Source organism: Tasmannia lanceolata, unplaced genomic scaffold, assembly GCF_043159265.1.
Source record: "Tasmannia lanceolata isolate RefF3 unplaced genomic scaffold, GAP_Taslan_0.1 ptg000002l, whole genome shotgun sequence".
NCBI classification, from domain to species: Eukaryota; Viridiplantae; Streptophyta; class Magnoliopsida; order Canellales; family Winteraceae; genus Tasmannia; species Tasmannia lanceolata.
This window is the reverse complement of record NW_027518679.1, coordinates 37301735-37445913: the sequence shown is the minus strand read 5'-3', so window position 1 is coordinate 37445913 and position 144179 is coordinate 37301735. Positions and strand designations below refer to the sequence as shown.

The 144179-nt window shown below is 38.7% G+C and overlaps 5 protein-coding genes across 8 annotated transcripts; 3 read left to right on the top strand and 2 right to left on the bottom strand.

The window, feature by feature from the left end:
• Positions 1-11877: 11877 nt before the first annotated feature.
• Positions 11878-31552, top strand: LOC143871638 (alpha-soluble NSF attachment protein 2-like). The gene is made up of 9 exons (XM_077376685.1): positions 11878-12197; positions 20934-20983; positions 21067-21139; positions 24314-24393; positions 24667-24818; positions 26264-26423; positions 26516-26563; positions 26765-26845; positions 31198-31552. Exons 1-9 carry the CDS (start codon positions 12053-12055, stop codon positions 31276-31278), a joined length of 870 nt encoding a protein of 289 aa, XP_077232800.1. The 5' UTR covers positions 11878-12052; the 3' UTR covers positions 31279-31552.
• Positions 31553-34921: 3369 nt separating this feature from the next.
• LOC143884472 (uncharacterized) lies at positions 34922-53060 on the bottom strand. The gene is made up of 4 exons (XM_077388073.1): positions 52478-53060; positions 44780-45094; positions 44652-44694; positions 34922-35321 (listed from the first exon to the last, which is right to left on the bottom strand). Exons 2-4 carry the CDS (start codon positions 45065-45067, stop codon positions 35197-35199), a joined length of 456 nt encoding a protein of 151 aa, XP_077244188.1. The 5' UTR covers positions 45068-45094; positions 52478-53060; the 3' UTR covers positions 34922-35196.
• Positions 53061-63409: 10349 nt separating this feature from the next.
• Positions 63410-87222, top strand: NAP7 (non-intrinsic ABC protein 7). Of its 3 annotated transcripts, none has more exons than XR_013246375.1 (8): positions 63410-63768; positions 64497-64547; positions 66956-67177; positions 77207-77329; positions 80044-80220; positions 81046-81143; positions 86698-86761; positions 86857-87222. XR_013246375.1 is itself a non-coding variant. In XM_077376683.1 (8 exons), the coding sequence occupies exons 1-6, from the start codon at positions 63436-63438 to the stop codon at positions 81130-81132; spliced, it is 993 nt and encodes a 330-aa protein (XP_077232798.1). In that variant the 5' UTR covers positions 63410-63435; the 3' UTR covers positions 81133-81143; positions 86748-86761; positions 86857-87222. The 3 variants fall into 3 exon arrangements, 2 of the variants coding, with proteins under 2 accessions (XP_077232798.1, XP_077232799.1); XM_077376683.1 differs by having other exon boundaries at positions 86748-86761; XM_077376684.1 differs by lacking the exon at positions 86698-86761.
• A 1981-nt stretch (positions 87223-89203) lies between these two features.
• LOC143871581 (ZIP metal ion transporter family) lies at positions 89204-99653 on the bottom strand. 2 transcript variants are annotated; one of them, XM_077376682.1, is made up of 7 exons: positions 99504-99644; positions 99289-99373; positions 97299-97986; positions 92916-93200; positions 91467-91595; positions 91177-91274; positions 89204-90358 (listed from the first exon to the last, which is right to left on the bottom strand). In XM_077376682.1, exons 3-7 carry the CDS (start codon positions 97764-97766, stop codon positions 89545-89547), a joined length of 1794 nt encoding a protein of 597 aa, XP_077232797.1. In that variant the 5' UTR covers positions 97767-97986; positions 99289-99373; positions 99504-99644; the 3' UTR covers positions 89204-89544. The 2 variants fall into 2 exon arrangements, with proteins under 2 accessions (XP_077232797.1, XP_077232796.1); XM_077376681.1 differs by lacking the exon at positions 99289-99373 and having other exon boundaries at positions 99504-99653.
• Positions 99654-113654: 14001 nt separating this feature from the next.
• On the top strand, positions 113655-140963 carry COP1 (Transducin/WD40 repeat-like superfamily protein). Its single transcript, XM_077376680.1, has 13 exons — positions 113655-114070; positions 116037-116114; positions 122090-122245; positions 122738-123097; positions 124655-124812; positions 124956-125021; positions 128772-128850; positions 129392-129547; positions 129899-129997; positions 137620-137724; positions 137911-138090; positions 140113-140223; positions 140588-140963. The coding sequence occupies exons 1-13, from the start codon at positions 113744-113746 to the stop codon at positions 140750-140752; spliced, it is 2040 nt and encodes a 679-aa protein (XP_077232795.1). The 5' UTR covers positions 113655-113743; the 3' UTR covers positions 140753-140963.
• The last annotated feature ends 3216 nt before the right edge of the window (positions 140964-144179 follow it).

The window sequence follows — 144179 nt, the reverse complement described above, 5'->3', positions numbered from 1 at the left end:
CTCCATTGAAACCCTCTCCACTTCCACCCCATTCTCTACCATTTCCCAAAACTCATTTTTTTTTAAAAAAAAACCCAAACTCTCCACACCACCATCATCTCGGCACCGGCAACCCCCCATCACCACCTCCCTTCTTCTACCTCCGACCATCCACCGGCCGAAATCCGGCAGCACCATTTCTGCCATTCCCACCGTTACCCCCACCACCACTAATTTCTCAACCACCATCCAAACCCTCACCCTCTTCCACAGCCACCGTACCCCAAAACCCATTTTCAAAAAACCATTTTACTCCGACCACCATCTCCTCATCCGAACCCCATCTCCCCCACCACAACCTCTGCAAATCCGACCATCTTCATCTTCTTCCCACCATTTTTTTCTTCAAACCCATATCAACCACTGCCGGAGTTCCACCTTCGTTCCCCATTTCCACCACCTCCACTCCCACCATCTCCGACCATCTCAGCCATTTCCTTTGCCCAAACCCATTTCGTTTTTTTCGTCTTCTTTCTTTCTCTCTTCTTCTTCTCATAACCACCGCCTCCATCACCCAACCACCATGACCCATTACCATCATCTCCTCTGTCCATCCCCAACCGCATCAAACCCATTTGAGTATTCTCCCATGTTTTTTTTGTTTTCAACCGTCCCCAAACCCTCTCATCACCTCCGACCACCTCTATTTCTGCTCAGAAAATCTGAACCCCCTTACCCATAAAACATTAACTCCTGTAACCCATTTTCGTAACTCCGGCCCAATACATTGCTCCGGTGGAATTGTTTTTCCCCCTCTCTGGTCAGATCCGCGGATTCCACCAATATCATTTCGATCTCCGGTCTTTATTCCACCCGATCCGGAGATTTTTTGCATAGATTTGTCGGATCCCAGTTGAAATTTTCCCCTCTCCAGCCGGATCTGCAAATTTTCCCATCCTTTATGGTTCAGCAGCAAAGCTCCGGTAAGCATTTGGTAATCGCAAATATAGGTAATATTCCTAATCCTCTTCTGTATTGGTTAGATGTGTGGGGGTCCTTGCCTTTCTTCTTATAGAATAAATGTTTAGTTCGTGAGTTTGTTTTCAGCTTGATTTCTTGATCTTAATTTTGAGTTCAATTTAATTTTAAATTGATTGGGAAGTGGTCTGTGTACACGAAATGGTGCAGATCAAATAGTCTCTTTACCTTATGTTATGAGTATAAGGGTATGAATTATCTGATCATCCTGCTTGATCCCTGATGGCTTTGTTCTTAAATGGAATATATATCTCTCAATTCATGCTTCATCTTCAAAATAGTGTATCCAATTTTTTGTATGACTGAGCTGATCTAAGTTAGGTTCAGATCCTCTTAGTTGTTTCCCCCCATAGGAGACAGGCTTTGTCTCGTTGGCCTTGCTTATCCTCCCGTTTAGGAGGCATGCCTTCTCTCATCAATAATCCTCTTTAGAGTCAGCCATAGAGAGTTTAGGAGTCTGTCCTACCATCCTAGGGTTTAGGAGTCTGTCCTACCCTTGTAGAGTTTAGGATTCTGTCCTATCCCTTCATAAAGTTTAGGATTCCGTCCTTCCATCTTTCAAAGTCAGTCTTCAGCATAGGAGTCAGTCCTTCAGTCTTTCAGGAGTCTGTCCTATCATCATAGGGGTTAGGATTATGTCCATCCTCTCATCAAGTCATGTGATTCTTATCCGCTCTTGCAAGGTATAGGATGCTGTCCAACCCTTGCAGAGTCATGATTCTGTCAAATTCCCCCGCAAAGCATAGGATGCTGTCCAACCTTTGCGGGACATCAGGAGTCTATCCTACCCTTATGATGATAGGATTTTGTCCTCTTGTGTCAAAAATTCAAAAACACTTCAACAACATTTAAAAAACCAAAAAATCTCAAAAATCAAGAGTCATTAGGAGAGTAGTTAGGAAATTCTTGTCCGAACTACGGATGGCTTGATCCCTAGCTGAGGGGAACGTAGGCAGCTCAGGCGTGCTGCTGGCATCCTGAGTCCAGTCACCCTTTTTTCATCACCATTTTTACACCATTTTTACATCACATTTTTTTCATCACCATTTTACAAATATATTTCTCACCTTTTCGTCCGAACTACGTTGGCTTGATCCCTCTCCGCAAGGTACGTAGGTAGCTTGGGTCCACCAAAGTTCAGTCAAACCTTTTTAATAAATATTATCAAACATTTCAAAACAAAAGCAAAAATGGGCAAGGATGGTGATTGACATGTCACTCGGAGCCTTCTTTTCATTTCATTTCCGATTTTGATCGTGGTTTGCCAGTTTTATCGGTTTTCCGACGTTTTATCGGGTTTTGGGACGGGCGACAACGTAGCGTGGCCCCTTCACGGGGATTGTCCTCGCTGAGCCCAACGATAGGCTATGACGATCGCAAGACTTGTCCGATCTTTAGCGGATCAGGATCACTGAGCTCAATTCCCTTAGAATCGCTCCCTGAGTCTATCGTATCTCCCATTTTCTTTTTCCTGGCATTTTGGGTTTGCGCATACAGTCTATTTTCTGATTCCTTTCTTCCCTCGCATCTTTTAGTTTATCGTGTGTTTGTCTTTGGTTCCTTGTGTGTTTACTTTCAGCTTGCTTATTCCTTGTGCGTTTAGTTTCACATGCTTAGCTGTAGATATTTACTGCTTTTCTGCTTATCATATCTGCTATTACTTGCTTAGCTGTAGCTGTGCATGCGGATGTTATTGCTTTCCTAGATGTGATGGGTTAGGAGTAGATGCGGTGAGTCAGGATTTGGGTGTTTATTTTCTTTTGCCCATCCCCGGGTCATGCATGCTTAGATAGACGTTTCTTCGGGGGTGCTCGTTCCCATTTCACATGATTTTAGCCCAAAACTCTTCAAAATTAATTAAAAATTGCATAAGAGACCAGGTGCTTGCACTTGGGCAAATTGGGGGCGCTTAACACCTTCCCCATTCGTCATCAGGCACGGACTTTTGCATCTCTGGTTATCCGTTGCAACAGAGTATTTCATGGGATCTAGGGCCTACTTCCTTGGATGACGACTCTTATTTGTTATAGGTACATCTTGGTTTCGAGCTAGTCCTTGAATCGAGAGGTATCTCATTTATATCGCCACGCATGCTGTGAGTGGCACCATTTCGAGAGTTCCTTGGTAGAGCTCTCCTTCACATTGTGGAGATCTTAGAGGATCGGCGTGGGATCTTGTGTCCCGCGCCCAGCCGTCCTCGGGATCGGGGTCCACAATAAGGTAGTGCTTTAGTAAATATGTGGCAACGTTCTCTCTGCCTTTGTTTGACCCCTTCACCTGAAATTCATTTTTCTCGGCTGGACAAATGTTTTTCAATTCTGCCCATACGAAAAAAATACTAGAATTTCACCCAATATTACTTACACAGTTACATGTAAACCCCCTTAAAGGTTTGAATTTGTATGAGGTAGCCCCCTCTTTGAAACACAAGCAATGGTAATGAAGACCTCATACACCCCTCCAAACCCCATTCCCATATCCAAACACTGGGATTTGAATTGGTGTTAGATCGAAAATCCGAAAGTTTGTTTCGGACTTCCGAATGAAGTCCAGTGGAATGGCCATTCTACAGGTCTTCATTCGGAAGTCCGAAACTGTGTTCGGACTTCCGAAAAACCTTTCGGACTTTCGAATGAAGTCCAGTGGAATGGCAATTCTACTAGACTGCATTCGGAAGTCCGAACAAAGTTTTGGACTTCCGAATGAAATCCAGTGGAATCGCAATTCTACTGGAATTCATTCGGAAGTCCGAAAGGTTTTCTCGGAATTCCGTGTCGGAAGTCCGACACTTGGTTCGGAATTCCGATTGAAATCCAGTGGAATCGCAATTCTACTGGACTTCCTTCGGAAGTCCGAACGGTATCTCGGAATTCCGATTCGGAAGTCCGAACCAAGTGTCGGACTTCCGAATGAAATCCAGTGGAATCGCAATTCTACTGGAATTCATTCGGAAGTCCGAAAGGTTTTGGCGGAATTCCGTGTCGGAAGTCCAACACTTGGTTCGGACTTCCGATTGAAATCCAGTGGAATCGCAATTCTACTGGACTTCCTTCGGAAGTCCGAACGGTTTCTCGGAATTACGATTCGGAAGTCCGAACCAAGTGTCGGACTTCCGAATGCAATCCAGTGGAATCGCAATTCTACTGGAATTCATTCGGAAGTCCGACGCTGGGTTCGGACTTCCGAGTAGGCCTACGTACACATTGTTGGTCCACAGATGGAAGGGTTACGATGATTCGATGGACTTGATTTTTTGGGCACACCCTATATATGTGATGGCCCATCAAATGAACGCTTTGGATGATCCAAACAATGTGGGCCGACTGAATTTTCGGTACTGTTTGGAACCAATGATATTTCCAACACCAATGATACATTAATGATCACTTTTACAACAGCCACAATCAGCTGTACAACCAATTTAATACTATAAGTCTATAATAACGTTTAATTTATACAAATTCTGTGTGAGTAAATATCATGTGCAGTATGAAATGTCCCAAAATCAATGCCACTTTGTACAAAAAAACCAACAACTCCATCCCTAACCAAAGAAAGGAGGTGCGGAGGACACACCAGACCTACAAGAGAAACTTGCAACAATCAATAAAATGATGGGTTTGATAAAGAAATCATATCGAGTGAGTAATAATGGAACATACCTATTTTCTGTAGGTGCGGATGGACCGATGGGCGTCATATTTAACTGACGATTTACAAGGGGGGGATTTTTGCACGTTCTTTTGTTGTGTCCAGGTTCCCCACATGATTTGCAGTTGTGATGTTGTCCAAATTGCAGCCCTCTTTCCATTCGTACTTTTTTGGGTCGTCCAGGCTGTCTTCTTACTCGTGGTGGCAACACTACTTCTAAAACATGGGATGGCTCCGGCCATTGTGTTCGATCTAAAGTAGGGTGAATCACCTCCTCATATGTAGTCCGATAAGTTAAAGCCAAAAACCAATCCTGGCAGTACCTATATTTGTCCAGCTTGTTTACTCTCATGGCTACTATGGCATGCTCACACAGCAATCCCATCATTTGGAAAAGACCACACGTACACGTTCTCTTCTCTAAGTCCACACGATCCATATTAGTTGATGATATCACTTCATATTCATTCCAACTACACGGCCGGGGTGTAAACTTACTGCCATACAGACATGATCTGTCTAACCATTTTTCTGCATTATGGGTCAAATGCGTTTTCCATTCAAAAGCAGTCTTGCGGCGAAGGTGGAAGTAGTCTTGTACTTTCCATCTAGTGTGATCGACTAGAGCCGCGATCGGTAACTCCCGTGCGCCCTTTAATACGTTGTTGAAGGACTCCGCGGTATTAGTTGTCAACATATTCCACCTAGACCCTTTAAAGTATACATTAGCCCAGTTTTCTTTAGGAATCTCAGATATCCATTTCTCTGCTTTTGTGTTCTTTGCTTTAATACATTTCATCGTCTCCTTATAGTCTCTCTCCCTTAAAGCATATGCGGCTCTCGAAAATAGTTTGCAAAGTATTTGACTCTTAAAGGTCTTCAGGAAATTGGCATTGAGGTGATGAATACAGTAGCTATGGTATGATCCCGGCAATGCTTCGTCTATAGCTCTAGGCAAACCCTTCATCCGATCAGAGGAAATAGTGAATTCGTTGTTGTTTTTTTCTGCTGGTATCACCCTCTTGCGGAGTAAATGAAGAAACCATAGCCAGCTCTCATACATCTCATTTTCAACCACTGCATATGCTAACGGAAATAATCCACCGTCACCATCTACTGCAGTCGCAGCCAATAAAATTCCTTTATACTTGCCTCGCAAATGTGTCCCATCAATTAGTATCAGTGGTCTAATTGTTCGACTGAAGGCGCGTATGCTAGGGCCGAATGACCAAAATAAACGACAAAATGTATTATCTCCACCCGTCCATAGCTCCCAACTTCGATATACACACATAATGGTGCCAGGATTGCATATCTCCATCTCTTCAGCATATGCAGGAAGGATGCGGTAAGACGCCTCAGAATTTCCACACATTATTTCGTGTATAATGACCTTCGCATTGAAAGCCTTCGCATAGTTTATGGTTATACCCCACTTATCATTTATGTATGCTCTTATCAAAGTAGGCCTCACGTCTCCTGGGCGGGGAAATAACCCAAGGCAAGTGTCTGCTGCCCAAGCTGTTGTGACAAGGAGATGGTCATTACCCCTCAAAGTACGTGAGCATGTATGCTCTGGCACAAACCTTTTTACCATAACATGACCCAAATAATTTCTCCCACTGATTCTGAAGGGGCAACTTTTATCCTTGCATCTAACAGCATACTTTGTAGGCTTTGAATCTACTGGGACGAATACAAACTTCCGTTCAATTGAGTACTCTTTGACTTTCTTCTTAAATACTTTCAAATTCGAAAATATTCCCCCCACCTTGATCTCCTCAAGTCCTATACGTCCCTCATTTAATTCATCTACAACCATCTCATCTACTTCCAACGGCTCCCTTGTATACGTATTACAGAACGGGTCGCCCACAACGTTCTGTAGACCAACGAGGGGGCGTACACCTTCGCACTCATCTTCCTTACCAAAGTCACATTCGCGCTCAATGTCCTCAACAAAGTCATCATCACCAAATGAATCATCACCATTTATACTGTTACCATCCTCGCATTCAATGCCATCACTAACATGCCTATCACTATGGAAATCCCTGCTGAACTCTGCATTGTGCCTGCACAGTAGGGACTACGTTAGAATGAATATTGTATGAGACAAACATAGAATTGGCCAAGTAAATGTAATTAGTAATTAGAAGATTACATTGCTGTGCTCATATGTTGAGTTGTATTTTCCTCTGTCTCATTAAAAATAAGGTCCTCATAGTCTTAGTTCAAGTCCACTGAATATCTTTTCGGATTCCGAGCAATATTGGTATCTTTTCGGATTCTGCCCAATATTGGTATGTTCTTCGGACCAGCAACGTCATTTTGATTAGGTGTTGCTGAGGCTGCACGGATGGAATTATTTATGGGGTTCAATGGCGGTTCAAGAGGACGACAAGAAGGTTCACAAATATTTTCATATAAAATAGGATCTTCATAATGTTGATTTATATCCCTCATATTCCTGACCAATGACAAATTTCACATGACCTAATAGTGTAATCGAATGAGAGTTCAAAGAATGAAAATTTCCACCTGAGTGAATATTTTACCTCCGGATGGGGATCGGTGCAGAACTAATTCCTGCTACTTTGTACTCTTTGGTTATGTACAAGCTCATACAATTGAAGATGCTATTCTCAAAAAGCATCATCACCATAGCTAGGTCATCATCATTTTGAATGTCGTACAACAAGATTTGATATGGATCCACGACATATCGACATTTTATAGATTGTGAGATACCGGTTGCTGTGGTCCATATTTTTTGGTGAACTAGAGACTCAAATTCTGAAAATTTTATATGCCGATTCAATATTAAAGACATCTTCGTCCCGCCAATATACTGAAATGATACTTCATCCTTGAAGTACCCATCCACGTGTAAGATAAAAGAAGCCCTTCTTTCCACTATTTTCGAAAACCCTATTAGGATAAGAACCATTATTAAACCTTCATAAAATTTCAATACAAACTATGAACAACCATTTACAATGATACAACCACTTTAGAATGTTAGAACCACAATTAGAACAATAAGTTAGACTATTGGAACCACATTTTATACCCCGGAACCACTAGGGAAACACATTTTATACCTCAGAACCACTAGGGAACCACATTTTATACCCCGCAACCACTCCGGAACCACATTTTATACCTCGGAACCACTAGGGAACCACATTTTCTACCCCGGAACCACTAGGGAACCACATTTCATACACCGGAACCACTAGGGAACCACATTTTATACCCTGCAACCACTACGGAACCACATTTTATACCTCGGAACCACTAGGGAACCACATTTTCTACCCCGGAACCACTAGGGAACCACATTTATTACCCCGGGACCACTCGGGAACCACATTTCATACCCCGGAACCACTAGGGAACCACATTTTCTACCCCACAACCACTACGGAACCACATTTTATACATCGGAACCATTATGGAACCACATTTTCTACCCCGGAACCACTAGGGAACCACATATTTTACCCCGGGACCACTCGTGAACCACATTTTATACCCCGGAACCACTAGGGAAACACATTTTATATCTCGGAACCACTAGGGAACCACATTTCATACCCCGCAACCACTCCGGAACCACCAGGGAACCACATTTCATACCCGGAACCACTAGGGAATCACATTTTATACCCCGCAACCACTACGGAACCACATTTTATACCTCTGAACCACTAGGGAACCACATTTTCTACCCCGGAACCACTAGGGAACCACATTTTTTACCCCGGGACCACTCGGGAACCACATTTTATACCCCAGAACCACTAGGGAACCACATCTTATACCCTATAACGACTTCCGAGCCATATTTTATACCCCGGAACCACTAAGAAAACACATTTTATACCCCGCAACCACTCTGGAACCACATTTATAACTAGGAACCACTAGGGAACCACATTTTCTACCCCGGAACCACTAGGGAACCACATTTCATACCCCGGAACCACTAGGGAACCGCATTTTATACCCCGCAACCACTACGGAACCACTAGGGAACCACATTTTTTACCCCATGACCACTCGGGAACCACAATTTATACCCCGGAACCACTAGGGAAACACATTTTATACCTCCGAACCACTAGGAAACCATATTTTCTACCCTGTAACCACTACGGAACCACATTTTATACACCGGAACCACTAGGGAACCACATCTTATACCCCGGAACCACTTGAAAACCACATTTTATACGCCGGAACCACTAGGGAACAACATTTCATACCTCAGAACCACTAGGGAGCCATATTTTATACCCCTGAACCACTACGGAACCACATTTTATACCCGGGAACCACTACGGAACCGCATTTTATAACCCACAACCACTACGGAACCACATTTTATACCTCGTAACCACTAGGGAAACACATTTTATACCTCGGAACCACTACGAAACCATATTTTCTACCCTGAAACCACTAGGGAACTACATTTTTTACCCCGGGACCACTCGGGAACCACATTTTATACCCTTGAACCACTAGGAAAACACATTTTATACCCCGCAACCACTAGGGAACCATATTTTCTACCCTGGCACCACTAGGGAACCACATTTTTACCCCAGGACCACTCGAGAACCACATTTTATACCCCGGAACCACTAGGAAAACACATTTTATACCCCGCAACCATTCCGGAACCATATTTTATAACTAGGAACCATTAGGGAACCACATTTTATAGTCCGAAACCACTAGGAAACCACATATTTTACGCCATGACCACTCGGGAACCACATTTTATACCCCGGAACCACTAGGAAAACACATTTTATACCACGCAACCACTCCGGAACCACATTTTATACTTAGGAACCACTAGGGAACCACATTTTCTACCCCGGAACCACTAGGGAACCACATTTCATACCTCGGAACCACTAGGGAACCGCATTTTATACCCCGCAACCACTACGGAACCACATTTTATACCTCAGAACCACTAGAGAAACACATTTTCTACCCCGGAACCACTGGGGAACCACATGTTTTACCCCGTGACCACTCGGGAACCACATTTTATACCCCGGAACCACTAGGGAACCATATTTTCTACCCTGAAACCACTAGGAACCACATTTTATACACCGGAACCACTAGGGAACCACATCTTATACCCCGGAACGACTTGAAAACCACATTTTATACGCCGGAACCACTAGGGAATAACATTTCATACCCCAGAACCACTAGGGGGCCATATTTTATACCCCTGAACCACTACGGAACCACATTTTATACCCGAGAACCACTACGGAACCACATTTTATACCCCACAACCACTACAAAACCACATTTTATACCTCGTAACCACTAGGGAAACACATTTTATACCTCGGAACCACTAGGGAACCATATTTTCTACCCTGGAACCACTACGGAACCATATTTTATACACCGGAACCACTAGGGAACCACATCTTATACCCCGGAAACCACTTGAAAACCACATTTCATACGCTGGAACCACTAGGGCACCACATTTCATACCCCGGAACCACTAGGGAACCATATTTTATACCCCTGAACCACTACGGAACCACATTTTATACATCGGAACCACTAGGGAACCACATTTTATACCCCGGAACCACTAGGAAACAACATTTTCTACGCCAAAACTACTTGGGAACCACATTTTATACGCCGGACCCACTAGGGAACCACATTTCATACCCTAGAACCACTGGGGAACCACATTTTATACCCCTGAACCTAGTACAGAACAACATTTTATACTCCGGAACCACTTGGGAACCACATTTTATACGCCGGAACCAATAGGGAACCACATTTCATACCCCGGAACCACTAGAAAACCATATTTTATACCCCTGAACCACTACGGAACCACATTTTATACCTCAGAACCACTAGGGAACCACATTTTATACCCCGGAACCACTAGGGAACCACATTTTATACCCTGCAACTACTACGGAACCACATTTTATACCTCGTAACCACTAGGGAACCACATTTAATACCCCGGAACCACTAGGGAACCACATTTTATACTCCGCAACCATTAGGGAACCGCATTTTATACCTCGTAACCACTAGGGAACCACATTTTATACCCTGGGACCACTAGGGAACCACATTTTCAACCCTGGAACCACTTGGGAACTACATTTCATACGCCGGAACCACTAGGGAACCACATTTCATACCCCAAAACCACTAGGGAACCACATTTTATACCCTTGAACCTAGTACGGAACCAAATTTTATACCTCGGAACCACTGGGGAACCACATTTTATACGCCGGAACCAGTACGGAGCAACATTTTCTACCCCGCAACCAGTACGAACCAAATTGGGTAGAAACAAGTAATGGTCATTTTCCAACAGAGAAAATTGTGGTTCTAACTTTTTTTTAAAACCTAAGAAAACAATTATACAACCAACATAGAACAACTTGGGTAATTTTTCTGTTTTTTTAACACAAAACAATGAAAACAATGAAAACCTTCATAAAATATTAAAACCCAATAGAACTGAAAACCTTCATAAAATGTTAAAACCCAACAAAATATGAAAACCTTTATAAACTGTTAAACCCTATTCAAGTAGAGGAGCATGGACCTACTTGGAGCTATGTTTATCACTGAAGTTCAAATTTGTCACAAGTAATGGTGCTTTTTTTTTAACAAAATACAATGGGATTGGAGCTTCCAAAGGATAGCAATGGCTGCACTGGGTGTTTTTCACGTTGGATGGTGAGGAAGAAGAAAGAAAAACGTGAACATAGGGATTAGAGCATAAAAAATGGTGGGAAAATGAAAGTGGGGGTATATTTGTCCTAAAACTCATACTCTCTCACCTGACAGCCTTTTTTTTACAAAATTTAAATATCTACCTTTTATTCACAATTTAGCATAAACTTTGCATTTTTTTAATCATTTTCCCTATATATTATAAATATATAATATATATTTATATGGTAGTTCCAATATCAGTAAACCTTCCAAAAAGCTCAAAAGCAAATTAAAAAAATAAAAGACAAGTTGAGTTAGTGAAATTATCAAAAAATGGCAGTGCCAATATCAACGACATTTTTTTTAAGTTGGATGAACTTTATACGTGTCATATTCGTAGAGCGTTATCGAACCTTAAAGAGACCTTTTTCTTAACCGAGTCTCCATTTCTTCTTTTTCTCTCTCTCTCTCTCAAAAATCGCACGCACATTCGTCGAACCTTTCCCCTTTATTCCGTTCTTCCATCACTCTCTCTCTCTCTCTATCTAAAACTCATCATTTTTTTATATTTTGTCTTCAATTGCATATCATCAAATACAAGAACCCAGAAGGAGGGTGAAAGGGAGAAAAAATGGGGGATTATATGGCAAAAGGAGAAGAGCTCGAGAAGAAGGCCGAGAAAAAGCTAAGCGGCTGGGGTTTATTCGGATCCAAATACGAAGATTCCGCTGATTTATTCGACAAAGCTGCCAATTCCTACAAACTCGCTAAATCCTGTAATCTCTCTCTCTCTCTCTCTCTCTCTCTCTCTCTCTCTCCCAAAATTTTCTTTCTTACATACAGCTTTTTGATCGATCTAATCTGTTCTAGGGTTAGAGCTAGGGTTCTACGCATCTGAGTTCGATTTGATTCAGTCCAATCAAATTCACAATACGATTAAAACAGCAGAAATGGAATACAATACATGACATCCGGCTTCCTTTGCATTTTATTTTACTTTTTTTCGTCAAATCTAGGTTTCTAGGGTTACGGTCTGCCAAATTCATTGTCATTAATTATACATACATCCTTTTGTTCGATCTAATCTGTTCTAGGGTTAGATCCAGGGTTTTACACATCTGAGTTCAATTTGATTCAGTCCAATCAAGTACCAATACGAGTAAAAGAGGATAAAAAGAATAAAATACATGCCGTGCTGCTTCAATTGCATTTTATTTTACTTTTTTCTTAGGTATATTTCTGCTGGACTTTGTTTTTTGTTTTAATTTTTTAGGATTGAAATTTGTTGAGAGGTTTAGAGTAGGTATGTTTACTATCTTTTGGTCAAATTTCGGTTTCTAGGGTTAGGGTCTTTCCTCGTGTGTGTGTGTGTGTGTGTGTGTGTGTCCCGTGGTTTGATTCCATTTAAGGGCGGCCCAATGCATGAGGCTCCCGCCATTGCGGGGTCTGGGGACGGCTAGATGTATGTAGCATTACCCCTGATTTGCAGAGAGGCTGTTTCGTGACTCGGACCCGTGACCACCATGTCACAATGGAGCAACCTTACGTCTGTGTTCAATTCCATTTAAATGGAAGAAAAAATGTTTTTGTTCTTTGATTGAGCATTTGCTTATTCTTGTTTGTTCAGATTTGGTTTTGGAATTAATTGCTTCTGGAATCATATTGGATTCTTCATCGTATCCGATATCTTTGAAAGAAATGAGTCGAATATATGGATTGCAATATCATTCCAAAAACAAAAAATTATGGCTTGCAATATTTATTTTTTTCAGTCAGATTCTGTATTGCTATTTTCAATTTCTATGCATGGTTTTAAATTTCGACCAAAATCCGAAATTTCAGATTTCGGTGGAGACCGACACCGAAATCACACTTACCCGAAATGGTATTTTATTTCGTTGGAATTTCGGTCGGAATTCGGTCGAAATTTCACCCAAAAAACCTCTTTTTTATTTTTTTATTTTAATATTCTACCGAAATTACCGAAATTTTATATCAAATAAAATACTGTTTTTCTTGTTTCACCGGATTTAGGCCGAAATTTTGAAATTTCGTTTTTGGTGGGGTCCGAAACCGGTATCAAAACCGAAATTTAAAACCTTGTTTCTATGTCATCTTATGAGTCCTTGGAGGACTTTGTAAGGCTACGTATGTGTTTGGCTTCCAATAACATATATTCCCCTGTATATTTTATACAGACACATTGGCTATTTGGATGTTCTAACTTCTAACATATATTCCCATATGTTGCATGCTACTTTTTGTTATTTACTGTGCTATGTAGGTTATTTGGTCGGCCTAACATATATTCCCAATACATCCAGTACAATATGATGGCACCTTGCTCCTGTTATACACATGGGGCTTAGCTCCAACAGTTTTTTTTTGGAATGATAACAGAGTTTCATTAACAATAGCAAAAGAAAGACCGAGGTGGTTGGTACAAAGGTTGAAGCAAACACAATAGACAAAGTATACAAAAGATGGGGACAAGATAAAATCAAGGAATCAGGGAGGGAGATGGTCGAACAACTCCAAGCACTCCTTGACTACGCCCGCCCTAGCTAGACGGTCGGCCACTCCATTGGCAGACCTTTTGATATTCTAGAAGGAAATCGATGATCCTCCTACAAGGTTTTGGATGAAAAACTGAGCGAATCTCCATGGGTGAGTGTGAGAACAACTAAGCCACCGGATGACGTTGAGGGAATCCCCCTCCACTACCACCCTGTCCGAAGATCTTTTATCTATCTAGAAGCTTTATCCCCTGGAGAACTGCACGCACCTTCGCCTCATTTGCGTCTGTGACCCCTAAGGGGGCTGCAAAGGCCCAAATCACTGTCCCTGAGTGATCTCTCAGCACACCCTCAATACCTGCCGGCCTAGGATTTCCCATACTAGATCCGTCGAAGTTGAGCTTCAAAAGGCCTTGGGCGGGAGGCCCCCATTCCCGCACTATCTTAGGATGTTGCCGAGCGCTGAAGCAAATCTCCTTCCATCCGTACCACAAACGAAGGCAGTGACAAAGGTAAAACTAGAAAGAATTTTCACCCAAGAAAGTGAGAGCAATAATCTTGAGGTAGAGGAAGGACAGAGACTTTGAAACTCCTTTAAACACTCTAGCATTTCTCTCTTTCCATAGCACCCAAATGGTTTCTAGAAGAGACACATTCTGGAGAATCTTCCTTTTTTTCCCATGGAACCGAAGCCCAGCCATCCAATAGATTAGGTAGATTTGAGCGGAAAACCTAAGACATCCCAAACCTACTTAGAATTTGGCTCCACACCGATTTGGCAAACTTGCAATTAATAAATATGTAATCAACTGATCCCCCCACCTCTATACAAAGGGCACAATGATTGACTATAAGCATCTCTCGCTTACGAAGGAAATCGACCATCTGAATCTGGCCAAGAAGAGCAGCCCATCTAGAAGCACATACACATACTCTTGGTGGCGCTTGGATCGACCAAAATCTTGCTACTCTAGAAGACGCAGGGTAAGATACAAGGTGGTGATAGAGGCTTAGCTCCAATAGGTGCTACCTACAAATGCTAGCTCCGGACTGAAACCTTGAACATGGTCAGCTGATTTATTCATAAACGATTCTGGCGTAAAGTATAAACTGCAACAGTGATTTGAAAATGAAATTACTGTAAATGCATTCACATAAAACATATAGAAAGAGCAAGCAAATTATAAGATTGCGGGTATCAACAAAAATTTACAATCTTCACTAGATCATATACTATGATTTGTGGACACGGACACGGGTGTCGTGTGTTGACACGGACACAGGGTGTCGGACACGGCAATTCCCTAAAATCTAGAAACTTGAACACGGCTGGAAACAAGAATACGAGTTGTATATGCAATGAAAATCAGAGGATCTATATAACTTTCATTGCCTACAAGGAATATATTTCGGCTATTGATATTGTTACTACCATGTTTTAATAAATGCACAAACTCAGCTTGTCTTTTCCTTTTTAATTTAGATTTTGAGAGCTTTTTGGGAGCTGTAATAATCTTTTGACAGCTGCTTTAATAAATGTACAAACTCAGCTTCTCTGTTCCTTTTTAATTAGATTTTGAGAGCTTTTTGGGAACTGTAATAATCTTTTGACAGCTGCTTTAATAAGTGCACAAACTCAGCTTGTCTTTTCTTTTTTAATTAGATTTTGAGAGCTTTTTGGGAGTGTAATAACCTCTTGGCAGCTGTTTAAATTATAAATGCAAACTGAGTTTGTGCAATTATCAAAACATGGTAGTGCCAACATCAGTACCCTATATTTCTGTCTAAAATACTGTTTGTAGTAGAAAAAATAGAAATATATAAAAAAAGCAAGAAGAAACAATTAGAATTGGTTGTAGTTACTTGTTTATCATGTATATTGTTTCTTTGTGTGTAGTGTACTAACATGTATTTTTCTTTGTGTGTACTCATATGTATTCAAGTGCAGAGACATGACTAGTGCAGATGACTTTTTGACTGTATTCAACAGCAGAGATAAGACTGGTGCAGTTGACGTTGACATATATTCATTTAAAAAACACTGAAACAGACTGCAACTTGATTCATATATCATCCTCTGAAAACAAGAACTTTTTGAATCTATCAATTTTGGAGGTAGTGTTCTTTATGAGCTTGTAAATAGAATTGCATTCCTTAAATCATGGTAAAACAGAGTAACAGACTACTCTTATAGTAAGATTATCTGATAGGGACCATCCATGATACAAGAAAAGAAAGACAAGTGGTTTCTGGACAATTCAATGTCAAGTGAGGTTTGGTTAAACTATCCATACTAACTGTTTTCCTCTCTTGGGTTGGTCGCAGGCTTGGGTTTAGTTCTGTATTTTTCATAAAAGTTTAGTGTAGTTTTAGGAAGAGTCAAGTTGGTAGTTTTAGGAAGATTCAAGTCTGGGACTTGTTTTTCTTTTTTTTTGACAGAAATTAATTTTAGCTAGTTTCCTAATTGGGTTGGGCTAGCTTTACCGCTTTAGTAAGCTAAGGCACTTAGATAGTTTCTTTCATCAATTGCTTTATTAGATTCCTAATTAGGACTTTAAGTTGGCAACTCAAGATTTGTGGAGATTATTTCTAATTTGGGAGAGGATTCCTACACAAATCAAGAGGAGGAGCCTCTAAGAGTCTTGAGTCTATATAATGCAAGGCCTATTCTCATCAAAATTATACTTTGATGAATAAACTAAAGAACTTAGTTTGCAGCCAAATGCTCTTTCGATGGATGGGGGATTCTCCCTTTTTTATGATTGTGTGGGAGGCCTTGCTCCAATCTAGGTGTGAGACCTACCTAAATTCCTAATCCTTTCGTATTTACTTTTCTTTTGGGGATTCATTTATTTTCATTCTTGCATGGGACGGGACACATCAGGTCGTTTTGCTAGTTGTATATTTTTCAGAGAAAAAAAAACTGAGCAATAGCAATATTATTTATTCTCATAATGATTCTGACTATACTCTGTTCATATGTAAACAAATTATATTTCACTAGTGATTTAAACCAACGAGCCAAGATCAACCACTACTGACCACATCATCCCAACTAGCCAAGATCAACCACTAAAGACGACATCATCCTAGAGAGCATCGATGTCATGCCATAGTGGATAGTAGAGGATATTGTTTGTCTCAACAAGGATGTGTTTTGCTGGCTATTTATCAAACAACAAATTGCTACTACGATTGTACTAGAGGAAGAGGGAGATTACATGAAAATTGATGATTAGGCTTGAGAGGGTGTGGGAGTTGTTCCAGCTGGTGGAGATGATGATGATGATGAAGAAGAAGAAGAAGATTGTTACAAGATGTGACTCATTATTTGTGTTTGTTAAATGTTGATGGCTTATGAGTTGAAAGTTAGCCGGGTAGATCCTTTCACCTTCTTCATGTAAATTTTCTAAAGGATTCATTAGCCGATCCCAACTAGTTTGGGACAAAGGCTTAGTTGAGTTGTTTATGAGTTGAAAGTTGACCTGAGAAGTAAAAATATTTAAGACTAAAACTTATGTGTTGTATAGCTATATTTTCTCATCTATGTTTGGTTTCATGATCTGTGATATTCCATGTTACATGGATTCTTCAAGATTGGTGAAAAATCCGTGTAGGATTCCATTACTTCAGGATTCTCTATGACACTTCTAGATCTCTTTTATCTGCTTTTCTGCATGCCACTACCACAACTTTACAATTACCTCATGTTTGGAGTTTTACCCATCCTACTAGTAAGTTTCGTAATTGGAAATAAAATATCATATCTGCTTCTGATAATTTTTTTAAATATATTTCTTGTTATAACCATATTATTATGTAAGAAACAAAATTTGAAAATTGATTAAAATATTTTGGCGAATCCACGATTCATTCTTTTTTGAGGTTTGCCGAATCCAACACTCGATACTCTTGTCGGATTTTGACACTCGTATCGTATCTGTACTATGCAACATAGGTGATATTAATTAGGTTCATCAAGAGCCAATTTGATGCTATTTGCATTTTGTTAGATGCTTTAAGTAGTGAAATGGGTGGTTATTTGTTGCCTTTGGTTGTATTGTTCTAATTAGTTCTCTAAACAGTTTCCCTGTGTGTGTGTGTGTGTGTGTTTTAAATTTTATCACTTCTTTCTTAAACATACATGGTAGCATGCCGAAACGTCCAATCCAGGATAAAGACATAATGACCTATGGAACTAAGTTGACAACTACGTTGCTCGCTGATAATGACAAATCATCATCATATGGACTTTCTCCTTTGATCTTCGAGTGGGATTTTAATGCCTGCATATCCCAAAAAAGATCCTACACAATCTTGTAGATTTATCTTTTGATTCTGTCAGCTATGCGGCTATGCCTATAGCAATGAAGCTGTCAAAGACTAGCCTCTTCCAAGAGGTGACCAGCAAGTGGTCTCTTGGAACTTTTCGTTGTTCCTTGATTGCACACTTCTACTGACAGTATGTCGTTTTGATTCGTTGTTCTTTGATTGGAGGAGAAGATCCTTTAAGCCATCAGACGGAACCTGATGAGGATTCATTCCATAGTTGTCCCTCCTTGCTTAATGCAACAAAATTTCAACATAAAAAATACATTTAAATTGTAGCAACAAATATACATCAATATATTTTTTTAATTTCTAACAAAATAGAATGCAATCTTTTTCTTACCAGTTAAAAAATTGATTAAACATCTACAACAATATTAATTGGCAAAAAGATGCTATTCCAATTTCTAGAATTTGAACTTGTACATGGTCCTAAATTTTGTTACGGCGTGAATGTTGTTATTTACGTAGAACTTGGAGAACATGGTGGTGATGGTAGCTCTCCCTTTTTGTCAACTCATATTTCTATTTTTCAGCTGGCATTGGCGATCTTTATGGACATTGATGATCGCTTTCTTTATTCGTATTCCGATCCAATTGGTTACATTGATTCATCAGAATCAGAGGTTCGTGATCCTCTCCACGAGTTGCGCATCTTCACAAGCCAGATGGGAGAAAGATTGGAAGTGGAAGGAGATTCTTTGGCTTAAGGAGAAGGTGTAGGGCCTTGGAGACTCACGACGTTTATTGATGAGATCCACGAGATGCTCAGGGGGCACAAGATTCCCTTCTCTCATTGTCAAACAACCAATTACTCCAAAAGCTTAAGCCGTTGGAGAAGGCGTTATTTAAACTTTTTATACTTTAACACTCCCCCTCACATCTGGCCCCTCTTTTTTAGGGTTGGCCTACACGTGGCACATGCGGCCTTTCTTCTGGGTTGGCCATTACATGTGGATTTTAACAAGGAGGTTTGAACTCGTGACCTTTTGCTATGATACCATGACAGCCAACCAGTTACTCTAAAAGCTTAACCTGTTGGAGAAGGCGTTATTTAATCTTTTTATACTTTACCATTAAAAAAAGCTTTTTATACTTAAACACTCATATTCCAAGGAGCGCTAACTATCTTGCAGATAGATTAGCGAAATCAGGAGTGTAGAGAGATCAAATATTTTTGGGCAGCTTTTTCCCATTGACGTGCAAGTGTAACTTTGTTCTTCTTAATAAAATTGTTGTCCTTGATGAAAAAAAAGTCAACTCAATTTTTCTATTTGCAGTTATACCTTTTTGTTTGGTTGGGTTCTTCAATTAGGTTTTTATTCTTGGTTCTATTGGACTTTGTTTTCTATTCAGGTTAATGTATCTTATCATTTCCATGTTGGTTGGCATCTCTTATTTTCACCGATGTGGAATATAAATAGTAAATGTGTTGAAATGATCAGCTTTAGAACTTCAGACCAACGCTACCTGGTTCGCATGGTTCTTGTTCAAATTTGTGGTTCACACTTCGCCCCTTTCGATGAACCTGGTGTGCTAGGGTTCACTTCATTTTGCTACTTTGTTTCACTAATTAGTGAGGCTCCAAGCTCCAAGCTCCAAGTTGTAAGCTTTTTGCTTGCTTATTCAATGGTTAGGACGATATTTGTGTGATCAGATTATTGGCAATTTGGCAGAGTCCATAATTTTTTTGACAAAACTTTATGCAAATCTGTGTTCGAAATGCGTATAATATATGGTTATTTTTGTTATTGGGCTTGTTTTTTTTTCCTTTTTATTATCGATTTTACTGTTTGGTTTGGTTCTGCCACTTGATCTTTCTTCCTTTGTCCTGCTGCACACGCCGCCTCTCTCTCTCTCTCTCTCATGAAAACTCATTGCCACGGTGGCTTTTGTCAGTAAATCTATGCCGTTGCCCCGGTATATTACCAAAATGGCTGTTAATTACCATCTCTTCACAGCATAATCATGGCGCTGTCAATGTCCACCGTCTTCTCTTTCTATCTCTCTATGCGTTTTTTGGTTGCTGCACAACCTTATTACCCCTGTCCGTTACTAAAATGGCTCCTAATTACCATATCTTCAGAGCATGATTGGGGCGCTATCAATCTCCACGGTCCACTGTCTTCTCTATCTATCTCTCAATGCGTTTTTTGGTTGCTGCACAAAACCCTATTTGTTGTGGGGACATGTCAACTCTCTCTATGATAAAGGATATGATCCCATCCAATTGTTGCTCTCTTTGCTTGCTTTGATGATCCTATTTGTAGTCAATCTGATCACACTTTCTTCTGGTTTGTAGTTTGGCTTTGCTCCTTTTTTTCTTCTGGATTATCAAAAACTGATTTGTGGTGGACCCATTTGCAATTTGCTGTGGTGGCCAGCGATTTAGGCAACCTAGCTTCAAAGTAATGGCAAGGATACCTTTTCATGATACAAGGTTTACTTTTTCCTCTATTCAGTAGGAACTTGTACGATACGATAATTTGTTCATGATAAATGAGGCAGAAGTGCTAGTTTCTGTTATTTAGCTAATGACCTGAACTCTTCAAAGCCCACTTAGTTTAAATAAATCATTAGATTATTTACTCTTTTAGAAGTTAGTAACCCGTATTACTAGCTCATATTTGTTAGCTTACTAAACCATCCAGTGTATTGGTGTTTCAGGGGATAAAGCTGGAGAAGTATATATCAAACTGGCTAACTGTCACTTGAAGGTCTACACCTTGCTTGTTTTGTAGTTCAGCAAGTTGATTGATTGTTTTTTGGACCTTTATAATTACTTATTTGCCATTTACAGTTAGAAAGCAAGCATGAAGCTGCCTCGGCCTATGTGGATGCAGCAAACTGCTACAAGAAAACCTCCGCAAAAGGTTCTGGCCTACAATCTGTTTTTCCTCACTATGTCCTTTAAATAGCACCATTTAAAAAAAAAATCTTTAAATGACCATTCTAATTGGTTTCTTCAACATTGTTCGGCTTGTCCTCATTGACATGTGAATATTCTCTATATGCTTATTATGTGGTACACGAGGATGGTCCATTCTTACCAGGATACATACTTATCATGCACAACCTATTATTAGAAGGTTTTACACATTCAAAAATCATGATTTCCCTTTAACACTTTTCAGACTTTAATCTCGCTTTTGATTCCTCTGTGCATAGCAAAGATTCTACTTCCGATTTGCGGCATTGAATACTAGTGTAAATCCATCTAGGAGTCTTAATTTGAATTTGAAAGATTTATTTCATTAGTCTTTTACTTCACTTTATGAAGTTCCTCTCATTGGAATGGAGTTGGTGAGTTATGTGTTTTATTGGTTATCTTTAGCAGTTGTATTATTGAAGGCACTGAACACCATCACTCAAAAAAATGGCTCTGCACATTTTTTCTTCTTCTTTTTGAATAGCTTTTGCTGGAGTTCCTCAAAAAAAAAAAACTGCTGCTGGATATTAATTAATCACAAATTCAATGTTCTTGGATACAGTGGCTGCTTCATGCAATTAAGAGAACATTTTTTAATGATCACCATTTCCGTTAACAAAAATGGTCATTCGACATCATGAGCCTACTGCCCCATGTATGGTGATTGGGTTCATAAATCTTGTTGGATACACTAGTCCAGCCCTTTGTCATTTGTCCCATTGTCGTTAGATGATCTGAGTCTCTTGATCAAGGGTGATTAAAAGGCTTCCATTTAACTTTTTCCAAAAGCATTGATTGTTTGCAAGCCTCAATCCTGTAGTTTGACATCCGCGTTTAGCATGGGACCTGGACCAATTGGGTCTCCTAATGATTATTCAAATCAATAGTCTTAACCACCAAACATGTGTTCCACATGTACGATGATCCACTTCAGCACAACTATCCCCGTTTCTGCCAGAGGGTCAACTGGCTCCTATGTATGATATTTTCATAACGAGTTCTTTTCTGGTTTTGTTGGACTTCTATTGAGAAGGTATGTGGGGATTGCTTCTGCCCATAACATTTTTGGAGCCCCTTTTCCTTGTATAGTTTTTCCCACTTCAATGATGCCCCTATTCTTGTCTTGTGCTACACCATTTTGTTGAGGACTGGTGCATCATGATTCACAACTGTTCTTGTTTTTTTTTTTTTTTTTTTTTGAAAATTTCACAACTGTTCTTGTTAATCAAGCAATATCATCTTGCTAGTCAATTTTTGCAATAAATAATCACAAAAATGTTAAAAAAAAAACAAAAAACATAATTACATATCCCAAAACAAATTGAAATGCAACAATTTGATTAGATGTAATCCACGTCGTGTTGGGATTAGAGGAGTGATTAGAGACGAGGTTGATTCGATCATCAACGTGTTCACTGGACTGCTGTTAAAAAAACATTCACTGGACCTATCAGTGATGCTGATCCCATTGAGGCTGATGCTTGGGCTCTTTTGGAAGGGCCTCAGATTTCTTTGGATTACCCAAGTAGAAACTTAGGTGGTAGAAGATTAAGCAAATGCCATTGCCTCGGCTTCCAACAGGTGTCCTAGTCCTTGTAGACTAACCAACTAACCTTAGACTTGGGCTAACTATTTCATTATCTCATATTTGAGGAGTGCAAATGGTATCCGGGATGATAAATACATTCATATATCGTACATCATGCATGCATATTTTGCTCAATAAGCAGGCACACATGCTCAAGAGAATAAGAATATGAAATAATGAGTCAATAATGATTTTTTTAATAAAAATGCATGATACCAAAACCCCAAGGTGAGCAAAAGGAACTATACAAGAGCATATAATCTCTGGTGATTGAAAGAATCGAAGGGAAGCTAACTACATAGAAAAGGCAGTATATGTATCTTGGAGGGAGTATCACCATGGTTTTAAATTTCGGCCGAAACGTTTCGTTTCGGCCTAAATATTTCGGTTTCGGCAGAAAACGAAACGAAATGCACATAGTTTCGGAAAAGTACAAAATTTTGGCTGAAACGTTTCTATGAAGTGCAAAATTTCAACCGAAATTTCGGAAATCTCAGAAATTTCAGTGAAACGTTTCGGAAATTTCGGTGAAATTTTTACAAGATTTCGTACCGAAACCAAAACGCTTCGGTTTCGCTGATGACCGAAACCGAAACCGAGATTTAAAACCTTGAGTATCACTGGCAAATATGCCCGTTTACTTTATGTCCTTTTTTTACAAAATATGGAAGTGCACATATCGCCTCCCTAAAAAAGAGCGGCCCAGTGCACAAGGCTCCCTCCATTGCGGGGTCTGGAGAGGGGCTAGATGTACGCAGCCTTACCCCTGCTTTGCAAAGAGTCTGTTTCCGTGACTCGAACTTGTGACCACCAAGTCACAATGGAGCAACCTTACCATTGCGCCAAGGTTCGCCCTCTAGATATCGGCTACACACACACACACACACGTAAAAAAAACCGTACGATGCATGGGCCGACAAAGAACTGTACGGACCACATCATAGGTTGATCCAAACCGTCCATGTGATGGAACACAACATCAATAGGTTGCGCCCGTAAAATCATTTCCATAGGCTGATCCTAGCCCTCCAATCTATAGAGGTTTCCATAATTAAAAAAGCATAAAGGGAGGGGGGTAGGAATGAAATTATGTGGCTTTAATGGGTGCCTTTGTTAAAAAGCATAAAGGAGGGGGTAGGATTGAAAATATGTGGGTTGAATGGGTGCCTTTGTTAAAAAAAATAAAAAAAAGTGATGTGTAATTCTCATAGAATTTTGGGAGAAATTCAAATAATTCTCTCCTTTTCTCTTCAGCTACACACAGAGAGAGAGAGAGAGAGAGAGAGAGAGAGGTGTTAAATTTTCTTTGTGAAGCTTTTAAGCTTTCTTCATTGATCTAGATTGATAAAATTTATTCTCTCTCTCTCTCTCTCTCTCTCTCTCTCTCTCTCTCTCTCTAGCACTATTATTGAAGGTCAATTGTTTGGTTTGTGAATTTTATTTAATCTTTAAGCTCTACTTTATGTGGATTCCGGGTAGGCATGCTTTCTTCCTGGTGTTGACATTGGATGCTCTACATGTGCTTTGCAGAAGCCATATCTTGCTTCAATACCGCAGTGAATCTTTTCATGGATATTGGGCGGCTAAACATGGCTGCTAGATACTGCAAGGTAAAGTTGATTTTCTTCTTCAATTCTTATTGTTACCTGCAATTCTTTTGAGTTTGTGTGTTCTTCTGGAATTCGTATTGTTTCCTTGCACTATTCTTTACCCGTATTCTGATTTTATGCTTACTTTTTTAAACCTATAGTGATAAATTTTCATTTCTGACTGGTTTTTATTTATGCTAAATCCAACAGTGCAAATTTGCTTATCATTCTCAATAGGGAAATTGGCCAAGGTTTTAAATAGGCTAACTTTGTATCCTGCATCTTTACGTGCAGGAAATTGGTGAGTTATATGAGGCTGACCAGGACTTTGAAAAGGCTATGGATTTCTTTGAAAGATCTGCCGATCTTTTCCAAAGCGAGGAAGTGACAACTTCTGCCAACCAATGCAAGCAGAAAGTTGCACAATTTGCTGCGCAACTAGAACAGTAAGACACTATTTTCTAATAGCGTACACAACAAGTGTTGAGTTGTTCTTTATCGTGATAATCTGAAACTTGTCTCCTAGATTGATGTGGGGGAGTTATCTCTAAAGTAATAGTAAAACCAACTGTTGCATTACCTACTGATTTTCGATTCTCTGAAAAATTCAGAGCAGTAAATAATATTTCTCCCTGTTGTTGATAAAAAAAATCAGCATAAATAAATTAAGGACAAATCTTTTAAGGCGCACCTCGTTTAGGTTAATGAAAATGATCAGGTATAGCATGGACCCAAAATTCAATCTCAGCATCCCAGGTGGCTCAAGCATAGGAAATCCTGGTCCGGGAGGCAACGGAGGTGTTCTTAGAGACCAAGTATAGGAAATACCAGGTGGCTCAAGTATAGGAAATCCTGGTCCGGGAGGCATCGGAGTTGTTCTTAGAGACCAAAGGGGGGAAGTAATTTTGGCTTTCTCAGGGCCAATAGGAACAGTAGATGCTAGTGAATCTGATGTTAGAGCCATCCATCAAGGTATCCTATGCTTGGACAAGGAGTGTCTTGATCAGGTGATCATAGAAGGAGACTCTCTCAATACAATCAAGTGGCTTAGAGGTTCTTCGGTTCCTTTGTGGAGGTTTGCTCAGTTTTTTGATGAGATCCTGGATAGTATTGAGGGTTCCTATATCACCTTCAATCATGCAAGGAGATCGGCTAATAGTTTGGCAGATCATTTGGCAAGGGAAGGAGTAGATACGCAATCCTTGGCGTGGTTTGGTTTTTTGCCACCTTGACTTGGTTCTCTCGTTGTATTTTTCTTTTCCTTTGTTTATCTTTCCGGTTCCCTGTATTTTCCGAGTTGACACCCGTTCTCTTTTTTAATAAAGTTTCTTGCTACCGTTCAAAAAAAAAAAAAGCATGGACCTACTGCGAAGTGTAGGATGATGTGGTCCATGAATATTACTGTGAAACTACCAATTACTCCAAAAGCTTAAGCTGTTGGAGCAGGCGTTATTTAATCTTTTATACTAACAATAACAATTACAATCACGGACAGTTCAAAGTTACAGGTTGGTTGTGGAATAAACTTGATCCTGGACATGCACAGACGAGTTCCCTTGGAAAACCAGGGGTTAAATATGGCTGAGATATTTATGGCTTCAGATCCAGATGCTAGTTTATATTATTTTTTAATTAGACAAGCTGGAGTATCGTGTCATTTCTTCCCTTTTACTTTCAGTAACTTGAGTATGGAACATTACCAGTTATGAATTTTGGATATTTTGTTTAGAGTTGGAAAGGATATTGATTTGGTGCAAGAGTATTGATGTGGAAAAGTGAATATTATGATTTTCTTTTCAGATACCATATTTTGTTTAGAGTTGGAAAGAATATTTTGATTTAGTGTAAGAATATTAATATAGAAAAGTGAATATTATGATTTTCTTTTCAGATACCCGAAGGCAGTTGAGATTTTTGAATCAATAGCACGCCAATCTATGAACAATAATCTTTTGAAGTATAGTGTTAAAGGGATTCTTCTCAATGCTGGCCTTTGCCAACTTTGTAGAGGCGATATTGTTGCAATAACCAACTCATTGGAGCAATATCAGGTCTAATTTCAGCTCTAGTTCAACAATATTGAAGCTTTGTTTTCTGAGTAGGGGAAATCATTATTAAAATTATGTTGCAATCACTTTTGCAGGAACTGGATCCAACCTTTTCAGGCACGCGTGAATACAAGTTCTTAGCTGTAAGTAATGGTTTTGAAGCCTTTGGATATGAGCTTTTTTTTCTATATTATATAGAGAGGGATCATTTTGTACATGCTTGGTGTGGAAGTTATATTGTTGACAGCACAACATAATCTGCTTATAATTTGTTACGTCAGTATTGTTTAGTTTATAAAAATTAAAGGTATAGGCTAAATCTGGAGATATTGTTCATATGGCAGGATTTAGCGTCTTCAAGTGATGAGGAAGACGTTGGAAGATTTACTGATGTGATCAAAGAATTTGATAGCATGACCCGGCTGGTATGTTTTCTTCATGCTCAAAACATCTGATGAAATTTCAGTTTTATGGAAATTCTCTCCAAGTGCTGGGAAATGAAAGTTAGTTTCTAATATGTGGTATTAAAAATCATGTAAATCATGAATCTAGCTTCAAATCGGTACCGATGGCCACCAGTCTGATTCATTTAGACATATTGCTGGCTCTAGTTTTTTTTCCAATTTTTTTAATGGGCTATTGCTGGCTCTAGTTGCTCAACTCAACTAAGCCTTTGTCCCAAACTAGTTGGGGTCGGCTAATGAACCCTTAAGAAATTTTTCATGAAGAAGGTGAAAGATTTAACCCGGCCCAAATTGACTAAGTCTAATCCTGACACTAGTTGGGTTCGTCTACATGTATCATTTTCTTCCATTCTCTTCTATCCAAGGTCATGTCCTCTGTTATGTTCCTAGCCATCAAGTCTTTCCTCACTGTTTCTACCCAAGTTGTTTTCAGTTTACCCCTACCTCTTTTTACTCCATCAACTTGGCACGAGTCACTTCTTCTCACTGGAGCATCCAAAGGCTACGTTGGATATGCCCAAACCATCTTAAGCTGTGATCTCTCATCTTTTCCTGAATTGGTGCCACCCCCACCCTTTTACGGATGTCTTCATTTTTAATTCTATCTAACCTAGTGTGGTCGCACATCCATCTAAGCATCCGCATCTCTGCTACACTCATCTAGTCATCTTATGCACGTGCTGCTTCTTGGTGGCCCAACATTCTGAGCTGTACAACATGGCTGGCCTCACAACTGTCTTATAAAACTTTCCCTTCAACTAGGTAGGTATTTTACGGTCACACAGAACTCCTGAAGCATGCTTCCACTTCAATCAGCATGGTCTTATTCTGTAGTTAACATCGTCTTCAATCTCTCCTTCCTTATGTAGGATTGAACCAAGATAGCGAAAGATATCCCTCTTAGGTACCTCCTGTCCAGTCATATTTACTACATCCTCGCTCGCCTCCTTCCATTACTAAAGTCGCACTCCATATACTCTGTCTTAGTCCTACTTAGTCTAAAACCTTTGGATCCCAAAGTAGTTCTCCATAACTCTAACTTAGCATTAACTCCTGCTTTGGTTTCGTCAATTAATACTATGTTATCTGCAAATAACATACACCACGGCACCTCATCCTGGATACCCTCCGGAAGTTCATCCATAACTGGCGTAACAAGATAAGGGCTTAGAGCTGATCCTTGCAGTCCTATTGTAATTGGAAACTCACTAGACGTGCCATCCGTAGTTATGACACTAGTTACTGCTCCATCGTACATATCCTTAAGCACATCAACATATTTAGTAAGCATTTTTTTTTCCTTTCAAGAACCCACCACATAACACTCATGGGAACCGTATCATACGCTTTCTCCAAATCAATGAAAAACAGAACATTAAAAAAATGAAAAAAATATTCTCGTATCTTCATCAACAAAGTATGAAATGTAGAATTACAATAAAAAAAATAAAATAGAAACACAAACTTTTCAATTCCACCAGTTCTAAATTCCAGGTCTCATTTTTTTTTTTTTGAATGGCAGCCAATTTTATTAAAAAAGACCAAGATGGTCGCTTATAATAAGGGAAGAAGGCAAGACGGAGAAAAAGAAAAGAAACAGGAAGAGTACAACCGAAAAAATACAAAGTGGAAGAAATATATATACACAAACAAGTCAAGGAGGGAGATTATCATAGAGGGCGAGAGACTCCTTGAAAACCCTGATTCTAGCAAGACGATATGTTACATCATTTGCCGATCTACGAACGTGATGAAAGATAACCGCCGATGATCTAGTGCAGTCCTTGATCTCGTTAAAGAATTTGTCAAACCTCCACGGATGCTTAGCGGGCCCCTTAAGGCATCGAATGACTTTAAGGGTATCCCCTTCCACCACAACCCTATCAAACAATTAGGGGCCTAAGAGTTTGAACCCTTGGTGAACCGCCCAAACCTCAGCCTCCGATGCGTCAACGAATCCAATTGATCCCGCAAAAGCCCAAATGATCTTTCTTCTCATCTCGAAGCACCCCTCCAATGCCTAAGGGACCGGGATTGCCGATGCTAATTGAATTTATAATGACCCTCGGTGGAGGTTCCCACACTGGCATGACTTTATGTTTCCTCTCAATACCACCACAAGCCTCCTTCCACACATGCCATAGGTCATAAGCGGATATGAATCTAAAAGAGGAGAGAGTTTTCACCCAAGAGATTGTGAAAGCCACAACTTTTATATAAAGGAAAGGCCCTTTAGCAACACCGTCAAACACTAGCATTTCTCCCTTCCAAATGACCCACAACGTGGCAAGGAAAGCCATTTTCCACATAGATTTCCCTTTTCCACATAGATTTCCCTTTGTTCCTCCAAGGTGCCGCCAACCATCCAAGGAAGAGGTCGGCGAGCTTTTTAGGAAACACCCATTCAATCCCAAATCTTTTTAGCAGATTACTCCATATAGCACGGGCAACCTTACAATGAATAAATATGTGGTCAATAGATTCACCCACCTCCACGCATAAGGAACAATGATCAATGATCCATGTCTTCCGCTTACGCAAGAAATCCACCGTCTGGATCCGGCCAAGAATGGAAGCCCACCCAAATGTACTCACCCTCAGCGGAGCATGGATAGACCAAACTCTATCTCTTTCAATGGCCGGTTAGAACACCACTTATCATACCAAAATCTAATCTCTCCCCCAAGTAAAAGCTGAAACGGATACCTTGCAAGAAATAGAAACGGAACCTCAATATATCCCTCCAGACTGTAAGCCCAGCACAACTGAATCTGTCCTCTGACTCTCACTGACCCGGAGAAGCTCCATACTTGTTTACAATCACTTTCACCCAAAGATGAACCGTTCTAGACCAAACCTCCATAACCATCTTGCCTAGAAGAGCAATGTTTACCTCTTTCACCCTTCTAATTCCCAAACCACCACCTTTAATCGGTTTACACACATCCTCCCATTTGACCAAATTTCCAGGTCTCATAAGTTGACTTCTATTATCATTTGTTTCTAACTTGGTTTATAGTATACTAATTAAAGTTAGTTTGAAGCTAGGTAACACCGGTTCAAAAAAAAGCTAGGTAACACAAAATTGCTGTCAATTAGGTTGGTTTCAGAATCATTTTTTTTTTCTTTCCAACTGTGGGACTGAATGAGTCATCCATTGTTTATCCAACAACCGGGTCAGTATTGGAGTAGACCCACATTCCTGATTCAACTGTTTTACTTGATTGCCATCTCCAATTATTGGGACTTGGATTTTCATGACTCCATCATTATTTTGATAGATTAGCAATCCATTTCATAAATTTCCGTATTTTTTTTAAAACAAATAACATATGAAATTTTGAAAGCAGCATTGTTTGAAATGCTTGACGTGGGACTGATTGTAATGATCTTGTAGAAAGTATTTGACCCTGAAAATACTTCCCTGTTTCATCTCATCCCCAGTAGACAATCAAAACATACAAGTTTCGATTCATGACTTCTGTTTCTCTCTGGGTGAGTTCAGCGTTCACATTCCCTTACATATCTATATATACCTACCGAACATAATCTACTTGCCCTCATAATTTACTTTGCCTTTCATTCTTACTGTAGTCAAAAATATTTCTAACTTTTTCAAAATGCCACGATTTTATCTCAACATTTTTGATAAGATGACAAAACCCTGAAATAATCCTGAGAATTATAAAAGAAGAAATGATATCAGCACGACCATGTTTTGATAATACGTGTGAACCTCACCTTTGTCCTATATGCTACGATTCCCAAAAAGCTATCAGCAGCCTTTGATAGCTAGTTAAAGCATATGCCACAAGTTGATTTCGTGCCTATTATGAACACATGGTTGTTCCTATATATTTGCCAACGAAAAAAATGTATCTATATTTTCTTTTTTATAAGTTACAATGAAAAATATCGTGATAATTTTACGATATTTTATATTTTTTAAATTATATATTTTTATACGTTTTAAATATTCAATTTTTTCCTGATAAAAACCCAAAAGTTACCAAAAATAATATTTAAAATCTCCAGAGATATAAAATTCCCAAGAAGTTCCCGAGGCAAATATTTGTGCCTATGATTCTTACTTGGACAGTTGTGGCTAGTTCTGGTCTCTATCAAGGGTGAGCATCTCCATTTCTGATCTTCTGCTAGTGGAACTTAGTTTTTAAATCCAGTCTGCCTTCTAGTCTACGATCAATTGCTTACTACTTCCTGTTGTGAATATCATTTTTTTTTTTTTTTGAATGATTGTTGTGAATATCATTTTATTGCTTAAGTTTCTTTTATTTGTGCTTTGTTCTGCATAGGATGCTTGGAAGACCACACTTCTACTAAGGGCAAAGAATGCACTGAAAGCCAAAGAAGTTGAAGAGGATGATCTTACCTGAGTCTCTTTCGGCTTGGATTACTAATATGCTTTTATGGTGGGCTTGATCTGTTTATTGATCTCTTTTATAGTCTTATCACTTTGTATGTCATTGGGTTTCTGATATTGCTAAGTAGACACCTGAGTTTCTTCGAGTTGTGTGCATAGATTGCTATTGCAAAAGTTTCCTTTTGCTTCTCATCTGCTCTTGAATGATTCATTCTGTTGCTAATAATCAATATTCACAGCTTGTAATTTCTTTGGTAAATGATATCCAGACTACTTTGTTTTAATAATGTCACTCTTTTCTTTATTCAAAGACTGTATTCTATTTTGGCCAATTTCATAGATTGCTGTTGCCAAAGTTTCCTTTTCCTTCTGTTTTGCTCCTGACTAAAGATTTAAATGTCGGTTTCAGCCACCACCGAACCGAACAGTTTCGGTGGAAATTTTGGCCGAAATCATGTAAAACCTAGATAAAAGTTTCAGTTTTTTCTTCTTCTTAAATTTCCACTGAAATGTATAAAATTTAGGGGAATTTCGGCAAAATCCTGTATTTTTCCGATTCAATGTACTTTTGGTTTCGGTCCAAACTGAAACCGAAATATTTCGGCCGAAACCAAATAATCAACATTCACAGGTTGATCATTCAAAAAAAAAAAACATTCACAGGTTGCATTTTCTTTGGGAAATGATATTCACACCTTTGTTTTAGTAATGTCACACTCTATTCAAAATTTTCGAATTAGCTATTAACAGGTTGTTACACTTCCTGTAATAGACTAATAGTTGTCGATAGCCAATCAAACGAGTAATCGGTGAGGGGTGCCATTATCAAAAGGAGTGCTAATCTTATTTTCTTTTTAAATTTTTGGTTATTCTCTCTTTTTATTTTTTATGCTCCTTATTTCTGCTCTGATTCTATACACTCAAGATTGAGTTTTTTATTTTTCTACTGCACAAGTCCTCTTCATCTCACGCATCATCCCAATGCAGTATTAGATAACGGGAGGCTGATATTCTGATTCCCTTGTTTTGATATTGCCAACCCTCTTTATTTTTCACTTCTCTTCTTGGCTATTATAATTCTTAAGAATATATCAACAGCCCATCAGAGAAGTTTATGAATATAAGGATTTGATTCCATCTCATTTCTGAAATTTCTATAGGAATTTCTTCAAATTCACTAGAGATTTTCATGATTTCTCCCTTTTCTAAATATTAACATCCTAATTTTAATCTTCATTAAGAATATAGATCAACAGAGTAGGACCCTTTGTTTGAGCCATTTAACAAGGATCCAAGATATAAAGAGCAATTTACTAATTAGTGGATTAATGGTTCTGTTTCTTTCTATGTAAAATGGGCGTAAAACAAATTTTACACCCATTTTGAAGTGAAAAAATGTGTGTAAAATTAGTTTTACAGCCATTTCACCTCTAAAGAAATGGAAGGAAACATGCTAAAAAGAAAGGCACTATAACACTCCCTCCTACATGACATGTATTGGGACCCAATTAACCCTCGGGTAAATGATCAATGTGATCAGATCCGTTGGTTCGTATACTATTCTGATTCAGGAATTTGGTTCAACGGACTTAACGGGAAGAATTAAAGGGATCCAATTTAATTTATTTTTTTTCCATTCTGCTTCCAAGGTAATCAGAATAGGATACTGATATTCCTATTCTTGATTTTGGCAATCAAAACAGAGAGTAAGAGAAAACATAAGACTGGCCAAAGCCATTCAGAATTCCTTGATCGGATGATTATAGGCCCTTGAGATCCAAATCCCTTGATGATCATCACCTTGATAAAAGGATGTGGTTGTAATATTACTAATCCATTAAAGACTTCCTTTTGATTAAGCTAATCCAATCTAGCAACTTAGGGACATGTTGAAGTATACTAGGGTAGTGTTTGATTTCAGGTTAGGTTAGGTTTTTCTGGACAAAACTAATTCGTGAATAATCACAAATTCAGCGTTTGTCGAGCAAATATCCAGGACAAAAGTTGATCAAACAGAGTATTAATCAAACCACGGACAAAACTAATTCTTAGATAGTACAACGTTGAACAAACAGCGAATGAAAGTACTTCCAGATAAAAAAAAACAAAAGATAAAATCAACATGGGATTTTCTATATACTCAACAAAGTAATGACTAATGACTCCATCCACGTGATTTTTTACTAAGTTTTGAAGGGAAATATTATCAGCACTACTGTATTTTGATGAGGGCACTCTCACTTTATTAAAAGTATGGTACATGATCCAAACCGTCCATTAGATGGGCCACAGCCTAAATAGGTTGTGGCTCAAAAATAATTTCCATCGGTTGATCCTAACCCTCCGATCTATAGAGGGTTAGGATCAACCCTACACTCGGATAGGACGGTTACGATCGACCTATGGAAATGATTTTTGGGACACAACCTATTTAGGCTGTGGCCCATCTAATGGACGGTTTGGATCATGTACCATACTTTTAATAAAGTGAGGAGTGCCCTCATCAAAATACTGCTGATAACATTTCCCTTTCTGAAAATGATACATTTCATTTCTTTTGTAATGACGAGGAAGCATGGGCCTATAAGATTCAAGACACCCAAAAACAAGTGAAAACAAAGTTTCAATAGAGCCATGAAGGTAAGAGTGGAGAAGCATTGGCAAAATAAAAAAATGATAAAGGCTATGTTTCTTTCACTCTTTCGACCTATAATGGGTGCACAACAAATTTTGTGCCTACTTTTATAAATGATAAGGCTATGTTTCTTTCAACGTGAAAATGGGTGTAAACTGAATTTTACTCCCATTTTTTCATTCAAAAGTGGGCATAGAACTTATTTTAAGTCCATTTTACATCAAAAGAAACAAAACAAAGCACGTAGAATTTGTTTTGTGCCCATTTTATGACAAAGAAACAGCGCCTAAGGCCCTATTTGGATTGCAGGAATTTTCAGAAGAGATTGGAAAAGCAAGTATTTCTAAAATTTCCTACTTTTTTTTAAGTTGGGAAAAAAAGATAATTTGAAACAAGGGGGGTGATAAATTCGCACCTCCTGTAGGATTATCGCACCTCTTTAACGTGGGGTGCGATAATCCTACAGGAGGTGCGAATTTATCACCACCCTTGAAACAACCCTCATCAGTTTTTATCTAGAGGGGTTTCAATATATGGTGATATCCCTCTATATTTGCCATTATCATATCATTTCCCTCTAGATCATGGAAACAAAAAAAGAATCTCATTTCAAAAATGTTTTTCTTGCAATCCAAATAGGACCTTCACCAGAAGGATAGCGATATTTTTACTGGTGTGACCATAGGATGCAATTTCATTCAGCACCCTGAAAATCCCAACAGCAAATCTTTCACTCACTCACTCATTCAGTTACTTTAGATAGACAATTTTGAGCTTATTTGAAGACCATCACTCACCGCATGTCAATAAATGGAGAGAAAAACAATGTTACCTAATGCTTTCAATATTATGTGTGAGACTCGGCATGTTGCTTGTGCCTTCTGTGTTTCAGGCATCAAAGGCGCCTCACATAATTCAACATCGGAAGTTTATGTGCAGAAGACTTTTCTCTGTCGCATTGATGGATTTCCAAGATCCTGATTCTTCTCAAGAAAACCATGAATCAATGTTAGCTAGATACTTTGAAATAAAAAATGAAGATCCCCCTGAATTCAAATGGCCCTTCAGTTTTTGCATATGTTTTACCAACCCTCTATTAGTTTTCCGGGCATTCCCGGTGTTAAAAGAGCAGAGGTGACTGGAGAAATTTCCTATATCTGAATCTAACAGATCTATCCAGCTCAAGAACAAAGTCCAAATTGATGATGACCCACTACACTAACAAAGTATTGCGATTAAGGATATGGAAAGACAAAAGCCCATGCCTTGAGATTAAAGCAAAGATAGCCAATGGAATCAAGCTTGAACCTCTGGTCTTGGTGTTGGTGTGCTTTCTACCGTTGGCTTTGGGTCTGGTATATACCTCCATCCGCGTTTATGAACCCCACTGATTTTCTTAGGAGCATCTGCAGCTGGTAGGCCTGCAAGGCATACTTAAATAGCATCAAGCAAAGTTCGTGGACAAATAACTCAAGGTGCAATATCTACTACAATTTTATACCAGATAGAAACATAAAAGTAGGCCAACCATGATAATGTAAAACCACAAAAGTTTTTGAAAATGAATGTGCACCAAGACACGATTCGAAACTAGTAATGAGATATCAGCATAAAGAAAATGAAAGAGTACCAACACAATGAAAACCTTAAAAGTAACGTAGCCTAGATACATAACACTTCGCAACTGAGATGGGGACACCATAAAATTGCACTTTTGAAACAAACAATGTCAAGGGTAATGGATCAGCTACAGCTAGAGCACCTATTTTAAAAGCATTTAATGCTTTTCCCTTGCTTCTTGACTGTGTGGATTGAAAAATATTATACATCCTTATACAGTGTACTCTCAAGGAGCCTAAGAGAAGCAGACCCTATGTTGCATGGAATCGTATTCGTGTGTCAGGATCCGACATATGGATTCGAGGTGTCGGATTCGGCAAACCCCCAATAGTAGGATTCGTGGATTCGGTAATTTTTATAAAATAAAATTTAAAAATTAAAATTTAAAATTTTATGTCGTGAAAAAATTGAGGGTGGAGGGTCGATGTGTTAGGGTTTTTATTAAGGGAGTCAAAGGAGAAGAGGGGAGCATGGTTCTAAATTTCCATCGAAACCGACAAAAATGACCAAAATGTTTTTGTTTCCATCCCCATCGAAACCGAAAGTGAAATGACCGAAATGCATAAACTACAATCGTAAGTGTAATAGTAGTATGCTATATTAGTATGTATTGTAATTATATTATATGAATTTCATGCAAGATGTGGTGCATGCATTATATATAAATATCTATATGAATTATATGTGAAATTAATTCACTAGGTAACTATTACGTGCTTATTATAGCACTTCTTGAAATTTCATCTTTAATTTCCATCATTTGCTTATGTTTCTATATGTTTCCTTGATTTTATAAGATTTACATCGAAATTTCCAACCGAAACTGAAACGTTTCCATTTCCGTGGAGACCGGAACTGAAATTTAAAACCTTGGGGAGAAGGGGGGTCAATGTTCAAGTGTGGAGGGCTGAGGCGTACGGGTTATTGTTAGAAGGAAATGGGTTGTGCTTTTATAAAAAAGAAAGTTAAGAAGAAAACGCATTTAGAAGGCAAAATATATGAGATACGCATTTTAAAAGAGAGAACGATGTGTCGGATTTGCCCGAAAAATCAAGATTCGTGCGGGACACGGCTACAAAAAGAATGTGTCCCATGTGAATCCATGTCCTATTTGCATGTCGAAACGTGTCGATACGGATTCAACATATTGTGGGGGGGCAAAGAAACCATGCAACACGGCAGAACTGAGGGCCCTTTCAGAATAACAGTTAAATAGGTCTTTTGATCCTTTTCGAGAATTCAGAGGTGAAAATAACCTTGATTATAAAGATTGGCAGAAACATGCATCACAAAACTGAAGAACTAAAGAATTCAGAAGAAAGAGAACATTAAAAGCTAAATACAAAGAAGAATGCCTACCTATCGGATTCTCCAAGACTACATTTTTCTTTGCATTCTCCGTGACAAAGGTTATAATAAAAACTTAAGGTGTTTCAAAAAAGTTGGGGGCACCTAAGCACTCAGGAAACTAAAATGGTTAGCATAAAGAAAATGAATGGCTAACAACTTCACTCTTCCATTACCACTCATTTTTTTAGCTCAGTGGGATGAGAGGTACTAGTATTCCATCCATTTTGGTGTTCCATTTCGGAAAAGGCACTACTACCATAGTTTTTAAAATAGTTAAAAAATAAACAATCGTGAACCATCGAGTCTTTGAACTCAAGTTGCGCCCAAGGCCATTAGGTTGAGAGCACGCCTGCCTGGGCATCATGCGTCGTGTAAGCTCCGTGCTCAACTCCTTGTGGGTGTTGTTCAAGGATGCGTAGATTGGCCACCCATGCGTTAGGGCGTGGTAGGCTTAAAATTGATCCCTTGTCCTTCTTTCAAAAAAAAATTTAAAAAAAAGTTAAAAAAAATAAAAAATAAAAAAAATTTATTTAAAAGATCAAAGAAATCATTATATCAACCAAATTTAACAAAAAAAAACACGTTTTACTACTTAAAACAACTCCGATCGGGATAGAACTTGCTCATGAATGAGTCTAATTAATATGAAATTTAGTGCAAAACATCGATGAAATCAAGCGTTCATCATACCAAATGTTAAATATAAATAATAAAAATAAAAATAAAAATCAAGTTTGAAAGGTATGGAAGTAGAAGCACACAAAAATTGACAAAAAACCTTCTCTTGAAGCTTTTGGAAGGAATTGAGGAAGATAAGACTTTTGAAAAGTTTAAGACTTTTGAAAAGTGATTAAAACAAACCGAAATTCTGGTTGAAATGTTCCACTCTGCTATGCTGTACCGTTTTATTTACTTGGACATTAAGTTTTGTCGGTCTCGGACAAAACAGAACGGAATTGATAACTATGATGGTCTTTGAAGAATTTTATTTATGATAAGAACCATGACTTTTAAAAGATCCAACATGCATGACAAAAGCTAGCCCGTGTTGCAATATGGCTTGAGTTTGTAATTGATGCTGTCGAGGACTAATCTACATTTATCGTTCAGATATACAAAGCCACAAGGATGGATAGTTTTCCAATAGCTTGATACCAATAGCTTGATACTACAATTGGGACATTACATTCCCAAAACCCTATCACCATGGCCATTTCTCTTTTTTTAACAATATGTTCTTTAGTGATTTATTCTCTATCACATTCCTATCTCTCATGCCGAAAGTGAAGAATTCGAGGATATAATATTTTATAATGGGTCTCGCGGGGATTGTATAACTACAGTTGGGGGTCTTATATTTTATATTCCACGTGGCATCCTTTTATATAAAATATTAGAGTTTATTAAGTAGTAGAAAATAAGTCTATCACCCGATTTTCCTTGCAATCTCACCACCACTTAAATTTCATTTCTTTTTTAGCATCTAATACTAAGAGAGAGAAAGTGGGAAGAGAGACATGAACAGTCTTACACTTGTCATTTGAGAGAGATGAGTTGACGGTCTTACACTCTTTTAGGTTTTAGCTAGAAACATGCTGTATATACACACCCTCCAATCCTGTCAAAATGCTAGCGGTATGAAATGTGATTAGAGTTTGTGAATTTCGACACCTGTTTTCTTTTCTATTTTCTTTTTTCTCTTCCTTCTCCTATGTTACCTATATATAGTATTGTGTAGTATACGTATTTTGCATAACTTTTCTACGAAAGCACTCTCTTATATCTTATATCAATAGACTTTTTTATTTTTCTTAATAGTATTAGAAATAAGATAGAAGAAAAAATAAGTACCATTCCAAGAATAAGTATTAAAAATAAAATAAGTACCATTCAAAAAAAAAAGTATTAGAAATAAGAGATGATAAATTAACAACGTAGGAACAATGTCAGTTTATGCATTTATGGAGCATAAATTATGTGAGCCCCAACTGTATATGATTTATTTACTTCCATTCCTCACATGCGCGAGGGGTGAGGTCAAGGAATTAAACTTCGGTTTCGGTCCCACAAAAGTGGAAGTACTTAAGAAAATTTATAGAAGTCCATGAAAACAATAGAAATTTATGATAATTACTTCTGGAAGTGCTAGAAAAAGCATAAATACACAATTAGAAACCAACACATAATGATTTAACAAGATCAAACATCTAGTGACATGCATGTATGGAACATTAAGGTTCATTCTAAAGATAGATATTTCAAATGTTTTGCAACCTAATAATCATGACATTTCTTTTACTATTCAAATTACATTAATATTTCCTGGATATATGAGGTTTTTTAGTTATGTGGGTGCATGTAAGAAATCAAACGTCGGACTTCAATCCAAACTTTGAGCTTCGAGCATGACTTCAGTCCCCACAAAAGTCGATGAATGTCGGCCTTGTCACTCATGTTTTGTGAGTTATGTGGGTGCATGAAAAAAAAAATCAAACTGAGGACATCGATCCAAACTTCGAGCTTCGAGCATGGCTTCAATCCCCACAAAAGTTGATGAATGAGAGCCTTGCCGCTCATGCCACTGACACTAAGGTTCATTCTAACATATATAGTTCACATGTTTTGAAACCTGGTGATTGTGCCATTTCTTTTTAAGTTTTGACTAATTTATAATGGAATGGGTGCTATTGCCTGGATATATGGGGTTTTAGGTTCTGTGGGGTGCATGCGAGGAATCAAACTTTGGACTTCGGATTCCGTGGAAATTGACACATGCCGGCTGAAATCAACACATTCAGTTGAAAGTTTAAAACCATGTTTGGGAGGTGGTATCAATATAGTGTCCTTTGATAGCCATTGGTTTAATTTATTTGACTTATTCATTTTATTTATGCATTTCCATTGTAAGGTGCCCTTTGATAGCCATTGATTTAATCTATACGAGTTATACATTTTATTTATGGCCTTTGATCACCGAAAGTGCAATCCTAGTGAAGGAAGAAAATCATAGTGATTGCTTAAGAGCATAAATTGTTGAATGAAATCTTCCCAACTGGCTTATGTATGTCCCTGGTCATGTATTGGAGTTTTTATTTGACCACTATATGTGCCTTCCTCCCCCTGACTATTTTGTAATGATGCATGTTTCTCTATGTATTATGCATTTATATATTTTTGTTTGAAACTTTAATAAAGGTTTCATTTGTTAAAAAAAATAAAATAAAATTTGAATAAATGGTTTTCTTATGTGGGCCCGACATTGATTTATTACCATTAGGAGAGAGAGAGAGAGAGAGAGAGAGAGAGAGAGAGAGAGAGAGAGAGAGAGAGCTAGAAACAAACATCTGAGAAATTAAATTAAAATAAAATAACTAGTCCTGATGAGAAAAATCCCATAGGGGCATAGAGTATTGAGGCATTACCTTGTACCTAGGGGCACTCTAGGAATTTGACAAATCCCATGAGTTTTCTAATCCAAGTAGAGCCCTTCTGTAGCCAAGACTAATAAATAGAGTGAGGATGATGGTCCCCCATCCTATATCACCAATAACATGAAGTTGAGAAGGCAGCAGGCGCGCAAATTACCCAATCCTGATACGGGGGTGGTAGTGACAATAAATAACAATACGGGGCTCTTCAAGTCTAGTCATTGGAATGAGTACAATCTAAATTCCTTAATGAGGATCCATTGAAGGGCAAGTTTGGTCCCAACAGCCGCGGTAATTCCAGCTCCAATAGCGTATATTTAAGTTGTTGCAGTTAAAAAGCTCAAAAAAAAGATTGATTAAAGCATGGATAATTGGATATTATTTATTAGGTTACCACTACCTATCGATGTATCAAAGTAGAGAAAAGACAGGCACAGTGGTAGAGAGAAACGGGACAAGCTCTAAAATCATTGAGGAACGAGAAGGAAATTACAAAGTTTATGTCTGGCATTACTTTTCAGTTTAAGAAACCAGGGTAGGTACAAAAAAAATGCAACTTTGTTAGTTTTTCTCAATTTAAACAAAAATGTGTTTACAATTGCCCATCTTTGCTCCTTGTTAAATGCAATAGCAGCAAAAGAGGTGTACACAAAATGGAGGCATATATTCTGCACTTTATATAAAATATTAGAACAGATCCAGTACAAACCTAACTACCGAGCTGATTTTGGGACTTAATCCATTATGGCTGGCCTCTCGAACAACGAACTTATGCTACAAGTTCATTCTCTCAACCTAACTTTCTCTTCCTCTCATTCTTTCCCTTTTTCATTCATTTCTCCAACATAACACAATAAAATTTACAAACCTTTTTTGAAAAATAATAAGAAAATTATTAAGAGGTAAATGAAAAAAGGTGGGAAATAAGATGATCCAGCGACCAAAAGCATCAAAATGTAAGACACAACAATTAAAACACCACCACCCAAAAGGGGGTAAAGATTAAACTCCTTTGTTTTCCCATGTACCTTATGAAGATTGTTAGATCCCTCATTTCCTTTTCTCATTCACCACATAATGTACAAGCATTACAACATGTTCCTCCTAATAATTTAGCATTGTAAACATACCATAAAGAAGCAAACACAAATTTTATTATCTTCTCTTATATCTATTATTGATCTATGAAAATGTTTTATATTTATTTGCACAATACTTGTCGACTCACTCTTTCATTCCATTCTTTGCTTAGTGCACATATTTCCTTTAAATCATTGCTTGCTTTATTTTTGCATGCAAGTCAGAATGGTGGTTGACGATTAATGTCCCCCAAAGGGTTTGTGTATTTGCATACAGACAGTTGACTTTTTGAGGAAGCGAAAGATGCTAATCATTGATCATTGTGCTCTATGCTTACAAGCGGGGGAAACGGTGGATCATTTATTGTTACATTGCAAGGTAGCAAGAGAGCTGTGGAGTAGATTGTTATCAAGATTTGGTGTAGCGTCCTTCTCAACAAAAAAAAAAGATTTGGTGTAGCGTGGGTCTTCCCAACCAAACTTGCGGAATTGCTAGAAAATTGGGAATTGACTTTGTGGAAGGGAAAAGGAAAGATCCTATGAAAGGTAGCGTTTCTTGCTACTTTATGGGTTCTATGGAAAGAGAAAATCGCACAGGTTTTCAAAGGAGTATCAAAGAGACCTATCTTCCTATTTAATAAGATGAATGCAATCACAATATCTTGGGTGAGAACCCTCCCTAATTTTACATTTGTGTCTGCATATGATCTATAGTATGGTTGGAGAGTAATTTGCAATGGAGCTAGGGAAGAACCCAAAGTGGATCAAGTGTGGGAGCCACCCGCCCAGGGACTATTGAAACTTAACTTTGATGGCTCAAGTATGGGAAACCGGGTCCATCCGGAATAGGGGAAGTATTAAGAGATGACCAAGGAAATGTCATTTGGGCATATTCGGGCCCAATAGGTATCTCGGATGCAAATGAGGAGGAAGTGCGGGCCATACACCATGGAATTAAACTTCTAAGCAAGGTTGAATTGGAAAAAGTGGAGATAGAAGGAGACTCAAAGAATGTAATTAGGTGGCTCAATGGAACTCATTCATTTCCTTGGAGATTTGCCGCTCTTTTTGATGAAATTCAGGATAATATTGGAGGATCTCAAATAGTTGCTTATCATGTCAAGCGAAGCGCAAATGGGGTAGCGGATAAGCTAGCTAAAGATGGGGTATCCAGAGAAAGTTTGGAGCGTTTTGATTATCTCCCCCCTTGATATTTCTTTTGTTTCCTTTTTCGATCTTGTATTATCTGTATTGACCATTTCGGTCTCCTTTCTCTATTATTAATACTATCTACCATTCAAAAATAATAATAATAATAATAAAGGGGAATAGGGTTAGGATTTTAAAGAATTAGGATTAATGGAATTAGGGTAACAATGGACTGAAGGATGGAAACGTTTCAGTTTTGTTGGTGGAAATCTAGTAAAATCACAAAACGTATGGAAACATACGCAAATGATAGAATTTTAAGATGAAATTTCAGTAAATGCTAGAATAAGTACAAATACACACTTAGAAACCATAACATAAGCAAGACATCAATCCATAATGGTTTACCAACATTGAACACCTAGGGACATGTGTTTCGCGCATGTCTGATAATTAAGTACAAACTCCATTTCACATGTAATTCATATATGCATAATACATACAACACATTTTACATGCAATTCATATAAATATAACTAGGGATTTGCTAGGGACCATCGCAGAAGGCATTTCACGGACCTGCTGTTGCATGAGAGAGCAGCTACATAGGCTCAGATTTTGTCTCATTCATTTAATTCATCTGAATTTGCTGCTCTCTCATGCAACGGCCGCGCATGTCTGATAATTAAGTACAAACTCCATTTCACATGTAACTCATATATGCATAATACATACAACACATTTTACATGCAATTCATATAAATATAACTAGGGATTTGCTAGGGACCATCGCAGAAAGCATTTCACGGACCTGCTGTTGCATGAGAGAGCAGCTACATAGGCTCAGATTTTGTCTCATTCATTTAATTCATCTGAATTTGCTGCTCTCTCATGCAACGGCCGGTTGCATGAGAGAGCAGCTACATAGGCTCAGATTTTGTCTCATTCATTTAATTCATCTGAATTTGCTGCTCTCTCATGCAACGGCCGGTCCACGAAATTCCTCCTGCAGTGGTCCCTAGCAAGTCCCATATAACGATATAGAACACACGGATATAAGTATCTGGAATTTAAAATCATGCTTAGGTGAGGGTAGCTGGTTCTTTTATCAAAGTTTTTGCTAAACTATGATGTTTGATTGATAGGGCATGAAGAAAAGAGGGGTTTGATTATAGGATATATCAAGGGTTTGGTGGGAAAAGGTGGTTTAGGGTTTAGAAAATCAGATTTAAGTATTTGCGGATAAAAGGATATACATTTAATCAGAAAAGAGAGCAAGCAAAAAAAAAAAGAGAGAGAAAAAAAAGAAGAGAAGATTGGAGAAGAGGGAAATGTAGCTTCTCAATAGGGTTCTAAGCTTAACGCCTAGGAGAAAATCTCACATCTTTGATTGGTTTAAGAGAGATCTCAAGAGCAGCTGTAAAATTCTTCATTTTATTAAAAAGAGGCCTTACAAGTTACAATGACTAATGTAGTCTTCCCCACGTTTCTTCTCTTAACCTTGCTCATCAAACAAAACTCTCATAATAGGACCTACACACCCAAACTAACCCTAGGATAACCCTATAATATGTTTAGACTTTGGACCCAAACTGAGAATGCAAAAAATGACCCAAAATGATCCTCCTTGTCACCAAACAAAACATAAAGAAATAGAAAAACCTGATTGTTAGTCCAGCATGAGAATTAACATCCCCTAACAGATTGTGAAGGCCTTCAAGAAAGTCTAGGGCTTAAATGAGATTCGCAGTAAAGTTCTAGAAATAATGTATCTCCAAGAGGCAAACATTCTTGTCGAATCCTAGGCTAATAGTGGTTGTATTTGGAACTCAATGTCGACAACGGAACCTTCTAACAAAAAAATTAAAAAAACCTGGTAGCAGTTGGTGTCTATGCCCCAAACTGGTTGTATCTACTAGTGTTCTCAGGAAATTTACTCTAGTGAAAATTGTACATTTACAAGATATAATTAGAAACTCAGGGAAAGCATTCTCCCTCAAAGGTTATATTCCTTAACAGTGAGTTGCTCTAAATCAAAGATGAAACCACAAATAGCCTTTAAATAAGAAACCAACAACACCAACAAAAAAAGGAAATACAAAACAGAGCCAAGGCATAAACTCACCATCTTTGTGAAAAATCCCCCATGCCTTGCCATGCCGACCGTCCTACAACAGAAAAAACAGAGAGAAAATGAACAAGAAAATCGACGAAGAAGAAACGCAAATTGAAAATATAAGAAAGAACAAGAACCTTGTAGAGATTGATCTTGGTGATCTCGTAGGAGATTCCGATCCAGTGATTCTTCGCCATCTTATATCCGATTCCCCAGTTGGGCAAGAATTGCACGACTTCGAAGAGATTCTTCTTCTTCTTGCACTTTGATTTCTTCGGCATTGATACAGCACTCGAAGTAGGAGAAGTGGAAATAGCACTCGAAGTAGGAGAAGTGGAAGTGCTCAAGCTTTTGATGAGATTAAAGGAATGCTGCAAGAGACCACTCATTCTCCCCACCACTCCACTGTTTGCGACACTTCCCATAATTGAAATTCTCCCTCTTCTTCTTAACTGGAAAGGAAAATGACAGCAAGGCTATGTAAGGGGAGGAGAGAAATTGTTAGGGTCTCAAAAAGGGAAAAAGTTCTGAGATTTTGAGGATGTTCTTGATTTTGAATTTCAACACACTAGGGGGGCGTTTGGACACACTAGGGTCTCAACTGAATACATCATTTTTATTTTGGTCATGAACCCTCTTTTACACTGTTTTCAAGCTAAAAACCCGGATTCTAAAATCCGCGTATCCAAACGGCCCCTTAGGGTCTATTGACTCCATTCAGTTTCTTGCTTTACTGGGAAAGGAAGTAGAAATGATGTCGCAAATGAAAAAAGAAACAGAAAGGAAATGGGAAAGAAAACATGTGAAATGGGCGTTCAATTGCTAGGAAACCATAGAGACTTAGTAAGAAAATAAAAATGATGTATTCAGTTGCATAGAAAATAAACGAAAACTTCACTAAATTCACCTCAGCCAACAGGTGAAACCCACATGTGCCTGTCTCTAGGAATATAATTGTTAGTAATGTTCTCGAAAGAACACTAATAGAGTGGAAACCCCAGCCATTACTAAAGCTACAGCTTCAATAATCAGCTGTCCTCTTCATACGGGTGACGAACAATAATAACAACTTATTCCTGATGGTTAAAAGGGATAGTTTTGAACATCATAAATATTAGTGAAGGGCAATGGTTTACCCTATTAGATAGCTATGAAACGTATAATATAAACTTATATTGCAAAAATCATGTGCATAAACTAGGTCTAGGGTATACCTTCATGTCCCATATACCATTCTAATTTAATGAACCTAAATCTGTAAATTTAGTAAATGGGTTTTACAAAGTGAAGTAAGCAAATTGGGTTCAATGGCTGCTTAGATAAGAAGATTCATGTTACAGCTTAACTGAGCAAATTTCCCTGTGGATAGAAACTGAGTTTAATTTGCAAATTGAAAGCAAAATCAATCATCAAATAAACCCTAACAAATAAATCTCCTGTGGCCTAAAATTATAAATTTGACCACCCGTCAAGATTTTTGAGCCATTGGAGGATATCCATAGTAAGGCCTCTCCAAAGGACAATTCAGATCAGGGAAAGCAATCAAAAGGAAAGCAAGCATACCAGTTTTTTGTTCTTCCCTTCTTTTTTTTTCTTTTTTTCTTCTTCTTTTTCTTCTCGCATATCAGTGTGGAGGGCGACGGCTTTAGGCGAAGCCCGGATGGTGGAAAGAGGTTAGGGATTTAGGGTTTCGTCGTTTGGGTTGGGAGTTGGGAGTTGGGAGGCGACGGTGGATTTAGGGTTTGTTGTAAACGACTTAACGCACAGGGGGAAGAGGAAGAGTAGAAAAAAAAATTAGGTCGTTGTTGCTTTAAGGTTTTTTTTGTCATTTTGAAAGGGGATAAGGGTAATTTTGGAGAGAAAAAAATTAATAAAACGCATTTTAGACGTTTTAATCGCGTTTTAAACGGTTTTGGAAAAAAAAAAAGTACCGTTTTAAACGGGAGTGGTGAATTAAACGGCAAATCATTAAATCGCGCAACTTTTTCAAAAAAACGTCATTTAATTCTCTGTTTTGCTAACTATGGTTTGAAAACAGTGTAAAAGAGGGTTCATGATCAAGTTGTTGTATGCTGTACTGATAGCGTTTCTTGGATTTTAAGCCAAAAGTCCAGGTTTTAGAAATCTCTCCCGCATCCTAAGATTTCTAAAACCTGGCACAAAAGATGATTTGCTACGCTCTTTCTGACGGAAAGAAGCGAGAAATCCCGGATTATAAAATCCACATATCCAAATGGCCCCTAAAGGTTAAAGGGTGAATTTATCCTCAAGCTGTGAACCATTCTCGCATAAACCATTAGAGGGTGAATTTTATCCTTATAGTGGGTGTGGACCCAGATCCGAGAGAGGCGGGGGACAGGCCCTCAGAAAGTCTCTAGATCATCCACGTGCATGGAGAGCTCTACCAAGGAACTCTAAAAAAGGTTGCCTCTCACAGCATGAGTGGCGATGAAAGGTGAGATACCTCTCGATTCGGGGACTAGCCCGGATTCGAGACGTACCTTAAACAAAGAAGAGTCGTCATCCAAGGAAGTAGGCCCTGGATCCCGTACTATGCTCTGTTGCAATGGATAACCAGAGATATAAAAGAAGGTTCATGCCTGGTTACGAATTTGGAAGGTCCGAAGAGCACCTTATCCGCCCAAGTGCAAGCACCTGGTCTCTTATGCCATTTATTTATTGATTTTGAAGAGTTTTGGGCGAAAGTCGTGTGAAATGGGAACATATATCTCCAAGAAGACGTCTACCTAATCATGCATGTCTCGGAGATGATTAATAAGCACACACAAAAGAAATAAAATACGTGTCACCTAAGAATAACTAAGTTATGAGTGTCGTACCTAATTTGTGTCTAAGTTCTGGTGTGCAAACGCATGCATGCTACAGCTAAAGGTATAGGGGTCTGTACATAAAAGTAAGAAAACACAACAAAACACACATCACGACTTCACTCTACATCCGACTCGACACAACAAACCCTAAAACTCTAATGCAATACTTGACTCGGACCAAGATGGCCACCCATCTTGGCTGCTCTACGTATCCCGGCCTCGGGAAGAATCAGAATCAACGTAGTTTGATGACCTATTCTAAACTACGATGCCTAACCATCTAGAACCGTTATCCTAGACTCGATCAACTAGACTCGACTGGTTTTTAAAGCTTTTTGTACGATTGCTTAAGTTCCAAGTGAATTGTAATTTTTAAGACTTTCTATATGTCATAACTAATGCAAGTTGGATAGTCTTAAGCTAATGCAGGTGGGCCCTATATTCTATGTGTAACTAGGCTATGCATCCTAAGAAAAACCATGGGCTAACTAAATGTTTTCTAGTCTAACCATCGGTTCGACTAAATGTCTATCCGACCACGACTCGAGGCCTCCTAACTCTAGGGACACTCACATGACAAGACGCACCAAGCAATACAAACAGGACAACCTCCTAACTCTAAAACACTTCAAAAATCTAGGACGGACTCCTAACTCTAGGGGAAGATCTTTTTGAAAAAGTTTTGAAAAAGTTTTGTATTTTTAGAAGGTTTGAAATGTTTATTTTTAAAGATTTGGCTGGACTTGGGATATGAATCCCAAGCTGCACTACATACCTCGTGGAAGAGGATCAAGCCAACGTAGTTCGGAACAGATTTTCCTAACTACTCCTAATGACTCAAGATTTTTGAGAGTTTTGGTTTTTAAGATGTTTTTGATATTTTTTTACTCAAGATGACAGAATCCTATCATCATAAGGGTAGGATGGACTCTTGATATCCCGCAAAGGTTAGACATCATCCTATACTTTGCGGGGAGAGCTGGATGGAATCACATCTCTGCAAGAGTTGGACAGCATCCTATACCTTGCAGGAGTGGACAATAATCACATGATTTGATGAGAGGATAGACAGAATCCTAAACCCTATGATGATAGGACAGACTCTTGAAAGGCAGAACTGATTCCCAGTGCACAACCCTAAGAGGGGAGTGATAATGAGACTAGGTTAGTCTCCTAAAAGAAAATTGACAGCTAATGATTATGAGACATGGCCTGTCTCATAAGCTCTGAGAGGACAAATAAACTATCAAACCACTTACTAAACTAGGATATTCAATGTCAGTCATGACAGCAAACACTGAATGGGATTCACATAGTGATAATAGAACATCAGCCATTAAAAATGGAATAAATGATCATTATAAATTTCCCCATCTAATTAACAAATCAAAAGAAACTGAAAGTGATAATATGTTATGCTACATGTATTTTAGTAAAGAACTAGCATGATATATTTATTAAAACTTGGTGTACTGTACTACTATTAGAAGGTTAATTTTTATAACACTACAACTACTTTGGGCTCACACATACCATGGATAAAAGGATCTTTCAATCATCTAAACGAATCAAGTGAGTTAAACTATAAGGATGCAAGATACACAAATACTCTATATGCTAAAACTGAAGGTTATTTGACTATATATGAGGCTGAACTACACAATTCGAATAAAACTGAAATATACATGACCTAATAATGAATTGCAAAAATATCTTATAATTATCACAAAGAAAGTGTGTGCTTTTACCACAGTGAAATGATCCCACAGACTTTGTCAAGGTCTCATTTTACCTTTATACTCTTATTATCTGACAAAAACAAGTAACTATACTACATGACCAAAATGAGGCTTGACAAGAAGCACTTATGAATGAAATAAAAATATAAAGGTTAGTAAAAGCTGATCACACAGATGTGTTAAAGCACTTAATGCATTATGTTGTACACTAAAAAAAAACTACCAAAGCAAATCAAGAAATATCTTTTCCAACTTATTTGTCAAAAATAGGTAAATGAAGAAACAAAGATCACCTCATTCACTTCCACTCACCACAGATAAAAATATTCATCACCAAAACCTTCATACATATTTGTTCATATTTACACTGAGCATGTGTTATAGTTAAAATTTCAGCACAAATAAATAAGCCAATTATCCTTATAAACATAATTAAAAATCATATCAAACAATGTACCTAAACCTGCTACATTTTCCATACAAAGAATCACTACAAAATGAACAGAACTAACCATTTCATTGAAAAAACAATAAAATAACTATACCCTTTTCTTGGTGACATACTCACAAACTCCAGAAAATTAAACCTTATACGTTCAGTTCAAAGAATGCAATAAGCCAAAAGTTATTCCACCTGTAAAAATCTTTCTAAGGGTTTGTGAATGACTTACCATTTTTAAGGACAAATTCCCCAAAAGAATAGAAATGTTCTCAGCTCATACACCCAGAATTCCAAGACATTCATCTAAACAAGCTACTTTCATATCATTTCAAAGAATAATAGCACTTTTATCAACAATAAATGGATAGGGTGTCACAGATATCACCATATCTGAATCGACAGGGGAGGGGCTGCTATAAAATGCATGAGGCACTGGTTATGCACTAGTTAGGCACTAGACTAGTTAGGCACTGGTTTTGAGCACTGGTTATGCACTGGACTAGTTAGGCACTGGTTATGGGCACTGGACTAGTTGGGCACTGGACTAGTTAGGCACTGGTTATCCACTGGACTAGTTAGGCATGGGCACTGGTTATGCACTGGATTAGTTAGGCATTGGTTATGCACTAGAATGAAAACAACTTTGCAACATATCAGAATCCATCTGATGCTTTCTTAAGCCTGTAATTATCAAGTGGATATATGAGAGTAATGTAATCGTGAGAAATCCTCAGATTTGGGTAATATTGATGTATCATTGACACAGGAACCTCATATACAGTCTATTGTATATAGGGGAACCTTTCAAGTATGAAAACATAACTAAGCTGAAACGGACTCAGTTCAGTACAGAGTTGAATTGACAATACAATAATATCATCTATAAAAAAAACAATTCCATGGAATCCTCCATTTATCTTTCAATTTCAAGACAACATTCATTCTTTTCAACAGAAATATGACAATATATTTATCCCAGATTCTTAGCAAATAAAGAAAATCAGCCCAAAGTTCAGAAGGATGACTAATTAACCTGGCTTGCTTCTAAAATCCTAATTCATTCCAGCTGGGCAACAGTGAAAATGACAATGGCATATACCATTACCGCTTGCAAACACTATGAACCATGTTTATCCTTTTGAGTGGAATTTTCAACTCTTTAGTTTATTTCAACATTACCATGTTTTAAAGTAAATAATGATAATTCCCAAAAGCTACAGACCAACTAAAGGGGGAAAGGTCATGACAAAATTATGCAACAAATCATGGTTATGCTATGTTATTTTTCAGAGAAAGAGATTTCGAAACAAATGCAATCATTTGACTCAAACTATAGATATGAGCACAACATTACACATTCCAAACTAGCATAATCAGGTTGTTAAATGGTGACATGATGACACATAGCTCCAGAAGATATACTTTGACCTTTTTAGCAGATAAGTCATGATCGTTTTCACCAATTGAAGAAAAAGAATTTTCAATTCATTGTTACATACCCTGGGCATTGTTATATTTGAGAGCACTTAAGCCCTCTCCAACAAATCAAATGATTATCTGCTCATATAAAAAAAATGAATGGTGGGCTGCAAATACGTAAAGAGGGCTGTTGTGGACACTTCTATGACACAACAATTGACGTAGGGCTGCTATGCAAATGAAAGGGCTGACACTAAATAATTGGCATTGTCTTCAGAAACAAGGTACATTTTTTATTCTCTTAAATAACTCCAATCCAGCTTACTATCTAAAAGAATTTGCCTTAAATAATAATCATGTCTTTTAAAATCAAGAAGCTAAACCAAAGGAAACAAATTCCCTTATGTACAATAAAACAATAACCACTGTTATACAATCATAAGGATAAATCCTTTTAGAAATGAAACACAACCATATCATATTATATACTATTCCAGCAAGCCACTTTGTCTTTAAATGGCTGCTAAAAATGGGTTAGCAATTCCCAAAAGTTCTAAACAGCCAAATGTTGGAATAAAACACAATCAAAACATGAATTTTTCCAGTTATGCCAATGACATTTTTCTAACAAAAACGAATGGGAATCTCTCCATGATCTAAAGAATTTGTGACCCTAAATTCGAGACACGGTCTCCTCCTCCTAAACTTTCATGGACACATTGGAACCATGTCAAAATGGGAAATTAAACACAGGAAACTATAATATAGTCCACCAAAACCTCTAGCTTGTATGAGAAACCAAACCATAGCAAAATGAAAAAGAGACATATGATTAGGCCATATATACACTGTCACATTCTGATAATGTCCCTCATTCAATTTATTTCTCCCTTCCTTTATATTTTTATCGTTGTGAGTTAAGGCACACTTTTCTTAAGACAACAATCACAGAAATCAACATATAAAATGTCCAAACAAAGCAGAATCAACTCTAATCTTTTAGAAAATCTTGTTAAAAATTTGATTCTACCTCATACAAAAATCTGAACTCTTCTTCTTCATTTCATATATATATATATATATATATATATATATATATATAGAGAGAGAGAGAGAGTTAAAACAGAGCAATAATCTTGTGATACTAGATTATCATTACAAGAAAAACAATCTCAGACAATTGCATGTCATTGAATCATTAAAAAAAATCATTAGATCGGTAATGTTATTAAGACAAGGTAATTGTGAGATTAATAATAAACATAGATCAGCCAAATTATAAGCAATGTTTAGTTAATGACCTCAAAATGAACAACAAGGACCTAAATTAACAAAAACACAAGTATCAAAACAGCACTATAGCTCAATACTCAGAAAAAACCTAAAAAGATGAAAACAAATTACCTTTTCTTCTCTGTTATTCTCTCTTGCTCTTAGATTTTATAAAAATCCACCAGATTCGAAGAGATCTCTTCTTTTCCCTTTTAAAGCTATTCGAAACTTAAAATCATCAAAATAGCAAGTGAATTCCTTTCTTCTACTTTGTGAGTTGCTCGGATCCCCTATGGAGAAGAATCAAATAGAAAACCGGCAGGAGAACAAGATTCGATCAGAAAAAATGGAGCTCAGATTTGGTGGTGAGGATTTAAGAAAATGAATTAGAAGGTCCCGATGATGGAGGATAGTGGATCTGTAGATAAGAATGGGTGTAGATGAGTACAAGAAGATCAGAGATTTTCCGGAGAAGAGAGAGCTTGATCGGAAAAAAAAATGGTAAAAGATTAAGGTTTCTAAAATCCACAGCAAGAAAAGGAGAAGATCTATGCTAAGTACACATAAAGGAGAAGCTGGCCGGAATTTCGTGGAAGTTTGGCCGAAGTTCCGGCAAAAATTTGCTCAGAGAAGATGATCGGCGAGCTAGGGTTTCGGATTTTCTCTCGCTAATCTCTCTCTCTCTGCGATTTTTGATTTTTTTAGAAAAAATGAAAAGCGCTCTTAAACTCTAATCAATGGCTATTTACAGGTAAAGATACTGATATTGGCACTACATTTTCATAGGGCGCGCGGTTGCGCGAAACTTTATAAGGCGCGCGACGAAATCGTGTCCTTTCTGGCCAGGTTCGGCCCTCTCTGAGATAAATTCGCTCCCCTCTCAGGATATATTCACCCCCTTCTGAACTTGCACCGCGACATTGTCTTAGCTCGTTCGCTAGGCAAACACACTCGGATTTCGACGAAATTTTGCAGGGACCTTGGTGAGAATCTAACCTAGCTTAGGGTGAAGTTTGGTACACTAATTCATTCATTTGATAGGATTTTGCTCAAACATGGAGGGTCTAGGGCCTGGTCAAAATGGGGTGTCTAGAGTGGGGGGCTAGCTAGTAGGGCCTACAAGGGCGTAACTTACTTTACATGTACTAAATAATATATTCTATGCTATTTCTTTTCCGTTACCTAGCAAATGAATACACACTCTTACTACTTTCTTAGCTTCTTTTTTTTTTCCGTTTTCTGACAACTGAATCGTACTCGTGTTGCTTTATTAGCTATTTATTTTCCTTTCCTTTTCCTACTGCCACGCCATTTCCATTTCTTTTCCATTTCTACTGCGCAACTGAACAAAGCCAAGCAGAAAGAAATAATCCCTTTATGTCGCGGGGAGAAGGAAACGTAGGGGCGGAAATGTGTTTTCCACATCAGCCTTGAAGGAAACCAGGTTGGAATTCTAAGTTGATCCACAAGTAAGCCACTGAACATACCCTAAAAAATCATGTCTTAGGACTTTATATTTTATTAGCTCCATTATTATTGGGCCCATATTTCATACCACTGTCATTCGCTTCTTTCCCAGGAAATTTTTATTGGAAAAACCTTCTGTCTGTGGACACATTTGGATGCTAGGAATCTATAAATCGGAGTCTCCAAGTGGAGATGAGGGTGAAATCCCTAAAAATCTGATGAGTTTCTTGTAAAAATCCGGAAAGCTCAATCCAGTTTCGAGTAGAGTTTTTTGTTTCCCAATTTTAACAACTTATAATTATCGGAAATACTAGTTTTTGGGACTCTGTTTCTCGATTTTTAGGGATTTCACCCTCATCTCCACTTGGAAACATTGATTTATCATGAAAACAAATTCCTGGCAGCCAAACGTGCCCTGTACCTTATGTTTTGTTTTGATAACGTGGGGCCTAACACTTTATAGGCAAGCATAGCAATTTTATAATTGATATGTGGGGCCCACCATCTCCACTCAAAACCATGTAGAGGGTGGGGCCTACCATTTTGCATCTCATGTTGTTGATTGGACGGGGCCAACGTTTTACACCTCGGGTTTTGGTGGGTGGGGCCCACCATCTCTACCAAAACATATGCATAGGGTCGGCCCCACCATTTTACACCTAATGTTTTGATGGTGTGGGGCCCATCATTTTACATCCATGCGTAGCATGGCCCCGGGATACTAGTAGCATATATAGATGGATTATAGATAGATAAGCTACTGATTGTGGCACCACCATCCTATATATATATATATATATATATATATATATATATATATATATATATATAAGTAAAGCGGAATCCTCTAAGCCGAGGTGGTGCCACGTGTCAGCCCTTCCTCCATCCTGAAATTTTAAGAAGCCCTCTTGATCACGTTTTTGGCAAATCTCTCAATTATAGAAAGCTATTAAAATCTCCTCTTAAAATCTATTAAATCTCCTATTATATTTCTTTCTCTCTTCTAACTCCTATAATATCTCTCCTCTAGGGCTCTAGGAATACTCAAACGCATCTTCTTCCACCATTTCCTCATTAAATAATTTAAACGCATTTAATTTTTATGGTCTGCCCTTATATCTCATAAATATCACAATAGGGGCGTTATCTCTTGCAATAAAATCTCCTTAAATCCCGTAACTTTTGGTTTTCATAAATGGAATGCAAATCAGTTTCCAAAACGATTCATATTCAGATAACGATTCGGATCCTATAAAAATAAAATTTTCTTTATTACTCTTCTGTCGCTTTCTTATTTCATTCTGCTTTAATTTCGCACTCTAAACATGTAGGAAACGTTACCATATTAACTTTCTTTGTTGGAGTATTTCAAACGACCTTTCTAATATTTATTACGCCAAACCATTCATTTCCATAACCTTTTGACATCTGTTTAAATTATAATTTTTTATAATTCATGGCAAACGAAGTTGCGGGTTCCACAGATTCGCCGATAGCTTCATCTTTATCCTTTGGATATTCCCATTATGTGGGTAAGCTTCATCATTATCCATTTTTTTGCAGCTTGCTTGATACCATGACTTCTGCTTACACCTGTTGTTCTGAATTTCAGAAGAACGAATGTTTTTTTCCAACCTATTAATTTTTTTTGGAATATTTTTTCCTGATTTCTCATCTTTGATGTTGTGTCTTTATTTTTCAAGTAACACAGCTTTGACTTTTGTTACCTTTCTTATAATTTTTAAGTTCCCCTGAAGTGGTTGGACCCGATCCAGACTAAGCTCCTGCCCCCAAGCTCTAACAAGAAGCCTCTTCCTTCAAGCTCTTGTCATTTAACAAAATAACTCTTATGCTGTTGTGTCTGTACTTTTTAAATAAGAACATCACTTTTATCATTTAAAGGCAACATGTCCGAATATACAGGAAGTGATTTTTTCCCCTTCCTCTTCTTATTTTATAGGTAACATAGCTGCTATTTTTTTCCAAATTATCCACCCATTGACATTTAGATGGAGCGACGACTGGTGGTCCATAAAACAAAGAAGAGGCAAACGGTTTGGATAGCGAGAAAAATTCGAAATTTTTTAAAATTTTCCATGGTAAATAAATTTCACATTTTGGTAAAATGAGTTCCAATGATTTTCTCTTATCTAAATAGAATTTTTTCTTTGTTTTTAAAAGAAAACTTCTCTATCGTCGCCAAAATCATGGAATCTAAGATCCTGAGAGAAAAACATGTCTCTCGCAAAATATAAAATGTAAAATCAGATCTTCGGAAGGTTGATCAGAAGTTGAGGTGATTTCCACTTGAAATCTCAGAGATTTCTCCGTGGAAGAGCATTCTCAGATTCTAAGGCAAGTCTCTCTGAATATTATCTCTCAGCATTTTCCTTCATCGTCTCTCTCTCTCAATATGTTTTTTCCCCTTTTAGTTGCAGTTGCTTCAAACCCTATTATTTTCTTTTTCTTTTTCACTCTGTCAAATGAGCGAATCAATTGATATTGATGCCTACGAGGAAGAGCTTCTTGACTACGAAGAAGAGGAAGACATGGCCCCTGATTCCATTGCGGCCAAGGGCGCTGGCGAATCAGCCAAGAAGTTAAATTTTTTCTATTTGAAGAGTTACACACGGTTTGGAAACATGGATTTTAAAATACAGGATCGTAAAATCCTGAAATTCACTTCAATTTTAAAAGCTAAAATCAGGATTTTACAATCTTAAAATTGTACAATCTAGGTTTTGGCTTACAAAATCTTGGTTTTAGTTTTGAATGATCTGAACCGTTTTTTTTTTTTTTTTTAAGTCCTTGATTTCTAACTCATAGAAACAACTAACATTCAATTACATAACCATATAAAACATTCAAAAATATCCCTTAGTATTGGGTCGATCCATACCTACAAAGAGTATTATGTAACCATTACTAACATCCAATACTATGTATTTTTCCTTAGAAGTCCGTAAGGTACTGTTCACTTAATCATCTGTTAGTATCCATATTTATAGACGTGAATTCCTCAAACCCTAAGCTATTCACTTTTCTTCTTCTGCAGTTGCATACTCTGGTGGAGATGAGAAAATATGGGAAATGAATCTGAGGTAAGGATAAGGATCTAATAATTATGGGCCCCATCATTTTACCCCATATTTCGACAGGGTACATGGGCTCATTATTTGTTTTTTTTTTCCTTTCTTTTATTCTTAATTACTAATTTATTTGTACATTTAGCTTTTCTTTATTTTTATAGGGTTGTCAACATTTATCCTCATCCTCATGGATGAATGCATCTTTAATTTTAATACAATTTTTTAGTATATTTTTTTCTCGCCCCGTGCATCGCACGGGTCTGCAACTAGTGTTTTAATAATTGCACAGACTCATATTGTCTTTTACTTTTTTTAATTAGCTTTTGAGAGCTTAAGTTGGGAGCTGTTTAAATAACAAAAGACAATATGAGTTAGTGCAATTATCAAAATAGGGTAGTACTAATATTAGTAGTCCTAATATAGTAATATATAAGTAAAAGAAGGCAAAATCCTAACACACATGCTAGTGCAATCAAATAATGCACAATTTTTGTTTCAAATCAAACATCGAAATTAATTAATTGTCAAAAAAACTAAACTATGCATTAGGATATCATGATGTAATCCAACCCATAGTTAGCAAAATATGATTCCGCAAAAAAAAAAACATGAAAATTTGAGTTTAATACGGTATTGGTTCAAAAAATATAGTAAAAAAATGAAAATACAAAAAAATTGCGTTTAAAATTTTATCATTTACAAAATATAACGAGGCAAAGTTGGAAAATCGGCCAAGAAATGCATATGTTCAAACCGCAATTTAAACGTGTTTTAAAGGAGTGAAGGCATTAAAAAGACCCCAAGTTAAAAGTGATGCAAATGGAACTTCAAGACTTTGAAGCTAATTTGATTCTAGAAGCACTACCTTCAATGAATGAATATAATAGATTGTTTGATGTTGGAAAAGTTGCCTTACTTCTTCCCACTACGTGTGGGAGGCAAAAATAGAAAGCGCGCGCGTGTGTTTTTTCCTAAAACCTAGATATAAAAGCCTCTCCTCTTTGCACGGTTGGTATTTTAATACAAAAGTGGCCTCGTTGGTAATTTACAAAGTTGTTTTGTTTACAAAAATAAGCCACTTTGGTATTGGAAAATTGTTTGCTCACTTCCTTCACAAAAACGAATAGTCTCGTATTGGAAAGTGAAGAAAAGCTTTATGTGGTTATATAGCTTTTCACTTCCTTAGCTTTGTGAATGAGAAAAGGAGAAAGGGGGCCTACGCGGATGAGCCACCAAGTGGACCCGGTGGGCTTTTGACTATACCACACGCGCGCCGCCCAACCCGGCTCGGCCGGCCGTGCGTGTGAGTCAAGGTTTTCCTTCTACATTTTAATTATTGTTTCTGTCCGTTTAACTTCGCCGTTACCTTCGCCATTATTAATAAGGTAAGCTTGCGTACCTGAAGTAAGCCGGCTTACTAGAACGTCAATTAACTGGGTAAATAACGCCGCAGTTCTTTTTTACGAATAACTGCGTCGTTCTTGAACGTTGTGGCTGTTGGGATGCGATCTTTGGTATCTGTAACGTCTTTTGAACGGCTCTTTTCTTAAATGATGTCTTTACTCCATTAAAGGGTGCATTGAACGTACACGTTTTGGTTTATAAAAGAAGAAGTTCTCTGTGGTTTTCACAAACAACAGAACAATGAAAAACTACTGTTTTCTTCTTGTTTTTCCTATCTTCTGTAGACAGAGATTTCTATCTTCTTCTTTTTATTTTACGTATTTTGTTGGGCCATTGGAGTGTTCGGGTGGTTCGAATCTCCTTGATCGTGTAGTTCTTGGAGATCGACGGTGCGTTGGGCTATTGTATTGCGGCCAGTAATCTGCTGCATCGGAATTAGATTCCGCAGAGGCGCAAATTCACCTTAAAGAGAGCGACATAGTCCGTGCCTCATCTCGCCGCATCGGAAAAGGTTTCACTAACATCGTTTGTTTGTTGTTTATGTTTCTCAACAGAAGTCTGGTCAGCCGTATTATTCCCTAAATCTACAACATGCACGACCAAGATGGTGGCGGCAAGAGGAGGCTTGTGTCTGAGGAGAGAGAAAGACGTGGAAAAAAGACAGAGAAGAGGGAGAAAGAGAGGAGCAAAAGAGGGAGAGGGTTTCTTCTTGGGTTTCTCTTGAATTTTTTCTCAGGATTCTCTTTTGTACTTTACTGGTTGAAAAGACGAGGAAAGGGTTGCAGTTTACAGGTTCGAGGGTTTACGGGTTACCTCCCCTTCTTCTTCAATGAATCAGGCCTTCTTCAATAGTGGGTTACTTTACGAGTTACAAGTGGCAGCAATTCTGATTCTGTGTCTTGCTTTTGATTCTTATTCTTGATACTTTTTTTATTTTGATTCTGATTCTTTAGAATAAGAATCATGTTTGGTAACCGGCATAAAAAAATTTATTATCCTTTTTTGTTTTTGAAACCAAACCACATTTATCTAATAAAATTATTTATTAGTCAAGCGTGATACTTCCATTATAAGTCCAGGGCCAGCTTGTAGAACCCATGGAAACCGATCATCAAAATAGGTTCTTCACAATTAGTTGTATTGCAATAATAACCATACTAGTTGCTTCAGGACTAGATCCGGAGTATTTCACACATTTTAACATGCATGCGGAGTTGTAAGTTCGATGGAAACCAACATGGACTAGTTGCATATGACTCGTACATTTCCTTCAGCTCCTACTAATAATTTTCTTGGGGAATAGAGATAAAAAATGCAAAGAATCCACCTATAGAGACTGCAAACTATAACACCTTCAAACTCACAAATTGATCATGAGTTTTAGCGAGAAAATGATCGAGTGTCATTCCGGACTGTGTTGTTCAAGTCATTGCTTATCTTTTTCCAGAGAATAATCAAAACAGATCCTCTAAACATGATCGGCACAAGATCAGCCAATGGGGAGTGGATCCAAGTCCCTCGAGGCTGCAACGTGCACCCTGCAATTTGTAAATTTAATAAAGGGAAAATTAAAAAGGATGGGAACTAGGGTTTGGGCATTTCTTCCATTTCAAAACCGCCCAATCTCTGTTACTGCTCCCATGGCGGCCACCGATCTCCTGAGACTGATGTTGATTTGCAGGAAAATCTTGGCCCAAGAAGAGATTTTAGGGTTGGGATTTCAGGGAGTTCAAGAAAATCACGGCTCAAAAGGAAAGAAAGTTAAATCATCTTCTTCGGAACAGGGAAGGAAAGGCTCTTCATCCATTTATAGCAGATAGGGTGCCCGAGAGAGAGAGAGAGAGAGAGAGAGAGAGAGAGAGAGAGAGAGAGAGAGAGAGAGAGAGAGCTGGGGTTCTAAACAAATAGCCTTTTGCAGATAGGGTTCGTTGTCGAAGATCGGCTTCAAAACAAATAGCCTTTTGCAGAAGATGCAATGGCAGCTGGGCTTTGGAGAAGAAGATGGGTAGGCTGGAGTTTGGAGAAGATACGTAGCGTGAGAATGCGTTATTTGCCTTTCTTAAAAAACATAAAAAAATTAGAAGAGATGCGCGTCTGATAAAATGATTTGCTCGGTGCGAGAAACGTAGAAAATTTGCTCCACTATTACCGATTCCGGAACGGAAAAAAAAATTAAGAAAAACGATACCAGCGAAATACTCTAGACACGTATTTTTGTTTTTTTGTTTTCAAAAACGAAAAAAACACAAAAAATAATTGTTTAGATCGTTGCCAAACATGCCTTGATCGCTCCCTTTACTAGGTGAGGGTATGCCATTTTTGCTTTCATAGTTTTCAGTTTGAGGAAGAAGAGTGACATCACATTGTAATCATGGTATATTATTTTTCTTACAGTGGAAGATTTGCTTTCGCTCACGGATGTAGGCATCCTGGCCAAACCTCGTAAAATCTCGGTGTTCATCTTGTGGCCTGTGTTTATCTCTTTACTTTTCCATTTAGTTGTGCACGGTCGGATCGAAATTGCCCGACAAATTTTCTCAACATCTAAACAAGAAAATGAATGTGCAAGATGATGTTTATATCACTAATTAGTACAAAATTGTTGAAATTAGAAATGTAACTCGCCTTTTTATTTTACCCTTGGGGTATGTTTTGGCTACCATGCATTTTTTTCCTAGGGAATATTAGCTTATCAACTGTTGAGGGAGGGCGAGAGAGGGAGAGACATGAGAGGGTTTGAGTGAGGAGAGGGTACGAAAAGGCTAGAAAAACAAGGAAACAAAAAACTCCACTCATAATATGATTTATTTTTCCCTGCTCCTCACCCTCTACTTGTTCATGCCCTCTCAAGTCTCTCCTTCTCCGAAATGGACGAAATGGACCGAAATCCGGAACGAAATAAAAAGTATACATGTTCCGTTTCAGATTTCGGTCTGGAGAGAATATTTTCACCCATTTCAGGTGAAACGAAACGGTTTTTACAACTTAGCCTCTTTGTCATATGAGAAACTAACTCTTCATGGAAATACTACCATATTATTCATGTAATTTTTTATCTTATAAATATCCATAATTTTCTGTTATTTCTTATAGATAATTATGCATCTTTTCATGGCTTATACCTTCATTTTGATTATTTAATGACGTATGATTTGCACATGCAATTTTATAAGTTGGGTAGGATACTAAAAGAATTTGAGGCTACTTTTTCGGCCCATGCGTGCCACATGGCATGATCGGATCCATTGATTTGACTGTCCATCACAATATCAGCCATCTGCTGTTGACCCTTCCTTAATCGGATGATCCTAGCCCTTGATCTATCAATCCTCATGCAGGGTTCTATCAGGCAAAGCTAAACCATTGATTGTTGTAGATATTTTTTTGCTCCTCATCCTGTCAAACACTTTTTCAATGGGATATTCATGGATTTTTTAGAGTATTAGCAGCCTTTAACATCTGATTGGAAAAATACAAAATAGACTGGTGAGAATATTATTGAAAAAGGGATACCAACCTAAACCCAAATTAGAATGCTTAATTATTCATAGTTGGTAGCACATGCAATGCACGTGGAGAGGGTTTTCTAAATTCTAATGAATAAGACTTTGCTTATAAAGAATGACTTGGAAACTCTGTGTTTTGTTTCTGAAATTACGGGTGGCTGTAGCTTCAACTCTTTTGCACTACCTGAAGGCGCCATACAGATTTAAAGACCCTTTTGCCCCTAATTGCATATGATTGGGAATAGCCGGTTTTTTTCCGTCTCCTCCGAGCGAGGGTCTTGCAGTGTGTTTGTTGCCCCAGCGACCACACGAGAGCGCCACCCTTTATCGGTGACCAAGAGTTCCTTGCTTTGCAGTTGTCGTCGCTACCTGCTGGTGTGCGAGAGGCAAGTTTCTGAACTCTTCTCCTCACCGGTGAAGAAATGTGTTAAAAAAGAACTTCAAATATTGAAACAATAGTCATGTAATAATAGGGAAGAAATCTGGTCGACTAGTGAAAATTTTGTTTGTATAGGGAAAAATCAACTGAATCAGTGAAATTTCGGGTATAGTAGGTGAACTTTGGGGTCTAGTCGGTGGAATATTAGGTCGTTTCGGGAATAGTGGGGTCGAGTCGGTGAAATGCCAGGCCATGTCATAAAATGTCGGGTTATTTTAGGAAATTTTTGGGTCATTTAAAGAAAAAAAAAGTGGGATCATGCTAGAAAATGTTGGGTCACGTAAAGAAAATGTCGGATCGTTTCAGGACCCGAGTTGACCCAAATTTTCACTATTTTTATTTTGTAAAAATAGTTCGACTATATTATTTGCATTAAAAAATCTGTTTTTTAATCGTCGATTAAGTTCATTTCATGAAAGATTCAAATAAAAGAATTGTCTGACTGGTGGTCAACGGTTGTTGATCTCGCTATCTCGACAAAGGTTGCTTGCTTGCAAGAATGGCCCGATAGAACACAATTCATGACATGTAGAACTTCGAACGGCAGGAAAGGAGCAAACGCAGCAGCTAGAGAAGAATCAATGTCAAAGGATGAAGGTGAGGACCGAAGAAAACTCAGCATTAGTCTGTAAAAAATGTGAGAAATGAGAAAGAAAGAGGCAAAACCGCCTTTAAGGGCATTTTCATCTCTCTCTCTCTCTGACGTGAAATCAAATTTCCCCGCCATTCGTCTGTAATTTCAGAAATAAAATGTAATTTATTTATTTTCCCTAAAATTGACTAACTTTAGGCAATTATTTCATATTTCATATTTCATAGCCAAAGCTTATGATGATAAAATAATTAAATTTGCTGAACTAATATTACGTTGCACGAGTGTCACATTTACAATAGAAATTCCCACATTTTGGCCAACTTGCTTTCTATGGAATCTTTTTCTCCAAACTAATCAGCATAAAATAAACGGTCTAGATCAATTCTAAGGTGGGACCCTCTATCCCTCACCTCATTGTATTACCCCGAGGTCGCTCTCTACAACCTCTCCGCCAGCATTCCTATTTCCTCCGGTTAAAATTTTCCGTGGCATTTCCGTAAAATTATATTAACTTATGGGGGTTTTCGTTACAATCAACCATCCTTTAAACCCCTCTTCACCCTCATTTTGCTCCAAATATTTCAGTCCCGATGGCTCTTTCTCTTCCTTCCTCCCTCTCTTCCTCTTCTTCTTCTTATCTTTCTCTTCATTCTTATAGAAATTCACCCTCGAATTCCTCCATATTTACCATCTCTACCCCCAAATCTCTCCACTTCACAACCTCTCACTCTCGTTTCCACCGTGGCCGTCGATCTCTCAGACCAGACGCGAGCCTAGCCGTCGATTCTCCAACGGCTTCAGGAATTAATCGCTCTGAAGAATCTCGGAAACTGATTCTGGAGGTGAATGATCTGACGGCTGTGATTTCCGAATCGAAACAGGAGATCCTACGTGGCATTAATCTTTCCATCTACGAAGGAGAGGTCTATTTCTCCAACTCAATCTCGTTTTTTTCCCCTAATTTGAATGCACCATCTGTTTCTAGGGCTAGAAACCCCGAAATTTCGGGCGAAATTTGGTACTGGCGATCGAAATGGCAGATTTCTTGGACGAAATTACTGAAATTTCAGGCGAAATTTGGTACTGGCGATCGAAATGGCAGATTTCTTGGACGAAATTTCGAAATTTCGGTAATTTCGTTCTAAATTCTTTAACCGAATAAAAAATTATTATTAAACACTAATCCGTAGTTAGTTGTGATTATAAACACTAATTCGTTATTAATTGGGGGAAAAATTGCATTTTCTTGCTAAAATGATTGGTTTTAAGTGAACAAGTTCTTCAACCCTTGGAACTGTTTAATGACATGTGCACAATCTGTTTTTAGGGCTAGAAATTATTCGGATTACAAAACAGAGATTCATAATAGGAAATTGTGCATTTTGTGGCGCTATTTGCTAATTCGCACGGTGGATTTATGAAAACTAATCCGTATTTAGGTGTGATTATGAACATTAATTTGTTCTTAATTGGGAAGAAATTGCACCTTCTAGCTAAGATAGTAAAATGGATAGTTTGAACAAATTCAAGCTATTGTTCAAATAAACATTGATTGCTTTTTTTTTTTTTTTTTCCCACTCATTTGAATATGCGTGGTTTCTGTTATGCTTTAGTCTAATGCTGCTTGCATTTTGTTTTTTGTGTTTAGTAGGTCCATGCAGTCATGGGAAGGAATGGTTCTGGGAAGAGCACTTTTTCAAAGGCAAGTGAATTATGTCATAGCTTGAATTTAAATATTTAAACCGTGTATTTGAACCTATAAGTTGTACACAAGTTACTGGATATGCCTTCAAAGACAGGGAAACTCAATTCATTGTTGATCATTGGGAAATGCTGATCTTGGGAGCTCAATTTATGATTTATCAAAATGTGCATTCTAGGGATTCCTTTCTATTTGAGTTGATTTGATTCTTATTATTAGCTTAGACTGTGGCCTACTTGATGTTGATGAGCATTGGAAAGGGCTGATGAAGAATAGGGTTTTCATTCATTTTTTCCTCTGTTGTTATCAGTTTTACTCGTGTCCCATTGATCTCAACATCACTACCCTCACGGCCAAGGTTTTAAATTTCGGTTATTGAAATGGATGGAAACATATGAGATAGAACTTTAGAAAATGCTAGGATAAGCACAAACACATACTTAGAAACTATAACATAAGAAAGGAAACCATAGATAATGGTTTAACAACATCGAATACCTAGTGACGTGCATGACAATTCATGCCTGATAATTCATCTAAACAAAATTATGTAACACATGCTAATACACTGTACCACTAATAAACCTACGATTTTGGTTTTGATATGCGTTTAGATTTCGGTATGTGTTTCTGTGGGGATGGAAACTGTAACATTTCGGTCGTTTCGTGTCAATTTTGGTAGAACTTTTTAACCACTTAAGTTATAGGTTAGACATCGCCAGCCTATCATTTTAAGTACTAGTAGGAAGGGATTGAAACAAGAGCTCAACATTGCACCTTTCAAAAAAACGAAAAAAAAAAGAAAAGAAAAGAAGAGCTCAACGTTGCCATCATCACATCTTAACCACCAGTAAAAATGTTAAACCAATGAGCTCAGCATTTCCACAATAACATCTCAAGTTCTAGTCCATGTCATATTTTCAAATGGGACCGATTGTGAGGTTTTATCCCATGATATCCAGTTATTGCTGTGTTTTGTGTTTTTCATTGATTTTTTAGAGGGTTTCAGCCTATAGCTTGATTCCCTTAGGCATCGTTGATGTTGTAGATTTGGTCCCAGCTTACAAACATTTTTTTAAGATTCCTTAACAGTTCTTTAGTAGTACTTGCCAAGATGAACTGTTTTCGTAAATGCGAGGACAGATGATGGTCTAATTGTGCCATGACAGCAAATATCATGACTCTTCAATTAATCTGTGCTGTTCATATTGATTTGGATTTTTCATAGTGAGCCAAATATTTACGTGGAGTGGTGTGTACGTTCTGTAATTGACTTGTTAGATCTGAACCACATTTTTTTACCTACCTTAATGTCACGGGGTGACAGTTTGGCTCACCACATCTCATTTTATAGGCATATTAGAGGCCCAAAACAAGCATGGAAAAGTGGAGTACCTTCCAAAAGCCTAGAGTTATATAGAAGTTTCTTGGAGAAGCTTCTAGAACCTTGTTTACATCTCTAGAATAATGTAGAAGATTCTAGAATGTCCTAGAATGTTCTAGGTATCTCTAGAATTATGTAGAGAACTCTAGAATCTTCTAGACTCTCTAGTATTATGTAGGTTATTCTAGAACCTTCTAGAACTTGGTAGAAGAGTAGAAGGCTCTAGAAGTAGAGGCATGTGAATATTCCGGAAAATATTTAGATATTTCGTAAAGAATGTACTTGGAATATCCTTAGAATACTCTAGAAGAAGAAATGTGTAGAAAGGGGTTTAGAAAGTTCCCCTTATGCCTATAAAAGGGGGAGAACCCCTCATTTGTAGATGACCTCAGAAAGTTGTAAACATCATTCAACTAATAGAAACTCTCTTTCTGAACTCTAAGTGTGTTATTTTACTCTTAGAATTGCTCTAGTTGGGTACAAGGCTGACTTGTGCTAAGCATTGGGGTGCTAAGTGCAAGTGCCACACGGTTTTAGCTAACGGAATTGCTAGGCCCGTGACACTTGAGCATGACTTACTTGTTGAGGAATTCATATGAAGGTCATATTCTTTGGTTTTTCTGTAAGATGGATGTGCTTCTCTATCGTTGAGTCTGAAAGGCCATATTTCTATAAGCCTTACGTATTTTTCTTAAACACTGCCTTCGTTTTTCTGTTCCATTGGTTTTCTGGAACTAATATGTTCTGTTTTTTGTTAAAACATTCAGCTTATATCCTCAACTAATGTCTGGTTAGGAATCTATAACTGACACTCATGTGCTTTTGGTGGACATATGTATTTTCTTTGGGTTTAATATTTTTTCTTTGTTTGACATCACATATGAGTTTTTTTGTTAAATATGTAATCAAATATCTGATGCTTCTCACCAATATTAAACATGGTTGGCTATCATTTCTTTAATATTTTTTGCCGGTCCTCACTTTGTTGTCCAAAAAGTTTTGAATGGAGCTTTATGTATTACAGGTTCTTGTTGGTCATCCAGATTATGAAGTTACAGGGGGTAGTGTTGTCTTTAAAGGTGAAAACTTGCTTGGCATGGAGCCAGAGGAACGAGCACATGCTGGGCTTTTTATGAGCTTTCAGTCTCCAGTTGAGATCCCAGGAGTAAGCAACATGGACTTTCTGCGTATGGCAGTCAATTCTCGAAGAGCAAAGAGTGGTCTTCCTGAGCTTGGTCCTATTGAGGTATAGATTCTTTTGTAGCCTTCTCTTGTTATTCTTGAGATGTGGTTTCACCTCTCGTCTGTTGTCTTATCTCATGAGCTTCATTTTATCCAAATTTCTTTTTAACATTTATTTGTCACATTGAATATCACGTCCTTAAGACATCATTGCTCATGCAACACAATTGCTTTTATCTCGAAACATAAAACTTTAAATGGCTTGCAGTGGAAGTGAACTAATACTCAGAAGTTAGATTGGTTTCTTGTATAGATGCCGTTGTTTTTACTGAGATTTTGTGGCTCATGGGTATTGGGCCATGAGTTAAAAGTATAGTCAAGTAAACCTAGATAAACTAGCATACTATGAACGAAGAGATAATTTTGTCCAGGCTCAACTTCAATATCATAGATTATGTGGTATTTATATTCAAACCTGGCAAGAATTAAGTGAAAAAGTCTATTTTGCCTTCATGCTCAAGAACATAATAGATCAACATTCTACAATACTGTGTGTAAAACTGTCCAACCCTTGGAAGACTAAGTGATGCAGGACAATACCTAATTTAGGGAAAATCCTACACTCCTAATGGGATAAGACTTTAGAACAGTTTAGGGCTTACACAGAAGACTAAAAGAACACTTAACAACTAACCTAGGGTTGAATTAATGCCTAATTAATCTATGGACAACAGCAATAACGAGACCTAAATAGCAAAAATAATTGTAAAGATCATAATTAAGCACGAACTAAACCTTATACAAATCATCAAAGCGATAAAGATTCGTGAGATGAATTGGTAATAGAAGGATTAGTCCGAAACTAGGCCTACGCATGCAACCAATTAAAAGAACTAAAAGATAATGTAAAACCTATCAATTAGATGTAACAAAAGCATGAGAAAATAATAATAATCAATGAAGAAAAAAAAATTCCAGTAGCAGGAATTGGGTCAAAATAGTCCAGATTTAGGCCGAGGCGTATTTTGGTAATTTCTGTAAATTTGGAAATTGAGAGGAACTGCTGTCCATATCTTAGGTAAGGGTTTAGGTAGGTAAAAGAAAGGTAATTCTAGGGTTTAGGTTCTGATTTGATGGTAGGTTTAGGCTATGGATCTTTAAAAAAGGTTTCCGGGCTTGAAAAGGGTAAAACTTGCAATAGGGTTCAAAACTGTTTGAAAGTTGAGATTCTTGTGAGTTTTAGGTGAGGTTTAATCACTAAAACAATCCCTCGAAATCTCAAAACAGGATCTTGAAGAAGAAGAAGGGAGATCTATGGATTTTGAGTTTTTCTAGTTTTAGGGTTCAAGAACAAAGAAAATAGAAAATCTGATTTAGTAACCTTGTTTGTCCTGCTTTGATTGAAGAAATAGATGAGAATAGATGAGAGGGGATGAGAGAAGATAGTTCCAAACCACAAGAAGAGAGAAGAAGAAATCCCAAATTTCTGGCTTCAAGCAAAACGTTAATTATATTCAATATTCAAAAAGTCCCTTACATTGTTTTTCATAGGATGTATTTATAAGAAAAGAAACCCTAAAAGATAACTTAAAACCTAAGAAACTATTCTCAACCATTATTCTAATCCAAAGTAAACTAAATAAAGTTAAAAACTTACAAAAAATAGTAATCCCATAATAGACCTATCATGTAAACACTCATAACTTGCTCAAAACACATCCAAATCATGTGATCTTGGGCTCATTAGATACGTAATTAAAAAACTTTTCTAATAATACCAAAAACATGCCAAACAATAATAATTTGGTGCCTAAAAAGTAGGCTATAAATAAAATGACGAAAATAGAAAGTAAATAATAAAAAAAGACGGCCATGTCTGTGGCCCATGCTAGAGTCTTCGCCATCAGTCTCGTCCACGTCCGTGCTTTTAAACCTTGAATCCTGGCCCATTGTTGATGTCCCCATCACTAAGTGAACTCCCATTAAGTCTAACTCTTCTCCTTAGGCTGGAGAAGAGATGTCCGTGATTCCCATCTTGCTTATCAGAAAGTCAGAGCCGTCCTCCCAATGAGTTTGACATATTAGCTGCTTAGTTTTTTCACTACTGATATAAGTAATAATCTCATTAGAAGTTACTTGCCCTTTTATATAATGCTTGTCAGCTTCTTTATGTTTAATCCTCCAATGCAAAATGGAAATGGCTGCGATTAGGGTTATTTCCCAATCGGCATTATTGAACACTTGAAATACCTGGAATAATTCTACCACTTCTACTAGGAGTAGCTTTTTAGTGCTAGCCGAACGTTAAGTCATGGATTTTGTCCAATGTCGAAAGGGTCCTTATTTCCATGTTTCCTTGCTAGATGAGTGTACTTGTTGTTTCTATGCGTTTCATCTAGTCTTATATGCTGTTTCTAGCAAAATATGTGAATTTCCTTTTGCCAATTTGGAATGTGTGAATTGCTTCCCCTACCAACAACATAAGAAATGCTAGAGCTTGAGTTAGTAGCGTTTCTACGCATTGCAATTGAGAAGCAGCATAGCTTGTTCCCAACGTTCCACTTGTTTTCAAGCATATGTAGTTATAGAGTAGTGCTTCGATCGAGATGGTCAAAGCAAAACAACAGAAAAACACTACACAAAATAAAATAAACATCAACTATGGTCCTCGTGGGGAATGAAATCCCTAACCATCAAGGAAGGTCTATTCACTCCACTATGGGCCAAAGCATCCTCATCTCCATTAGTTGACTGAAAGGTGTGCCGAAAAGTCACAATCTGCCCCTCAATATAGTCAAGGACATCCTCAATAGCATTTGTAAACTTCCGTGGGAAACCCCTTGTCACTAACCCAACAGTTAACATTCAAAGAGTCACCCTCAGCGACCAGAAAGTCTAGAGAATCTTTAACCACGTAGAGAATGCTGGTTTTGAGTGCAAGAACTTTCGCTTCATTAGAGTTTACCCCAACCAGCCCTAAGAATGCAGCCCACGTAACTCCCCTATCATGCCCACGAAGAACTACCCCGATTCTAGCCGGGTGGTTGGGCGGGGGGGGGGGGGGGGGGGGGGAGGGATGTGTGGAGGGAGGGAGGGAACCGCCTTGCAAATTGCAAGAGCTGACTTGATTTATTACTTCTTTGATTCATTACACATTTACTACTCCATTGTTTACTGCTCAATTTTAATCTGTAGAAGTCATTTATCTTTTGTTATATAGGGGAATGATAAATCGACCCCCTATGTGTCTATCTCTCTCCTTTGTCTCTCTCTAACCCAGAGGAGAGAGAAAGACACATAGGGAGTCGATTTAAGATATTTGGGGGTCGATTTATCACTGCCCGTTATATATTATGGTGCAATGTTTAAAAGACGACCGAGATGGTTGATACATTAGAAAAGTGAAGAAGCTACAAATCAAAGAAGAAAAATCACGGGGGAGCGTGTCATAGATCTCCAAACTAGTCCGGTCAACTTCTAATAGGGTGAGGCAATCTGCCTCAATGTTAGCCAATCTGTAACGACCCGAGTTCCAGAAGCCTGAAGCCCGGCCCGTTAATTGACATATAACAATTATGCGGAAATAAACTCAACATTTGAGCTGATTCAACCATGGGATAATGTAATTGATGTCTCAACATCTCATTGGAAATACATAATTAAAATAACTCCAAGTTTTAACTAATACATAACTAAAAAGACTAAAGTAATTGCATAAAGGAAACTAGTCCTAAAATTTCTCAGGCGTGTCGCTCTTTATCTAGTTCCCATCCTCGGCGTGGTCCTCCTGTATGTAAGTCGTGTCCACATTTGAAATATTATTGATGTGAACTTCAACCATAGAAACTCATAAGGGAAAAAAACTTTTATATCATTTAAAAGCATAAAGGAAATTATTAATATTTCATTTAACATATGCCACAACTTATTCAAATGCAGAAAAATACTGGGAACATTACATTTACAATAGATATTCTTTTATTAGTTTTCCTTGGGATGCTATGACAATAAAAGTTACTCACTCTCTCTCTCTCTCTCTCTCTCTCTCTCTCTCTCTCTCTCTCTCTTGCAAGAAAATTTATGCGAAATGCATCATATGAATATCTCATCCTAAGGCAACCATATGCACATTGCTAGTTGAAAAGGTATGAATGCCAATACCCAACTCTCGCACAACCCATGCCTATGAGAAGGTTATAATATATCACAGTCATCATAACATACCCAGTCCTCCTGATTTACCGGTGTGTGAAATGGGTGCCTAGTCCAACTGATTTACCGGAAGCGACTTAGGCGGACTCTGCGCAGGCCTTAATCCTTAGTTTACAGAATAAACCCCGCCATTTTCATAGATATACGGCATTCCATAGTGCTATGCAATGCATGGGTCCTTAAATCATTTCCTTCTTGTTTTGGAAAAAAACATTCAAATAGGTTATACACTTAGGATCTTGGTTTGCAAAACTATGCATGGATATTCTTGAAGGCCCATGATGCATAACCCCTCCTTTCATACCCGTCTTATCATTCTTTTAATTACGAGTTTCAACATGCTAAGAGACACAAACATGGGTACATTTTTTAGCATGGCCGTATGAGAGTACATTTCTTAAGATATCAAGAAAGAGCAAGAATAATTGTATAAACATGTACTTACTCTATTTCACACATTAGAAAAAATAAAGAACTCATGTAGCTCATTTTATTAGATTTAATCTATCAATTCCGGGAATGATTTTCTAGTACAAAAACACATAAAAGAAGAGTCCCCTTTAAGTCTAACGTGAAAATTATGCATTCCCGCCATAATGCGGCAAGCAGTTTTTGAACAATATTTTCAGACCTCTAGATGATAGAATCTCAAAAAATAGTAAACTACAAAGTTGTAGATGTTTTCGAGATCTTTCCAACAAGTATAGGTACTCACAGATCGGACAAGCGGTTGAAAAGTTATGTCTGTTTTAGCGGTCTGTTTTTGTTAGTCCTAACTAGTTATGTTGGGATTTTCGCCAAAATGCAGTGGGTAGTTTTTGAACAATATTTTCGGACCTCTATATGGCAAAATCTCGAAAAACAGTAAACTACAAAGTTGTAGATCTTTTTGAGATCTTTCCAAAGAATATAAGTACTCACAGATTGGACATGCGGTTGAAAAGTTATGTCTGTTTTAGCGGACTGTTTTTCTTAGTCATAACTAGTTATGTTTGCATTTTCGCCAAAATGCAGTGGGTAGTTTTTGAACAATATTTTTGGACATCTATATGGCAAAATCTCGAAAAACAATAAACTACAAAGTTGTAGATCTTTTCGAGATCTTTCCAAAGAATATAAGTACTCATAGATCGGACAAGCGGTTAAAATGTTATGTTTGTTTTAGCGGACTGCTTTTGTTAGTCCTAACTAGTTATGTTTGCATTCCCGCTATAATGCAGCGGGCAGTTTTTGAACAACATTTTCGGACCTCTATATGGCAGAATCTCGAAAATAGTAAACTACAAAGTTGTAGATCTTTTCGAGACTTTCTAACAAGTACTCACATATCAGACAAGCGGTTGAAAAGTTATGTTTGTTTTAGCGGACTGTTTTTGTTAGTCATTGTCCGCTAATGAGGATATATTTTCAAACTATAATATTAGGTCTTTTGCAGCCACCTAATTCCCAACATGCCATTCTTAGTATGTCTTTTAGTCAATCATTCTTAGCCAACTTATAGAATGTCAATATATATATATATATATATATATATATATATATATATATATATATATATATATATATATTCTAAACATGATATGTGCATAAAATCTTAAAACATATTATACTTCATCAAATGCACGTTACTGATCTAAGATTAGGCCTAGCAGTGAGTAGCTTTAGTTAGGCTTAATTGGGCCTATAGTTTCATTAGTATGGTCTCACATTCCATGTTTTAAGTGTATGGTAGTGTAGAATTTCAAAAGAGGGTGGTACTGCGTTAAACATAAGTCTCATAGAGATAAAAAAAAACAAGTTCAATTATTAGTAAGCTTCCACGTATGCTATTACTAATATCAGGAAGCTTTCTTCTTTCACATAAACTGAAATATGAGAGATTAGTATTAGAAATAGCATACATGCATTTAAATGACATGAAAGCATAATTTTCACCTACCTATTGTGTTTCTTCTTCTTCCTGTCTCTTCCTCTTTCTCTCTTTTCTACTTCAAACAAGCCACCGAATAGAAAATAATGGTTCTTTGCACCCTCCATAATATTTATAAAGAAAAGGCTAAGGTAAAGTCCCTATGCAATTCTCTTTCTAAATCAATTAAAAATAATATCCTAGAGACAGCCATCCAACTACTCTCATAAAAGCTAGCTTATCTAAGGTCTTGATAGTTGGACTTTGCCAGAGATGGTTGAAGAGATAAGCCTTATAAAATATAATTTGTTGTTGCAAATTTCCCAAGAAAAGAACATGCTCTTTGTTTTCCACCTACAAATTGGTGCTTGGTTAAGATTAATGTGATTGAGAATAAAATATAGAAACTTAATTTTATTAGCTAGTGGGTCATAAAGACCTTCATGCAAAATCCTAGCAAAACTTGGGGATAGAATTAACTAACCCTACAGTATTTCATGGCTAACCATATGTTTTTACTTGGCTGACATCTATGAGTAATGATTATTAGATTCAGAAAATTAAACCTACAAAATATAATTGTTGCCTCTTATGTTAAAGGCACCCTATCGCGTAAAGAAAACTACTCATGTTTTTGTTTTGGTAATGACACTCCATCTCTACCATAAATAAAAATAGATAAATCCTAATATGTGTGCGCGGGGCCAGTTGTTACACAATCTCCTAAGCAGGGGCAATAGCATTGTATTGTCTGATTCATGAGGTTACATTGAAGTATCTTTATTGTCAAAATGAGTACTAAAGGATCGCATTGGATTTCTTACATTACCATCCATCAAAATTTAGCTTCGCCCATCCTGGGTCTGGATGAATCCAACTAGGGGTAATCGTCTCAACCCTTACCTTGTAAATATCTCCGACACCGTCTGAGATCTGAGCTAGAGGAAAACTGGAACCAAGATAACAAAACCGATACAATGGAGCACAGCGGAACATTATTTTTTAATGATAATGCAGAATGAAATGTTTTGGCCAGAATTCAATATGTTCTGGTCTGTTCCATCATGTTTCATTACGGTTGAAACAGGATGGAACACCCTGTTCTATTCGAAATAGATCCAGAATTTTGAAAAAATTCATGTCAAACAACCAGTTACTCCAAAAGCTTAAGCTGTTGGAGAAGGCGTTATTTAATCTTTTTATACTTTAACTCTCCCCCTCACTTTTGGTCCCTCTCTTTTAGGGTTGGCCTGCATGTGGCCCCTCTTTTGGGTTTGGCCATTGCATGTGGATTTTGCTATCAAGGAGGTTTGAACCCAGGCATTTACTCTGATACCATGTCAAACAACCAGTTACTCCTACTCCAAAACCTTAAGCTGTTGGAGAAGGCGTTATTTAATCTTTTTATACTTTAACAATTCCTAAATGTCCCTCCAATGGGTAGTTTTTTCGTTTTTAGTGATAGTTTTTCATTTTTTTACCATTTTAGTTTTTTTCTGATAGTTTTATAGTAGTTTGATGGGAATTTATGTCTTTTACCCCACCCCCCCCCCTCCCCCGCGCGCGAAAAGAAGGAAAAAAAAGAAAAGAAACAAATGAGGGCTATAAAACAACATCAAATGCCCTATTTTATTACCTCTTGAAAACTCTTATCTTCCTCAAATTCTTCCAAAAGCTTCAAAAGAGTTTTTTGTCAATTTTTTTATGTTTCTTATTCCAAAGCATTCAAACTTGATTTTTACTTGTAACATTTATAGTTAGCATTCTGTGTAATGAATGTTTATTTTCATTGATGTTTTACACTAGTTATTCATCAGAAAAGATGTTTTGCACTAAATTTCATATTAATTATGCTCATGAAGAGTCGATTTAGATGTCATTTTGGATGGCCTTGGATATTCTAAAACATTGGGTTTCGCTGAGGTTTGGATTGAAGGTGACAATAAGGTTTTGATTGAGATGATCAAGGCCAATAAGAAGCTTCGATGGTCTATAAGTTATTACTTGCTGGATTTAAAGGATCTTATTTCTGCGATCAAGCTGAGGTTCACCCACCAATATAGGGAAGGCAACCGAGTAGCAGATTCTCTTTCTAATTTCGCTTGTGATATGAAATATAGTCAAGTCTTTTGGGAATGTGACGTGGATTTGGCCAAGATTAATCACCATATGGCCAAGATTGAAGACAAAGGAGGCTATGATAAGGCTTGGGCGTGGAGCAAGTAAAACCTGACGTGTAATTTTGGATGTGTGTGCTGGCACATCAGCCAAGATGTATGTTACGTGTGTATGGTTTACAAGTGCGTAGTGTGCCACATCATTAATGTATGGGCAATTGGTGAGTTGTCATGACAGCTAAGCATGAGCTGTCATCCGCTTAAGGGGTTGGGATTTTCTATTAATAGGGGCTAGTGTAATAGGATTAGATAGTTTTTGATAAGTGATTGTAATTTTTGGAGAGAGTCTTGGAGGGGATCCAAGAAAGGTGTGTCCTCCAATGGAGGTTTACACGGTCCTCGGAGTGAGACATTCGGAAATTTCTTTGGTTGTCGGAGATCTTGTGGAGTGTAAGATCCGATTCCTCATCGTGATGTGATCTTGTCGAGTGCACTGTGCAAGTTCAGGCGAGGTTCTGTAATTCCTACTTCTTTCCTATCAATGTTTTCTTTGAAATATCATTCTTTTCTTCATTTTATTTCCCTAGATCTTGTGAATTTCAGTTCATGTTTGAGTTTCTATTCGTATATTTCATTTTCTGTTCGTGGTTGGTTGAGTGAATAACAATTCCAGGTCTATTTTTGAGTTCCACTCTAGAATTTGTAAAAGTCAAGTTTTTTTAATGTGAATCCTGCACGCTTTCTCCAAATTTCAGGTCTATACTTCAAGATTATAGATCTAGATCTGATACGAATTTTGTTTTTGAATGCTTGCACTCGCCGATCCACATCACAAATGGTATTGGAGGATACCAAAAAGGCTGAGTCGAGTTCTGCTTCTGCTCCAAATCAGAATGGAAAGACCTTCCTAGTCTTGCAATGGGTACTTTAAGGTGTGATATATTGGGAATTCTTAATATTCGGTCTATGTAATTTCTTTCTTGTTTTTTGGGTTGAGGCAAGAGGGCATGTCCTCTTGTATCTTTTTCTTGATATCAATACAATTTAAGTTGCCGGCTTGGCTCCCTAGATAAATTCCAGGTTAAAAGAAGAGTTAATTTCACGTCTGTGGCAGATGTTTAAAGTAGTAAAATGTGTTTTTTTTGTTAAATTTCGTTGATATAATGGTTTCTTATTTTTTTTTTAATATATTTTTTGTATTTTTAAGATTTTTAGCAATTAAAATTTTTCTCCAGTGGTGATGCCTCTTCCAAAACAGAACACTGGTATGTCTCGTTCCACTGAGCAAAATGACACGCCAAACAAAACGGTATTCATAACTAGGATCTAAGCAATCAACATTACTACATTTAAGTAGAAAGTCTAGAATTTAAATGAAGAAAACGAAAAATCGTGAATTCATTTGCACTTCTGAGAACTTTGCCATTTTTTGCTACTTGTAGAGGCCATTAAGCTGCATTATCTCTGCTATATGGAGAGAAAATATAGCACTAAAAGTGTTTGTTTTCTTGGTTTTAAGCACTAGAAACTGTATTTTCTCTCTGTATTGTTTCTCATTTGGAAACACTTTATTATTCATATTTTGCACACTAATTTCTTTTAGTGATTTGCTTGTTATTCTAAAAGAATATCATTTGTTTACTGTCTTTTTTTTTCCTTTTTAGCATCAATAACGTACACTAAAAATTCCTAGCCCTGTGTATATCTTTGCTCTTTCATTTTCATTTATGATTATTGGTTAGAGGCAGTTGACTGAGAATCTGTTTTGATTTGCAGAATCATTTACCTGCTATACTTTTTTTTTCTTCCAAATTTTCTTGATCCAGAATTGTTGCCCTTGTTTCCGTTATTGCAGTTCTTTGGTTTTCTATCTCCCAAGCTTGCGGCTGTGAACATGAATCCAAGCCTTTTGGACCGAAATGTAAATGAAGGATTTAGTGGTGGTGAGAAGAAGCGAAATGAAATTTTGCAACTTGCGGTATGTATGCAGAATATCATGACAAAATTTATATGATTTATGTTTCTCATGCATTTGAATTATATTTTTTGTAAGTTTTGATTGCCCTGCTAACATTGTGAAACAAACATATTCCATTCTCAAGAAACCATTATATGATTGGTTGGAGTTCACTTTAGTCTTCTGACACATGTAAACACAATATATAATATTTTTTTGATAGGTAAGCTGGGATCAGACCTGCGACCTCAAGGTTGAGAAACAAAGCCTCAACCATTGTACTACAGGCCTAATCCCTACAATATATAATATGAGACCTAATTAACTTAGACATGGGTATGCACCCACGGTATCAGATGATTTTTTTTTAATGGTCCCAATTAACTTAGCCTAGCAAAGGCTGGAGCCCAAAGGGAAGAAATAGAAATAGCATATTTTCTGTAAGCCCGCTTCAGGGCATCTACTATAAAATAGTATTTGTAACCTTTTGGGGACGCCTAGTCCCAATCATATTATAATAAATGGTCATATTTCAAAACAAAAAACTTAGACAAGGTATCAGATGATGTACCCAGAAAACCTAAGTGACTGACATATCTGTACAGTTGTTTGACAGTTGCATTATGTAAATATCACTTTATATTTTATAAGATATATGTGTATGTAAATATTACATAAGCATTTTATAATATTGTAGGCCTCCCTAGACGATTCCCAACATAAGTATTTTGTAATATTGTAAGCGCCTCTAGACAATTCTAGGCCTCCCTAGATGATTCCCAACATAAGTATTTTATAATATTGTAGGCCTCCCTAGACATAGGAGTATAAACTGTCTGAATAAACTCTCTATTAGTACACGATATAGATATATGATATATATAATTTTTTTTTGAAAGGATATATGATATATTATGTACTATTAATGGAAGTTCATTAGAGCTGCATTAGTTTGAAAACTAAAATAAAAAAGGATAAGTATGTGTTTTCCTAGAAGTCATGTCAACGTATGGCCAAGATTGAAATTTTATTTAAAGTCTTCCTGTCATACAGCTGGATGATAGATGTATAGGTATACATATTTCCAACTTTAGCTTAATATATAGGTTGACACATAACTTGATCAGGTGACTGGTATAGAGTGGCGCACTGGCATATCACTAATATTGATGTTCCAATCTGCTTTGTACAATTTTCAGTTACTTTATGGTCTCAGTATCCAACCCATGGACTGATTTATTGAGCAGAAACACTGATGGGGACATCAACGAAGGAGGTGGATTTAAAGTTTACAAGCGAATAAAGAATCACGGGAAGGAGAATGACTGATTTTTGCATGAGAGATGGACGTTCACACATGCTACATGGCGTTCACTCTATGTTGACATTTTTTCTTTTAGTTGTTTTTTTTATTATTTACTTTCTATTTTCGTCATTTTATTTGCACTATGTTTTAGGGCATCAAATCTTGTTCTTTTGGGCTGATTTTGGTATTTTTAGAAAGGTTTTTTGATTACCTATCTAAAGAGCCCAAGATTATGCGATTTGTACTTGATTTGGCTAAGTTATAGGCAGTTTTAGAATATGGTAAGGGTCTATTACGGGATTTACTATTTTAGGTAAGTTTTAGTCGAGGTTTTATTTATGTTATTTTAGATGGACGGCTATGATTAGTTGCTTGGGTATTAAGTTAGTTTTTAGGGTTTCTTTTCTTATAAATATATGTTATGTAAGCATTGTAATGGACTTTTGAATATTGAACCCTAAAATATAAAAACCCAAAATCGAATTATCTCCTACATCGTTTAAGATCTCATCTTGAAACTTTGAAGGACTTATTTTGGGATTAAACCTTAGCCATAGCAATCAAAATTCATAGTTTTACAACCCCTTTCGAGGCCAATCAAATTTTCACACCTTTCAAGCTGCAAAACTTGCTTTTGGAGATTGAAAGCGTAATCGGCCAACGTAGCAGCCCCCTAAACCTGAAAATCTGATTTCTTTCATCATTTAAACCTATTATCTTTCAACCCACAGCAGTTTACCCAGAATTTCCAGATCTGTCCAAATTGCCAAAATACCCTTTTGGCCTAAATTGGACCGATTTGACTCCGTTTTGTTGCTGCAGAAATTTATTACTGTTTTTTTCATTGGATTATTGTTGATTTTTCATCAAAATAAGGTTTAATTCATAGGTTTTGGTACTGTTTTAATTATTCTACTTGGTCGCACGTTTAAAACTCCGTTTTAGCCAAATTTTGCCCTTAACTAGTTACCCGAAGGGCCCTTTAACCGTCGACTAATTTGTTTAAGGCTTATTTCATGCTAATTGTGTTCTTTCTCATTATTTAATGCAAATTTAAGCCTCAATATTGCTGTGTCCGCCAATTAATTCTCCCTTAAATCAATCCTAGTTAACCAGTAGGTGTCTTTAGCCTCTTAAGAGTTAGCCCTGAACTTTCCTAGAACCCATTATCCCATTAGGGGAGTAGGATTTTCCCTCATTTAGGTATTGTCCTGCATCAAACACTTACAAACAATTGTATAGATTTAAACATCAGTGGAACTTAGCATTTATAAGCATATAATAAAAAGCTAAAAACAGTGTTATTGGTATAACTATATTGTACTTTGGTTGATACGTAGATGATATAACTAATGTTATGTACTTTGTTTATGACTTTTGGTTGATACTTTGTTTATGATATAACTTTTTTTTTTTGGGTTATTTTTAGGTCCTCGAGGCGGATCTGGCTATCTTAGACGAAATTGATTCTGGGTTAGATGTCGATGCGCTTCAAGATGTAGCAAAAGCAGTCAATGGTCTTTTGACACCCAAGAATGCCATTTTGATGATCACTCATTATCAACGGCTTCTGGATTATATCAAGCCTACGTATGTCCATATAATGGTAAGGGACATGTAAAATAATAAAACTTTGTTTATTTTTTAAATGCCTAAATCGGCTTGAATTTTACAAATTGATTTAACTTAAGTTTAAATGAGCTGCCAAGATGTTAAGTTTGGAATTTGTGATGGTTTAGTCAATTCTCCTAAAATACAAGGTTCCCTCATCCTATTGGTTTTGGACATTTGGTTATCTTAAGGATTTAAAGGTAATTTTGTTAACTTTTGTAGGCATCTTTATCATGAAATTTGGTGTGCTTTTCGTAATTTCGATGAGAGGCGTCTCTTAATGATTATCACCCAAGGAATCTTTTAGCTTTTGTCAGACCTGTTTAAACCCGTATAACCAGTACAGACTGGAAATTCTGGAAGAAAGTTGTCAAAACGTTTCAGTGATTCACATTTGTCGCACAAGCCATCCAGGAACTTGTGGCTTTTGACTCTACAAAGGTCTCAGCATGAATTGAATTGAAACCCAGCCAAGTACCTCATTTTCTTGAGTTTAAAAGTTTATCCTATCATCTGATTTTATGAGTTCTCCAATACAGAGTTTTTCATGTTTTTTGATAAACTGAGTTACCCACATTCTCTAACCGTGTCTTGATCTAGTCAAGTTGACTTGAAAGATTTTTCGTTATCTGACTTTGTTTTGAATGTGCTCGTGAGATCACTTTTATAAGGTTTTAATTACTATAAGGAATTTTTGTTGTTTCTGTTGGCTCTATAGTTAAGGGGATTTTCAGTCATTTCTGCCTAGAAACTTTAAGTTCTTGCTTTCTCTAAATTAGATCTTAATCTCATGTTACTCTATGGTTTGTTGTTTTGCCAGGAGGATGGAAGAATTGTAAGAACAGGTGATTTCACACTAGCAAAACAGCTTGAAAAGGAGGGCTACAAAGCAGTCTCTGCTGCATAGCTATGAAGCCTGTACGCAAATTATCTTGCCTTTTGTTTTTCTCTTTTCTTTCTTTTTTTCCTGTTCCTGAGTAGGGTAATAAATGGGCTGGATAGCCCCAGGGACTAGTAAAGCCCATTCCACGTTCATCTGGGTTTAGCCCTGACCTAATGCCCACTGTGTAGAAACTTAGCCTACTTTTTAGACCTTGTAGAATCTGTGATGTGGAATCTGGGCCTAAGTCACAAATATCATTCTTGGGAATTTCTCAGCAAGGGAAAATCTTGGGATACATTAAAATATTTTATTATTTTCGGGTTTATGTCAGGAAAAAGCTGATAAAATAAAATAAGTTAAAATTATGTACTTTAAGAACAAAATAAAAAATAAAAATATTGCGATATTATCGTGATATTTTCACAGTAAATGATAAAAAAAAATGAAAATATTGTTATAATTTTTAAATCTAAGGGTTATTTCGGGATTTTTTCGTTTTGTAAAAATGTCGCGATAAAACCGTGATATTTTGAAAAATGTCGGAGATATTTGTGACATATTTTGGGCCTTGGAGGTATATGCCCAATGTGCGATGACAAAGCACCATGGAAAAGTGGTCACATCATGGTTACAAATATCCCACCTGGTTTTCCGGTGACATTTCAGATTACCGCGGTGCCTGTGGCACACATGGAGTCATATGCTTGTAGATATGGTTCCTCCCCATGATTTAGCCGACACTTTGAATTTATTGCTGACCCGCGTGTCCTGCAGTGTCCGACACGACAAGTGTGTCCAGCCGTGTCGACACTCCTTTGGACACTTTTAAATATATTGAATGTGGGGGTGTGGACACATATTTGTGTAATAATCAATAATTTTGTGTATGTGTGTCACCATTCCAAGATATTTAGATGTTGCCATGTCAGACAATTCATTTTCGTGTTGAAACTCAAACACACGTATTCATATCGACAAATTATGATTATATGTACTTTCTATTTTAGCTGTGTCCCTGTTTCTAAATTCTAGGGGTTTGCCATGTCCGACACTCCGTGTCCGTGTCGACATACGACACTCGTGTCCGTGTCCACAAATCATAGGTTCCTCCTAATATCTATATATGTATTCTCATCAATTAAACTATGGAAATAGGAAGGATATTACAAAACATGCAATAAAGACAGCTCCAATGTTCAAAGGGATCATGTTTTCTATCAGCAACTTTCATAGCCAAAGAATCTGCTGTGGATTGACAAATTTTTTCATGGAAAAAAGAAAAACTGCAACAGCTTATAATCATTAAATTCTGATGGTTTCTATTATGGAGATTGATGTCTCTTAAACCTTTAAGATTTGGGAAAATGATTAAAAAAATGGGACTTTTAACTGAAATTATGAAAAAAGGGTTGTGTTGGCTAAATTATGAGAAAGGGGTGAAACGCATCTCAAGGCATGTTTTAAGACAAGAATGCCCTTTACTTGCTTTTCCCTCCACCTTTTTGAGAAACGGATCCCAATGCATTTCACAAACCCTATTCACCTTTTTTACCTTCTTCTTCCCCACGCCAAGTGTTGAAAGTCCATTGCCTTGGGTAAAACTCCATTGTACAGCCCCCTTCTAGGATGAATCCAGCCCATATTTTTCAAAATGGACTATACATCCCATACCATAGGATGATCCGAACCCCCCAATTGATGGGCCACAACATAAATAGGTTGTGCCCCAAAAATCATTTCCAAAGGATGACTCTAACCATCTGATTTAAAGAGGGACTCAGATTATGGAAACTTCTATAGATTGGAAGGTTGGGATCATCTATGGAAATAATTTTTGGGGCACAACCTATTTATGTTGTGGCCCATCAATTGGGTGGTTTGGATCATCCTATGGTGTGGGTTGTATGGTCCGTTTTGAAAAATACGGGTGAATTTATCACTGCCCTTCTAGAAATTATGTTCAATTACATAAATACGCTTGGCTTCTGACTTGGTGGTATTGAAGACCTATTGTTTCTTCATGAGAAAGAGCTTTTATATAGGTGTAAACCCGTATACTCCAGTATTTTTCAAAAAAGTACTGTACGGGTCACACCATAGGATGATCCAAACCGTCCATTAGATGGGCCACAATGCAAATAGGTTGTGCCCAAAAAATCATTTCCATAGTGTGATCCTAGCCCTCTAATCCATAGAGGAAATTCGGATTATGGAAACCTCTGTAGATTGAAAGGCGACGATCAGCTTATGGAAAACATACTCAAACTTCAAACAACATTTCATGTTTTGTATTTTTGTTTGGATAAAAATTGTCCATCCTCTCGAGTTTCTTTCCACTTTCTCTTGATCCCTAACTCTAAGCACTAACTATGTATAATACTACAATATAAGTCGGACTTAGGACACTTTGATGGAGGGTCCCACTCGACTCAAAATAGATTGTGACCTGGACTTAGAAACTAAGATCCGAAAAGCACTCCAAAAAGGATAATGGATCTAATGAAATACTATTAGAATGTATGAACCACTATTTATACCTCGGAACCATTACATAATGGTAAATAGTGGTTCTCATTGTATAATTAGTGGTTCTGAGTGTTTAAACCACTATGTATACACTCATTCTCACTTTTTATAGTGGTTTTGACTGTAATAGTATTTCATTAGGTATAAGAAGTGAGAATGAGCGTCTAAATAGTGGTTTAAACACTCAGAATGGTTGGGTATAAGAAGTCACAATTTATGGCCTGTAAGATTCAGAGGGCTAGGATCATCCTATGGAAGTGATTTTTTGGGCACAACCTATTTACGTTGTGTTCCATCACATGGACGGTTTAGATCATCCTATGATGTGGTCCGTACAGTACTTTCTAAAAAATACGGGACTACACGGGCACCCGCGGGTTTACCCAGCCCGGCTCAGTTTTGTTGGGACCCATACTGGCTGGGTCAAATTTCAACCGGTCACTAATTTAGTGACCCAGACCCGCAAATTACGGGCGGGTAGGGTGGACCCGCGAGTCCATGTCACTTTTTGCCAGCTCTATTTATGTTTGTTGGTAACTAATTAATTAATTATTATTTAACTAATAACTTAATTTAGATTTTTTGTGAAAATCGAACAACTGTTTGTGAGATTTTGGAGAGTTTAGAACCCTTGGAACCATTGGTTATTGGTTCAAAGGGTTGTAACAGTGGTTCCAAGGCTCTCAAACTAATAATTTTGAGATGTTTAAGAGTTTAGAACCCTTGAAACCATTAATTGTGGTTCCCAGGAATCTTGAAACACAATTAGTGCTCGAAAGGATTTAATTGTTGTTCCTTTTATCTAAATGTGATTCTGACTGTTTAAACCACTGTTTATAAATTCATGACAACTTTGAGACCCAATGAAATACTATTAGAATGTATGAACCAATATTTATACCTCGGAACCACTATTTATGCTTCGGAATCACTACATAGTGGTAAATAGTGGTTCCTAGGTATAATTAGTGGTTCTAACTGTTTAAACCCCTATAAGTATAATCATTCTCACTTTTTTATAGTGGTTTTGACTGTATCACTTTTATATTCTCACAATTTATACTCTCGGAACAAGTATTAGGCCTTCTAAATTATGAACCACCATAAGATCTGAGTGTTTAGACAACTATTTAAACCATTGTTCATAAATTTATGACAACTTTGACACCCAATGAAATACTATTATAATGTGTGAACCAATATTTATACCTTGGAACCACTGTTTATAACTCGGAACCACCACGTAGTGGTAAATAGTAGTTCCTAGGTATAATTAGTGGTTTTGAGTGTTTAAACCCCTATTTATACACATTCTCACTTTTTGTAGTGGTTTTGATTGCATAACTTTTTATTCTCACTATTTATACTCTCGGAACCACTATATAGTGGCTAGGATGGTATAAATAGATTATTTAAGTGTTTAAATAGTGGTTATGATCTTCTACATTGGGTCGTCAATGTATTTCCACATTCAGAACCACTATTCATACCATTGGAACCACTACTTAGTGGTTGCGAGGACTAAATATTGGTTCCCACATATCAACCGTGGTTCTGAGAACTAAATATTCGTTCTACACATTTAAATAGTGGTTCTGATTGTATATAGACAGGAGTTTCAACCGGGTTTTACTCTAAACGTAAACATAGAGGGCGAGAGAGAGATAGAGAATACAGATAGAGAGATGATGACAATACACCGTAGCATTGTAAAGAAGATGATTTTTTTTTTTGAAATGGCTAAGAGATGATGATGACAATAACAAATCCCTAACAAAACCATAAAAAATCCCTAACAAATAAAGAGGATGATGACAATACACCATAGCATTGTAAAGAACATGTTAAACCTAAGCAAATGTATGACAATGGCCTAGCCAAAGAAAATAAAGAGAGCTAATAAAATCTACATGTTCTCAAGGGGAGTTTCACCAGTCTTCAATGGAGTTTTAATGGAGTGGAGTTTTACAAAAGGCAATGGAGTCTCAGCACTTGGCATGGGGAAGAAGGTAAAAAAGGTGAAAAGGGTTGGTGAAATGCATTGGGATCCGTTTCTTACCTTGGTGGAGGGAAAAGCAAGTAAAGGGCATTCTTGTCTTAAAACATGCCTTGCGATCCGTTTCACCCCTTTCTCATAATTTAGCCAACACAACCCTTTTTTCATAATTTCAGTTAAAAGTCCCATCTTTTTATCATTTTCCCTTAAGATTTTTGATAAATGATGATTTTTCGCATCGGTTGTGAAAAGTTCTGCGAGAAATGGAAAACATGCTTTCCCGCTTACCTTGTAAATAATTAAATATAAAAAATGAGTTCATTTTTTCTTGTCTACAACTTTTGAAGCATCAGAAAATTAATTTTAATAGAAATAAAATAACTGAGAATTTTGTGCCTGTGTACGACCGTCAAAGCCCTCCATGGCTTTGGCATGAATACATTTTAGTGCGCTGTGTTTGTGTTGTTCCTCGCCTAGCGACACTTCAATCTCTTTCTATGGTTGATCTAGCCCATTGACACCCTTGTGTTATGCTACAAATCATTTTTATCCAATTATCCAGAATATTACCACTTTTATCTAGAGGGTGTTGATCTAAAGAACATTGAATTTCTGAAATGCGTATGGATTTCTATCTATAAAGAAAAAAATAATATTAAGCATTTTATCATATTCAGCAAATTATTGTTTCATTTGTTTTTAAATGGTATTAAATTTCTGAAATGCATATGGATTTCTATCTATGAAAAAAAATATAATACTGGGCATTTTATCATAGTCACCAAATTATTGTTTCATTTGTTTTTAAATGGTATTGAGTTTCTTATTAGAAAGTGTATTCTATGTTGTGATGTATAAAATTGGGAAATGATTCCATGAGATGCACCTATGAGACATGTGATTGGGGCATTGGGCCATTCCACATCAGTTCAGTTGTGATCTTCTTTGTTTATCTGCTGGGCTATTATGGTATGCTAAAGCCCAAAAGTTGCATTCATTAGATGATCTCAACTGTCTGCAAATGGACGGATGACAATAATTGATTAATGTTCACCCTCTTCTTACAGATGGTTAGGATCTATGTACGAGTGTAATTTTTCGTCTTTCTCATCTGCAGGGCGGGCCGACAAGGTGAAGATCAAGATCATGTCACATTCAGCATTTTACTGAATTAATCAAACCACTTCTCTATTCTAATCTAAAATGGATATTGATTCTTATGACAGAATTTCCATTACATTTGGTGGCGAATCTGGTAGCAGCAGTATGAGCATCAAGAGGGTTCCCACAATGGTTTCCAACTTCCAGAATGAAGAGGAGGAGAGTGAAGGAAGATGTGGCCGTTAATGCCTTGGAAACTGATATCCTCTTCAATGTATTGTTATTTTTCCTTGCCTTTCATCTGCTCGAGGAAATGTCATCGTTTTTTCTTTCTCTGTTCTATGTATAAAACTAATGTCAAGGAGGAATTTTTGGCTTGTTATTTTGTCAACTATGGATACCCTTTTGTAGGGTGCTCTCTTGCTGAGATAACCCTGCTTTTTTTAAAGGCTTTTCAGTTCCAAAAAAAGCCCTTTAACAGGCTTTCTATCTGGCTTTCTTGATTGTGTTTAGACGATGCAAGAGTCTGTGCATTGCCAATGTCTGTGGTCTCCTGGGAAGAATTTATGTTCCAATGTGGCAGCCAGTACTTGGTTAAATGTTGAATAGATGGACAAATATTTCAGTGATTTGACCCTCATATCCCCAAAAAATCCAGAATGAATTTTATTTTTTTGTCTCAGCCGAATGTTACTCTGCTCAAAAAACAAAAAACAAAGAACAAAAAAATGATTCTTGGATGTGAGTTTGCTGGACCCAACTATCTTCTCTTATTCATTTAATTCATGTGAGGTTGCTGCTCTCTCTTGCAAAATTGAGCCACAAATTAGTTTTTTGGGGGAATTGCTTAGCAGATCCCATAATACTTGATTAGAGAATTTTGCTTAAGGTCTGGTGATGGGCCTCATGATTGCATTTTGCTGGGATTACTGGTTTCTTGTAACTATGTGGGAGCGTTAAAAATTTAGGATTGCACTGAGAATGGTAGTTTTTGACAATTGCGTGGATTACCGAAAAGAAGGATTTGATTAGAGGGATTAGAGGATTGAGTTAGAGCCAGTTTAGAGCCGGGGGTCGCTCATGAATCATATACTGTAAAATTGAGGAGAGGAATGATTGCTTCATGTATCTTTTTCAAAGCTACACGAAGACACGAATGTGTTAGGCGACTCAGCCCCAAAGAGCCCAAGTGAGAGCTTCCTATAAGCTCATACGGAGATTTTATATGGTGTAAAGGCTTACTGTACTTTTTTGAAAAATACCAAACTATATGGGTTTTACACCATAGGATGATCCAAACTGTCCATTTGATGGGCCACAACATAAGTAGGTTGTGCCCAAAAAATCATTTACATAAGATGATCTTAGCCCTCTGATCTATAGAGGTTTCCATAGGACGATTAGCAGGAGCATTGGCCTGCTTTGGATCGTGAGGGAAGAAAGTTTGGAAAGAGGTAAGGGGTTGTGCGGTTGGAAAGATAGGACTGAGAAATAATAAGGAAAAAGGGGCCGGTGACTGAACATAGGGTGATTCTGGGCTGGGCATGGGGCTGGTTTCAAGTAGGTGCAGGTCAGGGTTTTGGGCGGCAAACTAATGAGGTAAAGGTGGGTTTGATCGGCTGTGAATGGGCTGACTTGCGGTTGAATATTGGGAGGTCGTTTGCAAGGCCGATGAGGGCTCAAGCTGGTGGTTTTCTGCTGCAATAACCAGCAACAAGCAGGTTGGGAAAACAGATGGGAATGGGCCACGGTGTCTACGGGAATACAAAATTTAAATTTTTCGCTCTGAAACTACTTTGATGTAGGCCTAGGGATGAGAAAGAGAAGAGGAGGGGAAGAGAGAGAAAGAGGGGGCATGAAAAAGAAGAGTAAGGGAGGAAGAGAAATTAGAGAGGAGAACGGTAATCAATAAATATTATATCAAAAGCTACCCAAAGTTCCATACATCATGCATATATATAGGCAACAAATAAAATAAAATAAAATAAATAAAAATAAACTCACTGAATAATGCAAAAATAACATCCCTAAAGACCATTATGCCCTTAATATGCCTTTACTGGCCCCACGGGTGCAACTCAGCCTAAAGTATTGTCTACTATGCTCATCAGAATCTTTACAATTAACCCTGTTCCCTATAATTTTCTAGCTCCGCTCCACTAAGGCTCTGTTTGCATTGCAGGAATTTTCTCACACAAAAAAGGGATAACCTGACCCAACCCTATTCAACTTTTACTTGACCTTTACCTCTTGAACCAACCCCATCCAATACTTAGAGGGACCTTCAATTTATCATAGTATACCTATAAACTAACCATAATCATATCATTTTCCTCCTAAATCGTAGAAAGAAAAATAATCTCAAGAAAAAAATTTCTGTCAGAAGAAATGCTTTTCTTGCAATCCAAACAGGTCGACATAAAATGGGTGTACAGCGAAAGAAACGGAGCCTAAAGGAAAAACACAGACTAATTTTAAATAAACAGTAAAAATATCTAATTATGATTAGAAATAAACATATGGATGAAGACTTTGTCAAGTGTATGGTTTCATACAGTACACCACAATTTCAAATCTTGAAAAGCTCAAACAATTTCTCTCTACTTTTTTTTTGAACTTTTAATGAACATATGGAAAAATATTTTCTTCCACATCCTTTCTCAAATTTCTCTACAAAATTATGTCTATTTAGCTTACACAAGTGAGAATTTTCAAACCTTTAATGGCAGTTGATAGTGGTTGCATCTGTGGAAGCTCACATCTGTGGAAGCTCGACTTGTAAGAATGACCGGAGATTGGCATACAAATTTTCATCATGTGACAGCCTCTGGCGCTGAATTGCAGTAGGGAGTGTGCAAGCAAACCAATCTGGTGAATGTTAGACAAACACTCGCAAAGAGCAACCCCATCACAAGCCCATAAATACTCCTCTGAGAATCCAGCTTCACCGAACGCCTGAATAAGTTCCCGAAGCTCGGGACCAATGCCCCACAAGCAAAGACCATCCAATGGTCCAGCCCACTGTAGTCTATTCCAGTAAGGATTGCCCCAATGGCAGAAGCCGGGCCCGCAAAGCCTGTTAACGCCGCAGCAGCAAGTGCCCCACGCCAGCTATCGGTGGCCCCAAAGATGCAGCTCGCTACGGCTGCACCTCGTGGGAGCCCATGAAGAGAGACCGGAAGGACCATGTGCCGGCCAAGCCCATAAGCTTTTGGGGCAGCCACACCTAGTGCGAGTCCTTCCGCCAAAGCATGTAGGGCAATTGCCCCACAGGCAAAGAATGACTGGAGTGTAAGAGCACTTAATGAAACACCTGATGATGAAGATAAGTCGTTGACTGAAGCCTTCTTTCGGCTTGCTACTCTTAGGATGCTAGAGGTTGAGAAGTGGAAGAATGCTGAGCCTGCGGAGAGGAGTAATAACATGGGAAAGAACCCAATTTTTGAAGACATGATTAGCTGTGAGGGTCGCCAGGCAGCGAGGACCAAGGCAATGCCGGAGGCCACACCAGTGAGGAGAGAGTGTTGGAAACGGAAGGCAAGGGCAAAGGCAATGAGTATGAAGCCACCGAGCAATGGCCCGAGACCGAAAAGTAGGGAAACCAAGAAACCAGAGGCGTCCTCGGAGCTGCCATAGAAGCAGGAACCAATTTCAGTTTGCTATAAATATTAGTTTATGAAGGCTAAGGTGCAGAAATGCCCTGAACAGAAAGAGACACAAATAGAAGTTATTGAAATATGATGCATGCTATGGTAAAGTCATGAGGACCAAATTAGTGGGTCCACTGCACTATCGGTTATGGAAATGATGGGACCCACCAATCCAGCAACCCACTAAGAAAATAGAATTTTCGAAATATGGAGCTTGTTTTGGCCAGATGACCAACTTGGTGGTCCACTGCACTATCAATTGTGGAAAAGGACCAGACCCAAAAAAAATCAAAGGAGGGGCTAATCTGGTAATGCGCTGAACCACGACGATTTCTCCAATAAATACTACCAGAAAACAAGGATATGGGCATATTGTTGTAGTATGCCCAACAATACAACAATGTTCAGAAAGAGATGGAACCATATTACATAGCTTGTGGGGAAATATAGGTGCTGGTTTGCAACCAGGAAAAAATATTCTATGGAATATTTGTGGGGCTAGTTGTGAGATAAGGGCTGAGGGAGAGCCTTGAGAGGCTGAGAGTGGGGGAGCATGAAAAGCTACTAAAACCATGAAAACAAAAGGCCAATTTTAAGTAGGTATTTTTTTTCACTAGTTTTTTGGGATTTTTATGCCCTCTTCGCTCTGGCACAACCAACTCCCTTCCTCTCCCTCCGCTCTCCTCTGACACAATTGGGTTCATGAGTATTCCAGGGAATAAGTTTTCATGGTGACCAAACATGGCTATAGCAGAAAACAAAATGTTGAGTGCTTCACAAGAATCATGAGCTCACCTATAGCCATGGCTGAAAGTCTGGAGCACTGCGCCAAGAGTTTCCATAAAAGCTACAGCAAGAGTTGCTGCAGACGCAACATGGGATGGAGATGCTTCCTGAAAATAAAGGAAACAAGTCATATCAAATGCATATATTTTACTCCTCTTGAGTAAAATCAGGGTAGCATGAACTGCTGCTGAAAAACTATCGGTGTTAATAACCGGGTGGGCCCATAGAATTCCTTTAGTCCTTTAAAAAGAACTTGATATTAGTGGCATGAACCAAAGTAATCGCTATGATTCATTTACCTTGAACCCATCTGGGAGGACTTCCGCTATTACCATCCAGATCATACACCCAGCAGCAAAGCCCGTGCAGAAAGGTAGGAACTTGTGGAATGCATCGGCACATATGAATGAGGGAACGGCTACAATGGGCTACAGTAATAGAAACTAAAATGTTGTCAAGTTGATGAAATATAGAGGACAGAACATAGCTAAATAGCAAGCATGGTAGTCAAACTTAACACATCATAAGTAGGAAGATTCCATTTCCCCAACATAAACCATAGCTCCTTTTGACTCAAATAATTTATTTTGTATGAAGATCACAGCAACTCGCAACTTGACCACAAGGCCACGAGAAAGAAATGCATGCCAAACACTGAATGAAATATAATACACATTGTAATGGTCACTTCATCAGACACCAGAACACCTATCACAAACTGTGGGATTATGCCTTGAATTCACATGGCATGGATTGTTTCACAAATGATGTGGGCTAAGCAATTCAGCACATCCCATGGATTGTTTCACAAATGACGTGCTAAACAATTCAGCACATCCTTTTAACTCAAACCATTTACAGAGTTTGATAGCCTCGCCGTAACAAACAAAGGTACTAAGAAGAACCATCAAAGCTACTTAGGCACCTTTGGTTGATGCTTCAAGTCAGAAGATGGGATCAGCACCTCACCTGAATCTTCCATGGCATCAGGCAGCATGTAAGGAAGCTTATGTACCAATCAATGAGATTTCCATCCTAATGCCATATCAGATGCAAAGATTTTGATAACTACACTATAATATTTACTTCAGTATGAAAATCACTCACTCAAGACTTCCTTTTCAATGAATGGGGAAAGATGATACAGACAAAAGAAAAAATAAGGCCACCTCAATCCATGTATATAACAGTATTTAAAATCCCCACCAATCCCTAGGTGTCCTTGCAGGCATATGGGTGGAGCTAGGATCCTAGTGTCATGTAGCAACAGGAATAATTGGTAGCTATAACGCTTTCTTGTTCCAAAATGACCAAAATACTCATCTTTAGAGGGTTTCTTTCAAAATGCTTGTGACTAACCCAAATCTGCTGGAAATGGCTGAAATCTACCGAAATAAGTCGCTAGAGAACTAGATCTACACCCCACTCCATCCCTCTCTGGCGCAAGAGCACATGGAATTCCATTTTTTTATTTAAGAAAAGAAAACAAATCAGTTACCAGCATCACCTTTTCATACAGCCCATACTGGACCTCGAGCTGAGTTACGCTCAGGAAAGCATGATCGATCCTCTATTTTTTATGATAACGACCACAATATTACATTAGAGGGAGTAGTAGTTCTAAAAAGCAGGATAAAAACTTTCCTTCCTGTGTGGACACCTTCACCGCTTAAAAAGAACCAAATTCATATGCAGCGACAAATGTTCAAGACCCAAACAATAGTAAGAAGTAAGAACCAAACAGGCACCTGGGGTAAAGATGTAATCACACTCCACAGCATTGCTTTCTGTGGTGAAACTCCTCTTGATGCAAGAACCATACTCACGGCTAATCCTTCCGGAATGTTGTGCACAGCTATAGCCAAGGTTACTAGAAGACCTTGGGATAGACCTTTTGAGCCAGCAAAGGAGACTCCAACACCTGAGCCCTCTCCAAAAGAATGAAGAGTCATTATCCCGATGACAAGAACCACCTTACTCGCATCAGCACCTTTTATGTCTAACATGCTTACTTCCCCATATTGTTCAAGGAACTGCACAAGAAGAAGGATGATAGCCATAAGTGCCTTTTCATCTTTATTGGTGCAGAAATCACATAGAATAGCAGGTAGTAAAAACAGATCCAATAGCAGAAAGTGACAATTTAGTAAAGATTGCACAAGTAACCCAACAGCAACCAGCACACAGTGTGAATTGTAAATTGAATTATGAACCTAAATGTAACTGCATCTTTAAGACCTAAATACAGAAATGGTCAAATGGGTCAGAAAGTTTGAGGCTCGATTAAATATTTGGGTTGTCAATCTTTTCCAATAGAAAAGGTAGGCTACTCAGCGTGTCACTGCAAACAGTTGATAAGCTGTGGAGGAACCCAAACTTGTTCCTCATCTTCATCTTCTAAAGTGGTTTTGCATAAGTCCGTGTTTTCCCAATAGGCCTCCAACCCAATTGCAAGTAATAAACTATTAACCCGTACGGGTGTGGCTCTTTGCTTAAAGTCATGGGTATGCTCCCCATTGACGCGAGTTCGAATCCCCCCAGGCTTAGCCGATGCACGTGGATTGCGGGTGATTGCGCGGATCCGTAGGGAATAGTCCCACCCTAAAAATTGGAGTGGGGATACCCTATGTCATAAAAAAGTAATAAACTATTTATGAATCCAATTGCAATAATAAACTATAACATAGGAGTGAAGAGGCACCTCTGTGGCTGCGGAATACAAATATTGCATCATGTGTTTCTCCACAGAGTTTTATCATCAACATATTTATTAAGTGCAAGAGAACAGCCAACTGAAAATTGCTTCATAAAAGAATGATCTTCAAAATCAACAAAAGAAAGATGCCGGTGTAAAAATAAGATAGGTCAGAGACGAAGGCAATGTGATAGAGATACAGAGAGAACACAAACAAAATAGAATCTTAAGAAATAGGTGTACAAGTTCCAAAATTATGGAAGTCAAGACAACCAAAAAAAGGAATTCCTTCGTTATGTGCATTTACTGCAAAGCAATGCAAGGTAAAATAGCAATGTGAATGACAAGATTCTCAACAATTGGGAATCAAGACATGTACAAAAAGAATATAAGCACATCAGTGCCTCAAACTAAGTAACAGCTTAGAAATAGATGATCATATCAATTCAGTCATATAAAACAACAAAAAGAATCAAAGAAAGAAGATGATGCCAATATTCATCCTCGAATACCCCAAGAATCACAGTGATCTATGTGTGAAAGAAAAAAAATTAAAATATTGAGCCAAAGGGATGCCATACTGATTTACTGATGACATCATCATAACATTATCTTGATACCATGCTGGCATCAGCACGTGGCACCCACACCATACCATCTCCAAATCCAGCCAAACTTGGCGAATCCATTTCTTTCCATCCCTGTTGATTATAAAGATCTACAATTTTTGGATTGGTCTCAGCAGGCGCTTCTAAAATCCTACTTCCTACAATTCGGATCTGCATGTGCTGGGAATTGGTTTAATTCCAATTCTAGCAAGTACCAACCAAATAAAGTTGAAGTGTTTGACAGACTCCAGTTGGTAATGAAGCTAAATTCAAAAGTCCAAAAAAAAGGGTGTTCTTATTTTTAGTTAGAAAAGGATTTCCTAGTTGCAGCCCAGCAATTACGCTTTTTTCATTACGGTCAGACTGTATAGTTGTAGAAAAGGAGGTCTAAGATTATTTGTAAAGGAACTAGAATTAGATTGGAAGTTTCTTTTTTGTTTTTTGGGAATTGTCTATAGATGCAGTCGATGTACATAACAGTTCATGATTTTTTCGTTTTAATTTTTTGGGGAGGGAGAGAGAGCTCCAGTTTTCTAGCTCTCTATTCCGTCTCTTCCAAGCTTTAGTTTCTTTTCTTTTCTTTTTTTTGAAATTTGACAATTTCATTGATACTATGAAGATTACATTGGGGACCAGAGATCAATTAAGGGTGGCCAGGATCATACTCCTAGGCCAATAAAAAATCAAAAGTGATCTTCTGGGTCAACCGCTACAGTGAGGTCTACACTTTCATGCGCATCCACCATGCTGAATAACTATTTCACTTCCCTTTCGAATTCTTCATCTACTACCGCAGCCGAGAGTGCCTTCACCATTCCTCCTTCATTTCCTTTACATTGCCCAATGGTCTCAATTGAATCGAATCCAACAAAAAGTGCTATATTTGTGGGGCCCATCAAGTCATATGTGTTACATGTCATGTCACGCAGACTTCTCCACCACTTTCTAGCTGGCGAATTCGATTTTCAAAAATCCCGCTCAAAGGCCTGAAGCTATTATGCGCCCCTAACAGTGCACGACAACCAACCCATCGAATCTGATCTTCGGTGGCCTCCACCTTGTGCCACCGCCCGTCCCGGGGGATCCCCATTAAACCACTCTTCCTCTTCACCTCCACCAGAACCTAAATCCCTAACCCTACCCTTCCTTCCACTTAACCCTAGAGACCACCATTGTTCATTCTAACATTCTTCCTCTTCACTTCCACCAAAGCCTAAATCCTTAATCCTACCCTACCTTCCACCTAACCCTAGTCTTACCTCCTTCCTCAACCACTACCTCTCCAGCCACCACGTTCCATCACTCCAGCTAACTACATGCAACCCAAAACACCTATCCTAACCTAACACCCTGGCCCTTCTAGCCCCAACCTTGCATCTCGATCAAACCCATCTTTACCCCCCAATCTCCAGACGGCAACCCCAATGCTATCTCCGGCTACCCATCGCCTCCACCACTCAACACGGCCCCCCAGATCTGACGACCCACGGCTTCCCAAAGCCCTTTGCCAGTCATCCACCGCACCATTTCTGACATCCCACGTGCCTTCCGCATTTCATGAGGGAGAGGAGGGTTTGGAATAACCGGTCGTCTCAATACCGCCGTCCGCATCCTCCATCATACTTTTTCTCCACCACCACCACCACTTCCACATCCAACCTCCTCCTTTCTTCCCCTGAATCCGGCCACCCTTTTCATACTCTTGCCATGTCCACCACTTCTGACGACTCACCAGCCCACTTTCTCCATCCACCCTACCCAGTTCCGATCCTTTCCCCATTAAATCCAGCCCACTCAAACCTAGATCCGGCCATTCCGCACCTCCAGCCACCATTGTTGCATCCCCTGCGAGATCTGCCCAACTATGGGCATCATCCAGCCACCAACACCTCCCTTGCCCATCAAGGGAGGAGAGAGGGAGAGATCGGAAAGTATGAGAGATAGATCTAAAAGAAAGAGAGACCAGAGAGATAGAAAGAGAGGGGATCAGAAAAAGCAGAAAGAGAGAGATCATGGAGAGATCAGAAAAATGAAAGAAAATGAGAGAGAGAGAGAGAGAGAGAGAGAGAGAGAGAGAGAGATGAAATCGCCTCCCTCCCTAGGGTTTCCATCGACCTAGGGAGGGAGCTCCCCCTTGTTCTCCTTTTTTCTACTGCTCCCAAGCTTTAGTTTCTTGCTAGTTTATTCCTGTAACTGTTCACATGGAGTCTAGCTGTTCGAGTCGATCAATGTTTTATAAGCCTGTCAATTTCTAGAACAAAATTCCAGCTCTAGTAACCTGCGGTCCTTTGATTCTCTGCATAGGAAACTGAGAATGTCTCTTTCTTAGGCATATGATAATGTGTAAAGAAGCACTAGCAGAAAACAGCTCCACAAAACAAGACATACCCAGGTACAAGTAAAGGCGCGAGTTAGGACACAGACGTTGCTGAAACAGATAACAATCCCAAAACACACATAAGAGCGAGCCTAAATATGAATAATTTAAATGAATCCCAAAAATGGTCACAAAACAATGGAACAAGGTGACTAGCTTAATCCTATTTATCAAGTGTACAGAAAATTAGCCAAAAATAGCTCTCTAAAACAGAAATACTTAAGTTTTTTTCTGTAAAAAAAAGACACAAAGGCATGTAAGACTGAAGGAGAACATATGTAAACACAATGGACACCCAAATCACAATTTAAAAAAAGCTTCAAATGGAATGGTTAAAAGTCGACAAATAGAAGGAACAAAAGTTCAAAATAGAAACTCATTGCGTCCAAAAGAAAAAAAAAATTTAAATGACAAGAAAAAGGAAATATTAACAAATAACTAGATTAATCACCTTCTTACAAAGCCAAATGAAAATGCCTCCAGTTAGAATCCCAATCACAACCCAGCTGCCACTACCATAAGTCTGCCCTTCCTGCACGAGGTCAAAGCTTGCAGCCAACATAACCCCAGCAGCCATTCCATTGCACACTCCGGCCCACTGAGGCTCTAGCTCAACAAAAAAGAAGGGCACTGCCCCTAATCCTGTCGCCACAGCCATTGCAAGAGTAAACCATGCAACTGTGTAGACAGAGACTTTACTATCCCCACCTTTCATCTCATCAAACACATTAGAACTATCTTTGGAACCATGAATTTCAGACTCCTTACCAGTGCCATCTATAATAGTTTTATCTAAATTTAAACGAGGAGCAGTCCCTATCCTTTGTATGGTTTCCTTTACAGGATCAGCTATCCCTGAACCATAAAACCCTAACAAAACCAATGAAATCAGCAACAATGGATTGACCCTTGTAGCCATTGTTGTTCAAATAAAATTTAATAATAAAACATATCTAATCTTTCTTCCTTTACAGTAGTATCAGTCCCAAAACCCATATGAACTTCAGTCTTCTATCTAATTTTTGAGCAACCACTGGTTGATCCTCCAAGTGTAGATAATTTATGTAACTCATATGATACCAACAGAGAAAATGTACATTGATCAAGTCTTGTATACTATGAGCGGTTGATCCTCCGTACTGCACAAATCAAACAAAGAATTTAAAAAATTACCTCAGATCAAACTGCGAGAAATCACAAATCTATATAATTATTTAAACAATAAAACTCGTAGATAAAAGAAACAGATAAACATATTTTCAGTGGTTTCAAGTTCCACGTTATGCCAGTGCAATCCATAGATTGGATATCCAATTAAGATGTAAGAAAATCTGACTCAGATAGCAACTGAAACTTCGCCGATTACCTTAGAATTTCAAGAGAATTTGAACAACAAACGCTATTTTGACCATTCATTAAAACCCTAATTTCTTTGATGTAAAGCCATTTCCAAAACCCTAATTTAAGAAAATCTGACTCAAATAACAACTGAAACTTCGCCGATTACCTTAGAATTTCAAGAGCAATTGATCAACAATAGCTATTCCGATCAATGACCAATTCATTAAAACCCTAATTTCTTCGATGCAAAGCTATTTCCAAAACCCTAATTTAAGAAAATCTAACTCAAATAACAACTGAAACTTCGCCGATTACCTTACAATTTCAAGAGAAATTGATCAACAAACGCTATTCCTATCAATGACCAATTCATTAAAACGCTAATTTCTTCGATGCAAAGCCATTTCCAACACCCTAATTTAAGAAAATCTGACTCAAATAACAACTGAAACTTCGTCGATTACCTTAGAATTTCAAGAGAAATTGATCAACAAACGCTATTCCGATCAATGACCAATTCATTAAAACCCTAATTTCCTCGATGCAAAGCCATTTCCAAAACCCTAATTTTAGAAATCTGACTCAAATAACAACTGAAACTTCGCCGATTCCTTAGAATTTCAAGAGAATTCGATCAACAATCGCTATTCCGATCAATGACCAATTCATTAAAACTCTAATTTCTTCGATGCAAAGCCATTTCCAAAACCCTAATATAAGAAATCTGACTCAAATATCAACTGAAATTCCACCGAATACCTAAGAATTTCAAGAGAATTCAATCAACAATCGCTCTTCTGATCAATGACCAATCATTAAAACCCTAATTTCTTCCATATAAAGCCATTTCCAAAACCCTAATTTCACAGATTACCTTAGCTCTGCTCAACATGTTAAACCTCCGAGAAATCCAAAACAATTACATCTATTCTTGTAGAATTGCAACCATACAAAGATCTCATGTTCAATTTCAGCAAAAATAAATAAAAACAAGAGTATTTTCCGAACAATCAAAAGCACACAAAAAACCCTAATCTTGGAAAGCAAAAAAAAAAAAAAAAAAAAAAAAAGTTTAAAAAAACACACAAATTTCTAATTACCAAATCGATGATAGATCTTTCCGCCACGAAAGTCAATCTTCCAACCAGAACGAGATTTCTTTAAAGAAACCCTAAGTTTTGATTCCTAAAAAAGCAAATAAGAAAAAGGAAATGGAAATAGTAATAAAATATTAAATTTATGGCAGCACGTTGTTTTGAAAAGAAAAACAAGGAGTTGATCGGAAAACCGCTAATCGGGGAATAAAACCACTTACAAGGAAGAGGAGAGATTCTAATGAGCTGTTTTGGGTGCCGGAAAACCGGTTTATGGTTTTCGTATGAAGGAATTACGGTTTTCCGACATAGGGCAAAATAGGGGAATTTGGGGGGTGACGGGGATAAGGGGGGAATTTATGGAGGTAGAATTACGAAAATGTTCCATATTTGATCTGGTGGACAAGGTGAGTGAGTACAATGTTTTGATAATTGCACTGACTCACCTTGTCTGTTATTTTTAAATTTTGGCTTCTTGTGGAATTTTGCCTTAAACAGAATATAAACAACAAAGAGGTGAGTGTCATTATTGAAATAAGGTGAGTTAGTGCGGTGATAAAAACTTGGTAGTGGAAATATCACTGGCCTTAACAGAATTTATATAAAAGAGATGAGTGTCAGTATTGAAATGAGGGAGTGCAGATATCATTTTTGCTTTTTAGCCTTTTCAATGATAAAAAATTAGAGTTCATAGGGCTGCAACTTGGGTCAGGACCCGCATTGACCTGACCTCAAAATAGCATGGTTTTACCCACACAACTGAGGACGTTGGGTTTCTTTGTCTAGGAAAGGCCTTTGGCCCTATGAAAAAAGATAGGAAATCACTAAAACATCCTTCTTGAAAAAGGGGTAGCCCTCTCAATGGAAGCAGTGAGATTGGTCTTAGAATAGAAAGATCGGCCGGATACAATGACGAAATGGTTGAGTAAATGCTGCCCTTTCCTTTATGCGGAAGAGTTGACTGAATCCCCCGACCTTGTTCTTTTAAGAGTAAGGAATTAAAACCTCTTTAGTTGCAATGGCCACATTCCTCTTGGCCGATAAAGGGTTAGTTGGCTCTCTTATTAGGTCTGTTGTTGCTTTGTGAGTGTATCCGCGGTTGAATCCCCTGTTCGTGGAAGGTTTGAAGGAAGAATGCGCACTTAGAAAGGCAACTATAATCTCATATTTGAAGAGGGGAGGGCCCATTTCGCCTATTTCAATCCGATTCGAGAGCAGAGAGAGCAACCGTCCAATCTCGCTCGGGTAAATGATGGGCTCTTAGTGGGCAACCCCAGTTCTCTTTGCTCTTGCTTGAGAATCCGTAGAAGGGCTTAGACGAGACCTAGCATCTCTCAGCTCAGATTCGGCATATCTGGTCTTAGCAAGACTGTTTGGGACGGTTGTTAAGTAACTTCTTGCTCTAGATCGACACGGGAAGAGAGCTTCAACTTCAAGCAAGTGGAAAAAGGGCTTCTGCAAGGTGAATGTCCGAAGACATAGTCAAAGAATATGAATTGAATGCAAGGTCACTTCATGCTTATCCGGTCTTAGCAGCAAATCCTTCCTCCGAAGATGGACATCATCCGCTCTTTGACACATCGTATCCCATAATGGGCATGGTATCCCCATAGTCAAAGCAGAGAGAAAGAGAAGAGTTAGAACAAGAAGGATTAGTTAGCAGTACCGCATACCCATATGCATAGTCAAATAAGAGGGTAGATAGAGGTGCAACCTTGTTGGCTTAAGCATCCGATTTTGTCCATGGGGAGGAAGAATACCGGGTTTTGAATCCCCTGTTGTTAGCAAGAAAAGGAGCTCTGGGACTTTCTCAAAGGGAATGATTGGACAAAGAGAAGAAGGGCAACTAGTCTTCTTTCGACCAGTAAAGACCTAACTCATAAGCATTTTTGGGTCTGGGTAACTCATTTTGGGGCCGAGTAAGGAAAGTTTGGGACCTACTAACTCATTCTGCTGAATTTCCGAAGACTCGGAGCGACATCCTTCAAATAGCGTCGCTATATTTTCATAATAGCACTGTTGTTCTGCCGAAATCTCAGCAAACCCGAAGCCCCTTTGCCTATACAGCGTCGTTACTCTACTGGATTTCGAAGAACGCAAGGCCCTATTTTCAAAATAGCGACGTTGTTCAGCCAGAATCTCTTGGCAAACTCGAAGTCCCTTCGTCCATACAACGCCGTTACTCTACTGAATTTCAGAGAACGGGATGCCCTATTACCTAAATAGCGCCGTTGTTCTAAAGAAATCTCGACAAACCCAAAGCTCCTTCGTCCAAGAAGCGTCGTTGTTCTGCCAAAATCTTGACAAAACCGGAGTCCTCTCGTCTAATCAGCATTGTTACGACGCCAATTTCTCAACAAGCTCTCTCTCTCTCTCCTCCGGTAAATTTACATTTATTTCTCGGCTTTCTGCATTTATATTACAAAACTCGATGCAGGGTAGTTACAGAGTTTATGGCTCCTTTTGCCTTAAATCTTCTACGTAAACGCCTCTCCTCTCTGTAAATAGGGCTACGTTACCTCTCCTTATCCCACCCCTCTGTATCCGGTCCCACCATAGACAAACGGGACAGAGATGAAACCCTGGCGCTCCACGGTGTTGGACAAACGAAGGGAATCATAAATCCAGAGTTTCTTTTCCCTTGTGCACTATCTTTTCCGTTTTATTTAGTTAACCTGATTGTGGTCAGCTGCGAGATCTTTCAGGACTCATATAACATCATACGATCTCAATCAGGATAACTACCGCTTATTTTCTTTCCTTTTATAAATTCATTTTATTTACATTCTGGAATTAAGCATAACCCAAATAAAGGATAAAATGATAAGTTATCCTGATTAAATTCTTCAAAAATGCCAAATCAAGTCAAGACCGGATTTACCCAACCAAGAGGGGGTGCCTAACACCTTCCCCAATTGTAATCATAACCTTTACCCAGATATCTGTAAAGACCATGCCTTAACAAATAGAGCAAAATTAAAGGTTCTAGGCCTAGAGCAAAAGAACCCATTTGGTTACTTTTCCTCTAATGAAACTCGGGTGCTTATCCACTTTTCATCGGAAGAACAGGCACGAGTCCTAGGCCCTAACCTAGGTAGTGACTCTGAGTTTCTTTTTCTTGTGAAGTCCGGATCACGATCCTAAGTTCACAAGAAACGCAAATCAACAAACATTTCCAGAGAACCCGATGTGGTGATCTCCCGTTGTCCCGGCGCCCGCGGGGGAAAAAACCGGCTCCCACAGCCGTAGAACGATCTCTCAAGCAGGTTGAGGAGGTTCGAGCTCGCCATGCTCAAGTTCTTGAAGCATTAGAAAGCCAAAGGACCCAGACCCAGGCCATGATGGATAGGTTGGGTGTTTTTTTTATTATGAGTTGGACCACATTTTCGGAAAGCAGGTAAGGTGCGGTATCTAGTTGTCGAGCACAGTTAAACAGATGAGCCACAGCGAACGAGCAAAGGGCATAAGACTTGACTTGACTTTGGTTAAGTCATGGGGAGCGCTAACACGTGGCACGCGCATACTTAAACGATGCGAAGGGTAATCTTCTAAAAATCCTAAAACTCTAGTCGTCTCCACAAGGATAAACTTGGAAATTAGAATTCCATGAAATCGACCCAATTAGGAAAGTCCCGAAAATGCAACATTTCTTAAGGACTGAGAACTCAACTCTATAAAAGGAGGACCACACTCCAAGGTACGCACTTCACATTCGCAATTTCAATTCATTGAGCTCTCGAAGAGCGTAGCTCGTAATTGTTGTTACGTCTTACTTAAGCATCTGAGGGTTCTCCGAAGTTCAACTCCTGTCCCTTTTAACTTGTTTACTCGGAGCATGGGTTGACTTCGAGAGCCAAGCTCAGTGCAGGACCCCTCCTGAGAGCATATCCGAATTTCAAGTACAATAGAGTATTTTGAGAGTTATGACCGAAAGAGGATTGTTTGATAGCACATGCGTATTCGGTAAATTGGGAGATTTTGACTCCTCGAGAGACCCAAGGTTGCGAGCCTGCCGAGCATAGTCACCACAACATGATGATAGGTGGATCTGGTAATTGGTCTGTTCCGATTCTGATAAGTGCACCTGACATGGCATTTCCACAATCAAATAATATTTCATTATGGTCATTGCCACCAAGTCTCCTGCTCCTATTAAGCCCATCCTTAGTAGAAGTGGGTAGCAGCACTGGGTGGACTGTCTATCCGCCATTAAGTGGTATTACCAGCCATCCTTGAATGAGACTGAAAGCTTGTACTACACCTTCAAGTTTAGAAATCATGGGTCTTGGGTAGGGTCGAGTTTTAAATTGGAAAACCCGACTCAATCTTGGGAAGGGCTAGGTTTAAAGAAAAAAACCCGAAATCCGATCTGACTCGTATGGGTGTAGTGTGACTTTCTTAAATATCTCTTGAATACCATAGCAAATTATTTTCCAATATATTGATACAATTGTTTTCATTGAGGTGATCATGTTTTTTAAGTGAAAATATAGTGTCCTTTAATTCATAGACATGATGACATAAATTTAGAGATTTTTGGTGCAAAGATTTGTTTTTTTTTTCTACATTGAATAAAATTAGTCATTATCCTACACTGTAAAATGAAATCCCGACCCAACCCGGGCCGAGAAACTATCTTGAGTAGGGTCAGGTTTACGAATCTCGGGTATTCTTTTAAAAAATTAGACCCGACCCGACTAGAGATAATTCTCAGGTAGGGTAGGGTTTTGGAAACCCCGACCTGCCCGACCCGAGTTGCACCCCTTATTATTAGTTCATAGTTCCTTTTTTTTTTGGAGATTGAGGATTGTGTTCAGGCCCTGTCTGTTTTGGATTTTTAGAATTGATTTTAAGTACAAAACTGATTATTTGACTCAACTTGAATGTAATTTTGAGTCCAAAATCAGTTTTGAACTCAAAATCTAGAAGAGTCCGTCTAGATTGTGACATCAGATTGTGAGAACCAAAGTGTTTATTGGACTCAAAAAAATTAAGGCCCGGTTCGTTTAAGATTATGCCAACAGACTGTGAGTCCAAAACCAATTATTGGGCTCAAATTTATGTTTAATTTTGAGTCCAATAATTGGTTTTGGACTCACAATTGGTTGGGATAATCTCAAACGAACAGGGCTTAAATGTAATTTTTGACTCCAATAGTCGGTTTGAGGCTCACAACTGGATGTCACAATCTAAAACGAACTAGCGATGCAAAGAATTGATCATCTAAGTGTTTGGACTTTGGCACTCTTCATTTTTAGCCCCATTTATTTTAGATTTTGAGAATCCATTATCCAAAACAAATAGAGGCTTGGAAAATTTTCACCTAAAAGATCACCCTTGGATGTGGGCCGTGTCATGTGAATTTGATTGGACCACTGCTCGAATAGGCCATATTAATCCAATGATTAAGAGCCCTGAGAAGAGGCTTCGGGAAAGAAAAGCCAACATAGGTCCAATCGATTCAATTGGCAACCACAAATTGATTGGATTATCCTAGCTTCTTGATATGTAAGGCTTTATTCTGGGAATCTGCGAAGAGAAGTAGTGATTTTAAATTTCCATCGAAATTGATACGAAACAATCAAATGATTTTGTTTTCATCCCCACATAAATGCATACCGATATCAAAGCACATGCAGAGTCAAACTCGCAAGTACATTAGTGATATACTGATGGCGTCTGGATCCGGGTCTGCGATTGCACGGTCGGTAGAGGGCCTCCGCGGGGTCTGCAATCACAAACAAAGGGGGTCAGGGGATCCGGGGTGGGTCCCGGACGACCACTTCGACACCCAAGTCAGATCCTTCGACTAATCAATATAAAGAACAGCGAGAGGGGGAAGGGGTTTCGATCATGGTTACCAGGGCCAGCGCGTGGACTCTTTTCTGGGTGTGTGAATGAGTGGGTCGGAGGGGACTAGCAGGGAGAATAGGATTGAGTTCCTAGCCTCCTCTGTTGTTGCCTCGCCTCTTTTTCCGGTTGTCCTGGAGGAGCTGAGAATGGGGGAAGTCCCTTTTTTAGAAAAAGTGGGATCCGTTCTTCTTCCTTTTCCTCCATTTTAAAGGGAGGCGCGCGGCCCCTTTCATCATTATAGAGAGAAAGCCTTCCTTTGCAGGATTGGGCCGTCCCCTGCCTTGCTGACGCGCGTGGCTTCGCCGGCCGTCTCCTTCCATAGTTTGTGATGATGAGGCCTGAATGACGACGCGTGTTATGTCCGCATGGTCTTTATCATTTTCCAACGTCTTTCTTCATGATGGCTGGGTTCTCCTCGTGCATGGGCGACACGTGGCGATTTTTGAGAACGACGCCGTATTTGTGTCCTATCATAACTCCCCCTTACTCCTTTGGTCCATTGAATGGGCCAAGGGAGTAACGTTTTGTTCGAGCGACGCCATGATGAGGGCATTTACGAGGACTTCGGGGTATGAGGAGGCGTGCCGTTTTATCCGGCGGCCGTCCCCGGGAAACGGTAGCGTCGTTAGATGGGTTGCCTTGTTTCGAGGCACCAGGATTCCCTTCTTGAGTTTAAAGGGGGATTACCCTGGTGCTTTGCAGTAGGTGTCCTTTCGTGCCTTCTTCAACAACATGTCTGGTTTTCCTTCGCGAGTTAGGGGCAAGGCCCGCCTCTTCCAGGAATCGTCGAGTGACCCCGACTTGTCTTCCGATCCGAGGGAGGATCTTGCGGCTCGTTGGAAGAAGGCTAGGAGGAACTCGGGTTCTTCCTCCGCCTTCCCCCCCCTCGCCTTTCCTCCTTGCCCAGGGAAGATAAGTCGTCTCGTTTCCGTGTCGCCAGGGAGTGGTCTTTTTTCTCCCGAGCCTATCACCAGGGAACGGAATTACGTGGCCGTATTTTGAAGATGGGCAAGGAGATCGAGGTCTTGAAGCAGGAGAACGAGGCTCTACAGAAAAAGATTGACCTTCTTAATGAGCAGCTGTTTGAATATGAGGTGGACCCCTTACTGGAGAGCTCCTGGGAAATGGAGGAGAACCCTTCGGGAGAGGAGTCTTCCTCTGATTAGCCTCCGACTTCTCATGTCTTTCTGCGTGTCTTTCCTTTTTCCTGTTGGGGATTTTGGGGCTTGCGTGCCTTTCCTTTTTCCTGTTGGGGATTTTGGGGCATGCGTGTCCTGCGCTTTGTTTCTTGTTTTCCTTTCTTTTTGTAGGCTTGTGGGCTAAGATGATGTGAATGGGTAATCTTTATGAATTCGCGTTGCGCCTCTCTGTGTTGTTTTTCCCATCTGTTTGATATGAATTATCTTGGTTGTGAGGACCTGTGACGGTCAGTTCGGGCCTGCGGGGGATTTCGAACCTGCTGCGGCGCTTTTAATTCCCTTTGCCAGCCACGCTCGTGGGTCGCAGCCTCGTGACGGGGCCCCGGTCGTGGTTGCACGTTTTTCTTTTGGGGGGATTGGGGTCGGGCCCCTTTTGCTTGCCCTCCTGCCTCCGGGCCCCTCTCTCTCCTTTGGTGGGGAAGAGTCGGGGGTGCTTCGAGGTGGTGAGGTTTGGCTGCACGAGTGTACGGGTGACATGCGGCGGTAACTGAAAGCGGCGCCGTTTTTTTATGTCTCGTCATAATGCTACCTTTGGTCCCTTGATAGGCTCGAGGGGGGGGGAGGCTTGTTTACCTGGTTAAGGAATATTGTGACGAAAGCATTTATGGGAATCTTGGGGTGCGGGAAGGCGTGCCGTTTCATCCAGCGGCTCCTTCCCGAGGAATCATGGTGTCATTATGTGGTGCCGGTTGGCCGTCAAATGGGCAACCGATACCTGTAGGGTTGGTCGGTTAGCAGTACAATGGGGTGTGCCTGGAAGTAGGGGCGGAGCTTCCGAGCTGCGCAGACGACTGCGAGGGCGAACTTCTCTATGTTTAGGTACCGGACCTCTGCACCATGGATAGTCTTGCTCACGTAGTACACCGGATGTTCCTTCTTGTCGCTTTGCTTGGCTAATACCACACTCACCGCCGTGGGGCTGATGGCCAGGTACAGATATAGTTCCTCCCCCGGCTCAGGTTTGGCGAGTACGGGTGGTGTCTGGAGGTATTGCTTTAGGGCATCGAATGCTTCTTGGCAGGACGGGGTCCATTCGAATTCTTGTATATTTTTCAGTTGTTTGAAGAAGGGTTGGCGTTTCTCCGCTGACTTTGTCATGAATCGGCCGAGGGCCGTGATTCGACCCGCGAGCCTTTGTACTTCTACCGCTGTTGTCGGGGGCTCCATGTCTAGGATGGCCTGGATCTTTTCAGGGTTGGCCTCGATCCCTCTCTGGCTAACCATGAACCCTAAGAATTTTCCGGAAGTTACCCCGAAGGCGCATTTGGCGGGGTTCAGCTTCATCCGGGCTCGCCGCAGAGTGTCGAAAGTTTCCCGAAGGTCGGAGATGTGCTTGGAGGCTTCCAGGTTTTTTACCAGCATGTCGTCTACATATACTTCTACGTTCCTTCCGATTTACGCCCGGAATAGCTTATTTACGAGCCGCTGGTAGGTGGCGCCCGCGTTTTTGAGCCCGAATGACATAACGGTGTAACAGTAGACCCTCTGATCGGTAATGAACGCTGTTTTTGGGATGTCTGGCTCGTGCATTTTCACCTGATTGTAGCCCGAGAACGCATCCAAGAAGGTGAGGAGTTCGTGTCCGGATGTGGCGTCGATGAGTTGGTATATGCGCGGGAGGGGGTAGAGGTCCTTTGGGCAGGCCCGGTTTAGGTCCGTGAAGTCTATGCAGGCCCGCCAGCCTCCACTAGCTTTTTTGACCATGACGACGTTAGACAGCCACTCAGGGTACCGGATTTCTCTGATGAACCCGGCTTGTAGCAGCTTCTCTACTTCGGCCTTTATATGGGTTTGACGTTCTATCGCGAAGTTCCTCTTTTTTTGCCGGACGGGTTTAAGGGCTGGGTTCACGTTTAACTTGTGAACGGCCAATTCCTTGGGGATTCCGGGCATGTCCTTTGCGGACCATGCGAACATGTCTTTGTTTGCTCTGAGGAAGGCGTTCATCTGGTTTCGCAGGGGAACTTTCAGTAGGGAACTTATCCAGACTTGTCTCTCCGGCTGGTCTTCGGCTATTGGGATGGAGTCTAGCTCCTCGGCGGGTTCTCCTCTGATTGTTCGAGCCCGCTGCCGGGGGTCTTCACTACCGATTGTGAAGTTTTCAGCCGGAGCATTTGTTCCTCTTAGGCTCGCTGCGTAGCACTGGCGTGCTATCATCTGCTGTCCCCGGACCTCCCCCACTCCGTTTGGAGTGGGGAATTTCATCTTGAGGTGGGGGGTGGAGACCACTGCCCCCAAATCTCTTTGAGCGGGGCGCCCAATGATGGCGCTGTAAGTGAATGGTATATCTACGACCATGAAGGTGGTCAGAATGGTTTTTTGGAGGGGGTACGTCCCAAAAGTTACGGGTAAATCGATCTTACCATCGACCCGTATGGATGCACCGGAGAACCCGTAGATGAAGTACTCTGCGGGTCCCAGCCTCTCTTTACCTAGTTTCATCTCTTCAAAAGTTCTGAGGTGCAATACGTTGACGGAGCTTCCTGTGTCGACCAGAATTTTTCCTATGTCGAAGTTGGCGACGACTAGTCTGACGACCAGTGCGTCGTCGTGCGGGACCTGCAACCCGTCGAGGTCTTCATTGGAAAAAGTAATGATCTGGTCTTGTCGGGGGGGGGGGGATCCGTTCGGCCCTTTTTGGAGGGCATATCCATGGAGAACACCCGCTCTGCATAGGCCCGTCGACCGGCCGTTGTCGGCCCTCCCGCTGCCGGTCCTCCCGCGATGATATTGATTTTTCCTATGATGGTAGGCGGCTGTTCGTGGGCCTGTGGTTGTTCGGGGGGCTCATCCTTCCGGGGGCGCTGATGGCGGTGTGCGCCGTACTTGCTGCGGGATCGATGTCTGCTTCTGGAGCGATGCCTGCTCGGGGATCGGTGCCGGCTAGTGGACCGGCGCCTATCGGGTGACCGACGCCTGTTTCCGGGCTCGTCGGGTGGATGCTGGACCTCGCGCGAACTTTTACCAGGGCTCCTGAGATATTGGTTTAGGTGGCCCGCCCTCCTTGGCCAGTTTTTCTAGCTGGAGGCGGAGGTGGAAGCAATGGTCAGTTTTGTGGCCGTGATCCCCGTGGAATTCGCAGAATTTTTTGGCGGACTGCTTCTTTGGGTCGGTGGCCATTCGCTTGGGGGGGGGGGTCAGGAGACCCTGATCTCTGATGGCTAGCAGGACATGGGAGAGGGGAACCTTTAGCGGGGCGCTTCCCACTCTTTCGAAGACGGGGATGGGGTTCCGGCTCGCTTGTTTCTCCTCGGCCCTCGGCCTCAGGATCCTTCGGCCATCGTTGTTTTTTCTTTCATCGGGGCCGGGCTGGTTCTGCTCTCGGGCGCAGGCTTCCTTTGCCCGTATGAACTTGTCAGCCTTGGATTCAAGTTCCTGTAGGTCTCGAGGCGGCTTGAGGGTGAGATGCACCTTGAGATTTGGATCGGTGGTGGCATGTTTTAGTGTGGCGACCGCTATTTGGACGTCCATGTTAGAAAGTTGGGCCAATTCGGCGTTGAATTTTAACATGAAGTCTCTTAGGGTCTCGTTTCTTCCTTGCCGGAGGGCTAAGAGGGCGTCCGCTGGATAATGGCGGAGGCGGTTGTTGGCGAATCTTGCGCTGAACTTTCTCCCGAACTCATGGAAGGATGCGATGGAGTCGGGCTCCAATCTCATGTACCAGTCGTTAGCGGTCTTTCTTAACAGAGAGGCAAAGGCTCTACACATGAATCCGTCCGACGCGCCTCGGAGCGTCATTACCCTTTTGAAGGTTTGGAGGAACTCGAGGGGGTCAGTGCTTCCGTCGTACAGACCGAAACGGGAGAGATCTATGCCTGTTTCTGCAGGGGTCTTTAAGACTTCCGCGGTGAATGGGGATGCCGTTTCCCTTTCCCATTCGTCGAGGATGCCATGGGCTTAGGGTTTCTTCATTTCTAATTTTACCTCTCGAATCTGCCTCTGTAGGTCGGCTATTGGATCCACGCTGGGCGGTTGTGCCGAGGTTGCCACTTCTTCCGCCCGAGCCAGGGACGGTTCCTAGAGACGGGCAGCTTGGACAGGGGGAGCGCGACTTAGCGTAGCCTGCTTCTCGCTGGCGTCCCCTAGCTGCGGGGGGCAAATGACTATTTGCTGATGGGGACGGCGTTCGGCGAGTCGGTGCTCGCTTTCGCCGGGAATGACGCTCCCCTGGCTGTTCCTCGTTGCCTTCGTCGTAGGCTTCTGTCTGGTTCTGCGTTGTTGGGGGCTTCTCCGGGACCGGAGGAGGCAAGCGTTGGAGTAGTTCCCGGCGGAGTTCGTTGAACATTTCCATGGTGGGGACCATCTGCGGTGCGCTAGAGGAGGGCTCGTGTCGGTCCGAGAGTGGTGAGTTGGGTTCTCGGGAGCTTGACCTGTTGGTTTGCGCGCGCTGAGCCTGACTCCTGGTGATTACCCATGTTTCCTGCTGTTGGGTGTGGTTTCTCATCGCCATGCGGCGTTCAGTACTCGACGAGTCCCACGGATGGCGCCAATATGATGGCGTCTGGAGCCGGGTCTGCGATCGCGCGGTCGGTAGAGGGCCTCCGCGGGGTCTGCAATCACAAACAAAGGGGGTCAGGGGTGGGTCCCGGACGACCACTTCAACACCCAAGTCAGATCCTTCGACCAATCAATATAAAGAACATCGAGAGGGGGAAGGGGTTTCGATCAGGGTTACCAGGGCCAGCACGCGGACTCTTTTCTGGGTGTGTGAATGAGTGGGTCAGAGGGGACTAGCAGGGAGAATAGGATTGAGTTTCTAGCCTCCTCTGTTGTTGCCTCGCCTCTTTTTCTGGTTGTCCTGGCGGAGCTGAGAATGGGGGAAGTCCCTTTTTTTAGAAAAAGTGGGATCCGTTCTTCTTCCTTTTCCTCCCTTTTAAAGGGAGGCGCGCGGCCCCTTTCATCATTATAGAGAGAAAGCCTTCCTTTGCAGAATTGGGCCGTCCCCTGCCTTGCCGGCGCGCGTGGCTTCGCCGGCCGTCTCCTTCCATAGTTTGTGATGATGAGGCCTGGGTGGCGACGCGTGTTATGTCTGCATGGTCTTTATCATTTTCCAACGTCTTTCTTCATGAAGTCTGGGTTCTCCTCGTGCATGGGCGACACGTGGCGATTTATGAGAACGACGCCGTGTTTGTGTCCTATCATATACTATATTAATATAGGATTTGCTAGCGTCTATCGCAAAAGGCATTTCGCGGCTGGTCTGTTGCATGTCAGACCAGCCACTTCGTGAATGAAGACAACAGCTTTTGTCTCCATTCACGAGGTGGCTGGTCTGATGTGCGACAGACCAGCCACGAAATGCCTTTTGCGATGGACGCTAGCAATTCCCTATTAGTATATATTAGATATTAGATAACTATATTTACATGAATTGCATATGAAAGGTAGTGTAGTTAATTACAAATGAAATGTGGTATGTAGTTAATTATCAGACATGTACGATAATGCATTTTACTAGGTGTTCAATACATTATAAACTATTATGGATCATTGTCTTACTTATGTGATAATTTCTAAGTGTGTATTAATACTAAGGGATTTGCTAGGCAATTTCGCGGAAAGCCACTTCATGGCTGCCTATTGCACGAGACAACAACCACCTCAGATGAAATAAATAAATAAGATAAAATCTGCTAAAAAGTGAGCCTGTGTGGTTGTGTTCTCTCATGCAAAAGTAAAGAAGAATACACCTCCTTTAACAGAAATCGTTAGGATATCTTTAAGGGCTACAGGAGCAAGCGTTAACTCCAGAAGCATTAAAACTTAACTATTTCTGTTCGGTGTATTCTTCTTTCAAGGGGTGAATTTATCACTGCCCCCTTTATTTTTATCTTAAAATTCTATCATTTGCATATGTTTCATATGTTTCTTAATTTTATATGATTTAAATCAAATTTTCGAACTGAAACCGACATGTTTTTGTTTTCGCAGCAACTGGATAAGAATGGAAACCGAAATTTAAAACCTTGGGAGAAAGTAACCGTTGTTTTATGTATGCTTGATCTAGTTAGTTCATATGGGAAGATGAACATTTTGGTTGACTTATGATAGTCCAACAGATCAAGGACCTGAATTATGCCCATGTGTCTTGTGTGGGTTACATTCTTAAACGCTAGGATTCAATGTATTTACATTCATTAAATTATATTCTATAGTACGTACAATTATGTTGAAGTAAAGTGAAACTGCCCCCCTCTCCCACTCTATTTAATATGAAGGTCAGTTCTCTGGTCTCATCCGAACCAAGAAAAAAGTTAAGGAACGTGGTCTATGTTCCTTCTTTAAAGACTCTTAATGGGCCCTACTTATGCCTCTTGTAACTGATCAGATCCGTCGATCAGAACAACAAATCGTAATTTCATGCAGATGTTGTTGAGAAAATTCTAGGCTCTTGATTCATCAAGCCTCATTTATAATTCATCTCTAAGGAAAGATAAATAGATAATTTATACATCATAATTTATTACGGTGTAAGCCCCTATGGTTCAGTATTTTTTTAAAAGTACAGTACGGCTAACACCATAGGATGATCCAAACCGTCCATTTGATGGGCCACAACACAAATAGCATGTTCCAAACAAAAAAAAATCATTTCCATAGGATGACCCCAACCCACCGATCTATAGAGGTTTCCATAGTATGCAGTTCCTCTATAGATCAAAGGGCTAGGATCATCCTATACGCTGTTGCCCATCAAATGGACGGTTTGGATCATCCTATGATGTGGGCCGTAAAGTACTTATTTAAAACAAATAGACCATACAGGCTTACACCATATAAAAACTTGAAAGATCGGAGGGTTGTGATCATCCTATGGAAAATGATATTTTTGAGCATAGCCTATTTATGTGGTGGCCCAATCAAATGCACGGTTTAGATCATCCTATGGTGTAAACCGTACAGTACTTATTTAAAAAATACTGGACCATAGGGTCTAAGAAAGCCCATATTGATATTTCCACCCCTTTTCCATCAGATCCGCTCATAAAAAAAAAAATGCTAAAACCCAAACACCCCTTCCTTCGACGTGGGACGTTGGATCATGCAATTTCATACAACATCAACGGTCTTAATCTTACAGAGACATATGCTGTGGGACCCAAAAGGCCAAAACTCGCTGTTAACCATTGATTCCTAGAGACTAGAGTGTCTTTCTGCCTAGTCCTTCTCAAATAAAACAAAAACAACAATCACAAAAAGGAGAATGATATTGATATTTCCACCCCCTTTTCCATCATATCTGCCCCTTAAAAAACGCTAAAATCCAAATACCCTTCCTTTGACGTGGGACATTTACACCCTCAAAAATTTCTCCCCCACAAGAACCACACCTCTCTCTCTCTATATCCCACAGAAAACCAAAAACACTTTAACAGCAAAACTCTATAGAGAGAGAAGAGATTTTAGAAATGGGTGACGTGTCGACGGGGGCATTAGTGCCGTCGGTGAAGGCCGAGCCGAAATCGACGGCGTTGTCAGCGTCAGAAACCGGCGGAGATATTGCCGCCGGTGCGCCCGATACGGTGGTTTCCGGCGCCGGAGGGAGTTTGGAACTTGATAAGGATTTTCTATGCCCAATTTGTATGCAAATGATAAAGGATGCTTTTCTAACATCTTGTGGGCATAGTTTTTGTTACATGTGCATTGTGACTCATTTACACAACAAGAATGATTGTCCTTGTTGTAGTCATTACCTCACCAACAATCAGATCTTCCCTAATTTTTTACTTAATAAGGTTTGTTCTTGATCTATGCTTTCTATGATGTAATTTTTTTTTTTGTAATTTTGTTTAATTTATATCATCTATGTTGGGATTTAACTAGTTTCACGAGAAACCTTGTTTCATATGGTAATTTGAATTGTGGGTTCATTGGCTAATTTGATTTGTGTCTGATCCTAACAATCTGACTGCTTTTTAGTTTTGTTTTTGTTTTTTTAAATTTTGTCTAATTCTTTCATTTGTATTGTAATTGAACTAGTTTTGTGAGAAACCCGATTTTGGATGGTAACTAGAATCTCTAATTCTTTCTTTTGTACTGGAATTTAATTAGTTTAGAGAGAAACCCGGTGTCATATGGTAATTTGAATTGCGACTGATTAGTTATTGATCCTTGATCCTAACAATATGACTTTTTAAAAAAACAAAAAATAAAATTGTCCAATTATTTCATTTGTGCTGTAAATGAACTAGTTTTGTGTGAAACCCGATTTTGGATGGTAGCTAGAATTGGGGATGGTTGGTAGGGGGTGCATATTTGGAACTTATTCAATTTATTTTCTGAATTTCTGAATTTTATTAGTTCCAATTTTCTCCTCTACAAGGTTTGTTCTTGATCAGGGTTGTCCACAATGTAATTTTTTTTCTTTGTTTTATAATTTTGTCCAATTCCATTATTTATGCTGGAATTTAACTAGTTTCGCGAGAAACCCAGTTTCATATTGTATTTTGAACTGTGAGAGAGTCTGTGACTGATCGGTTATTGGTCCTTGCTCTCAACAATATGGCTGTTTTTTTTTTTCTTTAAACAAAAATTTTGTCCAATTCTTTCATTGTACTAGAGTTGAACTAGTTTTGCGATAAACCCGATTTCGGATGGTAACTAGAACTGGGGATGCTTGGTAGGGGGTGCATGCTTGGAACTTATTCAATTTATATTCTGAATTTCTTAATTTTATCAGTTCTATGGTAAATTAGTTTTGCACGGAATATTGAATTTGCAGTTAATTGGAAGGGGAGTTGGGTTTCGTTCTTTCTTTACATTGTTATTCTTCTTTTCTATGGTGGGGTGGCATGTTTGATGTTCGTTATTGAGGAATTGTACGAGTTTTGAGATGGTATCTGTCCTGGTCTTTCGTCTGTGCGTGTTGTAATATGTGGGTGAATTGAATAAATTTGCACCTTTTTTATGGTTCATGACTATCTTTTGGTCTAGGTTTGACATATGACGGTCCTAGGGGACCTGTTTGTTTGCCTACCTAACCTGTGAGTGGTAACTGAGTACAGAAATGAAAGTGTAAAACTTCAATGAAAGATGACACGGAAGGGGAAAACTTCTATGCTTATGGGTCAGTAGTTCATCCATACAGCAATAAAATTAGCTATGGGTTAGCCTCAAGGCCATGCCCCAAAGCTGTTGAGGTGTTACTCAAGGGCAATGCATCCTTTGGGAAATTAGATATACGATATCTGTACATATCCAGGAGATGAATGGTCATAGAGGATTCCTTTTGTGTAGGCACCGAGTATGTATGATATTTGGTGTTACCGTTGATCTGTATGGACTTGGGCGGCAGGATCATAAACTTCTGGGACCGATGGTGTTGGATTTTTGTCTTGTTTCCCACTCTGTGTGGGTTTGTCCTTGTGCTAGTTACGTAACTAGGATTGTTATGGAGCATACTACCTAGTTGGACTAGGAGAGAAGAGGAGAGTTAAGTCTTGGGCTTGGAGAAGTTCTATATATATTGGTGAGAGAGAGAGAGAGAGAGAGAGAGAGAGAGAGAGAGAGAGAGAGAGTTCTTTTCATGAGTATTTCTCAGTCATTCACGGTAAAGTGAATGGGTTGATTCAGCGTAGTTTTTGGCTTGTCGATTGTCAATTGCCTAACTTTTTGTAACTACATATGAATTTAACATGAATAGCCGTTGAAATTATCAAGTTTGGTATACAGCTTATTTTTGTGTGATTTCTTTGTATGTAGCTGCTGAAGAAGATGTCTGTCTGTCAGATAGCGAAAACTGCATCACCTATAGAGCATCTTAGACTGGCACTACAACAGGTAAGTGATTTCTTCTGCGACTGGAATATTTTGGGAAGAACTCTTCTTATTGCTGTTAAATAATTAGCCAATTTAATATTCAAAAAACAAAATAAAAATAAATTAGCCAATGTGCCGAGACAGGTGGTTCTCGTGGTGAAAACATACTAATTTATATCGGATATTATTAGATTTTACTCTTCAATTTAACAGGATTACCCTTCTCTCTTTTTTTTCCTACTTCCTGATTGTAACATCTGTCCAGGTTCCATTGACTGTATTTAATATTTATCTCAAAGCTCAGGCTTACGTGCACTTCTTGTCAAGGATTATAAACTGTTTCAAGTTCACATATTGTGATCTCCACGTCCATTTTTTTCTCTTATTAAATAAAATTTTAGTTATGCCTTGCAACTTAACAACCAGATCTCTTGGAACAGAGAAGCACATCTGACTATTCATTAAGGTCATGACCATAGGGATCATGGATCCAGACTTTGATATAGGCCTGTCTTGAGAGACGAAGCACTTGTCCGAGAAGACTGTTTATCTAGTTAGCAATGCACACTGAATTTGAAGTTTTTCCCCCCTCTTAGTAGTTTATTTGGAATCTAATGCCTTCACAATCATTGTCAAAGGCGTCTATGAGGTAGGAGCATCAAGCCAATGCCTTGGAGTACATAAATGAGGTTTACTCGAGGTGAATGGAGGCGCAAGTGAGACACCAGTCCTATAATAACAGAATAAATAGTAAGTAGTATGCCAAAGAAATCAGATATGTAACTGAGATGAAATAATAATGTACTTTTTTTTGAAAAGCGACAAATATATATATTGTAAATCAAACCAAAAATTACAAAAGATAGGGACCAGCAGTCTCCTGCATATTTACAACGTTAAGGACGCCAAAAAACCAAAAAATCCAAACCATCCTGATCATATTTCGTTCGTCAGGGACCACCCTTCTAAACTCAAAACAAGTTACCTCTAAAACACTAAGCACCAGAGACTCCCCTTAAGATGAGCACTTCTATAGGTCCGATAGGAGCCCAACAATCTCAGAGGCGAATACCTCCTCACCAAGACTGATGGCCGGGAGTTTCTCATCCGATGGTTCTTTATCTCCTGATGCCCTCTTCCTAGTAATCATAGCCTCCAATTTTTGGATCCCCACCTCTTTATCTTCCTCCCATCGAAGAAGTCTTGAGATCTTTTCCTCCGCCATCACCTTGATAAAGAAAGGATGTTTGTGCATGGGAGAATGAGTTTCTTTCACATTGCGCGATCCAGTCATACTAAAAAAATACTTCCAGCCTGCTGTTAGCCGCCTCTTTAAATAGCTTCCATTGTCGTTTCAGAAAATCCCTAATAATTTCTCTATGTGTGGGCGATTGTTTGGAGGATAGATCCTCATTATACACCATCACTTTCATCCTTTTTAAAGAGTCCTCCATCTCCGATAAGTCCACCGATCGTTTCCTCTTCCTGCCTATAACCAGGGGGGCTCGAAGAAGAAGGGCGAGATGAGGATGAAGCATTATGGTTTTCCATCTTGTGTATAGGTGTGATTTTTCCTTCACTCAGATATATTAGAGGGAAAGCAAAGAGGCAAGGAAGGTGGCTATTTTTATGATAAACCGCCTCGGGAGGATTACTGACTGTAAGCCAGGTGTCCAAACTCGCATTTAATATGGCGTGCAATCTCCTTCTATCATAAATGAATATTAATGGTGCCGTAGTAGCGATTTCCAGCCATCCCAATACAAGTAAATCTTTACGGCTTCCCATAATATATTAAAGTCCCAAAAAATGAATCCTTTAGTCATATCTCGTAGATTTCCTTGGGGGTTTGTTCCAAAGCAGGTATTTCGATCGTTCCTTTCATTAAACGAGGGTAATCATTCCTCCAATTGACAACGTCACTGCATTACCAGTATCAGAATAAAAGATATTACCTCCCAGTCACTATCCCCTAATCCTAGGCCAAGACTTGGGAAACCCCCTCATCCACAACCGACACATACTTTGGGAAGCATGGGGGTTCCAACAAAACTCGTACTGTTTACCTTTAAAACTTCAACCCCTTCTGATGTGAGGCTCAAGGGGGTGCTCGTTTTGTCCATGGATAATCTTTACACAAGATGGTCCCCCAATGGAACCTGATATATCCATTCTGGATCCTTGTTTCCCTAGGCGCACATTTTTCGGCTTTCGGAGTTCCGGAAGTGCTCCATGAATGCGTAACCTAGAAATCCTTGGCCTGATGGTTTCCAGACCTTTCCTTAACTTCACTAGTCTACTCTTCCATATCTTTTGACGCATGGATCTGACATGCCTAGAAGGTTGTTTATGATGATACCCCTTCGTGCTGGACCCTCTCTCAGTAGGATCCGACAACGTGGGGAGGGAGCAAACTAGACTAGGAAGGTTTGAAAATCGCAAGGCCCTGTCGCCATTCAGAGGAAGGGACAGAAAGGAGGGAGACACCATACCCTGCATGTGACCTGACGCTTCTGTCAAGTGATGAAATTTGAAATTTGAATTTGTGGGCCCCATAGGGTCAACGGTCTCCCTACCCTGGATTTCGAGGAATGTGATAGCATCGTCCCCGGCACCGCTGGTAGCTTTTCCGGATTCTGAGTACTGATCTTTGAAGGATGATTTTCGGTCTCATCACCCAACTGATGTCTATTACTCCGAATTTCAACTCCGACGGTGTAATAGTGCCCAATATTCAAACCTGAATAAATGGTGGAGGTAACTTCCACTATGGAGTGAGAATTTTAGCAGATATGAATGCCATACATTGGTTATGATCCCCTTCCATTTTCACTTCCAAGACTCGACCAAATAAATTACCTAATGCTTCAACTGTTGATAAGGCCCAAACATGAAGGGGGATGCCATAGAAGTTAAGTTATCAATTCCGTTCCGGTCCGGATTCCGGAACGGAATGCCTATATTTTCTGTCCGGTCGTTCCGGCCTGAATTCCGGGCGGAATGGGCGAAACCCCCATTCCGGCTGGAAAGTGCTAGAAAGTTGGAAAAAATAAAAAAAATTGCAGAAATGCCCTTATGGCAGTTAGGGAGTGTATTTTACAAATTTACCCTCGTTTTATGACCGTGGGGTGCTGTTTGGAGGGCTATTTTTGTCTTTTTGCAAAAAATTCCCCTCGTCGGAGTGGAACGAAAAGTTCCAAAAAATTCACTATACCCACTGGATATTTTTTCATATTTTTAACTATTTTTTTTAAAAAAATTTCCCTCGCCGGAGTGGAACGAAAAGTTTCGAACGAAACACCGAACGAAACGGCCGAAACACCGAAATGTTCCGTTCTAGTAGCCAAAACGGAACGTCGACCGGAATGGAATTTATAACTTAGCATAGAAGTTAACCCATAACGCCTCCGCACCTTGAACATACTATGTACTCCAAGTAGAGAGAGAATTCAATTTGCTGTCCCACGCCTGTGCTCCTTTAGCCAGGATCATGGCGGCTTCCTTCTCCGATTCAAACATAAACAAAATTTCATTCTTTGATAAATTGCATGACATGAAAGAGAAGGGATATTCCAGGATCTCTTAGCCCACTGCCAAAGATCATCAAGGGATCCAGACGTATTATTCTTCTTCCCGATGAGGCAGCTTTTGAGGGTATCCAGTCTTGTTTCCACCTCCTTGCCCGAAATGATTAAGTACGGAGTACCCCCCTCAGCCAATGAAGAAATCATCCCCGAGTCAGGCCATCTATCGGCTTCCTTATTAGCATTATCCAAAGAGGCTTCCGGGTTGGTCTTTTTCTCACCAGACGAGAGAGTACCCTCCAATCTAGCCAAATGACATCTTCGACATTTGTCCCTCTATCTGAAGTTGAGATAGTTACAGGATGAGCAACTCCAATCCCCAGGTCTCTAGTTTGATTTCTCCTTATTGCTTTTTTTCTTTAACCCCCTTCGTGGATATGGGATTGTAACTCCAGGCAGGTGATCCCGATTGTTTTGCTTACACCATCGACAACAATGTCGCCATTTGAAGTTCTAGTAAGCACAAGCTAAGCAAAACCAATCCACCTTCATGCTAAAGGGATCTTTAGACCCTTTTGGATAGACTGAGTTCAAGTAGCTTCTTGCTACCCTCTGTTCAATCATCCCCTTTTTTGCCACACTCCACTGACATTTTCGTCCCTTTGCGATCAGTCCTTGAAGCTCAGAGTTATGATTCTTCTTTGATGAAGAAGTTCTTGGGGTAAGCAAAATTCTTCCTCCTGATCCAGAGCCTCAATCTCCTCATCATGAAATAATAATGTACTAGTTTGTCCACAATGTGGAAAAGGAGAAATTATATGATGAAAGGCCGTATGAACACGTAAAGGTGGTACAATAAAGGTACCAACCTTGATATTTGATCCAACAGCAGCTCCTCGAAAAGTGAGCTGCTGTTGGATCAAATATCAAGGATGGGATGATGAGTACGTGTTCATAAGGCCTTTCATCATAGAATTTCTCGTGGAAAAGATATAAAATAAACTCCCTAACTACGGCCCAAGAAATTTAGAAGGGGTAATGAATAAGAGTCACAATATGTGTAGGATATAGCGTAGCCTCCAAGAGAAGAAAGAGACTTAGATAAAGATATGAGAAGGATTTGCTTATCTCAGCCAAGACGAGGAGAGATGAAGGAAAGAGGGATCGAGATGAAGAAAGATCAATATCCGAGTGATCAAAATCAAGATCCAAAAATGATCAAGATCAAGAGAAGGAGAATGAAGATCAAGGGGAACAAAAGATAAAGGGAAAATAGAGAGCAATTTATAAACCCAACCGGGAAGGGTGTAAGGGGAGGAAAGAGGGAACAGTTTATAAATCCAACCGGGAAGGGTGTAAAGGTAGAAAGGGGAAACAATTTATAAACCCAACCGAAAAGGGCTAATGGAAAAGGGAGATTATGAATGTATGATATAAGGGAGAAGAGAGAGATGGAACAATAGGGGGAGAGAAGAGAAAAGAAGGGAAGAGAAAGAGAGAAGGGAAGGCGTACCTTGATGGAAGGGGGATTTCTTCTCACATTTTTTTCCCAAGATCTTCAAGACTTCCTAGGGATATCCCTCCTTTATAAGGAGGGTAGGGGTCTTTTGAGGATTTACTAATAATAGTAAGTCGGCACTTACTAATAAAATGATTTAACATGATTATAATATGAAAAATGATTTAACATGATTATAATATGTACATTAATGTACAATAATTTAAATATTTTCTTCGGACATTTTTATTAATAAAATATGTTTATGACAGTAGTTGGTTGTAGAGTGACGGTCATTACTGATATGTCATATACCGATCTCTTTGCCTTGTTCTTTCATTTGCTTTCTGTTGCACATCATGCCCGAGCCTGGCTTGTCCAGCATAGTTTGTTTGAGATTCAGTTCTTGGTTGATGGTTATACATCCATTTGAACTTCGTAATAACATCACAATAGTTTAATTACATCTCCATCCTATTTGTGCTGTACCGTGGGAATTCTATTTCTTAAGACATGAATGTTGTCCAGAACATTGTGAAATGCATATTTAAACTCTAGATGGATTTTATGTCATATGAAGCGTAAAAAAATCCTTTTGAATTTCTGTCACATACTTTTGCTAAGTGCCAACATATCCTGAAAGTAACTGTGAGATGTATCAGTTGCAAGTTGCAACAGTGATAAAGAGCTCGTGAAAAATTCCGGCATAAAATTTGATGGTGAAGGGTGATATGGCCTTGTTTTGGAACATGGACATGAATTTTAACATGGTTACCTTCGTTGAAATTTGGATACGTGTTTCTTATAATTAATCTCTTCAATCTATTAATTATGATTTCTTGCTCATATGCAGTGGAGAATGCATCTATTCGAATTATTATTTCAATATGATGATCTGTCAAAATATACCTTTAACATTTGAGTTTGAAATTTGGAGTACTTTTAAATGTGACACTCTTTTGGTCCTTAGACAGGGCTGTGAGGTGTCAGTTAAGGAGCTAGATAGCCTTTTATCTCTCCTTGCAGAGAAAAAAAGAAAGATGGAACAAGAAGAAGCTGAGACAAATATGCAAATTCTGCTTGACTTCTTGCACTGCCTAAGAAAGCAAAAGCTTGATGAGCTGAACGAGGTTGACTTTTATCAACCTGAACTTACTGTTGTTTGACATCCTTTAATAAGCTATGTCACAAATATCTCTGATATTTTCAAAATATCCCTTTTTTTATCGCGACATTTTGATAAAATGACAAAATCCCGAAATAATCCCGAGATTTTAAAAATATAGTGATAGTTTTGTTTTTATCGTAAAATATCCCGATAATATCGCGATTTCATCCCTATAATTTTACGATATTTTTATTTTATATTTTTTTCTTAAAGTTAATATATTTATATATTTTTTAAATAATTTTATTTTACCATTTTTTCCTGACATAAACCCAAAATAAAATAAAATTAATATATCCCGAGATTTTCTCTTGGCAAGAAATTCCCGAGAACGATATTTGTGACGTAGTTAATAAGATGCTTCATCCAAAAATCTAATTTGTGGCTGAGCACTATGATTGGATTCTTTTTTACAGATCAGTATGGAGATTCACGAGTTTCGGTTTGTCTATAGGTACAAAATGATCTCCAGTATATTAAAGAAGACATAAACAATGTAGAGAGACACAGAATTCAATTATATCGAGCAAGGGAGAGATACTCGGTGAAATTGCGCATGCTTGGAGATGACCCTATGGCAACAAAAATGTGGCCATCTCCAATTGATAAGCACAATAGTGGCTTCATCTCGAGTATTCATAGTGCACAAGGCGGGACATGTTCAGGTAATTTTCAGAATAAGAAACTTGACATAAAAGCTCAAGGAAGTTCTCAAGGACACCAAAGGAAGGATGCTTTCAGTGGTTCAGATCCTCAAAATGTTCTTACTCAATCAGGACTCGCTGTAGCAAGAAAAAGGAGAGTCCATTCACAGGTTGGTAATTTGATATTATTTTCTTTGCTTTTGTTATCTTGTGGCTCATCTATAGGTTGTTGTGCTTGACAATCATATCTACGGATAATTGGATCTATTAATATGTAGTTATGCACAATAGAATGTAAAATTTTATGTATTTTTAAGATGTTTGAGTAGTAGTGCAATCCTATCATTTTGCTTTTTGCCAATTTTTTAATGTCTAGAAAGATCATATCCGCCATGGAGCAATGGGATATAAAGTTTGTTTTTGTTTTTTTTTTTTAAACTGGTAGCCAATACTATTAAAAAGATAGAAGACCGAGATGGCTAGTACAAGAAGAAAAATATCAAAACCAAATTCCATGATACTTAAAATACGTGTTATCAGGGAGGGAGTCAAATAATGCTCGAGATTCTTTCGAGACTCCCTCTCTTGCAAGGGAGTCCACCTCTTTGTTTGCAGATCTACAGACATGATGATACTCTATCGAAGAAGATCTCACCGAGTCAAACATCTCGTCAAACCATCTATCAAATCTCCAAGGCGGTTTTTGCGTGCCGTTTAGCTACCTAATTACTTTTAGGGAGTCCCCTTCCGCTACCACATTATTTAGACGATCTCTAGCCACCAATTCCAATCCTTGATACACAGCTCGCACCTCTACTTCCCTTCGCGTCCGCCACTCTGATGGGATATAAAGTTTGTTATGATCCTTTTTTGATGAAGCATTCGAACTTTTGCTTTCTCTATTAAGTACTATATGATCCTTGAGGATGAGTATGCTGTGGGCATTGCATACAAATCCACGACTTGCTCAATCTACACAATCTATAGGTTATGAGAATCATGTTTTCATGTTTTCTATTGTTTCATCTCCAAACTTTTCTCGTGGACTAGGCATATCCAGCCATTCCCAAAAGAGAACTAAAAAGGACAATGTCATGTAGTACACTCCGTCCACTTACATTGAAGGCCCAAGGGAAGAATCCATGTGTGAGAGAAAGAGGGTGGACAGATCAAAGCAAGTGCAAAAGTGGGGAAACTAAGTCCCACAAAATTGGGGCCCAGTTTTTATTCCCATACGGTGTTATTTGGGTTTTGTCTTTAAGTTGTTTAGGTGAGTAATATTGCCCACTTTGCATATGACTTTATTAAAGATGATGTTTCATCTACAACTGGAGTTCAGAAATGAGTGTGTGCAGTTGGCAAAAATCAGGGGTAACATTATGATTCTTCTTCTTCTTCTTCTTCTTTTTTGAATGGTATAATTTTAGATTCTTGCGCAGGTTTTCTTAATAACTCCACTATAAAATATTTCAGAAATTACCCGAAAGGCAACACCATAATGACATCATATTTATAAATTCTTAGGTTCTGTTAAACCAGCTCATTAACTCTGAGTCTGAACAGAGAGGGAACCAATACTTGGAAATTGCAACACCATATGTTGAATCTAGTATTTTAAAATGCCTGAATGGTGCCCCTCAAGGTGGTTACTTTATTACTATTTGTCTGTTTTCTCTTTTGTTTTCGGTGCTTTTCGGATTAATGGCCATTCTAATTGTTGATAACAGTTCAGTGACCTACAAGAATGTTACTTGCAAAAGAGGCGTCATGGAGCTCACCACTCACATAAACCTGAAGAGAGGGATGTGAATGCTATAAATAGAGAAGGTTACCATGCGGGTCTTGAGGATTTTCAATCTGTTCTGACTACCTTTACTCGATACAGGTTTTACAATAATCATAACATCTATTCCATTCTTAATTTTTCTCCGTTTCTTTCAAGGAAAATACATATTCTTACTACCGTCGTATGTTCATTTCACATCTACTTCTTGTTAATTAATCTTAGTTCTTTTCTGTATGGATCAGTCGCTTGCGGGTCATTGCTGAACTCAGACATGGGGATCTGTTTCATACTGCCAATATTGTATCAAGGTGAGACAACATTTGGCGAATCATATATTTTTGTCCACATTTTTATATGGAGGAATGATAGAATGAAGGGCGCCCTTGCAGAAATCACTTTCAAGGGCGCCTCCATTGGTCAGTTTCATTAAAGTGCATTTAAGATGGCGCCGAAAAAAGTGGATGGAGCAGGAAAAAACAAAAATGAAACGGCTTTGACTTTTGCTGAAACTGGCCAGTGGGGGCGCCCTTGAAAGTGGGTTTTGCAAGGGCGCCCTTCATTCTATCATTCCTCTTTTATATGTTAGCGTTCCAAACTTTGGAGAGTATGAATTGAATTCCTTCACAATTTGTTGCTGAGTCATCTCTCTGTTGTGTGTTGAAGTTGCCAAGTTTGGTGATGATATATTTATGAATGATCTTGGAGTGTATAATGGGTTCATTAGAAGTAATAAAAGTTGAACTTCATATTATTGGTTTCTATGGAGCAAATCATAAACTGACTCAAAATTTCTTGGACATCTTCTGTCAAACTTGGGAACCACTAATGTAAGACAACTTTGGGAGGAAGATTGAAGAACAAAGGGAATGAGACTGTTCTAAGGATTTAAGTTTGATTTAGGGTCTTTTAATGGGATTTCTAGTGATCAAGAATTAAGTTTAGGATTAAGGAAGCAAAGATAATCAAAGGATCTAAAGATTAATTTTCGGATGAAGAGAAAGTTGCTAAAATAGCAACTATCACAGCTCACAGCCAAACTGGAGAGATCCGACCATTGGATTAGTCTCAAAATTGGGTATGGGCTAGAGGATAATCAATGAAAGGTTGTATCTGAAAATCTGCCAGATTGGACGTTGATGAAAGGGACTGTTCCAATCAAAGTTTTCTGCCAGTTTTGAAGTTTCCAGAAATTGAGTTTTTAGTGAAAATAATCTCTAGGGTGATTTTTCCAAGGATCTAGTGATATAATTTAAAATTTGAGTATTTAGGAGCCACTGCAATGATACTCGGATTTCGAAAACCAAAAGGGTCTAAATCAATGGTTCAAAAACCAACGAAAATTGGGATGATTGGAAGAAAAAAAAAATTAGGAGGAAAAGTTAGTTGGAGAGGGAGAAGGATAGAGTACTGATAGAAAAGAGAAGAATTTGGGTTTTTTTTTTCTTGAAATTGAGAGGATATAAAGTATCAAACTTCTTTCTAAAAATTCGGTCTTTTGATCTTCAACGGCATCACACCATATTGTATCAGAGGCTTCTTCTTCTTCTTGTCTACATTACCATATTGTATCAGAGCCTCTCGGTCAAGGTTAAATCCACCTTCACACAATCATCTTAACCCTAAAACCAACCATCATTACATCTTCAAAAAACCTTCAATTTTATTTCCTTTCTCAATCGCAAATTCAAAACCCTAAAACCACAAAATCACCCTATATCTTCTTTTATCACTGACCCTTGTGCAAATCCTAAATCAGCATAAATAATCTTTTCTTCTTGTTCAGAACCCCAAAATCCCAACTATCTCTCATGCACAATCCTTAACCCTCTTTTTTTCTTTGTTTGGCATCACAAAACCCATTCAATATCCTCTTTTCACTCAGGCCACGTTTGGATACCCACAAGATTTAGATTTGGATTTCTCACATTTGGCAGTTGAGATTTGGATATGGATCAAATCCTTAAATTTCCAAATCAGCTACAGCAGTGAAAACAGATCTGATTTTCAAATCTGTTCTGCAAGACATTATTTGAAAATCCTTATCTGTGGCAAGTACCTTCATCCTCACTGCTCCTGGACCTTGCTGTAGCAACAGCAAGACGTCCCTCCCTCCCTTCCTCTCTCTCTTTCGTACAACATGAGCATGAGGATGATTGATGTATTTTGTATCCAAAACTCAAATCCAAATCTAAATACAAAAACATGAGGTATCCAAACGTGGCCTCATTTCTCATGTGAATCCCCAAGTATAGGGTCATATTCTTTGTCTGTTGTATCCATGGATTTAAATTTCTGTTTTGATTTTGGTTTCGAACATAGCCGAAACCAAAATTTCAGCCGAAATTCAGCAAAAAAAATCAAAGCAAATTTCATTATTGTACCGAAATTTCGGCCACCGAAATTTTGTAAACAAACTTAAAATATCACATTTTTCCGAAATTTTGGCTGAAATTTGGTACTCTGGCCGAAAGTTCGGGTTTTGGGTGATTTCAGTTTTGGTCCCAACTGAAATCTTCAAAATTTCGGTATTTTGGCCGAAATTTAAAACCATGGTTGTATCAACGTTATGTGGCATCGACATACTACCCTAACTAAGTGCGTTCGGAGACAATTCGTGGACCTATAATTTGGTTCACGAGAGAAAAAATTTCTCACTAAAACCCAAGGGCCTGTTTGGTTGGCAAAAAAGTGGTGGAAAGGAATCCTTTTCCAAGTTTTCACCACTTTCCTTTGTTTGGTTGCATAAGAAAAGGCTTTCCAAGGTGGAAAGACCTTTCCATCTAGAAAGGAAAACACCAATTTTTAGTCTTTCCTATGAAAGAAAACAATGCATTCACCTTAAAAATTACAAAAAATAGCTCCACATTTGAGAAACCCAATGGTAATGAATGAATATGTGGTCCAAGGTTTCCCTAAGGAGCAGAGCAGTTTAACTTTTTAAATTGTTTACATGACATGTTGAAGAAGGTGCATATTTATTTCCCTCACAGATTGAGGAAGTAGGATTGCTGCACTATGATTCAATGAAGAAATGTTTTCTTATGTAAATCTGCATTTAGCTTGATTTTTGTGAGAATTTGTTAGGCATGGTCTTTAGTTAGGATTTCAACAATAGCCAGTGGGAGAGTCACCATTTTCCTTTGTAAAATCTCTAAGAAGTTGTTAACTGAATAACGTTCAAACATATAATTTGGTTTGTCTGATTAACTAGCTGTCTTGTAACTATTGCTGCTGTTATTGTTTGCAAATTGGATTGCGATATTTGCCAATTTAATGGTGGGACATTATTACTTTCCGGCAAACGCAGCTAAAATTTATTTTTCATTTAAAAAAAAAACATTATTACTTCCCAATTTGCCTGGATATTTGAAACATATTGTCACTGGGAGGCTACCACCATGAGATTGCAGATGTTTTTTTTTTTTTTTTTTTGTGTTTATAATTTTAAATGTTGTTTTTATTCTTTGAAATATTTTTAATTCTTTCGCCGATGATGGGATGGGGAGAGTGTAGTTATTCATTTTTTTGGATTCTTCTTGATGTCATGTTTTAATTGGTATATTCTCCTCAAAAAATGTTTTAATTGGTGTAATGTATTTTTAATTCTTTTGGATTTCACCATTTCAAAAAAAAAAAATGTATTTTCCTTCTTGTGGGATGACCAGCTATAAGTCTTTTCTTGCATACTATTTTATTTCTTAATAAAACTTGTTGTCATCCACAAAAATAAATAAATGATAATTTTCTGGATTCCGTAACCACAAATTCCCTTCGATCTCTGCTTTGTCTAATATCAATTTTAATCTCTGGGTATTTCTACATTTCATAGATTTACTCTCAATGTGCCTGAGGCTTTCATACTTATTTTGGGGTTAAATTAGCAACTTAGCATCTTATGATATATGTTTGGATTTCCATCTATTGGGTAGCTCCTGCCTTCATCTCTTATGTTTATTTGGTCTTGTGTAATAACTAAACTTGTGATTGTTCAGAAAAAAAAAAAACCTAAACTTGTGTGAACAGTATATGATGACTATCATGACCATCATTTAATGCAGCATAGAATTTGACCGAGATGATGAGTTGTTCGCCACTGCTGGAGTTTCGAGGCGCATTAAAGTATTTGAGTTTTCCACGGTAAGCCATCTCCTTTCCGAAGATTACTTCTGTTGGCTGGTGGATATAGACAGGTCGTGCAAGTTGGGCCCGCTTTTGAGTTTACAGTCAAGTTTGCTTTTTAACCTAAGTCACAAATATCGCTCTCCAGACTTTCTCGGCAAGGGAAATTCTCGGGATATATTAAATTGGTTTTCTTTCGGATTTATATCGGAAAAACCAATAAAAATTAAATTATCTAAAAAATATATAAATAAGAAAAAATAAAAAAAACGTCGTAAAAATATTGAGATTTTATCGCAATATCATCATGGTAAATGAAAATATTGCCGCATTTTTAAATTCTCAGTTTTATTTCGGGATTTTATCATTTTATCAAGATGTCGCGATAAAATCGCTATATTTTGAAAATGTCGGTGATATTTGTGACATAGTTGTAACCGGCTGAATTTGGGTTGAATCCAATTCACATTTTTCCGATCTTAGCATGGTGCAACTTGCACCCAGAAGAGTAATTCCTTTAACTGGCTGGTTGATCTTAGCATATATGGTTTCTTTTCAGGTTGTAAATGAACCCGCAGATGTGCACTGCCCTGTTGTGGAGATGCCCACAAGATCTAAACTTAGTTGTTTGAGTTGGAACAAGTACACTAAGAACCATATAGCAAGTAGTGATTATGAAGGGATAGTAACCGTTTGGGATGTAACCACTCGGCAGGTATAATAATGGCTTCTCTTGAGTTCATGCTATGAGTTACAATTCTTTGTGATAGTTATAACCAAGTTTTAAAATTTCGGTTTCCGTTTTGGACGTTGCGGAAACCAAAATTTCGGCCAAAATTCGGTAAAAAAAAAAAATCCATTATTGTGCCGGAATTTGAGCCAAAATTTTGGAAACAAAAAAGTAAATTTCAGATTTTTTTTTAAATAACATTTTCCCAAAATTTCAGATACTTTCATTGTCGGTCCAACCAAAATCCGAAATTTCAACCGAAATTTAAAACCATGGTTATAACCTTCTGATCCTTTTGAATGTAAACAAATTTTAATTAGAATTTTGTATTTGCAGAGTGTGATGGAATATGAAGAGCATGAAAAACGAGCATGGAGTGTTGATTTTTCACGCACAGATCCGTCAATGCTTGTATCTGGTAGTGATGATTGCAAGGTACTTCATCTCTCTACCTATGGAATGTAACTATGCAACCTAGAGTGCACATTCATTTTTTTTCAATGTAAGCATTCAAATTTCTTTGTTTGGTTTGGGATCATCATGAATTATTAGACTACTCTCCCCTAAAGACTCGGCGAGACAAAAAGCTTGAAGGTAAAACTGTAGTTCTGTTCCGACAGTTGTAAGAAGAAATGATTCGTGTTGGTATTCTTGTTCGTGATGATAATGATAGTTTATCAAACCTTAGGATGTCTATCAACACTCTGAGAATTGGGTTATAAAAAATGATGATAGTTATGGGTTATGTTCCATTGTCTGTATGGCACAGGCCGGTCTTGTTTAAGATGCACAATGATGTGGTGACTTGGGCTAGATTCTTGTCGATGAGTTTTGGTTAGTCATGGTCTAAGTCATAGTTGCCAGTGCAGTAAGCGAGGGCTCTCGTGAAGGAAGACGGAAGTGCCAAGAGTTGGGGAGGCGTCATGGGAAGCTGACGTAGTAGTGTGAAGGGAAGCGAATAGGAAGTGTGGGAAATAAAAAATAAAATAATTATAAATAATTAGTGACAATTAGAAAGAAGTTCTAATAATATTTTTCAATGTTTATAAAATTTAAATGCAAGTGAATTCAAGTTTCCAAGTAAGATAAGCAAATCAGATCCAACCACCATAAACGAATCAAAATTTCAACCAATATTAAATATTAAATCCTTCAGAAATAACCAATTTACATGCAAAACGAATCAAAATTTCAACCGACATTAAATATTAATTCCATCCGAAATAACCAATTTACATGCAAATCCAATTCCTAACCATTAATCAAAATATTAAATATTAAAGTTAATAAAAAATTTCTCAAGTATGTAATGGACAATTAAATGATTCTACTCAACTCAACTCAACTCAACAAAGCCTTTGTCCCAAACTAGTTGGGGTTGGCTAAATGAATCCTTTAGAAAAAATTCATGAAGAAGGTAAAAGGAATCTACCCGGCTCTAATCCTGGTTCTAGTTGGGTTCTTCTACGTGGATCATTTTCTTCCATTCTATCCTATCCAAGGTCAAGTTCTCTATTAAATGATTAACCTACTTAAATGATTAAATGCTTAAATGAAGAAACTAACATCACTTTTCTTGTTAATTGAATATAACTAAATATACACATCAACATTACTTATACATTAAAATGAAGTGGGAACAATGGATAAGATTTTATTGAATTGGACAATTAAAGAAAAAAAGAACAGAAAATAGGGCGGCCCAGTGCACAAGTGATGTGATCCGGCGTAAGAGAAGTAGAATAGAAGAAGGGAGGGAGAAGAGATAAGTAGAAAGAAGGGAGAAGACAAGAAGTTAGAGGGGAGAAATAGAAGATCAAGAGAAGAAGAATAGAAGGAGGAAGAGGGATAAGGGGAGAATCTCTATTCTCAATTCATTTCATTAATTCATCATCAAAATCTCTAAAAACCTTAATACAAGAGGCCTATATATAGGCAATTAAATAACATGGAAATAAAATAACATGAAAAATAAAATCCCTAAAGACTAAAATATGGAAATAAAAATCCTTAAAATTCTAATGGGCAAATATGCCACTTATTGGACCTACAATACGCATCATTCTCCCCTTGTTGAAATGAACTCGCCTCGAGTTCTAGTCCACCTGGATCAAATATATAAATGACCCACTCCGGTAGTAATAGAAGACCATCAGTGTCATACATTTGCTTAATAGAGATCGGCATAAGCAATCCACCCTGACAAGTACAACAGAATGTAGAAATAGTAATCCCAATCAATCCAATCATCTGCTGAAACATGCAAGTGACATCCATAGGCATTTCCATATCCACATGAATAATATCTACCAATATCTCCTCTGTGTCAACACAAAGTCCTGCAATTTGCTCAAAGATATGGCAATCCTCCACAATGTGCTCTCGATCATCTATCTCCGGTAATGGCTCATCGGTCAGGACACTCGCCTCTGACTCGCGACTTTGCTATGTCGACTCTGTCGATGGGCTAGCCTCACGTGACCCAGCCACAATATCTGCCTCAGCTGTGGAAGTGTTGAGCTCGCTCTCTCGATGCTCGGCAGTCGGCCCTAAGAGAATCTCAGAATCATCATACTCATCGACGTCGGCCTCATCAACAATATCATCTGACTGACCACTGAAAATACATCTGTCTGGCTCTAAGACAATGGCCTCTGGCAGACCACTAGCATCATCTATGTCTGGCATGTCGTGGGAGTCGACAATATCAGTCATGGGATCTTCCTCTCCTTCTAGAGATGCAGCCTCATCAACAGGGGAAGAAGGAGATGGGTAGGCTGAGCATGAGTTCCTGACAGTCATGGCCTCCATGGGAGTCTTAAACCCAAGGTGCTTGTTAATGCGATTCAAGGTTACCTTCATATTAGCTATCATGTCTGAGTGCTGATCCAAAGTAACCTGAGTCTGTTTTTCCAGGCTCCTCGGGGTTGGGCTTGTCTTTGCCTCTGATGATATCGATAATAAGCTTTTCGAGCATAGACCTTCGCGAACTCATCACGGATATCTTGCCATCGACTAAAACAAGGCATACCTAAGTCACTGTGCTCTTTCAAGAAGTGTCTCCATTTCACCTTGGCATCTCTACATATTGTATTCTTAACTCGATGTATGGTTATTTGATGATCATAACCATAATACTTATGGTATGCATCAAGAGCCTTGATCCATTGTAGGCACGCAACATCGTAATCTCCATATGGATAGTAGTAGGCATTGGAACCATAGAAATATGGAACCCGTGGTGTAGTCATTGTGGGGGAATCAATATCGCATGGCCCAAGATAGAATCTCAGGAAATCAGCCGTAAGATATGTCCGCGATGTCGAAAGGAAAACAATTCTTTTCGCAATCGTTAATCGGATGTCGAAAAGTTACCGATCGGATGATGAAACGTGATCGACGGCTGAGATTTCTCCTGAAATTGGGCTGAAAGTTGCTGTCTACGGCTGAAAATGAGATGGATGTGCGCTCCTTTCGGCGTGGAACAACTTCCGTGTAGAAGTCACTGACAAATTTAGAGCGGAAATAGTCCGAAAGCAGAGAGAGAAACTAGATGGAGAGAGGAGAGAGAAAGTGTAGAGAGATGGATTGCTGATTTTTCTATATTTTTTTTACGTGTAAGGAAGTTACCAGGTCAAAAGAATTTAAGTTGCAGGTTGCAAGTTACAAGTCAAAAGTTACCTGTAAAGAAAGAGAAGACACTCACTTAAACCTTTCGTACCTGTTATTGCAGGTTAAAAGGTAATAAGAACCTTTCTTACCTGTTAGTGCAGGTTAAAAGGTTGCTTGCTAAGAAAGCTACTGCTTTGTATGGTGTGAAAAAAAGAAAGAAAGAAGCTCACGATGGAAACTTCCCCAAGAAATGGGCTTGTTGCTTATCTTGCCTTGCAAGATAAGCTTTTCTTTTCCTTATCTAGGGCTTGCAAGATATGGAAAGCTTTTGACCGAGATTTGCAGCCTGAAGAAGATGCTCAGTTAATGGTTTGTCTGATGGAAAATTTGCCGGAAAAAATGATGATTCTGCTGGGAATAAGATGTTGCTGTTGGGGCTGTTTGGGTAGTGAAAAGAGGGGCTGGGTTTAGGGACAAAGAGAGGAGAGGTGCTGTTGGGTGTTTGGGACAAAGGGATGTGGATAATGAAGAACTGATAATGAGTGCTTCGAGAAGCAGATTCAGGGTGCTAAGAGGGTGTGCTGTGAACCGAAGAAAGAAAGAGAGAAGAGAAAGAGAGAGAGGGAGAGAGGAAAATATGGAGAGAGAGAGAGTTGGGATCTTTTGCTTTGATACCAAATTGATGTGATCCGGCGTAAGAGAAGTAGAATAGAAGAAGGGAAGGAGAAGAGATAAGTAGAAAGAATGGAGAAGACAAGAAGTTAGAGGGGAGAAATAGAAGATTAAGAGAAGAAGAATAGAAGGAGGAAGAGGAATAAGGGGAGAATCTCTATTCTCAATTCATTTAATTAATTCGTCATCAAAATCTCTAAAAACCTTAATACAAGAGGCCTATATATAGGCAATTAAATAACATGGAAATAAAATAACATGAAAAATAAAATCCCTAAAGACTAAAACATGGAAATAAAAATCCTTAAAATTCTAATGGGCAAATATGCCACTTATTGGGCCTACAATACGCATCAACAAGGTTCCCGCCATTGCGGGATCTGGTGAGGGCTAGGTGTACGCAATCTTACCTCTGGTTTGCAGAGAGGTTGTTTCCGTGACTCGAACCCGTGACCACCAAGTCACAATGGAGCAACCTTACTGTTGCTCCAAGGTTCGCCCTCTAATTAAAGAAAAAATAGAGAATATGGGGGAAATAAAAAAGAAACTTTATATACACACTTTTTATTCTTCCTCTTGTTATAATTAATCAATTAAGAAATTAACAATTTTCACAAATGAATGTTTATGATTTGATAAAAATTTAAAATAAAAAAGAATAGGTGAATATAAGTGTTGAATAACATGCATTTAGGGTAGTTTAGTCATTAGTCTTAGGATAGAGGGTATTGTAGTCATTGTACTTATGTTGCCCTAGATGGGCCTATTTACATCATATTGATGAGGAGCTCCCTAGTGGAGACTCTCCATCCTTTACTCATCTTCTTTTTCCTCTCTTTCTAACCCTAATCTCATTTCTAACATGGTATCAGAGCAAAGATCCTTTTGGAAGGGGTAGAAGGAAAGAAGAAAAGTCTATCATCTCCACCACACTCACTCTCTCTCTCTCTCTCTCTCTTTGCCTTTATGTGCAAGGTGTTGTTTCCTCTTTTATTTTTCCAAAAATCTCTCCTCAAATCTCCCTAATCTTTCTCTCTCGGTATTCTCTCTCTTTCTTGCAACTTTCTCTCACGCATATCTCCTTTTTTCCCATTTTCTTGTTTTTTGGAGTTGTCGCAAATCACAAAGAAAAAAATATATTAAAATCTCTCTCCCAAATTTCTCGAAAATATTTCTTTCCCATTTTTTTGATTCTCCATCCCAAATCTCATTCTTCTCTAAGTCCATACCCTTGTTGGTTTCAAGTTTCTTTCACCTCTCTTTATGTTTTAAATCCTTTCTTTCTTTTATGCTTTGAGTCTCTTCCCCATTCTCTCAACTCAACTCAACTCAAACTAAGCCTTTGTCCCAAACTAGTTGGGGTTGGCTAATGAATCCTTTAGGAAATTTTCATGATTTTCTATAGGATTCATTTCATAGAAAAGTGGCAAAGTTTACGGCCAGTCCTTTTTTTCTTTTATGTTTTGAGTCTCTTCCCCCATCCTCTCCATCCTAATATTTGTCCTTTCTCCTCTAGAGTCGTTGTCTTCCATGTATTTTGTGTTGTTCTCCAAGGTGCCAACCAAGTGTTCGGTGAAATGTCCGAAAGAGATTTGGTGCTTTGGACGTCTTCTTTTCGTTTCGAGTTGAAGCCCTTTGGCTAGTGTATGTCTAGTGTTGTCAACACTTTAGGGGGAGTGTTGTCTAGTGTTGTCATCTCCTTCTTTACATTATCTAGTGTTGTCTTGTATGTCTTTTATGTTGATGTCAAAGGTGCACGCCAAGTGTTTGATGAAATGTCCAAGAGAGGTATGGTGCCTTGATTGTCTTGTTTTGTGTTCCAAGTCGAAGGTATTTTACCTTCAACTTGAGGGGGAGTGTTATCATGTAGTCCTTTGAGTGTTTTCATGTAGTTCTTTGTGTTTTTTCTTTAGGGGGACTGTTGCCCTCTTTGTTGTCCTTTCTTGAGGGGGAGTAGTGTTAGTGTTGTCTTTGTCTTCTCGAGGGAGTGTTGTCTTGTTTTCATGTATTTTCGTATTGTCCGGCTTTATGCCTTATTTCTTCATGTTGTCTTCTCTTTCATGTCATCTCTCAGCGTAGTTTTACGTATTCATCTTTCTTTCCGGCTTTATGCCTTATCTTCACCGGACAATGTTTTCCCCATCGTTGGTCGGTTATCTTCTTCCTTTTCTTCTTCCTATCTTTAGGCAACGGTTTCCCCGTTGACCTCTTATTAGGCGACAATGTTCATGCCGTCGACCTTCTTTTCAGACGATGGTGTCCCCATCATTGGTGGGCTCTCTTCAGGTTACGATTTTTCCGTTGACCTCTTCAGGTGACGATGTTCATGCCATCGATCTTGTCTCCAGACGATGGTGTCCCCATCGTTGGTTGGTTATCTTCTCCCTCATTTTCCGGGCGATTGCTTCCATATCTATCGTTGGTCGGCTCTCTTACAGGCGACGGTCTTTTTCCGTCGACCTCTCTTTTCCAGGCGATGGTTTCCCCTTCGTTGGTTGTTAGGTGACGATGTTTATGCCGTCGACCTAGTCTTCAGACGATGGTTCCCCATCGTTGGTTGGTTATCCTTTTTTCTCTCCCTATCCATTCTATCCAGGTGACGGTTTCCCTGTCGACCTTGTCTCCGATGGTTTCCCCATCGGTTGTTATCCTCTTCAGATGGCATTGTGCTGCTTCGCCGGTGTTCGCTGTGTGCACCTTTGATGTGCCCCTTTTTCTTGCTGGATTGTAGTTGTTCCTGCTATAGCGCCTCCATTGCTCGTGATATGTGGATCTGTTCGCGGGGGATGCCCTGTTTGATTGCTCTCGCTGTTGTGCTACTTCATGAGAGCTGCTTTTTTTTATGGCCATTGATTTCGATGCTGTTTACTGTGTCCGCTACTGTTCTTTTTAGTATTATGCTTTCATTATGTATTCACCACACCAGCTTGAGGAGTGCTATACCAAGCTAGATGTGTGTAAGGCTTAATGTACTTTTTTGATGTATGGTCGTTTTTTGTTGTACTTTTTAGTTGTTGTTGTAGTCTCCCTTGTAGCAAGCTGGAGTTCCACAGTGTATACACTCTAGCTTGAAGGGGAGTGTTGAATAACATGCATTTAGGGTAGTTTAGTCATTAGTCTTAGGATAGAGGGTATTGTAGTCATTGTACTTATGTTGCCCTAATTGGGCCTCTATATACATCATATTGATAAGGTCCATCCTTCACTCCTCTTCTTCTTCCTCTCTTTCTAACCCTAACCTCATTTATAACAACAAGCAAAAAAGAAAAAACTAGAAAGAGAAGAAAAACAATATTCCAAACAAACCAAAAATGAACATAAAAAATTGGGGAAACATGCTTCCCAAGAAATGGGAGACACGCTTACCTAATTTTCGGGAAGCACCACGTTTCCCATTTCCGAAATGCGGTTCCTTGGAAGCACGCTTCCCACCTTCCGGGGGCGTTTCTGCTAAAGTACTTGAAGATTTCTGATATCTGTAAATCAGATGGGATGATTTGATAAGAGGATAGAAAAATCAAACTCTTTGTGCTTTTTCCTTCGACATTTTTTGGAAAATAATATTGTATGTTTTTTTAATAGCAATAATGTTGTATGTTTTAGATATTTAGAACACAAGTTTTGCTGTGCATATTTTCTCTAATATCTCTTGGAACTAAAACATGCTTGTGTTGAAATTAAGCCTTCGTCCTAGTACTGATCCACATCTACAGTTAGTTTAATTCTATTTTACAGTAATCTCATTGATGCATCTTTGCTCCATACATGAACAGGTCAAAGTTTGGTGCACAAAGCAAGAAGCCAGTGTAATCAACATCGACATGAAAGCGAATATATGTTGTGTCAAGTATAACCCAGGATCAAGCTTTCATGTTGCGGTATAATTCCATCCACATCTTTGTCTTTCAGCATGTCTCTTTGAGTGATGTTATTGTGAAACAACCAATTAATCCAAAAGCTTAAGCTGCTAGAGTTGGTGTTTTTTTAATCATTTATACTTATTTTTTTATAGGTGAATCATTTATATTTAAACAATTATGAAGGCTTATTTTTGGCATTTGCAGGTTGGTTCTGCTGACCATCACATTCACTATTACGACTTAAGAAACACCAGTGCTCCGCTCCATGTTTTCAGTGGGCACAGGAAAGCAGTTTCTTATGTGAAATTCTTGTCCACCAATGAGCTTGCTTCTGCATCAACAGACAGCACATTGCGGTTGTGGGATGTGAAGGAGAACTGTCCGGTCGGTGTGCTTACTATTTACATGAGACTCTTTCAGTTTACCCTTTCATTTCTAGTTGTTGATCTATTACTCATAGATAGTGAATGTTATACATGTTTGGATCTCATAGCTTCATTCATCACTCTAGCAACTCTACCTAGTTAATATATGCTATTTCTGAGTTTGGTTTCTAAAGAAATCTATGGGAGTTGAGTCAAAACTTGAATCTCAGTTTCCTTTGGTGTAATAAGGGCTCAATATTGAAGTTGACATGTGTTAGCCCGCCGCCGGGGGGGATTAGGTTTTTAAAACTTTTGCTCTTGTTAAAGATTGATTATAAAATTAGAGCAAAGAACAGTTCCAATTAAAACCAAGAAGGTAAAAACACAAGATGCAATAGAGAGAGAGAGAGAGAGAGAGAGAGAGAGAGAGAGAGAGAGAGAGAGAGAGATGGCACCGAGTATTTTTATAGTGGTTTGGCACAAACTGGCCTACATCCACTCCCACCAATATCCCCTTCGTGGCTTCCACTCACCCAATCCAAACCGATTACAAGCTTTTATCCCCAAAGCTCCATCCCGAGGTTGAATATTTGCCTCATACACTCGTCCAAGGATCAACTAATCATCTCATAGGTTAATTCTACTTTTGACTCCCAAAGTCTTGGCTGATGCAGGACATCATCATACATGTTCAAGATTCAAAATAAGGGAAGCAGCAGAATTTAAGAAGTTTGATTGGTCCCACATGTTTCCATCTAGGTTTAGCTTCAACACCCTAGCCCCAGGCATTAATCTATATGAAAAGCTCGATTCCTTTCTCCATCAGTGCATCTTCAACTACTTTACCTTAATACTCAACTCAACTCAACTAAGCCTTTGTCCCAAACTAGTTGGGGTCGGCTAATGAATCCTTTAGAAAATTTTCATGAAGAAGGTGAAAGGATCTACCTGGCTCAAATTGACTTAGTCTAATCCTGACACTAGTTTGGTTCGTCTGCATGGATCATTTTCTTCCATTCTCTCCTATCCAAGGTCATGTTCTCTGTTATGTTACTAGCCATCAAGTCTTTCCTCACTGTTTCTACCCAAGTTGTTTTCGGTCTGCCCCTACCATCCTTTTACTCCATCAACTTGGCATGAGTCACTTCTTCTCATTGAGGCATCCAAAGGCCTACGTTGGATATGCCCAAACCATCTTAAGCGGTGCTCTCTCATCTTCTCCTCAATTGGTGCCACCCCCACCTTTTTATGGATGTCTTCATTTTTAATTCTATCTGACCTTGTGTGGCCGCACATCCATCTAAGCATTCGCATCTCCGCTACACTCATCTTATGCACATGCTGCTTCTTGGTGGCCCAACATCCTGAGCCGTATAGCATGCAGAAATCAGTGATGGAGATAAACTTTACCTTTTTATATCAGTCTCATATAATAATTAGATAACTGCTGATTATTAATGAATTTGATTAAAAAAACCCTCTTCATCTCTTTCGATCCGAGTACAATATTGTATGAACTAGGTTACTAGCATCAAATGGTTGAGTAGTTAATAGCCATGTCATCATTTTTTTTGTTGATTCTAATAGAGCCATGTCATCATGTTTTGTTGATTCTAATAAGAGCCATGGGGTCATGCTTAGTTACTTACTATTGATAAAAAAAGATGACTTAAGGTTCTTGATGTTCATAATACACCTTCATTTATCTCATGGGAGTGCCAAATTATATCGACGCGTGTTGAATTTGTACATGGTGCCTAAAGTTTATGGCAACTTTACCCCATACTTGCTTTAGTATAAGTTTCATATTATTTCCTCCTCCATGAGTATTCTTAGTGCACTTCTCATGGCGCATTCCATTTAGTGTAGTGTATGATGAACTACTTAATTATTGAGTACCAACCATATGAAGAACTCTCTTAAATCTACAGTTTTAGTTGATTCTACTCATGCTGTAGATTTCTATGCTTTTCCTGAACAAAATATATTTATGAGGCGCTGCATTCTTACTATTATTATTTACTTGTTGAACAAATGCCAGGTGCGGACATTTAGAGGACACACAAATGAGAAAAACTTTGTGGGTTTGACAGTAAACAATGAGTACATTGCTTGCGGCAGCGAAACGAACGAGGTCTTTGTATACCATAAGGTTAGCATTGTTTCAATTGCTTGGTCTTAATACTTATGTTCCTTGGTTACTTAAAACCGATGACACGCCCATTTTTTATTCTTCGAAACAGTTTCAAAGCAACGTGCGGTGTAGTTCTATTCATTTTTCATTTTTGTATGTCTCTAATGTCTTCAAATCTTGATACTTCTGTTCCTTGGGTACTTAAAAATGATGACATGCCCATTTTTTATTCTTCAAAACAAAATTCAAAGCTACACGAAGTGTGGCTGTATTCATTTTACGCATGTGGATAATCTCTTAAATTTTTTTTTTTTTTAATGGTACTCAAATTGTCTGCTTTTTCCCTCCTGAGAATGAGCTAATTCTGGTAAATTATTTTCAGGCAATCTCAAAACCTGCAGCTTGGCATAGATTTGGTTCTTCCGACATCGATGATGAAGATGCGGGATCGTATTTCATTAGCGCCGTATGCTGGAAGAGTGATAGTCCCACAATGTTAACCGCCAATAGTCAAGGAACGATTAAAGTGCTTGTTCTCGCGGCTTGAATTTGAAAGCAGAAAGGTGTTTTTACAACGCCAAAAAAAAAAAAACACCTATCCGACTGGGTATTCTTAACCTCACCCTTGAGGATATACAAAAGACCATGTATTGTTTGTAGTTTGATGTAAAAAAATCACCTGGTAGGAGATTTTGCCTGGAAAAAAAGATGAAAATTCCCTTAATGTTATGAAATGGTCAGAATGTCCCTTATTTTTAGTCATTGATATTTTATTATTTTAAGCAAAATAAAGTAATATTTAGTAAATATTAGTTTTTTATGTAGAACTTTTAAAGTATACTGAAATAATAAAACCCTATAGTTTCTTTCGTTTTTTTTTTCTCATGTGCTCTGTCTAAACTTTCTATAGGATTCATTTCATAGAAACATTGAGGAAAGACTTGATAGCTAGGAACATAACAGGGAACATGACCTTGGATATGATAGAATGGAATAAAATGATACACGTAGAAGAACCCAACTAGAGCCAAGATAAGACTCACGTAGATTCCTTTCATCTTCTTCATGAATTTTTTTCTAAAGGATTCATTTAGCCGATCCCAACTAGTTTGGGACAAAGGCTTTGTTGAGTTGAGTTGAGTTGAGTTGAGTGCTCTGTCTAAACTCTGGAACTATCTTTCTGCAACTGAACTGGCGACCTCGTAACTCTAATTAATTTGACAGTTGGCTGCTTTTCAACTAAATTATCAACTAATTTTCTATTTTCAACCTTCACAATCCATTGATGGAAGCGAGAAATCGCGAGCTTTCTTACGGGTTTTCACCCTATTACATAAAAAATCTATTAGCGTAAATTTCTATCAAAATACAAATACCTAAATATTAAATTTTTTATCCGACAAAAGTAATATAAGAATTTTAAATCCTATTGAACTAAAAATTTATTGGAGTAAAATACTTTATCGACATAAAATCTGACTTTAATAGAGTAAATTTTGAGTTTTTATCCTATTGGATAAATCCTTAATGGAGTAAAAATACTTATCAAAATAAATGAGTGTTTTAATCATATTGGAGTAAGGAAAGTGATATTTACGCCCTTTTTCATCATCAGGACACCTGGCGCCAGTGTATCAATGACTAAAAGGGTGGGTGCTAATGTACTTGATGTCAGAAGAATCCAGTGGCCTTGATTGCCACGTGCACTCGCACTGGGTGTCCCTGGTGATGGAAAGGGTCGTAAATATCACTTCCCTTGGAGTAAATGTGAGTTTCTAACTATGTTGGAATAAAATCTGAGCTTTTACCCTGTAAGAGTCAAATGAAAATTTCTTTACTTTATTAGAGTAAAATATGAGTTGTTTACCCTTTTGAAGTAAAAATTTATGGGTGTAAATTCTTAACGTGGTAGAAACACTTAAAAGAGTAAAATTTGAGGTATTGGAATAAAATTTAAGTTTTTGCTACTCTATTCAAGATTTATATAAATAGATTTTTACCCCAATAAATATTGTTACGATTTTAATTATTTACGTCAATAGATTTTGGGAAGTGATATTTACGCCCCTTCTGATCACCAGGGACACCCAGTGCCAGTGCCAGTGTACGTGGCAATCAAAACCTCTGGATTCTTCTGACATCAAGTACATTAGCCTCCTTTCACTCAAGTAGTGTTAAGAGAAATAGGAACTTAACTAGAGGAGGGGTTGGGTTGGAGTCTCTTGAGAAATATGATTTCCTTCCTCCATGACGCTTTTATTTCTTGAGCTGTAATTTTTATTCAGTTTTTTTAATGAATTCTACCATTAAAAAAAAGGAACTTACTTCGATAGGTTTTTTTTTATAGGAAAAATACACTTAGACCCCCTGTGGTTTCCGACACATTCAACTTAACCCCAAAAGTTTAAAAAGTTACAAGTAGAAGCCCTATGGTTTCAAAAAGTGACAAGTACACCCCCTCCGTCAACTGTCTGTCGGTTTAACCTAACGGAAAAACTAAAACTAACCATGGTTAATATTTTGATGATAGAAATACCCTCATTTGCAGAGGGATTAGGTTACGCCATTTCCCAACGCCGCCGTCGCCCCTCTGGCCACCGCCTTCCTCGCCACCTTCGGCCACCACCGCTGTCGCCATCTCCGGCAACCGCCGTCACCTCCACCAGAGACAATCAAACCCCACCCCATGGCTACATCAAACCCACATTTCAAGAAAAAAAAACTTTGATAAAGACAAAAAAATAAAGCCCTAAATAATTACGGTTTTTGTGCAAATCATTATAATGATGTGAATGAAGACAAATAAAACTCTAAATGGAGGGTTTATGTTGATAAATCAACAAGGGTTTGAATCAAACCCCAATTTTTAGTTTCTAAGTATGAAAACCCTAATTTTCAGTTGGGGAAGACAAGGGCATTTCAGTATTTTCTCCCACGCTGTCAGCTCCGTCCAGTTAAAAAAACCCAATGAAACCACAGGGAGTCTAGTTGTAACTTTTTAAACTTTTGGGGTTAAGTTGAATGTGTCTGAAATCACAGGGGGTCTAAGTGTATTTTCCCTTTTTTTTTTATGGGTAAGCTGGGGTTGAGCAAGACCCCGACCAGGTATATTAATAGAGAAAGGAGAATACAATAGGGATGCCAAGATCACAACAAGTATAACTAGATAGAGCTACATTCTCATATATACCGAATCTATCAATTCTAGTAGCTTTAGAGGAGTGATGAAAAGAGGTATATAGCAGAAGAGAAAATGAGAGAATTATTTGAATTTCTCCCAAAATTCTAATAGAATTACACATCACTTTTTTTGACTTTTTTTAACAAAGGCACCCATTCAACCCACATATTTTCAATCCTACCCTCTCCTTTATGCTTTTTAACAAAGGCACCCATTAAAGCCACATACCCCTCCTTTATGCTTTTTTAATTATGGAAACCTCTATAGATTGGAGGGCTAGGATTAGCCTATGGAAATGATTTTACGGGCACAACCTATTGATGTTGTGTTCCATCACATGGACGGTTTGGATCAACCTATGATGTGGTTCGTACAGTTCTTTGTCTATATATATATATATATATATATATATGTGTGTGTGTGTGTGTGGGGGGGGGGGGGAATGTTATCAGCACTACAGTATTTTGATGAGGGCACTCCTCTCTTTATTAAAAGTACGGTACGGACCGCACCATAGGATGATCCAAACCGTCCATTAGATGGGCCACAGGCTAAATAGGTTGTGCCCCAAAAATCATTTCCATAGGTTGATCCTAACCGTCCGATCTGAATGTTAGAGGGTTGATCCTAACCCTCTATAGATCGAAGGGTTAGGATCAACCAATGGAAATGATTTTTGAGCCACAACCTATTTAGGCTGTGGCCCATCTAATGGACGGTTTGGATCATCCTATGGTGAGGTCCATACCGTACTTTTAATAAAGTGAGGAGTGCCCTCATCAAAATACAGTAG

Bases quoted from the DNA above. Each gene is read 5' to 3' on its own strand.
- LOC143884472 (XM_077388073.1), bottom strand. From the start codon at position 45,067: ATGGGAAGTGTCGCAAACAGTGGAGTGGTGGGGAGAATGAGTGGTCTC. The intron at 44,695-44,779 runs GTTCTTGTTCTT...TTTCTGTTGTAG, and splicing joins CCAAGATCAATCTCTACAAG to GACGGTCGGCATGGCAAGGC. The intron at 35,322-44,651 runs GTGAGTTTATGC...TATGCCTTGCAG, and splicing joins GGGGATTTTTCACAAAGATG to GCCTACCAGCTGCAGATGCT.
- COP1 (XM_077376680.1), top strand. From the start codon at position 113,744: ATGGGTGACGTGTCGACGGGGGCATTAGTGCCGTCGGTGAAGGCCGAG. The intron at 123,098-124,654 runs GTTGGTAATTTG...TGTTGATAACAG, and splicing joins AAAGGAGAGTCCATTCACAG to TTCAGTGACCTACAAGAATG. The intron at 125,022-128,771 runs GTGAGACAACAT...CATTTAATGCAG, and splicing joins ACTGCCAATATTGTATCAAG to CATAGAATTTGACCGAGATG.
- NAP7 (XM_077376684.1), top strand. From the start codon at position 63,436: ATGGCTCTTTCTCTTCCTTCCTCCCTCTCTTCCTCTTCTTCTTCTTAT. The intron at 77,330-80,043 runs GTATGTATGCAG...GGTTATTTTTAG, and splicing joins ATGAAATTTTGCAACTTGCG to GTCCTCGAGGCGGATCTGGC. The intron at 80,221-81,045 runs GTAAGGGACATG...TTGTTTTGCCAG, and splicing joins CTACGTATGTCCATATAATG to GAGGATGGAAGAATTGTAAG.
- LOC143871638 (XM_077376685.1), top strand. From the start codon at position 12,053: ATGGGGGATTATATGGCAAAAGGAGAAGAGCTCGAGAAGAAGGCCGAG. The intron at 26,424-26,515 runs GTCTAATTTCAG...TCACTTTTGCAG, and splicing joins ACTCATTGGAGCAATATCAG to GAACTGGATCCAACCTTTTC. The intron at 26,846-31,197 runs GTATGTTTTCTT...TGTTCTGCATAG, and splicing joins TTGATAGCATGACCCGGCTG to GATGCTTGGAAGACCACACT.
- LOC143871581 (XM_077376681.1), bottom strand. From the start codon at position 97,766: ATGGCTACAAGGGTCAATCCATTGTTGCTGATTTCATTGGTTTTGTTA. The intron at 93,201-97,298 runs GTGATTAATCTA...CTTCTTGTGCAG, and splicing joins TCATTTGGCTTTGTAAGAAG to TTCCTTGAACAATATGGGGA. The intron at 91,275-91,466 runs GTAAATGAATCA...CTTTATTTTCAG, and splicing joins TCCTCCCAGATGGGTTCAAG to GAAGCATCTCCATCCCATGT.